The 144,179-nt window shown below is 45.3% G+C and overlaps 2 protein-coding genes across 2 annotated transcripts; both read left to right on the forward strand.

Moving 5' to 3' along the window:
* Positions 1-27,221: 27,221 nt before the first annotated feature.
* Positions 27,222-34,806, forward strand: LOC140728819 (endogenous retrovirus group 3 member 1 Env polyprotein-like). The gene is made up of 2 exons (XM_073047792.1): positions 27,222-27,698; positions 32,285-34,806. The coding sequence occupies exon 2, from the start codon at positions 33,337-33,339 to the stop codon at positions 34,249-34,251; it is 915 nt and encodes a 304-aa protein (XP_072903893.1). The 5' UTR covers positions 27,222-27,698; positions 32,285-33,336; the 3' UTR covers positions 34,252-34,806.
* A 15,367-nt stretch (positions 34,807-50,173) lies between these two features.
* LOC140728820 (uncharacterized) lies at positions 50,174-112,191 on the forward strand. Its single transcript, XM_073047793.1, has 9 exons — positions 50,174-50,610; positions 72,714-73,103; positions 86,576-86,665; positions 87,007-87,046; positions 97,509-97,561; positions 107,109-107,186; positions 108,303-108,380; positions 108,467-108,496; positions 111,661-112,191. The coding sequence occupies exons 1-9, from the start codon at positions 50,598-50,600 to the stop codon at positions 111,693-111,695; spliced, it is 807 nt and encodes a 268-aa protein (XP_072903894.1). The 5' UTR covers positions 50,174-50,597; the 3' UTR covers positions 111,696-112,191.
* The last annotated feature ends 31,988 nt before the right edge of the window (positions 112,192-144,179 follow it).

Genomic DNA, 144,179 nt, shown 5'->3' on the forward strand with positions numbered 1-144,179 from the left:
TCAGAACCCTAGGGTGCAGTTCATCTGGTCCACGTGACTTATGTATCTTTAGGTCTCTCAGCTTTTTGAGCATCTTCTCCCTGATAATAGTAATTGCACTCGCTTCTGCTTCACTGTTCAACCCCTGGCTCACTGCTAGTGTCTTCCAAAATACTCATTTAGTTCACCTGCCATCTCCTTATTATCTCTCTGGCCTCATTTTCTAGCGGTCCTGTATCTACTCTCATCTCTCTTTTATGTTTTGTGTACTTGAAAACAGCTTTTTCTATCCACCTTGATACTGTTCGCTAGCTTGTCGTTTATTTCATCTCCCCCCACCCCCGATGATTCTTTTAGTTGATTTCTGCAGGTATTTAACAACTTCCTAATTTTCTATTGTCATCTTGGATGACCTCCACATCTGTTCCCCTGATGGAGATGGGAATGCAGGGTGCTTTCACCTTCCTGAACTCCACCACCAACTCCTTTGTCTTGGTAATGTTGAGCTGCAGGTGATCCAGCCCACACCACTCAACAAAGTTGTCTCCCACTCTTCTGTACTCAGCCTCTTGCCCTCTCTTTTGCTTTTACATTAGCTTTGACTTCCCTTGTCAACCACAATTGTATTATTTTGCCGTTTGAGATTTGCTTTGTTTTTGGAATGCATCTACCCTGCACCTTCCTCATTTTTCCCAGAAACTCATCCAAATTCCAACTACTATTCGGAGGCCTGTATTTAACTGCCATCAGGGTCCTTTTACCCTTGCAGTTTCTTAACTCAACCCACAAGGATTCAGTATTTTCCAATCCAATGTCACATGTTTATATTGATTTGATGCCATTCTTTACCAGTAGAGTCTCACCACACCCTCTGCCTACCTTCCTATCCCTCTGATACAACGTGTAACCTCGGACATTCAGCTCCCAACTACAATCATCATTCAGCCATGATTCAGTGATGGACACAACATCATACCTGACAATCTGTAATTTTGCAACAAGATCATCCACCTTATTTCTTATTCTCAGTACATTGTGATATAACACTTTGAGTACTGTATTTGCTTTTCAGACAGGTGGGGCTCATCAGCCTTGGACGGCAGCCTGCCAAGGACAAGGAAAACTCTGATTTTAAGCCTTCGTTACTTGTGGCCGTACCCACCCACGGGAAAGGCTTCGGGAGTAAACCCGGAGGAAGAAATCTGTAGCCGGGGTCCCTAAGGCAGCCTAATATTGTTTACAGTTTCACTCTGGCAACCCCTGTGATGACACTGGGGCCAGGCTGTATCGGGTTTGCCCTTCCCTTGGACTCCATCAGTGACGTGGAGATGGGGAACCCGCTGCATGGGAAACAGCTGATTCTTCAAATTTTCCCACCCAGGCTTACACCCTGGAGAAGACACAGTCCACCAGAGGCACAAACCCATCATCCCCTGGGATTGACGGCTGCCTACTGTATTTGCTACCCTTTTTGATTCTGCACCCCTAATGCACTGACACTCACCCTGATGGCTGCCTGCCCTTCCTGACAGTCTGACTGCATGCAATCTTTGCTTTTTTACCATCCATCCTATCCTGAGTCCCTGAACTCCAGTTCCCATTCCCCTGCCAAATTAGTTTAAACTCTCCCCAACAGCTCTAACAAACCTGCCCGTGAGAATATTGGCTTCCCTTGAGTTCAGGTGCAACCCGTCACTTTTGAACAGTGTCATACCTCCCCCAGAAGAGATCCCAATAATCCAAAACCAAAGTCCTGCCCCCTGCACCAGCTTCTCAGCCACACGTTGATCTACCAAATCATCCCGTTTCTACCATCACTGCCGCGTGGCACAGGCAGCAATCCAGAGATTACTACCCTGGAGGCCCTGCTTCTCAGCTTTCTACCGAGCTGTCTAAATTCTCTCTTTGCTTTTCTTTCCGATGTCATTGGTACCAATATGTATCAAAATGTCTGGCTGCTCTCCCTCCCTCTACATAAAGCTGTGGACGCAATCCGTGATGCCCCTGACTCTGGCACCTGGGAGGCAACATAGCATCTGGGTGTCCTGTTCACATCCACAGAATCTTCTGTTTGTTCCTCTGAATATCGGAAGCAGTTTTGGGCCCCTTATCTTAGAAAGGATGTGCTGAAACTGGAGAGGGTTCAAAGGAGGTTCACGAAAATGATTCCAGGATTGAATGGCTTGTCACATTAAGAGTGGTTGATGGCTCTGGGCCTGTATTCACCAGAATTCATTAGAATGAGGAGTCACCTCATTGAAACCTATCGAATGGTGAAAGGCCTCGATAGAGTAGATGTGGAGAGGATGTTTCCTATGGTGGGGAGTCTAAGACCAGAGGACACAACCTCAGAATAGAGGGGCATCCTTTTAGAATAGAGATGAATAGGAAATTCTATAGCCCGAGAGTGGTGAATCTGTAGAATTTGTTGCCATTGGCAGCTATGGAGGCCGAGTCATTATGTATATTTAAGAGGGGGTTTGTTCCCCCTCTCCAAGCATCTGATGAACCCAAAGGAATGGCAGAGACTGGTACAGTTTGGCACCAGTTGCATCGCAGGAGTTGCCAGTCAGTGTTGAACTTAATGTAGAGCTGCCTGATGGACTCCAGCTCCAGAATTTCACCTTGGGGGTTTACTCCCGAAGCCTTCCTCATGAGTGAGTACAGCCACAAGGGGTGGAGATTTGAGATCAGAGTTTTCCCTCTCCTAGATGAGCTGCCAACAATGGCTGACGAGCCCCATCTGCCCAAAGTGACTGGTTTTAAAGTGCCAGTAACCCACATATGCCTCTTCTCCTGTCATTAGAAACGGTTCCTCTGGGTTTAGTAGCTGAGCCACACGTGACGGCCAGGAGCTGGACTTGGTTGTCAGAGGCTATTTGAGGCACACACCATTGGGAGCATTTAATAGGTAGTGGGAGCTTGTCTGTATTACCACCCTCAGCTATAACAACATTAACCCTTTACAACGGGTAGTCAAAACTGCCCAACGCATCGCTGGCACCAGCCTACCCAGCATCAAACTCATATATACACAGAAAGGTGCCAATAAAGGTCAGGTAACATCATGAATGATCTCACACACCCCCCCTCGCTCATGGACTGTTTGTCCCACTCCCATCAGCACCACACCAGGACCACCAGACTCAAAAACAGTTACTTTCCCCAAGCAGCAAGTCTGATCAACCCCTCCCCTCTCCACACCCCCACCACCACCACTTCATCATTTCCTGACAGTCACCTTATGTACACACACTCCTGTGCCTCGTGTCACTTTATGGACACACAATTGATCTATCATGTGTTTATTCTTATTTTGGGTATTTTTGTATTATTGTGGTCTTTATCTCAGTGTTTTTTCTGTGTTGCTTCGAACCCAGAGTAACAATTATTTCATTCTCCTTTACACTTGTCTACTGGAAATGATCTGAAACAATTTCAATGTTGAATGTTGAATCTGGGGTTCCTGCAGTGTGTTTTGTTTCCAGCATCTGCAGTCTCCTGTGCCCCCGTGATGATGGTCACACTGCCTTCAGTGAAACCCCAGACACTAACTCCTCCTGTGTCCAGTTACCTGCAGGACCTCTTCCTCCTGGTCAGTTCTCCCCCTCCAGTCCCGTACTTTATGGTCTCTTTCCCTTTGACCTCACCCGCTAATTGCAATTGCCAGATCCATGTATCTTATCCTGTTCACTCTAGGAATTGGACCGTAAGGTCACAATATATAGGAGCACAATTAGGCCATTCGGTCCATCGAGTCTGTTCCACCATTCCATTATGGCTGATTTAATTTCCCCCTCAATCCCATTTTCCTGCCCTCTCTCCATAACCTTTGATACACTTACTAATGAAGAAACTATCAGACTCCGTTTTAAATATACGCAGTGACTTGGCTTCCCACAGTCGTCTGTGGCAATGAATTTCACAGAATCACGACTGTCTGGCTGAAGAATGTCTGATACCAGAGGGTGTGTGATTCAGCTGGGAGGGGGTAAGGTCAAAGGGGGTGTGGGGACAAATTTATATTTACAGAGAGTGTGGTGGGTGTGCAGAACGCACTGTCGGGGTGATGAGGGGGAGACAGATTCCGTAGAGGCGTTTAAGAGACTCTTGGACTGATGCATGAATTGTGGTTTGGGATATAGACTTGGTGTAGCAGAAACAGTTAGTTGGTTTAGTTAAACATTTAATTACGAGTTTAAGTAGTTTATGGACCGAAATGTCTTTTCCTGTGCTATACTGTTCTATGACTTTCTATCTAGCCTCCTGCAGAATTCTCTGGAAATTCTACAGTGCCGTGCAAAAGTCTTAGACACCTATATATAGCTGGGGTGCCAAAGACTTCTGCAGTTCTGTATTTGTCAACGTGGAGCGGAGAGCGAGTTTGTAAATCTGGTGGAAGCAAAGGCTGTTGGGAATGGTGAGGATGACGTGTGGGACAGGGGGCAGAGAAGGAGTGCTGGGGCAGGGGATGGTGTGGGTGCAGACACCCCCAGACCTGAGACGCCAAGATCATTTGATTCCAAACAACTGGTTTACTGATCATTACACGATGTCTCTCTGGTGTTTCCCGCTCCCTTCCCCTTTTCCCAGTCATGATTGCCCCCTCCCTGTCCCCTTTCCCACTCTCAGTCCACAATCGAGACCCCTATCAGCATCAGGTTTATCATCACTCACAAATGCCATAGAACAGAGAACATTGAAGAGTACAGTGAAGGAACAGGCCATTCGGCCCATAATGTTCACTGAACCAACTAAAAAGTAAATCAACGTCCCCCCCACCATCCCTCCACCTTCCTCACACCCGTGCACCTATCCAAACGTCTCTTAAAAGCCTCCGATGTATTTGCCTTCACCACCCTACCAGGGAGGGCATTCCAGGTACCCATCACCCTCTGAGTAAAAAACTTACCCCTCACGGCCCTCTTGAGCCGACCCCCCTTTCACCTTCAATGCCCTCTGGTATTAGACATTTCAACCCTCGCCTTAACCCTAATGTGGGCAGATCAAGCAGCATCTAGTGAGAAGAGCCCAGAGTCAACATTTCAGGCCGAGACCCTTCTTCAGGATGGAAATGAAAGGGTCTCATCCTGAAACATCGACTGTTCACTCCCCTCCTGCCCGACCTGCTGAGTGCCTCCAGCATTTTGTGTGTGTTGCTCTGGACTTGCAGAATCTGCAGAATCTGCTGTTTGCAAATTACTGCAGGACTGTGCAAAAGTCTTTGGCACCGAGCTATATATATGTATGTGCCTAAGACTTTTCCACAGCATCGTACTTGCATAAAATTTGCTTCCAGTAGACAGGAAGAGTTTGTAACTACCGTCATGAGAAAGGGCACTGTGTTTGAAATGACTTCCTGCCAGCCACTAACTTCGACAGTTCCTGATAACTTTTCTGAGGAAGTGAAGCAGCAAATCGAGCAGCTTCTGTATTTCAGCGAGAGAATAAAGAAAGAACTGAAGTGTGAGAGGACTCCACACTGAAGCGCTGGAAATGCTCTCTCTCCGGGTTTGTCTCTGCACGGTCCTGTTGTCCGTCTCAGTCCGGGGATACAGTAGGTGTTTTCCATTGTCCCCTATTTCCCCGTTCTCTCTCTCCTAAAGGCTCGTTCTACTTTGTGGTGCAGCGTGATCTATTTGGACGTTGGTTCTGCCAGTGGAGGGTTGGCGTTGGGACCCTGTCCTTCCCTGAGTGCTGGGGTGGACTGCCTTCTGGTGACGATGAACCCCAGTACTATTGGGAAGAGGCGTCCAAGTTTGATGCCCAATTAAAGGCCGGGCACAATTCCAAGCCTGGGTGGTGATGAATTTGGAGCGAAGCTGTAGTGTGGTGGTTAGCGTGATGCTTTACATTCCCTGTGACCCAGGTTCAATTCTCGCCGCTGTCTGTACGTTCTTCAGTTCTGAATGCTATTTGCTTATTTTTATTGTTTTCACGATCTTTCCTCTTTGCACATTGGCTGTTCGACGGTCTTCAGAATCAGAATCAAGCTTAATATCACCGACATATGTTGTGAAACTTGTTGACTTTGTGGCGGCAGTACAATGCAATACCTAATAACAGAGAAAAACTGAATCACAGTCAGTGTATATATGTGTATAAAGTAGTTAAATAATAGCACAAAAACAGAAATAAAAAAGTAATGAGGTAGTATTCAGGGTTCATTGTTCATTCAGAAATCGGATGGCAGGGGGAGGATGCTGTTCCTGAATCGCTGAGTGTGTGTCTTCAGGCTCCTGTACCTCCTGCCTGGAGGTAGCAATGAGAACAGGGCATGTCCTGGGTGATGGGGGTCCTTAATGATAGATGCTGCCTTTCTGAGGCACCACTCCTCGAAGATGTGTTGGAAACTACGGAGGCTAGAGCCCATGATGGCGCAGAATAATTTTACAACTCTCTGCAGATTCCTTCGAACTTATGCTGTAGACCCCCACCCCCCATTCCAGGCGGTAATGCAGAGATGAGTCAGAATGCTCCCCACCATACGTCTGTAGAAATTGGCGAGTCTTTTATGTGACATACCAAATCTCAAGGTTGTATGATGTTTATATACATTGAACTCTGAACTCTGAACTCCCTGTGACCTCATGGGTTTGCTCCAGGTGCTCTGGTTTTCTCCCACAGCCTACTGGTTGGTGCTTCTCCATGGATTGTCACCTTGTCGTGGTGGAGAAGCTTGTGTGGCCCTAAGATCCCGAAAGCGATGCCGTCTGGAGCTATGCTCCTGGTAGGGTCACCCATGGTGGTAAGGTCGAAGGTGAGGTCTCTGACAAAGAACAGTTCAACCAAGAGCTCACCGGTAGAACAGGCGGACAAAGTTACTTCAAACTCAATGGCTGTGAAAGCGGATGAAGGCTACAACAAATCCATCAGCTCCAATCGTCGTGGTTTCCATGCCATTGGAATCAGTTGGTTGATTTGTGAAGTATCGTGTGCTTCTTGGAGTGCAACATCAAGTTTACATTAAACAAATACATGCACAGGCGTCTTCGCTCTGTGGATCAACAGAACAAAGACCATCATCCTCGACGTTGAGGGATAGCCACGACTGGTTGGTGGGTTAACTGGTCATTGTGAATTGTCCCGTGATTAGGCTCGGGTTGTTGGGCGTCACGGCTCAAAAGGCCAGAGGGGGCCTATTCTGCATTGTGTCTCAGTAAATGAATATACTTGGGAGGGGAGCCTGTGGGTGGTGGTGTTCACATCCACCCAATACCCTGATGTGGAGAGGTGGTGGCTGCTGGAATAGCAGGGCGAGTAACTGTGTTGCGTGTTGTAGACGGCGCACACCACGGCCACTGTGCGCTGGCGGTGGAAGGAGGGAGTACTGACTGGGTGCTCAAGTGGTCACTGTTGTCCTGGGTTGTGTGATGTTGTAGTTGTACAAGATGTTGGTGAAGACATATTGAGTACAGAGTTGGGATGTTATATTGACGTTGAATAAGAATAACATAATAATTTATAATATGAAAGAACACATTAAGTATTAGTACATTAGACAGCTTATATACGTGGATTGATTGTATATACATAAAGTTCCATATGAATGACAACTTTATCATTTCCTGTCAGTCACCCGAAGTACAGACACTCCTGAGCCTGGAGTCACTTTATGGACATAAAGTCTATCTGTCAATCTATATTACAATCTATGTATAGAAACTATCATATATACAGTGTTTATATTTACTGTGTTATTATTATTGTGCTCTTTATTTTATTATATTTTTGTGCTGCATTGGATCCAGAGTAACAATGGTTTTGTTCTGCTTCACACTTGTGGCCATCTATTGAATACCAAAAGGACGCAGAGAACACTGGACGGTCCAGCACAGTACAGACCCTTCAGCTCTCAATGTTGCTCCAATCTTTTATCCTGCTCCAAGATCAATCTAACCCTTCCCTCCCACATAACCCTCCATTTCTCTTCCATCAGTGTGTCTATCTAAGTGTCCCTAATATCTCAGCCTCTACGACCACCAGGATGTTCCACACACCCACCACTCTCTGTCGAAAACTTACTCCCTATACTTTCTACCAGTCACCTTAAAATTAGACCCTCTCATATTAGCCAGTTCTGCTCTGGGAATGTAAGTAACTCTGTCTTGTTGGACATGGTCATAGTTTGACCCCCATCTCAAACAAGCCCTTTGGCCCATCTAGGCCATGCCGAAACCATTTAATCTGCCTACTCCCATCAACCTGCACTGGGACCATAGCCCTCCATATTCCTTCAGTGCACCTGTCCAAACTTCTCTTAAACGTTGAAATCGAGCTCTGTGCACCATTTATACTGTCAGCTCATTCCAGTCTCACCACCCTCTGAGTTCCTCTTAAAATTTTTACTTCTCACCCTTTACCCGTGACCTCTGTTTGTAGTCCCACCCATCCTCAGTGGAAAAAGCCTGCTTGCATTTACCCTATCTGTAAAGGATGCAAGAACTCCAGGCGTGCGGTTAGCTCAGAGGAAGCTAAACATTGATGTTTGCAAAACTGTCACAGATTCCACTGAAATGCATTGAAACGTGTGATTTCACTGCTTGATGGCACTGTGCGCTGGTTGTAGCCCTTTTAAAAGGCCATTCTGCTCATTGACCTCAGGCTGGCTCCATGCAAAAGCACAAACAGAAAAGATTTGGCAGATGCTGGAAATCCACAGCAACATAAAATGCTGGAGAAACAGCAGGTCAGGCAGAATCTATGGAGGGGAATAAACTGTTGAGGTTTTGGGCCAAGGCCTTTCGTCAAATTCCATACAGACGACTGTGGGAATTGAACCCAGGTCGCTGGCTCTGTAACAGCATAACACTAACCGCTGTACTACTGTAGCAACTCGAAATTTTAGAAGGATTTATTATCCCTCTTCACCCCATTTTCCTGCCTTCTGCATGTAACCTTTGATGCCTTTAGAAGTCAAAAACCTATCAACCACTGCTTTAAATACACCCAATGACGGCCTCCACAAACATCTGTGGCAATAAATTCCACAGATTCAACACCTTCTGGCTAAAGACATCCCTCCTCATCTCCATTCTAAAGGTACGTCCCTCTAAGCTGAAGCTGTGCCCTGTGGAGTAACACACAGGAAATGCTGGAGAAATTCAGCAGATCAGGCATCAACTACTGAGAGGAATGTACAGTCATCGATTTGGGCTGGAAAGGACGGGGGCAGTCCACAATATCCTGAAATGGGAGGGTGAGCAGCCAGAGGTCGTGGTACATATTGGTACCAACGACAAAGGCAGAAAAAGGGTGGAGGTCCTAAAAACAGAATACAGGGAGATCGGAAGGAAGCTGGGAAGCAGGAGCTTGAAGATAGTAATCTCGGGATTGCTGCCTGTGCCACACGACAGTGAGTATAGGAATAGAATGAGATGGCGGATCGATGTGTGGCTGAAGGATTTTTGAATCATTGGGACCTGTTCTGGGGCAGGTATGACCTGTACAAAAAGGACGGGTTGCACTTGAATCTGAGGGGGACCAATATCCTGGTGGGGAGGTTTGCTCAGGCTTTTGGAGAGGGTTTAAATGAGATTTGCAGGGGGGTGGGAACCGAAGTGAAGCGGCAGAGGATGGGGAGGTTGGAGCACAAGTAGAGACAGTAGTGAGTTTGTGAGGAAGGATGGGCAGATGTTAGAGGGAAGATGCACTCAGCCTTTTGGTTTGAGATGTGTCTATTTTCATGCAAGGAGTATCATAAACAAGGCCGATTAACAGAGCATGGATCAGTACATTGACATTGTGGCCATTACAGAGACGTGGATGTCTCAGGAATAGGAATGGCTGCTGAGTATGCCAGGCTTCAGATGTTTCAAAAAGAACAGAGAGGGAGGCAAAAGAGCTGGGGGCATGACATTGCTAATTAGGGATAGTGTCATGGCTGCAGAAAAGGAGGAAGTCATGGAGGGATGGTCTACGGAGTTAGTGTGGGTGGAGGTCACAAACAGAAAGAGGCAATAACTCTACTGGGTGTTTTTATAGACCCTGCAATAGTAACATGGATACCGAGGAGTAGATAGGCAGATTATTTTAATAATAGGGTTGTTGTGATTGGTGATTTTAACTTTCCTACTATTGACTGGAATCTCCCTAGAGAGAGGGGTTTAATGGGGTGGAGTTTGTTAGGTGTGTTCAGGAAGGCTTTCTGACACAATATGTAGATAAGCCAACGAGAGGAGAGGCTGTACTCGATCTGGTATTGGGAAATGAACCTGGTCAGGTGTCAGATCTCTCTGTGGGAGAACATTTTGGAGATAATGAGCACAACTCTGTCTTCTTCACCATAGTGCTGGAGAGGGATAGGAGCAGACAATTTGGAAAAACACGTAATTAGGGTCGGGGGAAATATGATGCTGTTAGGCAGTGTGATGAATCCCTAGGTTTATCTTGCCGTGGACTGTCATTTTAAGAGAGAGTGCCTGAGTGACGTCAGCCACCAGCTTTCTCGGCTCCTGTTTGATTCTTACTAAGAGAGAGAGAGGCGGAACTATTTGACTCTGCAGTTTGTTTTGATCTAAGCAAGGATACTCACTCACACACAGTCAGTCGCAGTTGGAGTCGGACAAGGGAAGGAAGCCAGTGACTAAGGGGTCACTGGTTGGAACTTTCGAATGCCCACAAGGATGTGTTGAGCATTGACCCAGCACGTTGATAAGTGGCTATCACGTTGTGTGATTGGGAGCAACCTTGTGGAATCTACCTATGTGTTAACCCTTACCTGGGTGGTAGTTCCCTTTGAAGACGGTACCCCTGTGATAAGCTACTATTGGTGATAATCTGTAAATGGATTTGGAATAACAACGGATAAAACCCATGGCAATTGTTATCTTGTTTTACCACCGTGGAACCTGTGGAATACGACATAAATGCTGTCTCTCGACATTCACCTTGGATTACAAATCTCTCTTTCACATAATTTAATCTGTGGATGAACTGAACTTTCATACCTCACCATCTCACGATTTTAAGCCTGGTGCCCCCCCCACCGAGCTCAATAGTTTGGGAGTTATATTTACACATATGGATACTCATAACACTGTTAACTTTTGATTATTCTTGTTTACATTGCTATATTAAATAGATACTAATAAAGATAGTGGTTTTAACATCAAAACCAGACTCCAGGCGTGGTCTATTGCTGCTGGTTCATTTAAACCATTACAGGTACGTAACAAGCAGGAATTTAGGAGCATAAATTGGGAGCAGATGTTCTCAGGGAAATGCACGGCCAAAATGTGGCAAATATTCAGGGAACATTTGCATGGAGTTCTGCATAGGTATGTTCCATTGAGGCAGGGAAAGGTTGGTAGGGTTAAAGAACCATGGTGTACAAAGGATGTAGAAAATCTGGTTAAGAAGAAAAGAAAAGCTTACGAAAGGTTCAAGAAACTAGGTACTGTTAGAGCTCTAGAAAATTACAAGCTTGCTAGGAAGGAGCTTAAGAATGGAATTAAGAGAGCCAGAAGGGGCCATGAGAAGGCCTTGGTGAGCAGGATTAAGGAAAACCCTAAAGCATTCTACAAGTATGTGAAGAGCACGAGGATGAGCCGTGTGAGAATAGGACCCATTAGGTGCGATGGTGGAAACGTGTACATGGAGAGAGAATGTGCTGGAGCTTTTGAAAAGCATAAAGTCAGATAAGTCACTGGAACTGGATGAGATATACCCCAGGCTACTGTGGGAAGTGAGGGAGGAGATTGCTGAGCCTGTTGCGATGATCTTTACATCATTGATAGGAATGGAAGAAGTACCAGAGTATTGGAAGGTTGCAAATGTTGTTCCCTTGTTCATGATAGGGAGTAGAGACAACCCAGGAAAGTATGGACCAGAGAGTCTGACTTCAGTGGTGGGCAAGTTCCTGGAGAAGATCCTGAGAGGCAGGATTAATGAGTATTTGGAGAGACATCATCTGATTAGGGATAGTCAGCATGGCTTTGGCAAGGGCAGGTCGTGCCTTACGAGCCTGATTGAAGTCCTTGAGGATGTAACAAAACACATAGATGAAGGTAGAGCAGCTGATGTACTGAATATGGATTTCAGTAAGGCATTCCATAAGGTTCCCCATGCAAGGCTCCTTCGGAAAGTAAGGAGGCATGAGATCCAAGGAGACCTTGATTTGTGGATCCGGAATTGGCTTGACCACAGAAGGCAAAGGGTGATGTAGATGGTCCATGTTCTGCATGGAGGTTGGTGGACAGTGGAGTTCCGCCAGGATCTGTACTGGTTCCCATCCTCTTTGTAATTTGTAAATGACCTGGGTGAAGAAGTAGAAGGATGGGTTAGAAAGTTTGCTGATGACACAAAGGTTGGAGGTGTTGTGGATAGTGTGGAGGGCTGTCAGAGGCTACAGTGGGAAATTGATAGGATGCAGAACTGGGCTGAGAAGTGCCATATGGACTTCAACCTGGATAAATGTGAAGTGGTTCATTTTGGTAGGTCAAATATGATGGCAGAATATAGTATTAATGGTAAGTCTTGACAGTGTGGAGGATCAAAGAGATCATTGGGTCTGAGTTCATAGGACACTCAAAGCTGCTGTGCAGGTTGACAGTGTTGTTAAGAAGGTGTATGGTGTGTTGGCATTCATCAGTTGTGGGATTGAGTTCAAGAGCCATGAGGTAATGTCACAGCGATATAAGACCTTGGTCAGACCCTACTTGGAGTACTGTGCTTAGTTCTGGTCACTTCACTACAGGAAGAATGTGGATACTATAGAGAGAGTGCAGAGGAGATTTACCAGGATGGTGCCTGGATTGGAGGGCGTACCTTATGAGAATAGTTTGAGTGAACTTGGCCTTTTCTCCTTGGAGTGACGGAGGATGAGAGGTGATCTGATAGAGTTGTATAAGATGAGGAGGGGCATTGATCATGTGGATACCCAGAGGCTTTTTCCCAGGGCTGAAATGGCTAAAACGAGGGGGGATAGTTTTAAGGTGTTTGGAAATAGGTACCGAGGTGATGTCAGGACTAAGTTTTTCACACAGAGAGTGGTGAGTGTGTGGAATGCACTGTTGGAGGCGGTGATGAAAGTGTATAATAGGGTCTTTTAAGAGCCTCTTAGAAAAGCTTAGAAAAATAGAGGACTATGCGCTAGGGACATTCTAAGCCATTTTTAGAGTAAGTTTCAATGGTCGGTAGAACATTATGGTATGAAGCACCTGTAATGTTCTGTAAATTTCTATGTTCTATGTTCTAAGACAATGTACGAAGGTGGGGGGAGGGGAAGGAGTACAAGATGGTGGTGAGAGGTGAGACCAGGTGAGAGAGAGGGTGCTTGGGTAGGGCAGTGGGATGAGGTAAGAAGCTAGGAGGTGATAGGTGGAAAAGGTAAAGTGCTGAAGAAGAAGGAATCTGATAAGATAGGAGAGTAGACCATGGGAGAAAAGGAAGGAGAAGGGGAACCAGAGGGAAGTGATAGGCAGGTGAGGAGAAGAGGAGGGGTAAGAGAGTATCCAGAATGGGACTGGTATCAGAGAGAAGGGAGAAGGGAGGAGAAATTACCACAACTTGGAGAAATTGATGCTGATGCCGTCAGGATGGAGGGCCCCCCCCCCCCCCGCCAATGGAATCTGAGATGTTCTTCCACCAAATGACTATAGGAAAGATCCTCTCCATATCCACTCTATCTCGGCCTATCAATATTCAGATTACCTATTAGGTTGCAAGGAGATCCCCCTCAATGACCATAATCTCTTGATTCTTATTCTCGGTGTCCTTTCCCCTCCTCCACCCAGGTAAAAGTCAGGAAGTTATGTTACAACTTTATAAAACTCTGGCTAGGCCACATCTGGAGTATTGTGTACAGTTCTGATCACCCACTGTAGGAGGCATGTTGAGGCTTTGGAGAGGGTACAGAAGTGGTTCACCAGGATGATGCCTGGTTTAGAGGGCGTTTACTGTAATGAGAGGTTCGATAAACTTGCATTGTTTTCTCTGGAGCGACAGAGTCTGAGGGGAGATTTGACAGAGTTTGTAAGATTATAAGAGGCACAGAGAGAGCAGACAGAGAGTATCTTCCTCCCAGAGTTGAAATGTCTAATACCAAAGGCCTGCATTGAAGGTGAAAGGGGTTTAGAGGGGAGGTAAGGGGTAAATATTTTACACAGACAGTGCCAGGTGACTGGAATGCTCTGCCTGAGGAGGTGTTACAGGCAGATACATTAGGGGCTTTTAAGAGACATTTAGATCAGCACATGAACGGAGATTGGACATTGAAATGGTCATTGTGTAGGCAGAGGGTTTAGTTTAGTTGGTCATTGGATTACTAATTTAATTGGTTTAGCACCACAATGTGGGCCGAAGGGCCTGTGCCTGTGTTCTACTCCTCTGTGTTCTATGTTCTCGTGTTAAATACAGTAAATCTATGATCATCTGCTACTGAGAAATCCTGGTTGTTCCCTCCCTGGCTCACCAGGTGCCTGTGGTTCACGGAGCCATTCTGTTTCCCATTTCCAGGTAATAAAAATGAACATCTGACATCATGATCTACCATCACGTGAGTAACACACAAAATGCTGGAGGATCTCAGCAGCTCAGGCAGCGTCTATGGAGGGGAATAAACAGTCAATGTTTTTGCCTGGGGCCCTTCACCACGAATGGAAAGGAAGGGGAAAGATGCCAGAATCTGGTGGTGGGGGGAGTGGGACTGGCTGGGTTGTTCTTACACAGGGCCAGTATGAACTCAATGGGCTGAATGTCCTCCTGAATGCTGCAACTGTTCCGTCACTCTGAGGTAATTCCAAGAACTCTCCTCTCCATAACCGGTGCCCCCGATTCTCCAATCACTTACCCACCTGAAAATGAAGTGGCAGAATTGTAAAATCCATCAGCCCCAGGGAACAGACGACAATGACAAACCCCCGAAACCCTGACTCGACCCCAGCCTGTAACGCTCTATATTTCAATAAGAGTCTGAGGTGAATTGGTTTGTCACCAAAGTCACTGGCAAATTTCTACAGATATACCTGGAGAGCGTTCTAACTGGCTGCATCACCGTCTGGTCTGGTGGGGCCACTGCTCAGGGTCAGAAAGACCAGCAGAAAGTTATAAACTCAGTCAGCTCCATCGTGAGCACTGGTGTCCCCAGCACCCAGGACACCTTCAAAATGCAACGCCTCAAAAAGGCGGCATCCATCATTACAGACCCAGCACCCAGGACATGCCCTCTTCTCATTGCCACCATCAGGGAGGAGGAACAGGAGCCTGAAGACACACACTCACCGATTCAGGAACAGCTTCTTCCCCTCCGCCATCAGATTTCTGAATGGTCAATGAATCCATGAGCTCTTCCTCAGAATTTTTTCACTCTTTTTGCCCAACTTGTTTATTTCCTTTCCTTATTTTATATGCACTGACTGTAATTTATAGAATTTATTATTATATATTGCCTTGTACTGCAGCTGCAAAACAACAAATCTCATTGTCTATTCTATTGTTTCTATATTAAATCTGATTCTGATTCTGACGTAACCCCCACTCCGGACTCTACAGCACCAGACCGCAGCGTGTAGCCCACTCCTGAGTATCCATTATTGCACATATAAACCCCCCAGCCTGGACCCTCCTATGGATCACAACCTGTTCCCAGTCCTGGCTATCCATTACTGATCATTTAGTTGTCAGGCCCTGCTGGTGTATCTGGAAGATAGCTGAAAGCCTGTGTCGATCAACTGTTGGGAAAGATGAAGGATATCTTCAATCCCTCACTGCTGCAGTCAGAGGCCCCATCTGCTTCAAAAGGGTAACATCAGACCGGTGCCCAGGCAGAGCAGGGTGAGCTGCCTTAACGACCATCACCCAGTGGCACTCACATCTACTGCCATGAAATGCCTCGAGAGGTTGGTCTTGGCTGGAATCCACTCCTGCCTCAGGAAGAGCCTGGGCCCATGGCAATTTGCCCGTCACCACAACAGGTCTACAGTGGATGCAATCTCACTGGCTTCTCACGTGGCCTTGGCTCACCCGGACAACAGCAAAACCTTTGCACTGCTTAGCTAATTGAATTTTTATATATATTTATTGTAAATAATAGTTTTTATTTTATGCTTTGCACTGTACAGCTGTGGCAAAACAACAAATTTCACGACAGATGCCGGTGATATTAAACCTGATTCTGATTCTCCTCCCCCATGTCAGGGCCCAGTCTGTAACCCACTCCCCTGGTTTGATGGTCGTCAGGCCCACTGACATCTGAAGATCCACTCGTGACAGTAGTGAAACTCCAGGTCTGTTTCCCAGATTTTCACCCACCTTCCCCACCTTCCCCACTCTTGACCCGGTTCCACCTGCCAGACGCATCTCCCCCAGTGGGTCCCATTCTCATCTCAGAGTATCAGGCTGGAGAGTGAGCCCTTGGTGGCCCTCCCTCAAACAACTGATTACAATCACCTCTCTCCATCTGAATCTCCTTTCCTTCCCTCTTCTCCATCTTTCACCACTTACCACATCTCCCATCTCCCTTCCCCCTTCCCTACCCAGCACAACCTGCCCTTAAACTCATATCCCCACCTCAGTCCTCAGTTATCTCAAACTCTTATCTCACCCTCCTCAGTCCATCCATCCCCTCAGACCCCAGTCTCCCCCTCCTCAGTCCATCTATCACAGTATTCTGTCTCACCCCACCTCAATCCTCAATCACCTCAGACTCCTGTCCCACCCCTCTCAACTCCTCTATCAGTCCCGATGCAAACCAAAAGTAGTGAAACTCCATAAAAAACACAAAATGCTGGCAGAACTCAGCAGGCCAGACAGCATCTATGGGAGGAGGTAGCGATGACGTTTCAGGCCGAAACCCTTCATCAGGAGTGAAGTAACATGGGATGGTCGAGGGGGGGATAAGAAGTGGGGGGAGGGATGAAGTAGAGAGCTGGGAAGTGATAGCCTGGAGGGAAATGGGCTAGGGGGAAGGTGGAGAATTATGGGAAATAAAAGAGAAAGAAAGGTAGGGCTGGGGGGAGATTATAGTGAGGGGGGAAAAAGAGAGAGAAAGAGAACCAGACTAAAATAATAGATAGGGGATGGGGTAAGGGGGGGGGGCAGGAGTATCAACGGAGGTCTGTGAGTTGAATGTTCATGCCGGCAAGTAGGAGGCTACCCAGGCGGGAGATAAGGTATTGCTCCATCGACCTGCGTGTGGCCTCATCTTGACGGTAGAGGAGGCCATGGACAGACATATTGGAGTGGGAGTGGTCTGTGGAATTGAAGTGTGTGGCCACAGGGAGATCCCGCCACTGCTGGAGGACCGAGCGCCGGTGTTCGGAGAAACGGTCTCCCAGTCTGCGGCAGGTCTCCCCAATGTATAAATGGCCACATCGGGAGCACCGGATAAAGTATATCACCCCAGCTGGCTCGCAGGTGAAGTGGTGCCTCACCTGAAAGGACTGTCTGGGGCCTGGGATGGTGGTGAGGGAAGAAGTGTGGGGGCAGGTGTAGCACTTCTTCTGTTTGCAGGGATGAGTGCCTGGAGGGAGGTCGATGGGGAGGGATGGGGGGATGAATGGACAAGGGAGTCGCGTAGGGAGTGATCCCTGTGGAAAGCCGAGAGTGGGGGGGAGGGGAAGATGTGGCTGGTGGTGGGTTCCCGTAGGAGGTGGCGGAAGTTGCGGAGGATTATACGTTGGATCTGCAGGCTGGTAGGGTGATAGGTGAGGACCAGGGGGACTCTATCCCTGGTGGGCTGGCAGGGGGATGGGGTGAGGGCAGAGGTGCGTGAAATACACCACCTCTGATGCGATGGAGGGCAGATTTGATAGTGGATGAAGTGGACGCCCCTTTCTTTAAAAAAGGAAGACATCTCCTTTGTCCTAGAATGAAAGGCCTCATCCTGAGAGCAGATGCAGCGGAGGTGAAGGAATTGAGAGAAAGGTAAAGCATTTTTGCAGGAGACAGGGTGGGAGGAGGAATAGTCTAGGTAGCTATGGGAGTTAGTAGGTTTGTAGTAGATGTCAGTGGATAGGCTGTCTCCAGAGATAGAAACAGAAAGATCTAGAAATGGGAGGGAGGTGTCGGAAATAGACCAGGTGAATTTGAGGGCGGGGTGAAAGTTGGAGGCGAAGTTAATGAAGTCGACGAGCTCAGCATGTGTGCAGGAAGCAGCACCGATGCAGTCGTCGATATAACGCAAGAAAAGAGGAGGACAGATACCGGTGTAGGCTTGGAACATAGATTGCTCCACACGGCCGACAAAAAGGCAGGCGTAGCTAGGACCCATGCGGGTGTCCATGGCTGCCACCTTTAGTTTGAGGAGGTGGGAGGAGCCAAAGGAGAAATTGTTAAGGGTGAGGACTAATTCCGCAAGGCGGAGAAGAGTGGTGGTAGGAGGTGACTGGCTGGGTCTGGAATCCAGGAAGAAACGGAGAGCTCGGAGACCTTCCTGGTGGGGGATCGAGGTATATAGGGACTGGACGTCCATGGTGAAAATGAGGCGGTGGAACCAGGGAACTTGAAATCTTTGAAGAGATGTAAAGCATGGGAAGAATCATGGACATAGGTGGGAAGGGATTGAACAAGGGGAGATAAAACAGAGTCGAGATAGGCAGAAATGAGTTCAGCCGGGGCAGGAGCAAGCAGAGACAATGGGTCTGCCTGGACAGGCAGGTTTGTGAATCTCCATGTCTGTTTCCCAGATTTTCACCCACTTCTCCCCACCTTCCCCACTCTTGACCCGGTTCCACCTGGCCAGACGCATCTCCCCCAGTGGGTCCCATTCTCATCTCAGAGTATCAGGCTGGAGAGTGAGCCCTTGGTGGCCCTCCTCAAACAACTGATTACAATCACCTCTCTCCATCTGAATCTCCTTTCCTTCCCTCTTCTCCATCTTTCACCACTTACCAGACATCTCCATCTCCCTTCCCCCTCCCTACCCAGTCACAACCTGCCCTTAAACTCACACCCCACCTCAATCCTCAATCACCTCAGACCCCTGTCTCACCCTCCTCAATCCTCAATCACCTCAGACCCCTGTCTCACCCTCCTCAATCTATCCAACCCCTCAGACTCCTGTCCCACCCTCCGCAATCCTCATCACCTCAGACCCCTGTCTTACCCTCCTCAATCCTCAATCACCTCAGACTCCGGTCTCACCCCTCCTCAATCCTCAATCACCTGAGACTCTTACCTCACCTTCCTCAGTCCATTCATCCCCTCTGCCTCCTGTCTCACCCTCCTCATCCATCAGTTACCTCAGACTCCTCCGCAATCCATCAATCACCTCAGACTTGTCTCACCCTCTCAACTCCTCTATCAGTCCAATGAACACAAAAACTTCAACGTCCTTTCACACCCACAGATGCAGCTCGACCGGCCTGAATTCCTTCAGCAGATCGTTTGTTGTTCAAATATCGACCTCTCTCTCTCTCTCATTCACTCCTCTCTCTCTCTCTCTCTCTCTCTCTCTCTCTCTCTCTCTACTCTCTCTCTCTCTCTCTCTCTCTCTCCTCTCTCTCTCTCTCTCTCTCTCTCTCTCTCTCTCTCTCTCTCTCTCTCTCTCTCACTCTCTCTCTCTCTCTCTCACTCACATTCTCTCTCTCCCTCTCACTCTCTCTCATTCACTTTCTCTCTCTCTATCTCATTCACATCACTCACTCTCCACTCTCTCTCTCTGCAGACTATTCGTTCAAAGGTTGGTCATGTCGGGCGCTGATGTGGTCTCTGCGGTGAAAGGGGCCCTCCGCTGTGTTACCGTGTACTTTCACCCACCCAACTCCTGATGTCGCCCAGAGCGGCTCCGTGATCTGGTACAGGGAGAAATCAGGTGATACAAAACTGGTGTTTAAGTGCACATATCCCGGTTCCGGCCCCTCCGGGTGCGATACAACGACACAGGAGGCTGGAGGAGGGCGGTTCGGATTCGTGGGGAACCTCAGTCGAGAGATGCCTCGATAATGGTGGAGCGTCTGAAGCGGAGTGACGGTGGTCGGTATTGTGCCGGGTGGAGCTCAAAGTTGGCAAGTTTCAAACGGCGGTTCTAACAGATCTGTCTGTGAGAGGTGAGGACCGATGTTTAAGCATTGAGTTGTAAAACTACATTAATCATTTCACATTTTATCTCCCTGAAAACTTATTTTATTCATAATTTACAAGTATATTTTGCAGGATGATCATGTCAAATAGATGTGATTGTCATGTGCACTATCACATAGAACAACAGCACCGTACAGGCCCTTCAGCCCACAATGTTGTGCTGACCCTTAAACCTGCTCCAAGATCAATCTAGCCCCCTTGCCTCCCACATACCCCTCCATTTCTACAACATCCGTGTACCTGTCTCAGAGTCAGTATCTCTCCTCCCCCTCTCCCCCTCTCCCTCCCTCTCTCCCCCCTCTCCCTATACCCTCCCCCTCCCCCTCCCCTCTCCCCCTCTCCCTCCCCCACTCCCTCCTCCCCTCTCCCTCTCCCCCTCTCCCTCTCCCCCTCTCCCTCTCCCCCTCTCCCTCTCCCCCTCTCCCCCTCTCCCCCTCTCCCTCTCCCCCTCTCCTCTCCCCCTCTCCCTCTCCCTCTCCCCCTCTCCTCTCCCCCTCCCCCTCTCCCCCTCTCCCCCTCCCCTCTCCCTCTCCCCCTCTCCCTCTCCCTCCTCCCTCTCCCACTCCCTCTCCCTCTCCCTCCCCCTCTCTCCCTCCCCCTCTCCCTCCCCCCTACTCCCTCCCCCTCTCCCCCTCCCCCTCTCCCCTCCCCCTCTCCCCCCTCCCCCTCCTCCCCCTCCCCCTCTCCCCTCCCCCTCTCCCCTCCCCCATCTCCCCCCTCCTCTCCCCCTCCCCCTCCCCCCCGGTCCGTGACGCTGCTGCCATTTCATCAGCAATGAAGGGCCTCCATCTCTGGCAGCATTCAGGGCTTCCTTCATCGTGTCAGTAGCTTCCTCTCGGTTTTCACTGCAGTCAGTCATACAATTCCCGAGTGGGACTCAGGAATACCGTCACACTCAGATGTCGAAGGATTCTCCATTGCTGTTTCCATAACAACATTGTTTTTACCCGTCAGGGTTGTTACCCTGAGCTGAACCCCCGAACCTGGAGGATCAGTGATCCTCTCTTACAGAGAATATAGAAACAGAAATCTACAGCACATTACAGGCCATTCGGCCCACAATGCTGTGCTGACCATGTAACCTACTCTAGAGAGATTACCTCAGGGCTCTTGAACTCAGTCCCACAGCTGATGAATGCCAGTCCACCATACACCTTCTTAACACCACTGTCAACCTGTGCAGCAGCTTTGAGTGTCCTATGGACAGAGTCCCCAAGATCCAGCTCATCCTCCACACTGCCACCAGTCTTACCATTCATATATTCTGTATTCAAATTTGAGAATGAATCACTTCACACTTATCTGGGTTGAACTCCATCTGTTCTACACACCCTCCACTCTCTGTGTAATGAACCTGCCTCTGACCTCTGACATCCCCCCAATACTTTCCAGGAAAAGTCTCTGGCTGTCTGCTCGATTATGCCTCTTATCATCTTGTTCACCTCTATCAAGTCACCTCTCATCTTTCTTCACTCCCAAGAGAAAGTCTCCAGCTTGCTCAACCTTTCCTCATTAAACATCCTCTCTGGTCCGGGGCAGCATCCTGGTAGATCTCCTCTACATCCTCTCGAAAGCTTCCTCATCCTTCCTATAATGAGGTGAGTGGAACTGAACTTACTTGCTGCTGCAGGTTCGATTTTCATTGCACGTCTGCCTACGTGTCTGCACAGGTGCAGTGAAAATCCAGTTGCCGCAGCAACACAGGCACAGAGCGTTGCATCAGAAAAGCAGCAATCAAGGTCAAGTTTTATTGCCATCTGACTGTACACAGATACAGAACGTCAAGGGTGGTAATCTCGGGACTGCTGCCTGTGCCACGAGACAGAGAGGGTAGGAACAGGAAGTTATGGCAGATGAATGCATGGCTGAAGAGTTGGTGCAGGGGGCAGGGGTTCAGATTTCTGGATCATTGGGATCTCTTCTGGGGAAGGTCTGACCTGTACAAAAAGGACGGGCTGCACCTGAACTGGAAAGGGAGCAATATCCTGGCGGGCAGGTTTGCTGGAGCTGTTGGGAGGGTTTAAACTAGTTTGGCAGGGGGGTGGGAATCAGAATGTGAGTGCAGAGATTAGGGTAGAAGGACAAGGGCATGATACTATGTGTTTCTGAGTTGGTGAGGAAGGACAGGCAGGGGACAAAACATAAACGTAGCCAGTTAGAGGGGTTGAAATGTGTCTATTTCAATGCTAGGAATATTAGGAATAAAGGGGATGAACTTAAAGCATGGATCAGTACATGGAACTACGATGTTGTGGCTGTTACTGAAACTTGGCTGGAGGAAGGGCAGGATTGGCTGATGCAGGTACCAGGGTTCAGGTGTTTTAAAAGGAACAGGATGGGGAGGTAGAAAGGGGGGGGGGGGTGAGTAGCATTACTGATCAGGGATAGTATCATGGCTATAGAAAGGGATGGACGCTGCAGAGGGAGTGTCCACTGAGTCGGTGTGGGTGGAAGTCAGAAATAGGAAGGGATCAATCACTGTGCTGGGAGTAGTCTATAGGCCCCCAAATAGCCCTCAGGACACCGAGGAGCAGATAAGCAGGCAGATTTTAGAATGGTGCAGGAAATGCAGGGTTGTAGTTATGGGTGATTTCAACTTCTCTCATATTGACTGGCATCTCCCGACTGCAAGGGGGATAGATGTGGCTGAATTTGTCAGGTGTGTTCAAGAAGGATTCCTGACACAGTATGTGGACCGGTCGATGAGAGGAGAGGCCATACTGGATCTAGTTCTGGGTAATGAACCTGGTCAGGTGACAGATCTCTTCGTGGGGGAGCATTTTGGTGAGAGTGACCACAACTCCCTTAGCTTCAGCATAGCTAAGGAAAAGGATAAAACAGACAAAATGGGGAAGTGCTTAACTGGGGAAGGGCTAACAATGAAGGGATGAGGCAGGAACTAGCGAGAGTAAATCGGAAACAAATGTTCAAGGGTGAGAAGCACAGAAGTAATGTGGGAGAAGTTTAGGGACCACTTGAGCTGGGTTCAGGATAGGTTTGTCCCACTGAGACAAGGAAAAAATGGTAGGAAAAGGGAACCGTGGCTGACGAAACATGTGAGGCAACTCGTCCAGAGGAAGAAGGAGCATATGTTAGATATAAGAAGCAGGAAGCAGGAGGGGCTCATGAGAAATATAGGGTAGCCAGGAAGGAGCTTAAGAAAGGACTTAGGAGAGCTCGAAGGGGGCATGAGAAGGCCGAGGCATGTAGGATTAAAGAGAACCCCAATGTGAAGAATAAGAGGATGGCGGAGAACGAAGGTGGGACCGCTAAAAGATGAAGAAGGCCTCATGTGCCTGGAGGCGCAGGAGGTTGGGGAGGTCCTAAATGAAATACTTTGCTTCAGTATTCATAAGTGAAAAGGACCTTGATCAGGGTGAGGTCGAAATAGAAACAGGTCTGTGTGCTGGACAATGTGGAGATTAAGGAAGAAGAAATGTTGCATCTTCTTAAAAACATCAAGATTAACAAGTCCCCAGGGCCAGACGTGATACACCCCAGGTTGCTGTTGGAATTGAGCAAAGAGATCGCTGGAGCATTAGCTATGATCTTTGAATCCTCTTTGGCTACAGGGGAAGTGCCGGAGGACTGGAGAATAGCAAATGTAGTTCCCTTATTTAAAAAAGGTAATAGGGAGAATCCTGTGAACTATAGACAGGTGAGTCTTACGTCGGTGGTCTGCAAACTATTGGAAAGGATTCTTAAGGATAGGATCTATGAGCATTTGGAGAAGTACAGTCTACTCAAGGATAGTTAACATGGCTTTGTGAAGGGAAGGTCGTGCCTCACAAGCCTAATTGAGTTTTTTGAAGAGTAACAAAACTAATTGATGAGGGTAGGTTGGTAGATGTGGTCTACATGGATTTTATCAAGGCATTTGACAAGGTCCCCCACGAGAGACTCATCCAGAAAGTCATGAGCTATGGAATCAATGGAACCTTGGCTGTTTGGATAAAAAATTGGCTTAAAGGAAGAAAGCAGAGGGTAGTCATGGAAGGAAAGTATTCTGCCTGGAGGTCGGTGACTAGTGGAGTGCCGCAGGGGATCTGTCCTGGGACCCCTGCTATTTGTGATTTTTATAATGACCTGGATGTAGAAGCGGAAGGATGGGTGAGTAAGTTTGCGGATGACACGAAGATTGGAGGAGTTGTGGATGGAGCTGCAGGTCGTCGAAGTTTACAAGAGGATATGGACAGGCTGTAGAGTTGGGAAGAAAAATGGCAGATGGAGTTCAATCCGGACAAGTGTGAGGTGATGCATTTTGGAAGGAGAAACCAGAAGACTGAGTACAGGGTTAATGGTCGGTTACTTAAGAATGTGGATGAACAGAGGGACCTTGGGGTTCAAATCCATACATCCCCCAAGGTCGCTGCACAGGTTGATAGGGTAGTTAAGAAGGCCTATGGGATACTAGGCTTCATTAATAGGGGGATTGAGTTCAAGAGTAGAGAGGTCATGTTGCAACTCTACAAATCTCTGGTGAGACCACACTTAGAGTATTGTGTTCAGTTCTGGTCACCTCATTATAGGAAGGATGTGGAAGCTATGGAGAGGGTGCAGAGGAGATTTACCAGGATGTTGCCTGGATTAGAGAACAAGTCATATGAGGCAATGTCAGCAGAGCTGGGACTTTTCTCTTTGGAGCGTAGAAGAATGAGAGGGGACTTGATAGAGGTCTACAAGATTATGAGAGGCATAGATAGGGTGGATAGTCAGTACCTGTTTCCCAGGGCACCAATAGCAAACACCAGAGGGCTTATGTACAAAGTTAAGGGAGGGAAGTTTAGGGAAAACATCAGGGGTAAGTTTTTTATACAGAGGGTTGTGAGTGCCTGGAATGACTTGCCAGGGATGGTGGTGGGGGCTAAAAACATTAAGGGTATTTAAGAGCCTCTTGGACAGGCACATGGATGAAAGAAAAATAGAGGGTTATGGGGTAGTGTGGGTTTAGTACTTTTTTTTAATGAATATATGGGTCGGCACAACATCGAAGGCTGAAGGGCCTGTACTGCGCTGTAGTATTCTAGTGTTCTAGTGAAACCACCTTCTTCTGGATCAAGGTGCACTCACAAAACATAAGAAGATAAGAAATAGGAGCAGGAGTCGGCCATCTGGCCCATCGGGCCTGTTCTGCCATTCAATAAGATCATGGCTGATCTGTCCATAAACTCAGCTCCATCTGCCTGCCTTTTCCCCCAAAACCCTAATTCCCTTACTATGTAAGAACCTATCTAACTGTTTCTTAAATATATTTAGTGAGGAAACCCCAACTGCTTCCTTGGTAAAGAATTGCACCGAATCACCACTCTCTGCGAGAAGATGTTTTTCCTCATCTCTGTCCTAAATCTTCTCTCATGGATCTTGAGGCAACGTTCCCTAGTACGAGTCTCACTGACCAGTGGAAACAACTTTCCCACTTCGATCTTATCAAACACTTTCAAAATTTTGTATGTACAATATACCCTCTCATTCTTCTAAACTCCAGAGAGTATAGTCCCAAGCGACTCAATCACTCCTCATAGATTAACCCCTTCATCCCTGGAATCAACATATATCACACACAGCTCATAAAAACACAATATTACCAAATATCAACTAATAAAGAATAATACAGAATGCATATAGTTTGCAGCACAGGTAAACAGTAAACAGCCCGCTGCTCTATCTTTCTATAACGCAGGGTATACTGTAGAATTCCTTCTCAAACACACCAGCTCAGGCTGTTGAACACTTTTAGTACAGTAAGTATTACACTGGAGAGGGTTCACTGTAGAATTCCCTGTCAAACACACCAGCTCAGGCTGTTAAACACTTTCAGTACAGTAAGTATTACACTGGAGAGGGTTCACTGTAGAATTCCCTGTCAAACACACCAGCTCAGGCTGTTGAACACTTCCAGTACAGTAAGTATTTACACTGGAGAGGGTTCACTGTAGAAATCCTTCTCAAACACACCAACTCAGGCTGTTGAACACTTTCAGTACAGTAAGTATTACACTGGAGAGGGTTCACTGTAGAATTCCTTCACAAACACACCAGCTCAGGCTGTTGAATACTTTCAGTACAGTAAGTATTTACACTGGAGAGGGTTCACTGTAGAATTCCCTGTCAAACACACCAGCTCAGGCTGTTGAACACTTTCAGTACAGTAAGTATTGCACTGGAGAGGGTTTACTGTAGAATTCCCGGTCAAACACACCAGCTCAGGCTGTTGAATACTTTCAGTACAGTAAGTATTTCACTGGAGAGGGTTCACTGTAGAATTCCCTGTCAAACACACCAGCTCAGGCTGTTGAACACTTTCAGTACAGTAAGTATTACACTGGAGAGGGTTCACTGTAGAATTCCCTGTCAAACACACCAGCTCAGGCTGTTGAACACTTTCAGTACAGTAAGTATTACACTGGAGAGGGTTCACTGTAGAATTCCCTGTCAAACACACCAGCTCAGGCTGTTGAACACTTTCAGTACAGTAAGTATTTACACTGGAGGGGTGCAGAGTAGATTCAAGCAGAGATCATGATCATTTTTATTGTCATCTGACTACATATCGACAACAAAATGAAACAGCGTTCCACTGGACCAAGGTGAATCCAGAAAACATATACAGTATCACACACAGCTCCTAATGCACAGTATTCCCACAGGTAATTTCTAACATGTTATGGAAAGTGAATGGAGCGTGTAGCACAGCTACCGAGTAAATGGTGAGCAGAATGCGATCTTAGTGACGAGAGCTCCAAGGTGGAAATGCATTGATCGTCTCACTCATTAATTAAAATTTAAATGAATTATTACAAGCATTTTAATAACTTTTACAATATGAAACACAATAATACCAAAGGAAAAACAAAATCCACTTTAATGTAATTCTTGTAGCGTTGATAATCTGTAGTGCTCACTGTACTGACGAGTGTTGTTACAGGGTAATGATTTTTGTTGTTTGTAAGAAGAGAAAGGGTTAAGGTTAGACTGTGCTAAGATCTAAGCTTACAAAACATATGCTGACACATTGCTAAATAAGGATATAAGATTCTTGCAAAACTGTATAGGTACAATCTGTACCTTGTGGTAAACATGAAGAACTAAAAAGGAGTCATTAAGCTAGGAGCTGAGAGCGGAGGTGGATGAAACAGATGGAGATAAGCTGTACTCTTGTGGCTAACTCCAAGGCCGATAAGTGTTTGAAAACTTGGCAGACATGGCTCTGCGGAATGGCTAACTCCAAGGACAGAGGATATGAGAAAATGTGTATGTGACCCCCGAAATGTACAAGCCTGTGGGGAGGGGGAGAGTGGAGCTGACTATGAATAATTGTAGGAATGATACAGCAACTGAGGGACACGTGATAACCTACTTGAAACTGTATAAAAGGAAATGAAATGTAATGCTCTGGGCTCAATACTGCTGGAGCAGTTTTGGGTCCGACTCTGCAGACTCGTGAAAAATAAAGCTTTGCCGCTTTGCAGTTTGCTGAGACTCAGAGTGTAGGATTATTTCTGACAGCTGGGGGCTCGTCCGGGATCCCCACTCCGGTCGTGGAGGGCGAGAGGAAGGACATCGGAGAAGGTGCACCCTGCCGAGTTCGGCAGTCCCTGATTCCTTGCTCGTCGTCTGAAACGGCTTGAGCGAGTGAGATCCGGACAGCGCAAGGCGGCAAAGCAGGGAGGAAAGGAGACGGTTCTACGGCACACCGGGTAAGTGAGACTAGCTAACTGAGATCTAGGTGGGTGTGACCGGGTAAACTAGGTGTGACGACACCTAGAGTAAAAAGAACCGGGCCGGGAAGGGAATAATGGGAGGGGGAAGCTCAAAGGAAGAGGAGCCGGAGAGTTCGGGTTTGTTCCCGAAGGTACCTCCTGATAGCCCCCTCGGTAGAATGTTTGCAGGATGGGGATATGGACGAACAAAGGGAAAGCAGAAACAGAGAATGGTAGAATATTGCAAATCATGGTCCAAACAGCCAATAAAAGGGTCCTCGGTATGGTGGCCACCATTTGGGTCAGATGAGGATTGGGTTAGACAGGCCTTAAACATATATGTAAACTCTAAACCAAATGTGAGAGAGGAAGAAAATGAGTATGCCTCTTGCTGGGTTCCCGGACCAGGAGACTCCGCAAGAAGTTTTAAACTAGAAACTAAAACTAAGGAGGAAGAGCCTCCTTGGGAAGTGTTGAATCATCTACCTCCCCCTTATGTTCCCCGGCCCCAGCAGCCCGAACAAGCTGCTAGTGCTCCGCATCCGGATGATCCGCAACGACAGGCGGAAGAGGAGAGAGGAAGAAGAAGAGAAAAGAGATGAGGAGCGAAAAGAATGGATAGATAGAGACAGAAAGAGGGAAGAGGAAGGAAAGGATCCCCCGAGGTCCCGACTCCCTAAGATGAAGACCCGTTCGGGAGCAAAGAAAGGGTCACAGAGGAAAGGAGAAGGGGAATGCCGGGGAACCTAAGTTTCCCCTGTTAAACCCGAACTGGGATAAGCAGACCGGAGAAGGTCAAGGAAACATGAGAGACATGAGGGAATTCCTGATAAAGGGAATAAGACAAGCGGTCCCCAAGGGTCATAACTTCACTAAGGCGTTCGGAAGCCACCAGAACCCCGATGAGACCCCAACTGACTTCCTGGATAGAATTCGGAAAAATATGCAACAATATGCGGGGGTAGACCCGGAGACAGAGGTGGGACAACAGCTAATTAGGGTAGAATTTGTATCGAAAGCTTGGCCAGATATTCGGAAAAAGCTAGAAAAGATAGAGGACTGGAATTCAAAACCCTTGAGCGAATTACTGCGAGAAGCGCAGAAGGTGTTTGTAAGAAGAGACGAGGAGAAACAGAAAAAGACCGCTAGGATAATGGTTCAGACAGTACGGCAAGTAACCACAGAAAACAGGGAAAAGAGGGGAACGTGGTCAGACCGAGGCAATGGCCAAGAACCAGGAAGGAAAACGCGAAGGACTCTAAGATGCTTCCACTGTAACGAGGAAGGACATTTTAAACGGGAATGTCCTAAGTATCGGCGGGAGGTCAGGTCATATGCCATGATGGAGGACGAAGACTAGGGGGGTCGGGGGTTCCTACCCTTGGGGAGAAGAAACTATCGACAGGAACCCCTGGTAAATCTGAAATTAGGTCCCCAAGGGTCAGATACAACCTTTATGGTAGATTCGGGTGCTGAAAGATCCAGTGTAATCCAGATACCTCCCGGCACCCGAACAGGAACAAGAGTAATGAAGGTATCCGGTATCGGAGGAAAAACGATACAAGTGCCCATTGTGGACAATGTGGAAGTCGGATATGAAGATAGGGCAACAAGGCAAGACCTTCTCCTGCTGCCCTCGGCAGGATTCAACCTATTAGGAAGGGACCTGCAAGTGCAACTGGGCATTGGAACAGTGCCGAACAATGGAGAAATAATAGTAAAATTATTCGCATTAAAAGAAGAGGACGACCAGAAAATAGAGCCCGAGGTGTGGTATAGAGAGGGAAATAGGGGAGGATTGAACATCAGCCCTCTACAGATCACCTTGCTACCGGACGGTCGCCCAGTAAGGAGGAAGCAGTATCCCATTGCGATGGAAGGAAGAAAAGGGCTGCAGCCGGTAATTGAAGGGCTGATCGCAGATGGACTGCTGGAAGAATGTATGTCGCCATATAATACCCCCATCCTCCCGGTGCGAAAGCCGGACGGGACTTATCGGATGGTACAAGACCTGCGGGGTCTAAATGCAGTAGTCCAGACCCGATACCCGGTAGTACCCAACCCGTACACCCTGATGAGTAAAATCTCCCCTGACCATGAATGGTTCAGTGTAATAGATCTAAAAGATGCTTTCTGGAGTTGCCCGCTAGAAGAAAGCAGTCGGGACATGTTTGCGTTTGAATGGGAAAATCCTACAACAGGGCGGAAAAGACAACTCAGATGGACGGTCCTGCCGCAAGGATTCACTGAGTCACCTAACCTATTCGGGCAGGTCTTGGAGCAAGTACTAGCGGAATTCCAATGTGCTCCGGAGAACCAACTGCTACAGTATGTGGATGATTTATTAATATCCGAGCCAACACAGAAAGGGGTGCAGGAAGATACCATCAGATTACTGAACTTCCTAGGGAAAAAGGGGCTACGGGTCTCCAAGAAAAAGTTACAATTCGTGGAAAAGGAAGTAAGGTATCTGGGACACCGGGTCAGTAAGGGACAGCGAAGCATTACCCCAGAAAGGATAGCTGGAATAACAGGGATGTCGCTACCTCGTACCAAGAAGGAGATACGACAGTTCCTGGGGTTAGTGGGGTATTGTCGAATCTGGATTGAGAATTATACTCCCCTGGTGAAATTTCTGTATGATAAACTCGGGCAAAATGAGCAAACAGTAAAATGGACAAAGGAAGAGGAGCAAAAATTCAACTATATCAAGGGGCAATTGATCCGTGCTCCGGTGTTAGTCTTGCCAGCCCTGGAAAAACCATTCCAGCTGTACGTCAACAATGCCGAAGGAATGGCCCAAGGGGTACTCACTCAACTAAGAGGAGGAAAGCGGCAACCCGTGGCTTTCCTGTCAAAAATGTTAGACCCGGTATCGCGTGGATGGCCCACCTGTATCCAAGCAGTGGCAGCGACAGCGATATTGGTAGAGGAAGCCCGGAAATTAACCTTTGGAGGGAAGATCACAGTGCATTCTCCCCACTCGGTCAGCGCCCTACTAGCCCAGAAGGCACATCGGTGGCTCACTGACTCCCGCATTCTAAAGTACGAAACTATACTGATGACCGGAGAAGACCTAAACTTCGCAAAGGATTCCAGTTGCAACCCAGCCCAGTTCCTCTATGGAGGACTAGAAGAAAAGGAGTCAGAACACGACTGTATTGAATTGCTGGACTTGCAAACAAAGAGCCGGGAGGACTTACAGGAAGTTCCCCTGGGAGAAGGACAGGAATTGTATATAGATGGATCCTCACGATGTATTGATGGAGTACGGCACAGCGGATATGCCATCATTGACGGAGAGACTGAAAGAATAGTGGAGTCCGGGAGATTACCGGGAAACTGGTCGGCCCAGTCATGCGAATTATACGCACTCCAGAGGGCTCTGAGGATATTGGAAAAGAGGATCGGAACAATATACACTGACTCTAAGTACGCCTATGGGATAGTACATACCTTTGGGAAGATATGGAAAGAAAGAGGACTGATAACGGCCAGAGGAAAGGGACTGGCACACGAGCAAATGATAAGTATGACATTGGAAGCCCTGGCCCTACCAACTGAGATTGCGGTAGTACATGTACCCGGACACCAAAAAGGATTAACACCTGAAGCAGTAGGGAACCGTCTAGCCGATGGGGAGGCCAAACGAGCAGCCGTTGAAGACCCGATCCAACTCCTGACCTTGATACCAGTGAGGGAAGGACTTACTAAACAACCTATGTTTACCCAAATAGAGATTGATAGCATGAACCAACTAGGAGCCCGAAAAGACACTGATGGTAAATGGACGGTCCCGGATGGGAGACAGGTACTAAATAAGGAAGTAACCCGCAACATCCTCCAACAGTTGCACCATCAAACCCACTGGGGAGTACAGGCCATGTGCGACACAATTCTGAGAGACTATGTATGCAAAGGAATATACACACTGGCCCAGCAAGAGATAACTGGATGTCCGACGTGCCAGCGGATAAACAAGAAAGTGATGCGATCCACTCCAAGAGGTGGCCAGCCACTGGCCATGAGACCGTTCCATAGAGTCCAGATCGACTTTACCGAACTACCCTCAGTGCAGAGATGGAAGTACCTGTTAGTAATAGTGGATCATTTTACCCACTGGGTGGAAGCATACCCGACCACAAAGGCCGATGCGCCTACAGTAGCCCGAATACTACTAGAAAACATAATCCCCAGATATGGGATCATGGGGTCCATAGACTCGGACAGAGGGACACACTTTGCCTCCAAGACGCACCAGTTGATTTGTGATGCATTGAGTATCCAATGGAAATACCATACCCCGTGGCATCCCCAGAGTTCGGGACGGGTGGAAAGGATGAACAGTACCTTAAAGGCGCAATTGACCAAATTAATGCTAGAAACCAAGTTACCCTGGACTAAGTGTCTCCCCATAGCCCTGTTAAGAATCCGAACAGCACCCAGGAAGGATATAGGAATCTCCCCCTATGAAATGCTGTTTGGACTCCCGTATTGGAATAAGGTAGAAGGGTACCCCACGCTACAAGGGGGTGATATTTTTATAAGGAACTATTTACTGGCACTATCTCGTTCCTTTGCAGAACTGCGGAAGAAGGGTCTCTTGGCCCAGACTCCGCCGCTCGACTTTGCTTTACATCAGATCGTGCCTGGAGATTGGGTTCTGGTACGGACCTGGAAGCCGGAGAAGTTACAACCACAGTGGGAAGGCCCTTTCCAGGTCCTGTTAACCACCGAGGCGGCCGTACGAACAAAAGAGAAAGGGTGGACCCACGCATCCAGAATAAAGGGACCAGTTAAGCCTGAGGGACACACGGAGTGGACCTGTGTTCCCAGTGAAGAACCGTTGGTGGTGAAACTGAAAAGGCAACAAAAATGAACTCAATGTGGACTGTTACATTATTGACTGTAATATATTTAATTCTGTATGTGGGAAAAATAGAAGGGAAATGTGACAAGTGTAGGAACCGAGTTTTGGAGAAAGGAAAAGAACGACCCGGGGCCCTTGTGTCACATTCACATGTAAATGACCAATGTTATGGAAAAGAAAAAGAGGAATGTGAAGAGGGAGGAATAAAATATACCCTGAGAAAGAACAGGGGATACCCCGGTGGATCAGTGAGAGAAGAAAAAGGAGAAGGGAGAAGTTGGAGTGTACGAGAAAGTACATGCCCTGAGACAGAATGGATATGTGAAAGGAAAGAAAAAGGAAGGGCAGAGTTTGGTGGAGTCAGAGAAGAATGGGGAACCTATGGAAAAACAAGACCGGAAATGAAGGAAAACCTGTTTATAGACTTAGCAACTCGAATAGCTACAAGTTTAAATGTAAGTGACTGTTGGGTTTGTGGGGGACCCCACATGAGCGAGCAATGGCCATGGATAGGTGAGAGTTTGAGTGTGTGGGAGCTATTGGCTCATGATTGGGATAAGAAAAGGACTGGGAGGACGCAAGAATGGAAGTTAACAAACTATCCGGAAGGACAAGTATGTGTAGAAAGAAAAGGGAAGGTGAAAGTAGGAGAAAGCCCATGTCAGAGTATAAAGTTGGCTAAAACAAAAAAAAAATAATGCCACTTGGTGGCCCGAGGAGCCGACTTGGTACATAACTAAAGGGGCAAAGGACAATTGTACGGCTATGGGAAACAATTCGGGAATCTGGAATTGCAGTGGGCATAACCCGTACGAAGGAATTCCCAGTGTTTGGAAAGCCTGGCGGAAAGCAAGGAAAGGAGGATTTGTCCCAGAAGGTCTGTTCTGGATTTGTGGGAATCAAGCATACACCAAATTGCCGAAAGGATGGGGAGGAGTTTGTTTCTTAGGCCTTATAAGGCCGGAGTTCTTCCTCCTACCCCAGGATGAAGATAGGGAATTGGGAATCAAGTTATTTGACTCACTGAGAAGGGAGAAGCGGGAGATAAAGGTGGGAGAATGGGGCGACGAGTGGCCTCCAGCACGCATCATTGAATATTACGGACCAGCAACTTGGGCCCAGGATGGGTCATGGGGTTACCGAACCCCGGTATATATGTTAAATCGAATAATACGCCTACAAGCTGTAGTAGAGGTGATCACCAACCAAACCGCATTGGCTCTGGAATTGCTGGCTGAGCAGCAAAGCCAGATGAGAACAGCCATATACCAAAATCGATTAGCATTGGATTACCTATTGGCCTCCGAGGGAGGGGTCTGTGGAAAGTTCAATCTGACAAACTGTTGCCTAAAGATAAATAATAATGGAAAGGCAGTGTTGAAAATATCCGACAAAATTCGGAAGTTGGCCCATGTGCCAGTACAAACTTGGAGATCCTTAGGGAACCTGAGTTGGCTGGATAGTCTGCTGGGAGGAAGCTGGTGGCGAACAGCCCTGTTAATATTTGGCGGAATACTCATAATGATAATCATATTACCATGCTTAATACCCTGCTTGAGAGCATTAATAACGCGAGTAGTAGTACAGGTAATGCAGCCAGGGAACCCAGCTGACCCGGCTAAAATGCTGTTGCAACGAGGCAGAGAACTGGAAGAGTGGAATCCCTGGACAAATCCTTAGCACACTCTAAAAAGAAAAAGGGTGGAATTGTAAGAAGAGAAAGGGTTAAGGTTAGACTGTGCTAAGATCTAAGCTTACAAAACATATGCTGACACATTGCTAAATAAGGATATAAGATTCTTGCAAAACTGTATAGGTACAATCTGTACCTTGTGGTAAACATGAAGAACTAAAAAGGAGTCATTAAGCTAGGAGCTGAGAGCGGAGGTGGATGAAACAGATGGAGATAAGCTGTACTCTTGTGGCTAACTCCAAGGCCGATAAGTGTTTGAAAACTTGGCAGACATGGCTCTGCGGATGGCTAACTCCAAGGACAGAGGATATGAGAAAATGTGTATGTGACCCCCGAAATGTACAAGCCTGTGGGGAGGGGGAGAGTGGAGCTGACTATGAATAATTGTAGGAATGATACAGCAACTGAGGGACACGTGATAACCTACTTGAAACTGTATAAAAGGAAATGAAATGTAATGCTCTGGGCTCAATACTGCTGGAGCAGTTTTGGGTCCGACTCTGCAGACTCGTGAAAAATAAAGCTTTGCCGCTTTGCAGTTTGCTGAGACTCAGAGTGTAGGATTATTTCTGACATTGTTACTCTTTAATGATTAGTGCAATTACACTGTAGTGATTAGTGTTGTGACCCTGTACTGATTAGGCTTGTTACACAGTAATGAGGAGTTTTGTTACACTGTGCCAACTAGTGTTGATACTGTGTTGACTAGACTGTTAGATTGTACTGACCAGTATTGTTGCACTGTAGTGACTACTGTTGCTACACTGTTTTGACATCTTTTGTTACACCACTGTGACCAGTGTTACACTGTCTTCTCTCATGTTCCACTGTACTGATTAGTGTTGTTACACTGTAGTGACTGTTGCTGTTGCACTGTAGTGATGAGTGTTTTACACTGTATTCACTAGTGTTGTTATGTTGTAGTGCATAATATTTTGCCACTGCTGTGGCTTGTGTTCAAAGACTGTAGTGATCAGTGTTGTTAAACTGTGGTGAATCTTGTTTTTACACTTTACTGATTAGTGTTAGTACAGTCTTCTGATTAGTGTTGTTACACTGTATTGACTGGTGTTATATTGTAGTGACTAATGTCATTACACAGGACTGATTATTGTTGGTATACTGTATTGATTAGTATTGTTACTCTGTAGTGATTAATGTTGTTATAGTACAGTGACTAGAGTTGTTACACAGTACTGACTGATGTTGTTACAGTGTACTGATCAGTGTTGTTACATTGTAGTGATTGGGTAGTCACACTGTACTGATTAGTGTATTCACACTGTAGTGACACATGCTGTGACTGTATCTACTGGTGTCGTTACACTGTAGTGGCTAGTGTTGTTACACTGCAGTGATTAGTATTGTTGCACTGTTCTGACTAGAGTTGTTATACTGTACTGATCAGTGTTGTTATACTGTACTAATTGGTGTTGTTAGACTGTACTGATTAGTGTTCTAAAACTGCACTGATTAGTGTTGTTACACTCCTCTGATTAGTGATAGTGTCAACTGGTTCAATAACTGAAAGATTGAAGGGAATTAGCTGTTCCTAAATGTGGCGGTGTGAGATTTAGGCTTCTCTATCTCCTGCCCGATGGGACTGTTTTATGTTCTAAAGATGTTTTCTTGTTGGAATGGTTTGCAATTAGTGAGACACATGTGGGTGTGTTTTCATTCTGGAGGGTGCTGTGGGGAATTTCTATTATTTTGTTGGCTGGATATTTTGTCAGTGTTAAACGTTTTTGCTGAGGGTTAACTGATTTATTCTGGCACCTGTCCTTCCCTCAGCTCCCAATGAGAGTGTCTCTGTGATGACTGGAACCGAGGGAGCTTCGGCCACGTTACCCTGTGTGTTCACACGGCCTCGGCAGAGCCTCACCGCACACACGGTGACGTGGATGAGGAAGGATCCCTACCGACACATCGTCACCTTCAGGCATATTCAAAATGGATCGTGGACAGTGGAAAACGGAGTGACTCGGTACGAGCTCGTCAGGGACCCAGAGCTGGGAAATGCCTGGATCAGGATAAAGCAGCTGAGAGTGTCGGACAGTCACAGCTACCTGTGTCTGGCTGAGTTCAGGAAAAGCAAGCATAATTATTGGGCCAACAGAGACCACATCAAACCCCCATATACCCATGTGATTCAGAGTGAGATCCAACTGCAGGTCACCCCAGGTAAGAAACCATTGACACATTCTGCAGGGCATGGGGAGGGTTTTAGGTGTGGGTGGGGGGAAGCCTGCTACCATTATCCTTTCTCTAATCAACCCCCCCCCCCCCCGTGTTTATCTGTCTGTCCCCGAGTGAGATCTGACTGTAGATCAGACCCAGAAAAGAACCCGTCGCCACATTCAAGTTCAAGTTTAATTGTCAATCAGCCACACGTACATACAGCAAAACAAAACAGCGTTCCTCCAGGGACAAGGTGTAAAGCAGAGTAGCAACAGCACACAGTACACATCGTTACGATCGCAGAAAAGCATACAGTCACAAAAAGATATAATATAGCCCAAGTTCCTGAGTGGTCTGGCTTGGAGCTGGATGGTAGATTGGATATTGTCCTGGTCCAGCTTGTCTCTCACTAAGTGAACCCTGGGGGGCAGCACTGAGCAAAAGAGGAAGGCAGCACCGATGGGAGGGGCCTGTCCCCAACCCACAACAGACTCCAGCACGTCCACAGAGGCCTCTGCTCTCTCCCACACCATCTTGGCATCTTCTGCTGTGTTCAGGGATGGGTCAGAACCTCCAGCACCCATTATATTCTGTGTCCAGACTCCGGGGATGAACGTTATGTCGGCCACTCCCAGCCTCAGCTGGTGATAAGTTCCATTTCCCCACCACATCTCTATCTCAGACGGTCCTTCACACAGGGTGGCCCCCAACCTTCAATGGGCCCCCTGGCGGGGCCTTGCCTGAGCCTGGGAGGAATGAGTGGAGTTCTAACGGAGGATCAGGAAGCTTCCCAGAGAAGATGCACACTCAATGTTTCAGAAAGAGCTTCTTCCTTTCTGCCATAAGATTTCTGAATGGACAATCAGAAAAGTGAAAACCAGCTCATTTTTTTCCCTATTTTTCCCTCTTTTTGTGCTACTTATTTAATTAAAAATTATACATGTAGGTATATATTTCTTATTGAAATTTACAGTTTTTGATTAATATGTATTGCAATGTATAACAGGGTGTCAGGGTGAAGATACGTCTTTACCAAAGGAGGTGCAAGACACTCCTACCCTCCGCTAGTCTTCACTTTACCCTTGGACGAGGTGTAGCCCCTGCTTAGCCCCTGATCAGGGTCACGTGAATCCATGGGATCAGGTGGTGGATGGTCGTACAAGCAGCTGGTGCAGATCACAAATTCTGGTTACGCGACCACTGACACCAGGCAGACAATCTCTGAAGAGTATTGATAATGGCTGGGCTCACCCGTCCTGTACAGACACTGCTCAGAAGAAGGTGATGGAAACCACTTTTGTAGAAAAATTGCCAAGAACAATCATGGTCATAAACAGGAGAAAATCTGCCGTTGCTGGAAATCCAGAGCAACACACACAAAATACTGGAGGAACTCAGCAGGTCGGGCAGCGTCTATGAGAAAAGGTTCAAGGGTTCATTTCATTGTCATAGTTTGCATGTAGAATACAACTCTGATATTCATCTTCTCCAGATAACCATGATATCCAGAAAAACCATGGGATTCGTTACAAGAATAGACGGCAATACCCCCACATGAAAAGGAAATGGAAGAATCTCGCAAACCTCAACCCCCCCCGCCCCCCACCTCCCTACCTCACACAAAAGCCAACAGATCGTCCACCTGGAAGACGATCGTCAGAAGATCAAAAGCCCCAAGACCCCAACCCCCTCCCTCTCAAAAAATACAGTGTCGACAACACCAAACCCAACACCCTCTCCCCACACAGATCACCCACACAGAAAAGTCAACAGGAACATCAGACACCAATCCCTAACCCCTCCCTCACACAAAAAACAATATATCGTCCCTCTAGAACCCCAACCCATCAATCAGCAACAGGAACATCAGACACCAATCCCTAACCCCTCCCTCACACAAAAAACAATATATCGTCCCTCTAGAACCCCAACCCATCAATCAGCAACAGGAACATCAGACACCAATCCCTAACCCCTCCCTCACACAAAAAACAATACATCGTCCCTCTAGAACCCCAACCCACCAATCAGCAGAAGAAAGAAAACAGAAACTGAAGGAGAGCAAAATAAACTACAGCCCAACAGTCACATCAATCTCAGAATTTCAAACATTCCTCCCACCAGAATTGAGTAAACAGTCGATGTTTTGTGCTGAGACTCTGCATCAGAACTCATGAAAGGGCCTGTTCTGCAGGGTGTGAGTCCTGATGAAGGGGTCAGCCTGAAACGTCAGCTGTTTACTCTTCTCCAGAGATGCTGCCTGGCCTGCTGAGTTCCACCAGCATTTTGTGTGTGTTCATCATGGTTAAGAGACTGTGATTGCCCACATCACACAACACAGCACATACCGATGATGATGATTGCAATGTACTGCTGCACAAAACACAAGCCGGTGAAATTATCCTAATCCCGATTGTGATTCTGCAGAATGTTAGGGGGAGGAGGCAGACAGGACACGATTACAGGGCTCAACCTGTCACATTGATCAAGGCAGAAGCCATACCCCTCCATGGATTCTGTCTACTCTTCTCACCGTCTCTGTGAAACAGACTGCAAAATCAGAGACCCTCCCATCCACCCTGGACATTCTCTCTTTGGCCCTCTCCCACTGGGCAGAAGGTACAACAGCCTGGATGCACGGACCACCAGGCTGAAGGACAGCTTTTATCCTACAGTTATAACTACGGAGTTGTCCCCCAGTACGATAAGATGGACTCTCCATCTCATTATTTATTTGTTTATTCATTTAGAGATACAGCACGGAACAGGCCCTTCCGACCCAATGAGCCACACCACCCAGAAACCCACCTATTGAACCCACGACGATTTACAATGACCAATTAACCGACGAGCCGGTCCATCCTTAGACTGTGGGAGGAAACCGGAGCACCCGGAGGAAACCCACACGGTCACAGTGAGAACGTACAAACTCCTCACAGACGGTGCAGGAATTGAACTCTGAACTCCGACACCCGGAGCTGTCATAGTGTCATGCTAACGGCTGTGCTACCGTGGCAACCCACTTCATTATGGCCCTGCACCTCACTGCCTGCCCGCACTGAACTTTCTCAGTAACTGTCACACTTTATTCTGCACTCTGCTGTTGTGTCCCCTGTACTGTGTTAGAATGTACTGATTCATCTTGTTACACTGTAGTGATTAGTGTTGTTATACTTTATTCTGCACTCTGCTGTTGTGTCCCCTGTACTGTGTTAGAATGTACTGATTCATGTTGTTACACTGTAGTGATTAGTGTTGTTATACTTTATTCTGCACTCTGCTGTTGTGTCCCCTGTACTGCCCCAGTGGGCTGATGTGATGAAATGATCTGCTCAGACAGCAAAGTTTTTCACTTCCCCAAATACTTGTGTCAGTAATGAATCGATGACCAATTCACCTCTTGTGCTTTCTGAAGACTTGCCGAATCTCCTGAACTGCAATGCTGACAGTTGCTTTTCCTCTACGGACGCTGGCCAACCCACTGAGTTCCTTCGGCAGGTCGCTTTTCCACTCGACGTACAACTGTAGGTTCACAGAGTCAGTGAATTTGATTTAGGGCAGAATATCCAACTTCCCAGCACGTAAAAGTGACAACGAAAGGAGCAGAACTCTTTCATTAGCAGCTCCCAGCGGGGAAGATTTCCTTCTTCCCCCAAACACTGCATACCTGATTTAAAGTTTTCTCCTCTTTGTGTTAAACATGGAGCATAGAACATGCAACATATGAAATAGAACATACAGCATACAACATAGAACATACAACATGGTACAGGCCATTCAGCCCACCTGTGACTTACTCCAAGATCAATCTAACTCTTCCCTCCCTTCAAAACCCTCCATTTTCTATCATCCATCTGACTATGCAAGAGTTTCTTCAAGTCCCGATTGAATCTGCCATGACCATCAACCCCAGCACCCACCACTCATTGTGTAGAAAAAGTTACCTCTGACATGAATTGACTTTGTTACTTACATCCTTCAGACACTGCACAGGCAAGTGTTGTTACTCTGTAGTGATTAGTTGTTGCACTGATCTGACTAGTGTTTTTACACTGTATTAAAAAGTTAAATTAAATAAGTCATGCAAATGGTCAAAAAAAGATGGTGAGGTAGTGTTCATGGGTTCAATGTTTATTCAGAAATCTGATAGCAGAGGGGTAGAAACTCTTTCTGAAATGTCGAGTGTGTGTCTTCAGGCTCCAGTACCACCAGCTTGATGGTAGCAATGAGAATAGGGCTCGTCCTGGTTATGGGGGTCCCTAGTGGTGGATGCCTCCTTGTTGAAGCGTCGCCTTTGGAAGATGTCTCAGATGTTGGGGAGGTTAGTGCCTGTAAGTCCATAAGATATGGGAGCAGAATTAGGCCATTCAGCCCATTGATTTTTCTCTGCCATTTCAACATGGCTGATCCATTTCCCTCTCAGCCCCAGTCTCCTGCCTCCTCCCCGTATCACTTCATGCCCTGACCGATCAAGAACCTATCAACCTCTGCCTTAAATATACCCAATGAACGGGCCTCCACAGCCACCTATAGCAACGACTTCTACAGATTCATCACTCTCTGGCGAAAGAAATTCCTCCTCATCTCCATTCTAAAATTGAATTAAATTGACTTTATTACTTTTATCCTTCAAATACACGAGGAGTAAAAATCTTTACGCTACATGTCTGTCTAAATGTGCAATTACAGTAATTTATAATAAATATTACGTGCAAGAAGACAGTCAATATAACATAGAAATACAGTAGTGTCAGCATGCATTAATCAGTCTGATGGCCTGGTGGAAGAAGTTGTCCCAGAGCCCATTGATCCAGGATTTTATGCTGCTTCCTGTCAGATCTCTGAGTGGTGGTGAGAGTGGGCTCCCTCACCTCTGACTCTCAACCCAGGTGCCCGTCAGAGCTGTGTACTAAGCCCCCCTCCTTTACTCTCTGTATACCCATGACTGTGTCACCACCCACAGCACCAATCTGCTAATTAAATTTGCTGACGACACTACACCCTCTATTCTGAGGCTGTGTTCTCTGGTTTTAGACTTCCCTCCATGGGAAAATTCTTCACATCCACTCTATCTGTGTCTTTCAACATTCAATGAGGTCCCCATCATTCTTCTGAATTTCAGTGAGTACAGGCCCAGAGCCATCAAACTCACCTCATCTTGGAAGTTTTGAGAGGAGGGGACTTCAGTCAAGTCCACTGGCCAAGGATAAAAGGCAGCAACGGGTCACGATGGTGAAAAGGTCTTTGACCAGTGACCAGCTGGCATTTGGGATTGTTACATTGTAGTCGGTTGTGTTATCACACTGTACTGAGTAGTATTGTTACAGTGTAGTGATTAGTGTTGTTAGACTGCAGTGATAAGTGTTGTTACACTCTACTGATCAATGTTGTTACACCATATTGATTAGTCTTATTACCTGTAGTGACTAGTGTTGTTACACTGTGCTGATTAGTGTTGTTACAGTGTAGTGATTAGTGCTGTTACAGTGTAGTGATTAGTGTTGTTACAGTGTAGTGACTGGTGCTGTTACCATGCAGTGACTAGTGTAGTTCTGTTTTAGTGACTAATGTCATGACACAGGACTGACTATTGTTCATATATTGTAGAATTAGTGGTGTTACACTCTACTGACTAGCGTTGTTACACCATATTGATTAGTCTTATTACCTGTAGTGACTAGTGTTGTTACACTGTGCTGATTAGTGTTGTTACAGTGTAGTGATTAGTGTTGTAACAGTGTAGTGATTAGTGCTGTTACAGTGTAGTGATTAGTGTTGTTACAGTGTAGTGATTAGTGTTACAGTGTAGTGATTAGTGTTGTTACAGTGTAGTGATTAGTGTTACAGTGTAGTGATTAGTGTTGTTACAGTGTAGTGATTAGTGTTGTTACAGTGTAGTGACTGGTGCTGTTACCATGCAGTGACTAGTGTAGTTCTGTTTTAGTGACTAATGTCATGACACAGGACTGACTATTGTTCATATATTGTAGAATTAGCGGTGTTACACTCTACTGACTAGCGTTGTTACACTGCTGTAATTAGTTGTTACATTGTAGTGTCTACTGTTGTTACACTGTACTGATTAGTGTTGTCAGATTGTAGTGATTTTTGTTGTTAGTGTACTGACTAGTGTTGTTACACCGTTATGACCAGTGTTATTAAACTGTACTGATATGTGTTGTTACACTTTTGTGACTAGTGTTATTAAACTGTATTGACTAGTGTTGGTACACCGTTATGACCAGTGTTATTAAACTGTACTGATATGTGTTGTTACACTGTTGTAACTAGTGTTATTACAATGTCTGATTCATGCTTTTACATTGTAGTGATTTGTGTTGCTACACTGTACTGACTAGTGTTGTTACACTGTACTGACTAGTTGTTGCACTGATCTGACTAGTGTTTTTACACTGTACTGATTAGTGTTGTTATACTGTAGTGTCTAGTGTTTGTTCCACTGTGCTGACTAGTGTTGTTATACTGTTGTGACAAGTGTTGTTACACTGTAGTGATTTGTCTTGTTACACTGTAATGGCTACCATTGTTACACTGTACTAATTGGTGTTGTTACACTGTACTGATCAATGTTCTAATATTGTACTGATTAGTGTTGATTTTGTTACGTACCCTGTAATGGGTTAAAAGGACCAGCAGAAATGGAACATACCTGGAGTCTGAGTATTCAGTTAACAAAGGCTATTTTATTAGTATCTATGTAATAAAGTAATACAAAACAAGATAAATCAAACATGTTAGCAGAGTTTATGCATATTTAAGTGTGTAAACATAAAACCCCAAACTTCTTCACATTTAGGTGGTAACTGATACAGTCTTACGATGGTATAGGTATGAAGTCTGTTCAGTTCATGATATTGAGTTGAGTAGATTGAGGAGAGTGAGAGAGAGGTGATTTGTTTTCCAAGTAAGCCGATGCCATTGATTCCTCCATGTTGTCCTCCGAAGACTTCTTAAAGTCTCCGAATGTGACCACACAAAAGGGTACTGTCCGCACGCGGTAGAGGGTACTAAGGGTACTGTCCGCACGCGGTAGAGGGTACTAAGGGTACTGTCCGCACGCGGTAGAGCTTTCAACCCAAGCAAGGGTTAAACACACGGATAGCTTCCCGCCGGCCACTCCGTGTCCACACTGCGAACAAAACCCACCCTTTCGTGGGCACACAAAGCTCATCCAGTGTCTATTTCTTCCGTGTGTCTGTGTGTCTGTCTGGAAAGCCAGTTCTTTCTTTTTACAATATTTTTATTCAGAAGAAAAAAAAACAAGATTTACAGAGTGCAACACATAGATACATCTCAACATAACTTGTGTACATTCATATATTGTAATAAAATTGATCAAAATGTTATAGCATAACACATAAAGGTATACCACTCTGTAATCAAAAATTTAAAGATAAGTCATACATCATAAAAGAAATTTTTTATATAAAAAAGTCAACCCCCTACCAACTACCAAAGAAAAAAGCTGATGGATGACAATGGATAATTAGAAAAAAAAGACATATTCACTTAAGAAGAGAAGATAAAAATATGCATAAAAGTCTTTGCACTGTTAAACTTTATAAATTGGAAAAGTAATTTAGGAAAGGTCCCCAGATGTCATAAAAAGATTGTTTCGAATTTAAGACTGAGCAACGGATCTTCTCTAAATTTAAATAAGACATAATATAACGTAGCCATTGAAGATGTGTAGGAGGGGTAGACTCCTTCCATTTAAGCAAGATTGCTCTTCTTGCTAAAAGAGAGGTAAAAACTAAAACTTGTAGGTTAGGAGTATTTAAAGTTATATCTTCATTTGCAATAATATCAAACAAGGCAGTAAGGGGATTTGGGTCAAATTGGACCCTAAAAAGTTGTGAGAAGTTATGAAATACTTCCCGCCAAAACTTTTCAATTGTAGGGAAAAACCAAAACATATGAATTAAAGAGGCATCATCATTTATTACAAAGTGGAGAAATATTTGGGTAAAAACTGGACAGCTTCTGTTTAGAAATGTAAGCTCTATGAACCACTTTAAATTGTAGAAGAGAATGACGAGCACAGAAAGATGATTTATTAACCCGTTTAAGAATTTTATTCCATCTATCATCAGAAATCTGACAATTTAGGTCATCCTCCCAAACTTTTTTTATTTTATCTAAAAAGTCTTGTCTAGAATCAATCAACAAGTTATAGATACCGGTAATAGAACCATTAACAAAAGGTTTTAAATTTAAAAGATCGTCCAGTAAATTTATATCAGGACCTATAGGAAAAGTAGCTAATTGGAAATGTAGAAAATCTCTAATTTGAAGGTATCTATAAAAATGTGTTTTTGGGAGTGCAAATTTATTTGACAATTGGTCAAATGAAGCAAGAGATCCTGAGATAAACAGGTCCCAAAAACACTTAATACCTAGTTCATCCCAATCTTTAAAGACTTTATCAGTCATGGAAGGGATAAAAAAAAATTAAGGAGAATGGGAGATGATAATGAAAAATTCGCTAAACCAAAATATTTTCTAAATTGAGACCAGATCCTTAAAGTTTGCTTAACAATTATGTTATCTGTTGTTTTATTTGCTGAAAAAGAAGAGTATGATCCAAGAAGAGAGACAATAGAGGAATTTTTTACAGAATTAACTTCTAAGGAGACCCATGGTGGGCAATCTTTACGATAAATATAATAGGACCAGAAAGTAATATTCCTTATACTGGCAGCCCAATAGTAAAACCTAAAATTGGGTAGGGCGAGTCCACCCATCTCTTTATTTCTTTGTAAGAACACTTTACTTAAACGAGCTTGTTTATTATTCCAAATATAAGAGCTTAAAATTGAATCTAAAGAATCAAAGTACGTCTCAGGAATAAAAATAGGTAAGGCCTGAAAAAGATATAAAAATTTAGGAAGAATCTTCATTTTAATCGAATTAATTTGGCCAATTAGGGATAAAGAAAGAGGAGACCATTTAGAAAGCGTCTTTTTCACATAATTCAATAAGGGGTTTAAGTTTTCTTTAAATAAATTCTTGAAGTTTTTAGTAATTGTTACACCTAGATATGTAAATTGACTTGTAACAACTTTGAACGGAAATTTGGCATTTGATGACATTCGGTCATTTAAAGGAAATAGCTCACTTTTATGTAGGTTCAGCTTATATCCTGAAAAAGAACTAAACTGGGAGATTAAAGGAAGAACCAAAGGTAAAGAAGTTTCAGTGTTAGAGATAAAAAGTAAAATATCATCAGCGTATAATGAAATTTTATGAGATATACCTTCCCTTAGTATACCAGAAATGTCCTTAGATTCTCGAAGTGCTATTGCTAAGGGTTCTATAGCTAAAGCAAAAAGTAAAGGACTAAGAGGACAACCTTGTCCAGTTCCCCGCTGTAATTTAAATGGCTTAGAAATTTGGGAGTTAGTAATAACCTGAGCAGTAGGAGACAAGTAGATTAATTTAACTCAACAAATAAAATTAGGCCCAAAATTAATTATACAGACCGATTTCTTTATTAAATGTTGATGCAAAAATTTTATCCAAAATCTTAGCTCGAAGACTTGAAAATATTCTACCATCTATTATAATCACATGACCAGACAGGATTTATTAAAAATCGTTACTCACATTTTAATATATGTTGGTTATTGAATGTGACATATTCACCACCAAAAAAATATCAGAGTGTATATTATTCTTAGATGCAGAAAAAGCCTGTGATAGGATTGAGTGGAATTATCTTTTTAAGACCTTAGAAAAGTTTAATTTTGGGCCTAATTTTATTCATTGGGTTAAATTAATCTACTTGTCTCCTACTGCTCAGGTTATTACTAACTCCCAAATTTCTAAGCCCTTTAAATTACAGTGGGGAACTAGACAAGTTTAATTTTGGGTCTGGAAAGCCAGTTGACCTTGTATATATCCGAAACATGCTGAACACCAGCTGTCCATCATATAGCTTCACCCTGCTGTAACCATGGCAACTCACGGGCTATTCCATGCTCTCTCTCTGAATCAGTACACACACACTCTCTCTCTCTTTTTAAAGGAACAGTCCATATTGAATAAACCTTAAGATCTCATCACACCTCCCTCCTTTTGGGAAAAATTTTGATCAAGGAGTAAATTTTTGTCTAACTTTCAGTTATACAGCTTGAAGCAATACATGTGTAATTATCAAGCAACATAGCAAAAATGTATACAAACTTGAGCTTCACATCTGGATAAACAGTCTGCTACAATGTTGACAGTACCTTTCACATGTCTCATTTCCATGTCATATTCTTGCAAGATCAGACTCCAGTTTAGTAACCTCCTATTCTTATCCTTCATTTTACTCAGAAACACTAATGGATTATGATCAGTGTAAACCACAAGTGATTTCTGCACAGGACACATCTAGACATCAAAATGTTGCAAAGCTAAAATGAGTGATAACAACTCCTTTTCAACAGTGGAGTAATTTTTCTGGTGTGCATTAAATTTCTTTGAGAAATAAGCTACTGGATGTTCAATTTCATCATCACCCTTTTGCAACAAGACTGCCCCGGCAGCTTCGTCATTAGCGTCTACCGCTATTGAAAATGGTTTAGTAAAATCAGGTACTTTGAGCTCAGGTTGGTAACACAGAATGGTTTTCAGGCGTTCAAATGCCTCCTGGCACAAGTGACTCCATACAAACCTTTCACTTTTCCCTAGTAGTTTCATTAGAGGGAGAGCGATATCCACAAAGTTTTTACAAAACTTACAGTAATAACCAACCATTCATAAAAAGGTTCTTAACACTTTCTTGCCCGTCAGAACAGTAACCTCTACGATAGCCTGAACCTTGGCCTGCACAGGAGCCAGTTGGCGCTGGCCTACTACTGTTACGAAAACCCCGTAACCAGGTAACTTACCAGCAAAGATAGATGGATCAGCTGAGTCTGATGCTACTATTTTCAAACGTTTTATTCAAAAAGGGGCACAAACGTAAGGTTAATACAAACATTCAGATCATATACGTCGTCAATACTCAATCTAAAACACCGGTGTAATAATAATTAATCAGAAATAAGCTCTATAGTTGTCTAGGGGTAATACTGAGTCCAATTGAATATTAAAGTCACTTAGAAATCTGCAGTCTTTTCCGTTTGGGAACCGCTGGCATTTCACGTGTTGGAGAGAGAGAGGACTGGTGAAAGAAAGAACACTTGCCCGTTGTCTTTGCGAAACAATTCCCTGGAATCAGTTGTTAGCTAAAAGCGATTTTCCTTTGGCTTCAGCCACAGATTCCCGATCCGGAATCTGACGCACGTGGCCTCCTAAAAAAAAAAGGCTTCCCGCTCCCACGGGAATCGGTATCATGCTTCCTTGGTGCGTCTGAGGGTCCTCCCCTCAGACCCGCCTTTATACTTCTTCACGGGATCGCAGGTGTCAATCAAGTTGCAGGTAATGCGATCTCTCTCTCAACCAGCCCACTTTGCCCGAGGGCTTTTCAGGTGGTCTCCATGAGACAATAGTCAAAGTCACTTTTATTCTGCTTCTTGGAAGAACGTGGTCTTTCGCACGTCTCTCTCTCTTGGGTCAGTTGACCCCCCTTAACTAGAGTTCTTGCGATTTTCACAAAGGAGGGGGCCAACGGCATAACTCTACATAGCCGAGATTAGTAACAGTGGCGTGACCAAATTGACTTTTAGGGAGGTTTACAATAAGATTGGCCTTGGAAAGCCTGTCAGATAGTTTCTCCACTGCCAAGATATGCTACTCCCATGTGTTATTCCATACAACCAAATCATCAATAATAAGCCCCTGTATTTTCTAAACCTCGAATCACTTAATTTGTTATCCTTTGGAATGTCCCTGGAGCATTTTTCATTCCAAAGGGTAAAACTGTATACTTGTGCAGTCCAGATGGTGTTATAAATGCAGATATTTCTCTAGCACTTTCTGTCAAGGGAACACACCAGTATTCTTTTACCAGGTCAATCTTTGTAAGGTATTTGGCCTTCCCCGCTTTATCAATACAGTCATCCACTTTTGGGATAAGCATCTGTCTTGGTTACTGCATTAACTTTCCGGTAGTCAGTACAGAATCTCATGCTTTTATCTGGCACAATAACACAGGACAACACCCAGTCTGAGGTAGATGGCCTAATGATGCCATTTGTCAGCATCAATCCAATTTCTAGTTCAGCCATTTTACTTTTGTCTAGGTTCATTCTGTAAGGATGCTGCTTAATCAGATCAGCTTTATCTACAATTATGTCATGCACAGCAGCTGTGCACTGTCTGGGAATGTCAGGGAATAAATCCTCATACTTGCAAATTAGCCCCTTCAATTGACTTTGCTGATCAGGCTCCAAATGATGGATTTTACTGCCCATGTTTTCCAAAACAATGGAATTCTTGAGTCTTCTTGTGACTATAATGAGCTTGTTAACATTATCTGCTACCTCGTTACCAGCCTCCAGGACTTCACTTGTTTTCATAACAGTAGTCATAGGTGCTGTCTCGGAGTGATGATAAGGCTGTATCAAGTTTACGTGTACCACTTGAATAGCCTTCCCCCAATCATGAGTCCTAATAACATAATTCAAAGAATCAATTTTCTTAATTATCTGGTACAGTTTCTTCCCCCAAGCTATCAGACTCCTCAATACCTGAAGCCTGGACTGACACCTTACCCTATTGTCCTGTTTATTATTTATTGTAATGCCGGCACTGTTTTTGTGCACTTTATGCAGTCCTGTGTAGGTCTGTAGTCTAGTGTAGCTTTCTCTGTGTTGTTTTTTTTATGTAGTTCAGTCTACTTTTTGTACTGTGTCATGTAACACCATGGTCCTGAAAAACGTTGTCTCATTTTTACTATATACTGTACCAGCAGTTATGGTCGAAATGACAATAAAAGTGATTGGACTTGACTTGACTTGGTCCACTAAGTTTCGCTTGGAGGGGGTTGTTCAGGAGGGGGGACAGTACCAGAACCTTATCTTCAACATGATACATGTGTTCCCTAGCTTTTCTGTCATACCAGACCTTCATCTTTCTCTGAGAGCTCTGGAGTCTCCATTTTGTAGCATATGGAGTAAGTCGCATTTCTAGCAGCTCCCTCTTTTAATATATTTTATATCCCACTGACAGATCCCTTTTAGCTTTGATGATTTATTACTTCTATTGAAGGATTTATTATTTCTACTGAAGGATTTACGACTTAATTACAATGGCCGAGAAAAGTCGTTCTGGTATTGAACTGAGAAGCGGCAAGACTTTTCCTGAAACGGAGCAAACGGAACAAACCAAGAAAACGGAGGAATTTGTTACATTAGCAGGAATATTTTCTTCAATACGTGATATGAAATCGGAATTCGGATCGCTTAATATTAAAATTGATAAGCTGGCCAGTTCAAATGGGAAGCTTGAAAAAGCTATTTCTATGATTCAAGACTCTTTGAAAAGCTTGGACTCTCAACTTCAAACACTTCAGCAGACTACAACTGGAATTGAGAATGAGCATGATCTATTCAAGCAAACTATTAAAGATCAAGGAATGAAGATATCTTCGATGGAAAAGAAAATCAATGAAATTACCTCGGAACTATCTAAAACAAAGAAAAGAATGGTTGATTTAGATAGTAGAGGGCGTCGGAGGAATCTGCATATTCTGGGACTGCTTGAAAATACTGAAGCTGGCGACCTGTTAAAATTCTTCTCAGATACGTTGTACTCACTTGAAACTAGCCCCTTAATTGACAGACCCCACAGAATTCCATTTTCTCGGTGTTCATCCGAATTACGTCCTCGGCCAGTTGTACTTTCTTTGCATTATTATAGGACTAAAGAAGTTATTCTTCGAGAAGCCAGAAAGAAGCGGAAATTAATCTTTAATTCAACACAGATTCATGTAGTCGAAGACTATCCTCCTGAAATCTTTGCTGAAAGAAAGAAATATCGAGAAGTTATGAGTGAAATGTATAAATTAGATTTAAACCCCTCCCTTCGCTTTCCAGCAAAGCTGATAATTTTTCCTGAAAAATCTCAGTCACTGAGAATCTACTCTCCTCAGGAGGGATGGGAGTATATTAAAAATCTTAAAGTTAAGCCTACTGAATAAAATATTAAAGCTATTCCGATTACTCAATAGGCAATTTTGAAGTATTTGCTGTATGAGTTGTTTATGGATCTTCTGAGTTAAGTACATTCTATACCTTTTCATTCTTTGGTATGGGACGTGGCTGATTTAATTTGTTTTTACTTTATTATTAATTAGTATATATATATAACTGTTTTGTAGGGAACCTTTATAGTATTGTACTTTAATGGTCCGTGTAGGATCTGTTGTGTATTAATCTTTTTATTTTTTTTATTTGTTTCAATACTTATAGTTTTAGGTCTGTTATATATATATACTCATTTACTTTTTTTTGAGAGAAAGAATATTGTTTGTAATATTATTTGCTCGGATTTATTCTCTTTTTTTTGAATATGTGTTTAAGCTACTTTAGCTGATTCTAAGATGGCCGTTGTTGATTATGTTTTTATTAATGTTAGACATAACATTATGTAGTTGAATTCTGCTTGTGTCTTTTATTATGGCTATTTTCCATGGGATCTTTGCTTTATTTTAATCTGCGGAGCTGCAAAATGGAGAACAGGGTTAAGGGTTATTAGTTAGCTTGGGACCAGCCTATCGGTTCCTTAATTCTTATCTTTTGGGAGGTGGGAGAGGGGAGGGGTCTATTAGAGTAGGTTTTTTTCTTGATTGGGCAGTTCTTTTGATGGATTTCTCTTTCGTAAATGTATCAGTCCTTCTGGTTGTACCCGCGCCTTTACGTTTAATCTGTACTTGCGTAACATTTCTTTTATATAATATTAAATTCAATTTTAAAAACGGATGTTAATAAAATCAATATAATATCTTGGAATTGGAACGGTGTCAACCACCCCATTAAGCATAAAAAGATTTTTAAGAAATTAAAAACACAATGCAGATATTATTTTTGCACAAGAAAATCATTAAAAAAACAGGATGAAGACAGGTTTTTCAGTTTCTGGAAAGGACCTTTGTTTCACTTGCTGTCCGATAGTAAAATAATAGGCGTTTCTATATTTCTTAGCCCCAAAATCCCTTTTGTACACTTTAATACTACTACTGATTCGGTTGGAAGATATTTAATTGTTACTGGGTTATTATGCGAGCAAAAGGTAGCTCTGGTGTGTGTATATGCACCTAATGTAGATAATTCTGATTTTTTTAAGAAACTTTTTTCTGAGTTACCGAATCTCAATGAATATAAGCTGATTATGGGTGGTGACTTTAATTGTTGTTTAGATCCGGCGATTGACAGGTCATCAACCAATCCATCGCTTCCTAATAAAGCGGCAGCTTGTATTAACTCTCTTTTATTAGAATATGGCCTCGTCGATATTTGGAGATATAAACACCCCAATGATAAAGATTTCTCTTTTTTCTCACACGTTCATCACGTATTCTCGAATTGATTACTTTTGTTTAGATACACGTCTGTTTAACTCTGTTGTTGAATGTGTGTATGACATCATAGTGCTCTCAGATCACGCGCCTTTAAAGTTAACCCTTAAGCTTTCAGATAGATTTTTGAAAATGTCACAGTGGAGACTGAATCCCGTATTGTTACAGGATCCAGCTTTTGTTAATTTTATTAAGGAGCAAATTTCTATATTTTTTGAATTTAACACGACTGAAGGAATGTCAAATCTGGTTATATGGGACACGTTGAAATCTTTTCTTAGGGGACAGATAATCTCATATTCAGCAGCCTTGAGAAAGAAAACTAAAGTGGAATTGTCAGTGCTTATTAATAAAATTAAACAGATAGATCAATCGTATTCAGTTAAACCTACTGAAGACCTACCGTAGATTCCGGACTACAGAGCGCACCTGATTAAAAGCCGCTGGCTCTAATTTTAGAAATAAAATCAATTTTTTAATTGTAAAGGCCGCACCGGATTTTAGGCCGCACCGGATTTTTGGCCGCAGGTGTCCCACGTTGTAATATGAGATATTTACACAGAAAGATATTACACGTGAGGATTTTTTAACTTTTAATTAAATCCATATGGTAACAAAAACAAATACATATTGCAAATGCTTTTTTTCGAACCGTGCCCGTAACGCGGCTACTTTTAAATATACGTTGCGTATACTTCTTTACTGAACAACATTCCAATATCTCCTAACGACTGGTAAAAAATATATATACTGCAGCCTACCAGGAAAAGTTATTGATCACCTTTAACTTAAAAGCAGCTTTCGCTCAGATCCAAAGCCGCTCGCGTAATGCGCTCCCTCCCTCCGTCCCGTTTCATCGCAAACCGGCATTTTCCCACAAGACACCGCGAAACCGGGTGTGACGTCATAGCATCCCGCGATGTAGTACAGAAAACAAATATAGTTAAAACTCTTCTAACTTTAACTAGAAAATGAATTACTAAGCGAAAATATTATAAACTAAGTAACTGCCATAAGGCAGCACAATGCTTCGAGTGTTTTCCATGTTGATGAGGGTGAGTACAAATGACTGATTTACAATAATTTAATTGTGAAAGTGCGCTTGATTTATCGTACAATTTCATTGGACGTCTGTGAACTACGCATCAATTTTATTGGTCTACTGTTATGAGGCAAAATGTTTACGAGGCGGCATGAAAAAAATCATGTATTAGCCGCTCCGGATTAAAGGCCGCAAAGTTCAAAGCTGTTCAAAATGTGGGAAAAAAGTAGCGGCTTAAAATCCGGAATCTACGGTATATAAAGAAAGGGTCGAACTTCAATCACAGTATGATTTGCTTCTAACCTTTCCCATTGAACAGCAAATTTTTAAATTTAAAAGTTTATTTTATATACATGGGGAAAGATCTGCTAAGCTCTTAGCGGGTCAGTTAAAGGCTGGAATGGTCAGAAGACAGATTTTAAAAATTCGTCGACCAGATAGAACAGAAACTTTAGATCCTTATGAAATTAATAAGGTATTTATGGACTTCTATTCTAATCTTTATAAATCTGAATTCCCTGATAGCACTATTATTATGAATAGATTTTTGCAAATGTTAAACATACCTCAAATTTCAATTCAAGATGTTGATATGTTAGATGCACCTATTAAACAAGAGGAGATAGCCAAGGCTATATCCTCTATGCAATTAGGGAAAGCTCCAGGACCTGATGGTTATACGGTAGAATTTTACAAGACTTTTCATGAAATGCTTATACCACATCTTCATCAAACGTTTACCGATCCTACATCCTCTGGGAACCTTCCTAAAACTTTTTATGAGGCACTAATTTCATTGATTCCAAAAAAAGGAAAAGACCCACTGGAATGTGCATCCTATAGACCTATTTCTTTATTGAATGTAGATTTTAAAATCCTCTTTAAGATTCTAACAAATAGGCTTGAGAATATCTTGCCAAATGTTATCTCAAACGATCAAACAGGATTTATAAAAAAATATGTACTCACATTTTAATACTCGAAGATTGTTAAATATCATTTATTCCCCCTCAGCCAAAGAATCTGAATGTATTGTATCTTTGGATGCAGAGAAAGCCTTTGATAGGGTGGAGTGGCCTTATCTATTTCAGGTTTTGAAGAGGTTTAATTTTGGTCCAGGATTTATTTCCTGGATTAAATTGATTTATCATGCCCCGGTAGCTGTGGTTATAACTAATAATCAAAAGTCTCCTTATTTTAGATTATATAGAGGTACCAATCAGGGTTGTCCCCTTAGTCCTTTAATATTTAATTTGGCTTTAGAACCACTTGCTATTGCTCTTAAGGATTCTAATTCTGTGTAGGGTATTAAGAGAGGGGATAAATTACATAAGGTTTCGTTATACACAGATGATTTATTAGTTTACATTCCAAATCCTAGGAAATCTATTCCTTTTATGTTATCTATATTTATGGAATTTGGTATTTTTTCTGGATATAAACTTAATTTACATAAAAGTGAATTATTTCCTATTAATGATTATTCTGATTATTATGGTCAAATACCTTTTATTATTGAAAAAAACCATTTCACTTACCTTGGTATCAAAATTACTAAAATTTTTAAAGACCTATATAGGTATAATTTCTCCCCTTTAGTTGAATATACTCAACAGGCACTTTCTAAATGGTCACCTATGTCGATATCATTGATAAGTCGAATTAATGCTATAAAAATGGTTATTCTACTGAAATTTTCATATATATTTCAAGCAGTTCCCTCTTTTGTTCCAAAAACATTTTTTGTTAAAATAGATTCTCTGATTTTGTCCTGTTTAGAATAACAAAAGCTCTAGAGTGAATAAACTTTTATTGCAAAAACCAAAAAAAGATGGAGGACTGGTCTTACCAAACTTTAGATTTTATTATTGGGCAATTAATATTCATTATATTACTTTTTGGACTTATGATATAGATGACCAAGATCACCTGTCATGGTTACAGTTGGAGGAAAATTCAGTAATGGGGTTTTCATTAGCTTCTTTATTAGGAGCTCCCCTTCCGTTTTCGCTCTCCAGAATAGGTAGACAAGCTCTCAACCCTATTGTTAAACATACTTTAAAAATTTGGTTTCAGTTTCGTAGATTTTTTGAATTAAATGATTTTCTACTTTCTAGTAATATTTATTCTAATTTCTTTTATAAACCATCAAATTTGGATAAGGCTTTTTTAACATGGAAAATTAAGGGAATAAAAACTTTTTTAGATTTGTTTTAACAGGACTGTTTAATGTCCTTTTCACAGTTAATGGATGAATAAGATATCTCAACTACACATTTTTTCAGATATTTACAGGTTAGGAATTTTTTACGTGATTTTTTACTGAATTACCCCTTGGCCTGCTCTTTAAATTTGGCTTATGCTATTTTTCAGCTTAAACCTTTTCAAAAACGATTAATAGCTATCATTTATAAACAGTTAATGAATGATAGGGTTCGATGCATCTGGGAAGTAGAACTTCAACACTCACTTTCAGACAATCAATGGAGTAAAATTTATTATCTAGTCAATAATTCATCTATCTGCACATGCCATATCTTAATTCAGTTTAAGATAGTACACAGGGCCTATATGTCCAAAGATAAATTGGTGCATATTTTTCCTAATATAAGCCCTATTTGTGACAGATGTAACACAGAAGTGGCTACTCTAACTCATATGTTTTGGTCATGTGTAAGCTTAAACAATTTTTGGAGGGATGTGTTTGGAATATTATCTAAAGTTATAGATGTGGATGTTCAACCTAATTCACTTACAGCAATTTTTGGGATTATTCCAGAGGAAGCAAGCAAAGTGTCTGCTTCCGCTCAACATATGATAGCTTTTTCAACTTTACTGGCTAGGAGAACTATCTTGCTACACTGAAAAGAATCTAACCCACCTACTGTTTTTTATTGGCTCTCCTCCATTATGTCATGTCTAAGCTTGGAGAAAATTAGAAGCTGGACATTTGATACATCCTTTAATTTTGAACAAGTCTGGCAACCCTTTATTCAATATTTTCACATGATTTAATTTATTTTTTATTTATTTATTTTTCTTTAATTTTTTTGGAAAATCCTTATCCGTGAAGGTTCAGAGATGACTGGAAGGATGTTTTTTTCCCCTCTCTCTCTTTTTTTTAATTTTATCCTCAATTGGACTGCCCAATCTTTCTTTTTCTTTCTTTTTTCTTTCTCTTTTCTTTCGTTTTAGTTAGTGGGTTTTTTCCCCTTATTAAATAAAATTTCTGATCTTTTTTTTATGATTGCTATGAGGAGTTGTATTCTTTTTTTTTTGCTCATTGTACATATATAGCAGCGTAACATTTTACCTATCTGATTTTGACATTATATATTTTCTGTTTTTTATTGTTGTTTGTATGTCTTTTATATTCTCTATTTGCTAAGCTCCTCCTCTGATTTGTATATTCTTTATTTGAAAATCAATAAAATGAAATGAGAGCTCTGTAAATTCTGCTTTACAAGGTCACAAACCATGTTAAGTCTGTCTCTAAATTCCAAAACATAATTGAGCATGCTGACATACACCTCCTGATTAGACCACTGTTCTCTGAGCAACATTGAGGGTCCTCTGTCCCTGTGACAGAAAACAAGTTCAATCAGGTTAAACCTTAATGAATCCTGAATTGAGTCTCTGACAACAAACAAAAGTAAATACACACCTTCATCCCAGTCTTTTCTATTTTCCATACAGTAGTCTTAATCATGGTCTTAAGAGTGGAATGGAATCATTACAAGGCTCCCTGGGACTCTGGGTGATATGCCAATGATACAATGTGCTTAGCTCCCAACTCACCAACTATATGACGGAATGTTCTCGAAGTAAAGTTACTACCTTGGTCAGATTGAATCTTCCTGGGCAGACCAACCAGTGTGAAAAATTTGATGAGAGCTTCTACCACAGTCTTAGCCCTGATATTTCTGAGAGGAACCATTTCAGGGAATCTAGACGCAGCACACATAATTGTTAACAAATACTGATGGCCAGCTGCAGTCCTTGGCAATGGGCCAACACAATCCACTATGACCCCAGAGAAAAGTTCACCAAAAGCAGCTATCGGCCCAAGTAGTGCTACTGGGATGGCCTGATTAGGGTTCCCCACAACTTGGCAGGTGTGACAGGCCCTGCAAAGACTCACAACCTTTCTTAAATTAGGCCAGTTGAATTCCTTCCTGATCCGGTGTGCTGTCTTCCTCACTCCAAAATGTCCACCTAAATGCATATTATGAGCCATGTTTAAAAATTCAGCCCTGTAAGCTTTCGGAACCACCACTTGATGCTCAATGGCCAATCCTCACTTGCAGGTACAGTAAATGATCTTCACTTCCTCATTGACACCCCATCCTTAAGATAATATCCTACTGACTCCCTCTGAACCTCAAACTCAGAGAGAGCTGTCTCCTTTAATGCAGCAATCTCGGGATCTCGGTTTTGTTCTGCTATAAATTTGTTCCTGGACAACAACAAACCTCTCTCATCCGCCTTACTACCCAAGTCCTGCTGAAACATGGAGGGTAGAAAAGTCTGTTCTTCTTCCTCTTCTTCTGTTGTTTTATGGTGGTTGGCAGCTTTAAGGTGCGTTACCGCCACCTATGTCATACAGGGGGAGTTGGGAAATGGACCCAAATGGAAGACACAGACACTGACGTATAGGGAACTGGACTGGACTAAAGTTAGAGACAGGAGTGGGCACAGACTAGGAGCTGAGACAGGAACACAGGCTTGGGCTACGACTTCGGCTAAGGAAGTGGGACCAGGACAAGGAACAGAGAACTAAGAGAACTACATGTCTCAGTAGAGGATTGTTTGTTTTTTTTTAACAAATTTGGAGTCCCATTTATATATAAATTCTTCTGCATCTCTTCTCCTACCATATGTAAACCAATTTTAACCCAAGAAGGAATAGTTGTCTCATCAAAAAAAGCAATAAAACATGCTTGTGCAGCTAAATAATATTTTTTAAAATCTGGTAATTTTAACCCTTCCAATTTATAGTCCCAGGTCAATTTTTCCATGGAGATTCTAGATATTTTACCCAACCATAAAGATAGACAAATATGTCCATTGAGAATCTTAAGAAAATTATTAGATAATGGGATAGGTAAAGACTGAAAAAGTACTGCAGTCTTGGCATTATCTTCATTTTTATACAGTTTACCCCGCCCATCAGTGTGATGGGCAGGTTTAACCACCTACGTAGGTCCTCCTCAAATTTCTGCAGCAAGGGGTGATAATTAAGTTTATAAAAGTCATCCAAATTACGATTAAATTTAATCCCCAGATATTTCATGTTGGAATTAATCCATCTAAAATGAGTGCCATATTGATATTGGCATAGTCTCCTCTACCTAAAGGTAAAATTTCACTTTTGTTCCAATTTGTTTTGTATCCCGAGACTATACCATAATTGTCCAGCAAGGCCCTAAATCTTACCAAAGAGCTGGCCAGGTCAGCCAAATATACTAAAATGTTATCAGCAAATAAATTAATTTTGTATTCTTCCTGGGCCACTTTAAACCCCTTTATGTCTGAATCCCGTCTAACAGCCTCAGCCAATTGCTCTATTGCCAGAACAAATAGAGCTGGAGATAGTGGGCAACCTTGTCTACTAGATCTATGTAGAGAGAAAACAGGTGAGATTCTACCCATTAGTAATTATTTTGGCCTTAGACTGATGCTCTTATCCAATTTATGAATATTTGGCCTAGACCAGATTTTTCCATTGTTTTAAATAAAAAATCCCATTCAAGCCTATCAAAGGCCTTTTCAGCATCTAAAGCCACTGCTATAGTTGGGTCCACCTTCATCTTAGCTAAACATAATACAGTATAGTCAAAAGTCTGCCAATATTATCAGATAATTGGCTATTTTTAATAAATCCTGTTTGATCGTATTTCATCAATTTTGGTAGATATCGAGTTAATCTATTAGCCAGTGCCTTTGCTATAATTTTATAGTCTGCATTTAGAAGTGAGAAAGGCCTATAAGATGCTGGTTTTAGCAGATCCTTATACTTCTTAAGAATTAACGAAATAATTGCTGTTGAAAAGGATTCCGGTAGAGTATGGGTCTCCTCAGCCTGAGTCACAACCCTCATAAATAGGGGCATTGATTGATCCTTAAATTCTCTATAAAATTCAGGGGGAAAACCATCATCTCCCAGCGATTTATTGGCCTGTAATAAGCCCAGGGCTTTTTCAATTTCATCCCTAGAAAAAGGGGAATTCAATACTTCCTGATCTTGTTGACTCAATTTGGGAAGTTGTAATTCAGACAAGAAATCATCAATTTTCAATGAGTCACCCACTGATTCTGATTTATATAGTTCTGAATAGAACTGCTTAAAAGTATCATTTATTTCTTTTGGCTTATATGAAATCTGACCTTCCCCTGTTTGAATCACATTTATTGTTCTGGAGGTTTCTTCCACCCTCAATTGCCAAGATAGTACTTTATGGGTTCTCTCTCCTAATTCATAATAATGTTGTTTAGATTTTAATATCATTTTTCCATTCTGTAGGTTTGTTTTGTGTTATATTCTAATTTTTATTTATTAATTTTTTATAATTTTCCTCTGTTGTTGAATTCTGACTATCTTTTTCTAATTGTGTTATTTCTTTCTCCAGTTCATTTAATTCTGTTACATATTTATTTTTATACCCTTAACATATCCAATTATCTGTCCTCTTAAATAAGCGTTTAATGTGTCCCATAATAAAAAATTATTTCCTCTCTCGTCTACCTTTACTTTTCGGAATTGTTTCTTCTGCTGAATTTCTAATTGCTGTGACCAATTTATCATTCATTTCTTCTATATCCAATATATTTTCATCTAAAATCTTTATGCATCTTACTTCACTTCTTCTTTGAAATATCTCCCAATCTGCCTTATTTTGTTTCCACCTTGACACTCTAGGTCCTTTATTTTGTTCTATTTTAATCTGAATCCTTGTGAGTATGGGATAGTGATCACTTCCTACTGTAGTTTGTTCCAAGTATAGATCCCTGTGAATTCTCTGCTTACAAATGTTAAGTCTATTTGGATTCTGTGTTTTGGGAGATATGATATCTCTTACCTTCTCCATTATTTATAGATACCAATTTTTCATCATCTATAAATTCTTCTTTCACTAATCTGTTTTCATCAGTATTTTTACATCCCCATAGTGTACTGTGTCCATTGAAATCCCTACACCATATTATTTTCCCTTTCATCCCACCACCCACTGTGTTTAATGTATCTTTGCTTAATCTTCTACATGGATTATAATAATTTATTATTGCTAAGCTTTCTCTGCCTATCCAAATTTTGATTGTTATTGATTCATATTTCTGCCCTATGTTGATTATATTATACCTCATCCCACTGGTTATAAATATTGCTACTCCTCCACCATTGCCATTATTTCTATCCTTCCTAATAGCTGTGTATCCTTGTAAAACAAAATCTAATTGTGGTTTCAACCATGTTTCCTGTATACATACAATATATGAGGTTTTTCCTTAAGTTCTGATACATACTTCTTAAATTCTTGACCATTTGTGATAAGATTCCTTGCATTCCATTGTAAAATATATACTGCCATTAAGATCCTGCCTCCCATGCCTATGTACTGTTTGATCCTCCATTCAGCATTTCTTTAACTACTTCTCTCCTAAGCTCTGTAATTATTTTTCTGCAGACTTGACTATAATTTTAATTTTCCCGGTTCTCTTGTCTGTTTGCGCTGAACAGTTAATTGCATCTACCACAAACAGTACGAAATCCTTTCCACTCATTATTAGTGTATCCTTATTTATCATATTACAGCCCTCACAGTTCACTGGTTTGTTATTCCCTGTAGTTGTATTTAAACAATGGAACCACATGAGCAATACGCCAATCCTCTGGCACCATCCCTGTTTCTAATGACATTTGAAATATTTCTGTATTGATAGCCTTCTCCTTTTCAGCAATACCTTTTACTGCCTCTGCGTAGCTAATCCCTTGAGTTACCTTAAAATAGTATCTCAGCTGCCTTCTTGCTATTAATGCACCCTCGATAAGCCACGCTGTGTTCCTTGCCACAATTGCAGCACTTCAGCCTAGCTCCCACCTCATATTTCCCATATTCATGTTCTCTAGTGTATCTCCCACATCTTTGTTTTCCTCTGCAGACCGCCGCAATATGCCCAAATTTCTGATGTTTAAAGCTCCTTAAAGGTGGTGGTATATATATTCTGAGCTCATAACACATATACCCTGAATAAACTTTAGTCAGCAAACTTTCTTCATCAAAATTACTCATAACCAATAAACTATCACACTTTTTTCTGTTTTTTGTAACTTTCAAACATTTGGCCTCAATAATTTTTGCTCCTTTTATGTTCTGTTTAATCTCATCCATAGTAACATTTGTTGGTATTCCCAAAATAACTCCTCTAGTCCACTTTCTATTGTTAGGAATTGAGCATTGTACTTTTCTGCCGTCTATTTTATGTAATCTTATCACTCTGCCTTGCTGAGCACTGTCCCAACAAACCACTAATAGTAATCCATTTTGTAATACCTTTGCTCTTTTGACCTCACCAATACAAGAAAATACGAGGTTGCTTTGGCAAGTAAGGTGAAAATAAGGTGAAAATAAATCTGAAGGGTTTCTACAGTTATATTAATAGCAAAAGGATAGTGAGGGATAAAATTGGTCCCTTAGAGAATCAGAGTGGACAGCTATGTGTGGAGCCGAAAGAGATGGGGGAGATTTTGAACAATTTATTTTCTTTGGTATTCACTAAGGAGAAGGATATTGAATTGTGTAACGTAAGGGAAACAAGTAGGGAAGTTATGAAAACTATGACGATTAAAGAGGAGGAAGTACTGGTGCTTTTAAGGAATATAAAAGTGGATAAATCTCCAGATCCTGACAGGATTTTCCCTAGGACCTTGAGGGAGGTTAGTGTAGAAATTGCAGGGGCTCTGACAGAAATATTTCAAATGTCATTGGAAACAGGGATGGTGCCAGAGGATTGGCGTATTGCTCATGTGGTTCCATTGTTTAAAAAGGGTTCTAAGAGTAAACCTAGCAATTATAGGCCTGTCAGTTTGATGTCAGTGGTGGGTAAATTAATGGAAAATATTCTCAGAGATGGTATATATAATTATCTGGATAGACAGGTTCCAATTAGGAACAGTCAGCATGGATTTGTGTGTGGAAGGTCATGTTTCACAAATCTTATTGTATTTTTTGAAGAGGTTATGAGGAAAATTGATGAGGGTAAAGCAGTGGATGTGGTCTATATGGACTTCAGTAAGGCCTTTGACAAGGTTCCGCATGGAAGGTTAGTTAGGAAGGTTCAATCATTAGGTATTAATATTGAAGTAGTAAAATGGATTCAACAGTGGCTGGAGGGGAGATGCCAGTGAGTAGTGGTGGATAACTGTTTGTCAGGTTGGAGGCCGGTGACTAGTGGTGTGCCTCAAGGATCTGTACTGGGTCCAATGTTGTTTGTCATATACATTAATGATCTGGATGATGGGGTGGTAAATTGGATTAGTAAGTATGCAGATGATACTAAGGTAGGTGGCATTGTGGATAATGAAGTAGGTTTTCAAAGCTTGCAGAGAGATTTAGGCCAGTTAGAAGAGTGGGCTGAACGAGGACAGATGGAGTTTAATGCTGATAAGTGTGAGATACTACATTTTGGTAGGGATAATCCAAATAGGACATACATGGTAAATGGTAGGGCTTTGAAGAATGCAGTAGAACAGAGTGATCTAGGAATAATGGTGCATAGTTCCCTGAACATGGAATCTCATGTGGACAGGGTGGTGAAGAAAGCTTTTGGTATGCTGGCCTTTATAAATCAGAGCATTGAGTATAGGAGTTGGGATATAATGTTAAAATTGTACAAGGCATTGGTAAGGTCAAATATGGAGTATTGTGTACAGTTCTGGTCACTGAATTATAGGAAAGATGTCAACAAAATAGAGAGAGTACAGAGAAGATTTACTAGAATGTTAAACACGAGGAAATCTGCAGATGCTGGAAATTCAAACAACAACACACACAACTGGGAGATCCTGCTTTTTCTGGCGGACTGAGCTTAGGTGTTCAGCAAAACAGTCTCCCAGTCTGCGTCGGGTCTCACCAATATATAAAAGGCCACACCGGGAGCACCGGACACAGTATACCACACCAGCCGGCTCACAGGTGAAGTGTCGCCTCTCCTGGAGGGACTGTCTGGGGCTCTGAATGGTGGTGAGGGAGGAAGTGTAAGGGCAGGTGTAGCACTTGTTCCGTTTACAAGGGTAAGTGCCAGGAGGGAGATCAGTGGGAAGGGATGGGGGGGGGGACGATTGGACAAGGGAGTCGTATAGGGAATGATCCCTGCGAAAAGTGGAATGGGGGGGGAGGGAAAAATGTGCTTGGTAGTGGGATCCCGTTGGAGGTGGCGGAAGTTACGGTGAATTATACGTTGGACCTCGAGGCTGGTGGGGTGGTAGGTAAGGACAAGGGGAGCCCTATCCCGAGTGGGGTGGCGGGTGGATGGGGTGAGGGCAGATGTGTGGGAAATGGGGGAGATGCGTTTGAGAGCAGAGTTAATGGTGGACGAAGGGAAGCCCCTTTGTTTAAAAAAGACATCTCCTTCGTCCTGGAATGAAAAGCCTCATCCTGAGAGCAGATGCGGCGGAGATGAAGGAATTGTGAGAAGGGGATAGCATTTTTGCAAGAGACAGGGTGGGAAGAGGAATAGTCCAGGTAGCTGTGAGATTCTGTAAGCTTATAGTAGATATCAGTAGATAGGCCGTCTCCAAAGATGGAGACAGAAAGATCAAGAAAGGGGAAGGAGGTGTTGGAAATGGACCAGGTAAATTTAAGGGCGGGGTGAAAGTTAGAGGCAAAGTTAATGAAGTCGACGAGCTCAGCATGCGTACAGGAGGCAGCGCCAATGCAATCGTCGATATAGCGAAGGAAAAGAGGGGGACAGATACCCGTATAGGCTTGGAACATGGACTGTTCCACAAAGCCAACAAAAAGGCAGGCATAACTGGGACCCATACGGGTGCCCATGGCTACACCCTTGGTTTGGAGGAAGTGGGAGGAGCCAAAGGAGAAATTATTGAAAGTAAGAACTAATTCTGCTAGACGGAGGAGAGTGGTGGTAGAGGGGAATTGGTTAGGTCTGGAATCCAAAAAAAAGCGAAGAGCTTTGAGACCATCTTGGTGGGGGATGGAGGTATATTGGGACTGGACGTCCATGGTGAAAATAAGACGGTGGGGGCCAGGGAACTTAAAATCATTGAAAAAATTCAAAGCATGAGAAATGTCACAAACATAGGTGGGAAGAGATTGAACAAGGGGGGATAAGACAGTGTTGAGGTATGCAGAAATGAGTTCGGTGGGGCAGCAGCAAGCTGAGACAATAGGTCTACCTGGACAGGCAGGTTTGTGGATCTTGGATAGGAAGTAGAGAAGAGAAGTGCGGGGTGTGGGAACTATGAGGTTGGTAGCAGTGGATGGGAGATCCCCAGAGCTGGTAAGGTTGGTGATGGTATAGGAGACAATGGCCTGGTGCTCCTTAGTGGGGTCATGATCAAGGGGTAAATAAGAGGCGGTATCAGAGAGTTGTCGCTGTGCCTCGGCCAGGTAGAGGTCAGTATGCCAGACAACAACAGCTCCCCCCTTATCAGCAGGTTTTATAGTGAGGTTGGGATTGGTGCGGAGGGAGCGGAGAGCAGAGCGTTCAGAAGGAGTGAGGTTGGAATTGGAACAGGGTGTGGTGAAGTCGAGACGGTTGATGTCCCGTCAGCAAGTAGCAATAAAGAGGTCCAGAGCAGGCAGAAGACCAGAGCGGGGTGTCCATGAAGAGGAGGAGGGTTGAAGACAGGAGAAGGGGTCATCGGTGGGGGTAGGAGAGTCCTTGTCAAAGAAATAAGCTCGGAGACGGAGCCAGCGGAAGAAGAGTTCAGCGTCATGGCGTACGCGGAACTCGCTGAGGTGTGGGCGAAGGGGGACAAAGCTGAGGCCCTTACTGAGGACAGAGCACTCTGCCTCAGAGAGTTGAAGGTCGGAGGGAATGGTAAAGGCCCGGCACGGATGAGAGATGGGATCAGAGGGGGGAGGGAGGCTGGTAGTGTCAGTGGAGAGGGAAGGGTTGGGGTGAGAGGAAGATGGAGCCTCTGAGGGCCCAGGTGCTGACGATGAGATCAGAGGAAGAGAGGATTGCATAGTGGTGGTGGGGGAAGGGGAGACGGGAGACACAATCGTAGCACGTGAAGACCCGGCCTGGAGTTCAAGGCTGGAGTCGCTGTCTGTGGTTGCGCAATCGCTTTGAAGCTGCCCATGGTCGTTGGAACCCGCGTTGATGGTGCTTTCACCAATCACCTTTCCAGCTCTTAGCTTCACCCCACCCCCTCCAGTCTTCTCCTATCATTTCGCATTTCCCCCTCCCCCCACTACTTTCAAATCTCTTACTATCTTTCATTTCGGTTAGTCCTGACGAAGGGTCTCGGCCGAAACGTCAACAGCACTTCTCCCTATAGCTGCTGCCTGGCCTGCTGTGTTACACCAGCATTTTGTGTGTGTTGTTACTAGAATGTTACCTGGGTTTCAGCACCTAAGTTACAGGGAAAGGTTGAACAAGTTAGGTCTTTATTCTTTAACTTTAAGAAGTTAAAGGGGGGACTTGATAGAGGTATTTAAAATTATGAGGGGGATAGATAGAGTTGATGTGGATAGGCTTTTTCCATTGAGAGTAGGGGAGATTCAAACAAGAGGACATGAGTTGAGAGTTAGAGGGCAAAAGTTTAAGGGTAACATGGGGGGAATTTCTTTACTCAGAGAGTGGTAGCTGTGTGGAACGAGCTTCCAGTAGAAGTGGTAGAGGCAGGTTCGGTATTGTCATTTAAAGTAAAATTGGATAGGTATATGGACAGGAAAGGAATGGAGGGTTATAGGCTGAGTGCGGGCCAGTGGGACTAGGTGAGTGTAAGCATTGGCACGGACTAGAAGGGCCGATATGGCTTGTTTCCGTGCTGTAATTGTTATATGGTTATATATTATAATAAGTTTGTTGATTATCTTTGCCAAATGAATCGGGTTCCAATCACCAAAAGACGCTTCAGCTCAGTTTTATAATTACTTTAATCTCATCTTCTTTCCATTGTTTTGCTATCCTACTTCATTCATCCCCTGACTCCTCAGAGTATGGCATCTCATACCTCTGTTTTCTTGCATTTTCCACTCCATTCCTCTTTCCCGCCAACCTCCATCTCTAACTCACTTCCCGAATCGTCACTTCCTCCTGCCATCCTCCGTCCATTCACAATCTAGTTGTTGAGCCAACTGCCATCCTTCAGAAACTCGTGTTACCCTTAAACTGAAACCCAGGTAACATTCTAGTAACAACACACACAAACTGCTGGTGGAACACAGCAGGCCAGGCAGCATCTATAGGGAGAAGCGCTGTCGACGTTTTGGGCCGAGACCCTTCGTCAGGACTAACCGAAAGGAAAGATAGTAAGAGATTTGAAAGTAGTGGGGGGAGGGGGAAATGCGAAATGATAGGAGAAGACCGGAGGGGGTGGGATGAAGCTAAGAGCTGGAAAGGTGATTGGCGAAAGTGATACAGAGCTGGAGAAGGGAAAGAATCATGGGACGGGTGGCCTCAGGAGAAAGAAAGGAGGTGGGGGGAACACCAGAGGGAGATGGAGAACAGGCAAATGACTAAATATGTCAGGGATGGGGTAAGAAGGGGAGGAGGGGCATTAACGGAAGTTAGAGAAGTCAATGTTCATGCCATCAGGTTGGAGGCTACTAAGCCGGTATATAAGGTGTTGTTCCTCCAACCTGAGTGTGGCTTCATTTTGACAGTAGAGGAGGCCATGGATAGACATATCAGAATGGGAATGGGACGTGGAATTAAAATGTGTGGCCACTGGGAGATCCTGCTTTTTCTGGCGGACCGAGCGTAGGTGTTCAGTCAAACTGTCTCCCAGTCTGTCTCGGGTCTCGCCAATATATAAAAGGCCACACCGGGAGCACCGGACGCAGTATACCACACCAGCCGACTCACAGGTGAAGTGTCGCCTCTCCTGGAGGGACTGTCTGGGGCCCTGAATGGTGGTGAGGGAGGAAGTGTAAGGGCAGGTGTAGCACTTGTTCCGTTTACAAGGATAAGTGCCAGGAGGGAGATCGGTGGGAAGGGATGAGGGGGACGAGTGGACAAGGGAGTCGCGTAGGGAGTGATCCCTGCGAAAAGCAGAAAGGGTGGGGAGGGAAAAATGTGTTTGGTAGTGGGATCCCGTTGGAGGTGGCGGAAGTTATGGAGAATTATACGTTAGACCTGGAGGCTGGTGGGGTGGTAGGTAAGGACAAGGGGACCCTATCCCGAGTGGGGTGGCAGGTGGATGGGGTGAGGGCAGATGTGTGGGAAATGGGGGAGATGCGTTTGAGAGCAGAGCTGGACGAAGGGAAGCCCCTTTTTTTAAAAAAAGCAAGACATCTCCTTCGTCCTGGGATGAAAAGTCTCATCCTGAGAGCAGATGTGGTGGAGACGGAGGAATTGTGAGAAGAGGATAGCATTTTTGCAAGAGACAGGGTGGGAAGAGGAATAGTCCAGGTAGCTGTGAGAGTCTGTAGGCTTATAGTAGATATCAGTATTCCTGCCCTGGTGCCAGCCAAGTCTCTGTAATGGACACCACATCATAATTCTGTTATGAGTGATGAACAGACCTGATGGACAATGGGGTGCAGAGTTAACCATCCCCCCCCCCTGAGAAACATGAACTATTACTGTTGCTATGCTGCTCATGAGAGAGAGAGATGAGACACAGGCAAGAACGTCTGCTACAGATAAGAGAGAGAGAGACTGAAAAAAGGAATCAGGTTCCATCTTGCCACATCTTCCTTAATCTTTTTAATATAAAGGCTGATAAATATATTCTGATAATTTTGCCAAATCTTTTGGCATAATGATGCCCAAATATTTGAAAGACTCTGTGTGCCATGCCCAGGGGTATCGACTTTCAATTTCTCTTGGTGGGCTATAGTAATATGAAAGTAATTGGGTTTTATCTATGTTGATCTTGTATCCTAATTGACCATATTGTTCAAAGGATTGCATCAATTTAGGTAAAGAGTATGTTGGTTGCCCTAGGTAGATCAAAATGTCATCCGCATAACAAACCAATTTATGCTCTGTCCCTTCAATAGTAATTCCCCTAATATATTCATTTTGTCTGATGTATTGAGCTAATGGTTCCAGATATAATGCGAAGAGTAGCGGTGACCATGCACAACCCTGTCTCGTGCCCCTTTCTAGGGTGACTATTTGATAAATATCTATAGATTTTAATCCTAGCAGTAGGATTGTCATATAGTGTCTGTATAGTTTTAATAATTGTGTCTTGGAAACCAAATCTATGTAAAACTCTGTAAAGAAAATTCCAATTGACCTAATCAAATGCTTTTTCAGCGTCCACGCTTATCACTATTGCTTCGATTTTATTTTTTTGTATATGATCCATAATGTGAAGTGTCCTTCATATATTGTCTTGTGTCTGGCATTGTCGTATAAAACCTGTCTGATCATTACATATCAGTATAGGTAGAAACTCCTCTAATCGTTTGGCCATGATGGAGGTAAATAACCTATAATCTACATTAAGAATGGATATTGGTCTAAATGACCCGCATTCCATTTTATCCTTGCCTTCTTTCGATATAGCTGAGATTATCGCTTCCTTCCAACTGGGTGGCATTTGTGCCTTTTTTAGAAACCAGTTCAGTGTCTGGAGTAAAACAGGAATTAACTCATTTTTAAATTCTTTGTACCACTCTGCCGTATACCCATCTGATCCTGGTGACTTGCTTAGTTTAAGCCTACTAATTGCAGCTTTTAATTCAACTTCAGTTATGTCAGAAGTCTTCCTTCTATTTTGTTCTTCACTTAAAGTGGGTAACTCTAGAGAATTCAAGAAGGTGTCAATTTGGGTTATGCTTCCCCCTGGAACTCTGGAATATAGAGTTTTGTAAAACGCTTCAAAAGCTTCTTGAATTTCACTTAGCTTATTTTTTTATCATTTTTATTCTTGGGTTCCTAATTCTATGAATTGTATTTTCTGCTATCTCTTTTTTCAGTTTCCACGCCAGTATTTTCATAGATTTCGATCCACTTTCATAATGTCTCTGTTTCAGAAACATTAAGTTTTTCCTGATTTCTTGCATAGCCAAATTATTTATTTCATTCCTAATTCTTTTAATTTCCCCTAATGTATCTTGTGCCAAATTCAATTCATGTTTTTCTCTAGTTCCTTCAGCCTATTTTGTAATTCCTCTAATGTTTTATTCCTTATTTTATTCTTATATGAAGATATCGCTATAATTTTCCCTCTTAAGACTGCCTTCAGAGTATCCCATAAAATGGGAAGTGAAACCTCTCCATTATCATTAAATTCTAAGTAGAGACCAATTTCTTTTTTAATTTGTTCCTTAAAGTACGGATCATTGAGTAGACTTGAATTTAGTTTCCAAATAGTATTCTTTGGTTATAGGTCAAAATCAACAGAGAAATGTATAGGTGCATGGTCACTTACATCTATTGTCCCAATTCCACAGGCGTTTATTTTGTCTTTGTCTTTTCTAAATGTTATGAAATAGTCTATTCTTGTATATACAGAATGGGGAGCAGAATAATGAGTGTAATCCCTTCTGTCAGGGAAAAGATCCCTCCATATATCAATTATTAAACCAACATCCTCAAAAAGTGTATTAACTTTCTAATGTAAAGATTTTATTTCATAGGTTTTTCTATTGGAAGAGTCTAAGTTCGGTTGTAATTGTAAATTTAAGTCTCCCCCACATATCAGGAGACCTTCTGTTTCCGTTAACATATTATCAGTAATTTTCTGAAAAAAAAACAACATCACTTCCCGGGGGTGAGTATATATTCAATAGAGTAACTGAATTGCCATCTATATTCCCCCTTACCAGAATATATCTGCCCTCTTTAACTCCCATTTTGAATACTTTTTCAAAATTTAGCTTACTTGAGATAAGAATAGCAACTCTTCTCCTATGTCCTGATTTATATGAGGAGAAAAACAGATTAGTGAAACCCATTCTCTTTAGTTTTTTATGCTCATTATCACTTAAATGAGTTTCCTGTAAATATACTACATGGGCTTGTTCTTTTTTCATTTTGGATAAAATTCTCTTATGTTTGATTGGATTTAATAGCCCATTTACATTAAACGAAATGAATTTTACCTTGTCCTTAGCCATTTATATTTATCTGTCAATGTATCATTGAAATTAGAATAAAACTGAACAAATAAGAACCAAAAAACACAAATAATAACAAAAATGGCAATGAACGTGTGATTCCAAGGCTGAGGTCTCTAGTTGATGACCCTGCGTTGAGCTAGAGGAAATGTCTAGCTGTGGGGGATAACCCCTCCTACTTGTGAGTTGAGGGCCCCCATTGCAGTATTCATAAAAGTCAGTGAACAAATCCATTACACAGAAAAGATTTCCCTGTGTACTCCTCCTATATATACATATATACACACACACAAATATATATATATATATATATATACACACATATATACATGCATACATATACACACATATATACATATATATATTTATACACATACACATACACACACACACACACACACACACACACATATATATATATACATTACACACATACACATACATGCACACATATATATATTCTCATTTTGGTGGGGAAAAAGGAGTAAGTCAGCGAATAAAGAATAACAACTAAGTAATATAAAATCCACATTATAATAAGTATTTCTCGAGATAGGTATATCACCATGTACTTCTGCTTCCGTTTAGCTTCTCAACATTTTTAAAGTTAGCCAAACCTTATGGCTCTTCTGAAGGGGGTGAGGACTGTCTTTGGGAAACTCCCAGTCTCTTCCTGATATATTTCTCTCAGCCTCCTCCCGTCTCCTGCCTTCTTGATACTCACATTATTTCCCAAGCAGAGCAGGATAATTCTTCAGCCAGGCTTTCTCTCGTTTTGGTCACGCTGACGGGCAACCCTCTGGCCTTCATGTCTGTAGTCACCTCTTCCACTGTCTGGTACAACCACGTCCCGTTGTCATAAAACACTCAAAGTTTAGCAGGGTATGGAGTTTGAAATCTAATCTTATTTTGCTTTAGTACTCGCTTTACTTCAGAGTATTCTTTGCGTTTATGGAGGACCGCGGGGGGGGGTAATCTTGGTTGAAATATATTAATTTATCCTCTAAAAACACTCTCTTCTTACCCCAGGCCCTTCGTAGAATCTCCGCCTTGGTGCTATACCGAAGGAATTTAATTATTATTGAGCGTGGCTTTCTATCCTGGGTAGGTTTTGGGACTAACACGCAGTGGGCTCTTTCGACTTCCAGCTTCATAGCCGGGGGAAGATCCAACATGTCCCGCAGTAACTTTCCGACAAACTGTGTCATAGACGGGCCCTCCGCTCCTTCTGGAACGTTGTAGATTCTGATATTTTTCTGCCGTGATCTTCCCTCCAGGTCAAGCAGTTTACCTTCTTGGTGATGTATTATTTTTATTGTCTTGCTTAGTATCCATTCCACGTTTTGAACGCGATCATCCACCTTCTCAATTCGAGTCTCTGCCACCACTATTTTTTGATTAACGCTGGTGAGCTCTGCCTTAATATCACGGAGCTGCTGCTCTATTTCTTTCCGGAACTCCGTTAGCTCTTTCAGGATTTCGAACATATTCGCCGCTTCATCTGAACGAGGCCCAGCAGCCGCCTCGCTAGCACACGGTTGGGTCGGAGAGCCGCTCGCTGCACTCCTCTCGGACCCAGGCTCCGCAGTGTCACTTTTTTAATTTCCATTTCTTTTCCCCATTCTTGCCCCTCTTTTCAGTTCAAATATTTTTTGAAAAATATTATATTTGATGGGTTAATGGGGCTTAATACGCATTTTTCCAGAGGAGCTGGTGACTTAAGCTGCCATTCTCGACGATGACGTCACCGGAAAAACTGGCGCTTTTTTCTTTATTTTCTTTTCCTTCACATATACTGTATCATTAGTAATCACATAGTTCTAGTAAAATCCTTAAAGTGTATTCTATAACTGTATCTGGTGTGAGCTTGATATTGTGTGCGACGCTGCGTTAACTTGATTTCCACAGCATCTGCGTGTACACTGTAACGTTGTTACACTGTAGTGATTTGTCTTGTTACACTGTACTGATTAGTGTTGTTACACTCCACTGATTAGTGTTGTTATACTGTACTGATTGGTGTTGTTACACTGTAGTGATTAGTGTTGTTACCTGTACTGATTAGTGTTGTTCTACTGTAGTGATTAGTGTTGTTACCTGTACTGATCGGTGTTGTTATACTGTACTGATTGGTCTTGTTACACTCCACTGATTAGTGTTGTTACACTGTACTGATTACTGTTGTTACACTCCATTGATTAGTGATGGTGTCAGTTGGTTCAACAACTGAATGGTTGAAGGGAATTAGCTGTTCCTAAACGTGGTGGTGTGAGATTTAGGCTTCTCTACCTCCTGCCCGATGGGACTGTTTTATATTCAAAACAATTTCTCTTGTTTGAATGGTTTGTAATTGGTGAAACACATGTGGGGCTGTTTTCATTCGGGAGGGTGCTAAGGAGAGTTTTTATTATTTTGCAGGCTGGAAATTTTGTCAGTGTTAAACGTTTTTGCTGAGGGTTAACTGATTTATTCTGGCACCTGTCCTTCCCTCAGCTCCCAATGAGAGTGTCTCTGTGATGACTGGAACCGAGGGAGCTTCGGCCACGTTACCCTGTGTGTTCACACGGCCTCAGCAGAACCTCACTGCACACACGGTGACGTGGATGAGGAAGGATCCCTACCGACACATCGTCACCTTCAGGCACCAAGGAAATGGATCGTGGGCTGTGGAAAACAGCGCAACTCGGTACGAGCTCGTCGGGGACCCAAATCTGGGAAACTCCTCGACCAGAATAAAGCAGCTGAGAGTGTCGGACAGTCACAGCTACCTGTGTCTGGCTGGGTTCAGGGAAAGCAAGCATGATTATTCATCCGACAGAGACAGCACCAAACCCCAATATATCCATGTGTTCCAGAGTGAGATCCGGCTGCAGGTCACCCCAGGTAAGAAACCATTGACACATTCTGGAGGGTACGGGGTGGGTTTTGGGGGCAGGAAGGGTAGCCTGCTACCATTATCCTTTCTCTAATCAACCCCCACCCCCGGGTTTATCTGTCTGTCCCCGAGTGAGATCTGACTGTAGATCAGACCCGGAAAAGAACCCGTCCCCACATTCAAGTTCAAGTTTAATTGTCAATCAGCCACATGTGCATACAGCAAAACAAAACAGCGTTCCTCCAGGGACAAGGTGTAAAGCACAGTAACAACAGCACACAGTACACATCGTTACGATCGCAGGAAAGCATACAGTCACAAAAAGACATAATATAGCCCAGGTTCCTGAGTGGTCTGGCTTGGAGCTGGATGGTAGATTGGATATTGTCCTGGTCCAGCTTGTCTCTCACTAAGTGAACCCTGGGGGGCAGCACTGAGCAAAAGAGGAAGGCAGCACCGATGGGAGGGGCCTGTCCCCAACCCACGACGGACTCCAGCATGTCCACAGAGGCCTCTGCTCTCTCTCACACCATCTCTCTCACACCCTGGCGGGGCCTTGCCTGAGCCTGGGAGGAATGAGTGGAGTTCTAATGGAGGATCAGGAAGCTTCCCAGAGACGACTCACACTCAGGTCAAGTCAATTCAAGTTTATTGTCATTTCGACCATAGACTGCTGGTACAGTACACAGTAAAAACAAAACAACTTTCCTCCAGAACCCTGGTGCTACATGAAACAACACAAAACTACACTAGACTATGTGAAACAGCACAAGGCTACACTAGGCTACATAAAACCACATAAAACTGTACTAGACTACAGACCTGCACAGGACTACATAAAGTGCACAAAACAGTGCAGGGCAGTACAATAATTAATAAACAAGACAATAGGCACAGTAGAGGACAAATTCCAATATAATAATAAATGATGTAGATATCAGTCTAGACTAGTGGTCACCAAACTTTTTAAGCCCAAGATCGACCCTACTAAATCGGTTAGTCACATGCATGCACATCGAACAGAAAAGACCGGAAATAAAACCCCGCAACCCAGAAGTCAAAATAATGTGTGTACACCAGGGGTCACCACCGTTTTTTGCACCACGGACCGGTTTAACATCGACAATATTCTTGTGGACCAGCCGACGGATGGGGGGGTGGGGGTGTTAATCACGACCGGAATACAGCGATACTCGAAGCCGGTTCCTTATGTCCAGTCTATTCCGCAATTTAGTTTCCTTGGCTCTCAGCACTTAGCTTCTGTCCCACTTGCTCACGTTTTTTCCGCTGAAAAACCTCAACCGGTTTGTCTCTAAGTACAGGGTGCTTGGACTCAGGGTACCGAAGCAGTTTTGAAGCAGCTTCATTGCCTCATTAGACAGCCTCTGGGCCCGAACTCCAGCCTCCCACCCGCCCGCCGCCAGACGCCTTGGCCAGGTGTGGCTGGTCGTGGGTGGGGTGAGAGGACAAGGTCAGGGCCGGAGGTCCCCGTGCCGGGGCCGCGGCAGTCACAGTCCGGAGAGAGTGACCGACCGAGCGAGGAGTGTGACAGGATGCGCCCGCCACTCTTGTAGGATCTATCGGCTGACAAAGGGATGTCTTGACGGATGACTTTCAGTAGATCGCAGCGAGGTAGCTGCTCTGCTACTTACGAAACTATGAGCCCGAATTAGGTCATCTGCGAATATTTTAGCACCGGGTTTCCCACGAACATTTGGTGTGCTAAGCAAGTTTAGAAGCAGCTCCCATCTATCTGTGCTCCAGGCCAGTAGCAACGGCACTTCCCACCGGCCACGCGAGGCCAACCAGTGATCCCTGGCACGGGGGTATCTCTGCGTTTAGGCGACTGACGACCTCGCGTACGTTCAAGTTCAACAGGGAATGAGGAAAGGTGCAGCTGATCCATATCGTTTCTTCACGGCCCGGTGGTTGGGGACCACTGAAGTACACTGTGTAGTGCATGGCGGGGGAGCTACACACATGCACACTGGGCAGAAAGAACAGAACTAAAACCCCGCAACCCAGTAACAATCTCTCAACAGTATTTGTGTATTTATTTTTCTTTTTTTTTGGGATCTACTGGGAAGATCTCAAAGATCGACCAGTCGATCGCGATCGATAGGTTAGCAACCACCAGTCTAGACTCTGGGTATTGAGGAGTCTGATCAGTTGGGGAAAGAAACTGTTGCACAGTCTGTTCGTGAGAACCCAAATGGTTCGGTACCTTTTGCCAGATCGCAGGAGGGAGAAGAGTTTGTGCGAGGGGTGTGTGGGGTTCTTCACAATGCTGTTAGCTTTGTGGGTGCAGCACGTGGTGTAAATGTCTGTAATGCAGGAAGAGAGACCCCAATGATCTTCTCAGCTGACTTCACCATCTGCTGCAGGGTCTTGCGATCCGAGATGGTGCAATTTCCAAACCAGGCAGTGATGCAGCTGCTCAGGATGCTCTCGATACAACCCCTGTAGAATGTGGTGAGGATGGAGGGTGGGAGATGCAGTTTTCTCAGCCTTCGCAGAAAGTAGAGACGCTGCTGGGCTTTCTTGGCTATGGAGCTGGTGTTGAGGGACCAGGTGAGATTCTCCGCCAGGTGAACACCAAGAAATTTGGTGTTCTTAACAATCTCAACGGAAGAGCTTGAAGTTTCAGGAAGAGCTTCCTTTCTGTTGTCAGATTTCTGAATGGACAATCAGAAGAATGTCCTTGTTTTCCCTTTTTTCCCCTCTTTTTGTTCTACATAATTTAAAATTATACATATAGATATATATTTCTTATTGTAAAGAAACAAAAAAAAGAAAAGGGCCCATTCTCCTGAAACAGTTGAAATTGCAAACATTGGAGCCCACTGATAAGGTCGATCATCCACCATTGACCTCCTCTGATCGTCACTGACCTTTGGACCCTCACTCCAACTCCATTCCATCCGGTGCTCTACCTTCTCTCTCCATTCGCGTCTTCTCTCCTCATCTCTCCCCAGCAGAAGTCTGTGAATTCCCGGCTCCCAGACACACAAGAAAGAACAACATCCCTCTCATTCACAAACATGCCCCATTATCTCTAGTCATAACCCAAACATTGCTGCTCCAGAGAAACCATTACCTCAGCAGTGGAACATCACAGTGATGCCATTACATTAGCAGTGAAACCGTACAGCGTGTTACAGTAATTTATAGTCTTTTTATTAATACGTATTGCAATGTATTATCGTGTGGCGGGGTGGAGATGTGTCTCTACCTAAGGGGGTGTAAGATGCTCCTTCCCTCCGCGAGCCTGCAGGTCACCCTTGCCCACGGTGTAGCACCTGCTTAGCCCCCCCACCCCTCCTTCCAGCCCAGAATCAGGGTGATGTGAAGCCATGGGAACAGATGGTGGATGTTCGTAGAAGCAGCTGGTGCAGATCACAAGTCCTGGTTATACACATGACAAGATAGGCCAAAGCCAGCATGGTTTCCTGAAAGGAAAATCCTGCCTGACAAAACTACTGCAATTCCTTGAGGAAATTACAAGCGGGGTAGATAAAGGAGATGCAGTAGATGTGGTGTACTTGGATTTCCAAAAGGCCTTTGACAAGGTGTCACACATGAGGCTGCTTAGCAAGATAAGAGCCCATGGAATTACAGGGGAGTTACTAGCATGGGTGGAACATTGGCTAGTCGGCAGAAAATAGAGAGTGAGAGTGTGAGTCGAGTAAGGGGCACTGCCACCCGGCTGTAATCCCTGATGAAACGACGATAGAAGTTTGCAAACCCAAGTTTGCTTGAGTGTCGTGGGTCTTGGCCACTCCGCCACCGCCCGGATCTTTTCGGGATCCACTCTCACTCGTCCGCTCTCGATGATGTACCCTAAGAAGCTGACTGAGGGGACATGAAACTCTCACTTCTCAGCTTTAACGATACTTTGTTCTCCCAAAGCCTCTGCAGAACCTGACCGACATGGTGGGTGTGTTCCTGAAGACGGCGGGAGAAGATTAAGATGTCATCCAAATAAACAAACACAAAACGGTTAATAAAGTCTCTAAGGACATTGTTTATCAGGGCTTGGAAAATGGCGGGGGCATTGATGAGGCCGAATGGCATGACCAGGTATTCGTAGTGACAAAGAGGGGTGTTAAATGCTGTTTTCCACTCATCTCCCTCCTTTATTCTGAGCAGGTGGTAGGCACTTCGTAGGTCCAACTTGGAGAAGATGGTGGCTCCGTGAAGTGGTTGGAAAGCAGAGTTGATAAGGGGCAGTGGATATTTGTTCTTTATAGTTATGCTGTTTAGGCCTCGGTAGTCAATGCAGGGGCACAGTCAACCGCCTTTCGTCCACACAAAGAAGAAACCTGCGCCAACAGGGGAGGATGAGGGTCGGGTTATGCCTGCTGTGAGAGATTCATTTAGGTAAGCCTCCATTGCTTCTTCTCTGGCCGGGACAGGTTATACAGCCGACTGGTAGGTACAGGGGCACTGGGGAGAAGGTCAATAGTGCAATCGTAAGATTGGAGTGGAGGCAGGGAAAAGGGCCCGTTATTTACTAAACACTTGTCCCAGATCGTAATACTCTGCTGGAACCTTGGATAAGTCAGGGGTTTCAGAAGCAGACAAGTTTGCGGTGACTTTCACAGGAGAATGGGCCGACTGTAGACAAGTGGAGTGACAGAACGGACTCCAGCTGACTATCTTCCAGGTGGACCAGTCGATGTGGGGATTATGGCAGCTTAACCGGGGTACTCAAGAACAATAGGAGCTTAAGGAGAGGAAATTAAGTTAAATTGTACCTGTTCCCGATGGTTCCCAGAGAGAGTAAGAGACAGGGGATGGTATGCAGTGTGTGACTCAGGCCAGTACTCTACCATCCAGTGCCTGGGCTTCCAGAGGGGTACTCAATGGCTCCCGAGGAATTCCAGCCCGGGAAGATATGTTTCCATCCAAAAGGTTTCCCTCGGCGCCAGAGTCCACTAGAGCGGACAGAGACAGGGACTGTTGGTTGTAACACAAAGTGGCTTGGATCTGCATCTGGGTTTGGGGGACGGAAGGGAATGTTGTCTGGCTCACCAAGATCCCCCTTTCTACTGGTGAGCCAACCCTTTTGGCCAAAGGGAACAGGTAGCACGGAAGTGGCCAGACTGGCCACAATAGAGACAATCCCCTGCTCTTAATCTCTGGAAATGTTCTGTGGGGGAAAGGCGGTTCGGGCCCAGCTGTTTGGGCTCCTCTCACGGAATGGTGGAAATGGCCGGACTGGGAGCTATTCTGGGAGCGGGAGGAGAAAAGAGGCCTGTGCTGGTGGGAGACGGTACAGGGTGCCGTGGAGTGGCCAAAGGTGGTGGACGACCAGTTGTCTCCCTATGACGTTCTCGAAGACGATTGTCCAACCTGGTGGCTAGGGAGATCAAGGAGTCCAGGCTGTCGGTGTCATCTCTTGTCATCAACTCGTCTTTCACCATGTTGCTGAGGCCATTCGGAAATACCCCTTGGAGTGCCTCATCATTCCACCCTGAGTTCCACCTGCTAATGTCCAGAATTCCACGGAATATTCGGCAACACTGCGTGAGCCCTGACAGAAGTAAGTAGACACTTAGCAACATCTTTACCACGGACTGGGAGGTCAAAGATCTTTCTCATTTCTGTGATAAAGGTGGGGAATGAAGAGCAGATATCCGGCTGTTTGTCCCAAACAGCTGTAGCCCCACTAAGGCACTTTCCCGCAACAATCCCATGATATAAGCGATCTTTGACTTGTCTGTGGAATACGTCAATGACTGCTGATCGAACACCAAGGAGCATTGCAGAAGGAAGGCCCGTCACTTCCCCAAATCTCCAGTGGAGTGTTCTGGTTCAGGTACATGAGGCTCTCTTGGCGTGGGTGTTGCTGACACGTAGGGGGTTGCCACTACAGACTGTCTGGGTTGGTTAGACAGAGTTCCAGGAGTGGATGGGGTAAAATGAGTGGATCCACGGTTCACCTGGTCACCAATCTTCTTTACGTTCGCAGACAGGGAACGGAGGTTCTCCATGACCTCCCAGAGAAGTTAGTCGTGCAGACCCAGCAGGGAGCCCTGGCTAGCGAGGGTTTGTTACAGGGTATTCGTATCCACTGGGTCCATTGTGGCCAGATCGTTCTGAGGAGAACCCAAGTGCAGGACATAGGCATGGGCGACAATCTTTGCATCATCAATGGGGACGGGAGAGGTTCTGGAGGATTGGAGGGTCACGGATGTTGTTCCTTTATTCAAGAAGGGGAGTAGAGATAGCCCAGGAAATTATAGACCAGTGAGTCTTACCTCAGTTGTTGGAAAGCTGATAGAAAAGATCCTGAGAGGAAGGTTTTATGAAAATTTGGAGGTATAACATGATTAGGAGTAGTCGGCATGGCTTTGTCAAAGGCAGGTGGCGCTTTATGAGCCTGATTGAATTTTTTGAGGATGTGACTAAACGCATTGATGTAGGGAGAGCTGTAGATGTAGTGTATATGGATTTCAGCAAGGCATTTGATAAGGTACCCCATGCAAGGCTTCTTGAGAAAGTAAGGAGGCACAGGATCCAAGTGGACATTGCTTTGTGAATTGAGAATTGGCTTGCCCACAGAAGGCAAAGAGTGGTTCTAGATGGGTCATATTCTGCATGGATGTCAGTGACCAGTGGTGTGCCTCAGAAATCTGTTCTGCGACCCCTACTCTTCGTGATTTTTATAAATGACCTGGATGAGGAGGTGGAGGGATGGGTTAGTAAATTTGTTCATGACACAAGGTTAGGTGTGTTGTGGATAGTGTGGAGGGCTGTCAGAGGTTCCAGCAGGACATCGATAAAATGCAAGACTGGGCTGAGAAGTGGCTGATGGAGTTCAACCCAGATAAGTGTGAGGTGGTTCATTTTCATAGGTCAAATATGATGGCGGAATATAGTATTAATGGTAAGACTCTTGGCAGTGTGGAGGATCAGAGGGATCTTGGGGTCCGAGTCCATAGGAAGCTCAAAGCAGCTGCGCAGGTTGACTCTGTGCTTAAGAAGGTGTACGATGTATTGGCCTTCATCAATCGTGGAACTGAATTTCGGAGCCGAGGGGTAATGTTGCAGCTATATAGGACCCTGGTCAGACCCCACTTGGAGCACTGTGCTCAGTTCTGGTCACCTCACTACAGGAAGGATGTGGAAGTCATAGAAAGGGTGCAGAGGAGATTTACAAGGATGTTGCCTGGATTGGGGAGCATGCCTTATGAGAATAGGTTGAGTGAACTCGGCCTTTTCTCTTTGGAGTGAAGGAGGTGAGAGGTGACCTGATAGAGGTGTATAAGATAATGAGAGGCATTGATCGTGTGGATCGTCAGAGGCTTTTTCCCGGGGCTGAAATGGTTGCCACAAGAGGACACAGGTTTAAGGTGCTGGGGAGTAGGTACAGAGGAGATGACAGGGGCAAGTTTTTTATTCAGAGAGTGGTGAGTGTGTGGAATGGGCTGCCGGCAACAGTGGTGGAGGTGGATACGATAGGGTCTTTTAAGAGACTTTTAGATAGGTACATGGAGCTTAGTTGAACAGTGGGCTGTGGGTAAGCCTAGTAATTTCTGAGGTAGTGACATGTTCAGCACAACTTTGTGGGCCGAAGGGCCTGTATTGTGCTGTAGGTTTTCTATTGAGTTAGGATGCAGACGTGGACGTGAATGTTAGACAGCAAATAGGAGGAACATTGACACGGAGCCTAGACACTGAGACTTGACTCAGAGAGACAGAGTCTCACAGGTAAACCTTCAAACTGGAGCTGAACTTAGAACAAATGGTTCTAAGCGGTTGGGAAACGTTAGTTATCAGACAGGAAAAAGACCAACGATCTGGCAACTGGGGTTTGTAACACCAGGGTTCTTATACTGCAGGTCCAGATGGAAAATAGGTGTGTCGTCATCAAAGAAAATTAGAAGCAATTGGGAAATTAACGGTCAGAACCATGGCACAATCAAAGGAAATTATAGGATACTAGGGAATAAACGATCAGGACTGTGACAATTCTAGGACAAGTACCACAACTTCAGGATTGAAGGATGTTCATTTAGAACAGAGATGTGGAGAAATTATTTTAGTCAGAGGGTGATAAATCTGTGGAATTTGTTGCCACGAGCGGCTGTGGAAGCCAAGTCACAGGGTGTATTTAAGGCAGAGATAGATAGGTTGTTGATTAGCCAGGGCATCAAAGGGTATGGGGAGAAGGCAGGGGAGTGGGGATGACTGGAAGAATTGAATCAGCCCATGATTGAATGGCAGAACAGACTCGATGGGCCGAAAGGCCTACTTCTGCTCCTATATCCTATGGTCTTCTGGACCACTGACACCAGGCAGGCAATCTCTGAAATGCACTGATAATGGCTGCCGTCACCCATCTTGCTGCCTGGCCTGCTGAGTTCCTCCAGCATTTTGTGTGTGTTCATCATGGTTAAGAGACTGTGATTGCCCACATCACACAACACAGCACATACCGATGATGATGATTGCAATGTACTGCTGCACAAAACACAAGCCGGTGAAATTATCCTAATCCCGATTGTGATTCTGCAGAATGTCAGGGGGAGGAGGCAGACAGGACACGATTACAGGGCTCAACCTGTCACATTGATCAAGACAGAAGCCAGCCCCCTCCATGGATTCTGTCTACACTTCTCACCGTCTCTGTGAAACAGACTGCAAAATCAGAGACCCTCCCATCCACCCTGGACATTCTCTCTCAGCCTGGATGCACAGACCACCAGGCTGAAGGACAGCTTTTATCCTACAGTTATAACTACGGAGTGGTCCCCGGTACGATAAGATGGACTCTCCACCTCATTATTTATTTGTTTATTCATTTAGAGATACAGCACGGAACAGGCCCTTCTGACCCAACGAGCCACACCACCCAGAAACCCACCTATTGAACCCACGATGATTTACAATGACCAATTAACCTACGAGCCAGTCCATCCTTAGACTGTGGGAGGAAACCGGAGCACCCGGAGGAAACCAACGCGGTCACAGGGAGAACGTACAAACTCCTTACAGACGGTGCAGGAATTGAACTCTGAACTCCGACACCCCGAGTTGTCATAGTGTCACGCTAACGGCTGTGCTACCGTGGCAACCCACTTCATTATGGCCCTGCACCTCACTGCCTGCCCGCACTGAACTTTCTCAGTAACTGTCACACTTTATTCTGCACTCTGCTGTTGTGTCCCCTGTACTGTGTTAGAATGTACTGATTCATCTTGTTACACTGTAGTGATTAGTGTTGTTATACTTTATTCTGCACTCTGCTGTTGTGTCCCCTGTACTGCCCCAGTTTGCTGATGTGATGAAATGATCTGCTCAGGCAACAAAGTTCCCCAACTACTTGTGTCAGTAATGAATGGACGACCAATTCACCTCTCGTGCTTGCTGAAGACTTGCCGAATCTCCTGACCTGCAATGCTGAGAGTTCCTTTTCCTCTACGGACGCTGGCCGACCCACTGAGCTCCTTCGGCAGGTCGCTTTTCCATTCGACGTACAACTGTAGGTTCAGAGCTTTGACCGGTGACCACTTGGCGTTTGGGATTGATCAGTTAGAGCAAATTGAAGGAAGGCAAGGACACGAGCAGTGGCCATCGTCACAGCGGCCATCGTCTGAGTGGACAGTCGGACTGGTGATCTTGAGGCTTTAGCTCTTTGAAGCTTCCGTGAGGAGAGGCTTCACTCAGAGAAAGCAAAGGAAAGAAAAGCTCAGGTTTCTCCATCTCGTCTTTATATCTGCTGAACTGAGACAATGGAGATGCCCGGCAGGATAGTGGAATTCTCCTCTTGTGGGATGTGGGAAGGCAGGGAGACCTCCAGTGTCCCTGACGACTACAACTGTGAGAAGTGGATCCAACTGCAGCTTCTAACCATCCGCGTGAAGGAGTCGGAGCTGGAACTGGATGAACTCCGGATCATCCGGGCGGATGAGAGGGTGATGGATAGGTCACACAGAGAGGTAGTTACACCCAAGGTGCAGGAGAGTACCCCTGTGGCCATTCCCCTCAAAGTGGTATACTGTCAGGGGGAGGGGGGTGGGTGGAGAGGGATGACCTAACAGAGGAAAGTCACAGTGGTTGGGTCTCTGGCACTGAGTCAGCCTCTGTGACTCAGAAGGGAAGGGGGGAGAAGAGGCACGCTGTGGTAATGGGGGATTTGTTAGTTAGGGGAATGGACAGGAGGTTCTGTGGTGAGAACGAGATTCCTGGATGGTACATTGCCTCCCGGATGCCAGGGTCTGGGATATCTCAGATCGAGTCCTCAGCATTCTGGAGTGGGAGGGTGAGTTGCCAGAGGTCGTGAAGCATGTAGGTGCCAATGACATGGGTAGGATGAGTGATGAGGTTCTGCATCGGGAGTCAGGTACTAAGTTAAAGGGCAGGAACTCCAGGGTTGTGATCTCAGGATTGCTACCTGTGCCACATGCTACTGAGGCTAGAACTAGAAAAATTATACAGTTCAATACGTGGCTAAGGAGTTGGTGCAGGAGGAAGGGCATAAGATTTTTGGATCATCGGGCTCTCTTCCAGGAAAAGTGGACCTGTACAGAAGGGACAGTTTGCACCTGAACTGGAGGGAGATTAATATCCCTGTGGGAAGGTTTGTTAACGCTGCATGGTGGGTTTAAACTGGAGTTGCAGGGGATGGGAACCAGAGTGCCAGAACAGTTAGTGGAGAGGTTATGGAGGCAGATGTTCATAAAACCTCAGACAAAGATAGGTTGAGCAGGGTGTGACTCGTGTCCTGAGCTGCGTATATGTTGAATCATTGTGGAAAGAGCTAAGGAACTGCAAGCGTCAAAAGACCCTGATGGGAGTTGTATACAGACCCCCTGAACAGTAGTAAAGATGTGGTCTTCAGATTACAACGGGAGAAAGAAAATGCATGTTACAATAATCACGGGGAATTTCAATGTGCTGGGAGATTGGGAAAATCAGCTTGGTGCTGGATTACAGGAGGAAAGTCTAGAGTCGTATGAGATGGATTTTTAGAGCAGCTTGTGGTTGAGCCCACTGGGGGATCAACTATTCTGGATTAGGTGTTGTGTAATGAACCAGAATTGATTAGAGAGCTTATGCTAAAAGAACCTTTAGGGGAAAGTGATCATAATATGATCAAATTCAACCTGGAATTTGAGAAGCTAAATCAGCTGTATCAGTATTTCAGTGGAGCAAAGCGAATTACAGAGGCATGAGAGAGGAGCTGGCCAGAATTGATTGGAAAAGAACGCTCGCCGGGATGACGGCAGAACAGCAATGGCTGGAATTTCTGGAAGCAGGTCGGAAGGCACAAAATATATACATCCCAAAGAGGAAGAAGTATTCTGAAGGCAAGATGACACAACCGTGACTAACGAGAACATAAAAGCCAAAGAGGGAGCATATAATAGAACAATAATTCATGGGAAGTTAGAGGATTGGGAAGCTTTTAAAAATCAACAGAAGGCAACTAAAAAGTCATTATGAAGGTAAAGATGAAAGTATGAAAGTAAGCTAGCCAATAATATTAAAGAATATACCAAAAGTTTCTTCAGATATTTGAAGTGAAAAGGAGAGGTGAGAGTGGATATTGGACCGCTGGAAACCAATGCAGAAGAGGTGGTCATGAGGGACAATGAAATGGCGGATGAACTGAATTAGTATTTTGCATCAGTCTTCACTGCAGAAGATGGTATCAGTATGGTGGAAGTTCCAGGAGTCAGGGGTCATGAAGTGCGTGAAGTTACCATTACTAGAGAGAAGGTTCCTGGGAAACTGAAAAGTCTGAAGGTAGATAAGTCACCTGGACCAGATGCTGTACATCCTAGAGTTCTGAAAGAGGTGGCTGTTGAGATTGGGGAGGCATTAGTAATGATCTTTCAAGATTCACTAGATTCTGGAATGGTTCTGGAAGATGGGAAATTTGCAAATGTCTCTCCAATATTCAAGAGGGGAGAGAGACAGAAGAAAGGAAACTATAGGCGAGTTAGTCTGATCTCAGTGGTTGGGAAGATGTTGGAGCTGATTTTTAGGGATGAGGTCTCAGGGTATTTGGAGGCACATGATAAAATGGGCTGTAGTCAGCATGGTTTCCTTAAGGGAAATCTTGCCTGAGAAATCTGTTGGAATTCTTTGAAGAACTCACAAGCAGGATAGACAAAGGAGAATTGGTGGATGTTGTGTATTGGATTTTCAGAAGCTCTTTGACAAGGTGCCACACATGAGGCTGCTTTACAAGCGATGAGCCCATGGTATTCCAGGAAAGATACTAGCTTGGATTAAGCAGGGGCTGATTGGCAGGAGACAAAGAGTGGGAATAAAGGGAGCCCTTTCTGGCTGGTAGCCGGTGACTAGTGGTTTTCGACAGGGGTCTGTGTAGGGACTGATTCTTTTTATGTAATGTGTCAATGACTTGGATAATGAAATTGATGGCTTTGTTGCAAAGTTTGCAGACGATATGAAGATATGAGGGGCAGGTAGTTTTGAGGAGGTAGAGAGGCTACAGGAGGACTGAGACAGATGAGGAGAATGGGCAAAGAAATAGCAGATGGAATAGTGTCGGGAAGTGTATGGTCGTGCACTTTGGTAAAAGAAATGAAAGGATTGACTATTTTTTAAATGGAGAGAAAATACAAAAAACTGAGGCAGAAAGGGATTTGGAAATGCTTGTGCAGGATTCCCTAAAGGCTAACTTGCAGGCTGAGTTAGCGGTGAGGAAGGCAAATGCAATGTTCACATTCATTTCAAGAGGAGAATATAAAAGCAAGGATGTTTTCACCAGAATTCAGAAGAATGAGGTGTTTCCTTATTGAAATCTTTTGAACGGTGAGAGGCCTTGATAGAGTGGATGTTTAGAGGATATTTCCAATGGTGGGAGAGTCTAAGACTAGAGGACACAGCCTCAGAATAGAGATGCGTACTTTTAGAACAGAGATGAGGAGCAATTTCTTTAGCCAGAGAGTGGTGAATCTGTGGAATTCTTTGCCACAAGCAGCTGTGAAATCACAGTAAGTTAGTTACAATAAGAAATATCTAAAAACAAATAAGTAGTGTAAAAAGAGAGCAGAATGGATGTGGTGTTCATGGGTTCACGGACCGTTCATAAATCTGATGGCGGAGGGGAAGAAGCTGTTCCTGAAACATTGAGTGTGAGTCTTCAGGCTCCTGTACCTCCTCCCTGATATTAGCAATGAGAAGAGGACGTGTCCTGGGTGGAGGGGGTCCGTGATGATGAATGCAGTGGAGCGTAGGAAAAAAAATTAGAACAAGATACAAAATTAAATGAATAAATAGTCTGAAATAGGAAAGATTTGGAAGGTTTTGGGCCAAACGCTTGCAAATAGGACCTTGGATGATGACCTTGGTCAGTATGGACCATCGGGCCGAAGGGTCTGTTGGGCTGTACAGTGTGTCTCCACAACTCTAGTATCGATCGGGAGAAAGCCGCTGGGGCACAATGAAAATGGAAGCACTGTACTGAGGTCTGGTGTTAAAGCTGCTCTCTGTCTCACAGGAAACTCAAACTCTCTCATTTACGTGGTGGTCGTTCTGGTTCTCCTGCTCCTAGTCTGTGTCCTCCTGGCAATCTCCTGGAAGAAGAAAGGTGAGCGGAGAACTGGCTGGCAAGTGAAGATGACTGTTCCTCTCTATGAAGGAGAGTGGGTGATGGGAGGAGAGTCAGTGGGCTGTGGGAGGGGATTCAGTGGGTGGGAGAGAGTTGGTGGGGTGTGGGAGGGGATTCAGTGGGTGGGGAGAGAGTCGGTGGGCTGTGGGAGGGGATTCAATGGGTGTGGGGAGAGTGTCTGTGGAATGTGAGAGAGGATTCAGTGGTGGGAGGGGGCAGAGTTCCTTTTGTCTACACACCTTTCTTACTCTGCACTTCTTGGTGCACAACACGGATTTCAGTTTTTAAGTACAATAATGATTGTCTTTTTATTTCTTCAGTTCACATCTGGCTGATGGGTTTCAACAGAGGTACGAAAAGGTAAGGTGAATCGATACGGAGACCAGGCTGGGGTTGAATGGGAGGTCTGTCACCCACAGGTCGAGCACAGCGTGCTGACTTTGTTCAGAGATCTGACTAGTCACTGGAGGCCTGTGACCAGTGGAGTCCCACAGGGATCGGTGCTGGGTCCATTGTTTGTCATCTCTATCAATCATCTGGATGATAATGCGATTAACTGGATCAGCAAATTTGCAGATGTCACCAAGATTGGGGGTGTAGTGGACAGTGAGACAGACTATCACGGCTTGCAGAGGGATCTGGACCAACTGGAAAAATGGGCTGAAAAATGGCAGCTGGAACTTAATGTAGACAAGTGCGAGCTGTTGCAGTTTGGGAGAACCAGCCAGTGTAGGCCTTACATGGTGAATGTACGGCAGTGAGGAGTGTGGTAGAACAGAGGGATCTGAGAATACCGGTCCATAATTCATTGAAAGTGGTGTCACCCGTAGTTACGGATGCAAAGAAAGCTTTTGGCACATTGGCCTTCATAAATCAATGTATTGAGTAAATGAGATGGATGTTATGTTGAAGTTGTATAAGACATCAGTGAGGCCTAATTTGGAGTATTGTGTGCAGTTTTGGTCACCAAACTACATGAAAGATGTAAATAAGGTTGAAAGAGTACAGAGAAAGTTTACAAGGATGTTGCCGAGTCCGGAGGACCTGAGTTATCGGGAACATAGACGATTGAGAGGAGATTTGATAGAGTTATACAAAATTATGAGGGGTATAGATAGGGTAAGTGCAAGCAGGCTTTTTCCACTGAAGTTGAGTGAGACTGAAGCTAGAGGTCATGGGTTAAGGGTAAAAGGTGAGAAGTTTAAGAGGAACATGAGGGAAACGTCTTCACTCAGAGGGTGGTGAGAGTGTGGAACGAGCTGCCAGCACAAGTGGTGCATGTGGGTTCAATTTCAATTGAAGAGCTTTGGTTCAGATGCAGGTCGATGGGACGAGGCAGATTACTGGTTCGGCATGGGCTCGATGGGCCAAAGGGTCTGTTTCTGTGGTGTACTGTTCCTTGACCCCATGACTATCAGCTTTATTTGTCACAGGCATGTCGAAACATACAGTGAATGTGTCATTTGTGTCAATAACCAACACAGTCTGAGATTGCGCTGGGGGCAGTCGGCAAGTGTTGCCATGCTTCCAACGCCAACATAACATGCCCACAACTTACTGACCCTAACCTGTATGATTCTGGACGGTGGGAGGAAACCGGAGCACCCGGAGGAAACCCACGTGGTCACGGGGAGAACGTGCAAGCTCCTTACAGACAGCGGTGGGAATTGAACACGGGCTGCTGGTGGGGTAGAGTGTTACGCTAACCACTGCACTACCTTTCCACCTGCAGTTTAGCCACTGAGATTCGTCTGTGAGTGAGCGTCGATCCATCTGTGCAAACGAGGGGTGAATGCTGGGTTAAACGTAGACTTGCCGAAGGAGGCATTCCAAAGGCAGCAGTGACCACCCTCACTTCGATTCTCACTCGCTTTTGACCCTCAAATTTAAACATCCATCTTGCTGACCTGAATTAACTTAGACCTTGAGATTTAGGAGAGAATTGGGGTAATACTGTCACATGTACTGAGACACACTGAAAAGCTTGTCTTGCATTCTGTTCACAAATCATTACACAGGGGAGGGGGAGGGGGAGGGGGAGGGGAGAGAGGGAGGGGGAGGGGGAGAGAGGGAGAGGGAGGGGGAGAGAGGGAGGGGGAGGGGAGAGAGGGAGAGAGGGAGGGGGAGAGAGGGAGAGGGAGAGAGGGAGGGGGAGGGGGAGAGAGGGAGAGAAGGGGTAGGGAGGGAAAGAGAGAGGGGGAGGTGAGGGGGAGGAAAGGAGAGAAAGAGCGGGGGGAAGGGGAGAGGGGGAGGGGGAGAGAGGGAGGGGGAGGGGAGAGAGGGAGGGGGAGGGGGAGAGAGGAGGGGAGAGAGGGAGAGAAGGGGTAGGGAAGGAAAGAGAGGGAGGGGAGGAGGGGGAGGGAGGGAGAGAGGAGGGGGAGAGAGGGAGAGAAGGGGTAGGGAAGGAAAGAGAGGGAGGGGAGGAGGGGGAGGGAGGGGGAGGGGAGAGAGGAGGGGGAGGGGGAGAGAGGGAGGGGGAGGGGAGAGAGGGAGGGGGAGGGGAGAGAGGAGGGGAGAGAGGGAGAGAAGGGGTAGGGAAGGAAAGAGAGGGAGGGGAGGAGGGGGAGGGAGGGAGAGAGGAGGGGGAGAGAGGGAGAGAAGGGGTAGGGAAGGAAAGAGAGGGAGAGGGAGGGGGAGAGAGGGAGGGAGAGGGGGAGAGAGGGAGAGAAGGGGTAGGGAGGGAAAGAGAGAGGGGGAGGTGAGGGGGAGGAAGGGAGAGAAAGAGCGGGAGGGGGAAGGGGAATTGTCTGGAATTTCCCCCATACCAGACAGAGATGGAACCAGTTAGAATGCTTTCCATGTTACATCTGTAGAAATTTGCTGGAGTCTTTGTTGACATACTGTCACGAACTCTGTGACAGGTTACAGAACCAACAGAAATGGAAAACACTTTGGAGTCTGGGATTGCTATAAACTAATAGTGTTTATTAGTACCATCTTCAAGTGGTAAAACTACCAACCCAGGCCAGGATCATCACACACCGGTAGATTCCACAAGGTTACCTCAAACACACAACGTGATAGCCACTTATCCAGTTCCACGACATACGAAATAACTCCAACAGTGATTTGCCACAGGGGTGCCTTTCTTCAGTAAACTACCACACCCAGACAAGAGTAACACACAAGTGGTAATCACAAAGGTTTCCCCCTCACCAGAGAACCCACTCCTGTGGATTAACTACGTGACAGTCACACCCTCATATTCGAATGGAACTCAAACTCACCCTTACGGGCTACAGAGGAGAGAGTCCAAACAGTGACCACTTGGTCACTAGGTTTCTTCTGTTTCAAACCTTCCTCTCCCCTCTTCTCTTCCTTTAAAGTCACCGACTGTGACCATAACCAAGGTGACCGTTCTTCTGTGGTAGAGTTATCAACCCAGGCCAGGGTTGGACACACAAATAACTCCCCACCGGTCACATCTTTTCTGCACTGCGAGAGCCACTGATCGATTTCCCCGAATCGATCCTCCAAAACCCACCTTCCTGTGAGCACAACAAGCTCATCCAGTCTCCAAAACCGTGTGTGTCCGAGTCCAGCAGCTGACCTGGTTTTTATCTCAGCATGCTGAACACCAGCTGTCCATCAAACTGCTCCGTCCTCCTCTCTCTGAAGGAACTTTAACAAGCAGGCAACTGTCCTTGTGGAAAGGTAAACAACTTTCAGAGAAACCATAACATCAATCTTTCGAGCAGTTTCTCTCTCTCTCTCATTGCACTGGACACCTCCCTCTCTCTCTTTGTAACAGCTCAAACTGTGTCCAAAAGCCAGTCTCATTCTCCTGACATTTTAAAATGATTGTCCACAGAAAATATGAACCCTAGGGGTACATAACAACACCAAATCTCCTCAAACTCCAATGAAACATAGCCATCGTATTGTCTTCTTTGTAACTGCAATGATATGTCGGGGCCATAATAGACTCTCAGAGATGTTGACACCCAGAAATTTGAAAATGCTCACCCTTTCTACTTCTGATCCCTCGATGAGGACTGGTGTGTGTTCCCTTGTTTTACCCTTTCTGAAGTCCACAATCAGTTCTTTGGTCTCGCTGACGTTGAGTGCAATGTTGTTACAACACCACTCAGCTAGCTGATCTATCTCAGTCCTGTACGCCTTCTCATCCCCACCTCAAATTCTTCCAACAATATTTGTGACATGGGCAAATTTATAGATGACATTTGAACTGTGCCTAGCCACACAGTCATGTGTGTAGAGAGAGTAGAGCCGTGGGCTAAGCACAAACCCCTGAGATACACCAGTGTTGATTATCAGTGAGGTGGAGATGTTATTTCCAATCCACACAGACTGTGGTCTTCCAGTGAGAAAGTCAAGGATCCAGGAGGTGCAGAGGCCCAGGATTTGGAGCTTGTCAATTAGAACTGCAGGAATGATTGTGTTAAACATTGAGCTGTAGTCAATACACAGAATCCTGATGTAAGTGTTAGCATTAACAAGAGAAAATCTGCAGATGCTTTCAGGCTTCTGTACCTTCTGCTCAGTGGGAGAGGGGAGAAGAGAGACTATCCAGGGTGAGTGGGGTGTCTTTGATTACGCTGGCTGCTTTACTGAGACGGTGGGAAGTGTAGACAGAGTTCAGTGAGGGGTGACTGGTTTCTGTGATGTGCTGAGACCTGTCCACAACTCTCTGCAGGTTCTTACCGTCCTATCAGACCAGTTACTGTCCGGAGCCTTGAGGCATCCACTCACGGAGATTAGAATTTTCCAGGGCTGAAATGTCCTCACTTCCTGGAAATGTTGAGTGCCACGTGGATGGTCACAGGTCTACATTGACGAGTTGTTTTCTATATTTCCATGTCTGCACCAGGGTTTATCGATTCAATGATAATTACCAAAACCATAGGAGCAGAATTAGGCCATTCAGCCCATCAAGTCTGCTCTGCCATTCCATCATGGCTGATTTACTATCCCTTTCAACCCCATTCTCCTGCCTTCTCCCTGTAACCTTTGATGCCCTGACTAATCAAGAACCAATCACTCTCTGCTTTAAATATACCCAATAGTTTGCCCTCCACAGCCATCTGTGACAATGAATTCCACAGATTAATCACCCACTGGCTAAAGAAATTCCTCCTCATCTCTATTCTAAATGGACTTCTTTGGATTCTGAGGCTGTGCCTCCCAGTCCTAGACTCCCCGACTACAGGAAACGTTCTCTCCACATCCACTCTATTGAGGCCTTTCAATATGTGACAGGTTTCAATCGATTCACCCAGCACTTTGAAATCTGCCTTTGTCTGGTGTGACGGGAAGGTGACCGCAGTTTATCACATTTCTGACACGTTATACAGTAGAAACACCGGCCCTTCAGCCCAACGCCATGCCTGCCCCCTTAACCCTCGTTATCAATGTGCCTTCCAAATGCCTCTTAAATGATGTAACTGTAGGTCTCTCTGCAGCTCGTTCCACACCCACCACCCTCTGTGTGGAAAACACCGCCCTTCAGTTTCCTTTTAAACCTTTCCCCTTTGACCTTTAACCTTACACACCGCAGTAGCATGGTCGCAGTGCTTTACAGTGCCAGTGGTGAGATCTGGGTTCGATTCCAGCTGTCGCGTGTAAGGAGTTTGTGTGTTCCCCCTTTGACTGTGCGGGTTTCCAGTGAAGTCTCTGGTTTCCTCCCACATTCCAAAGACGTTTGGGTCGGGCTTAGTGAGTTCTGGACATGCTGTGTTGGTGCTGGAAGCGTGACAATACTTGCAGGCTGCCCCCCGCACAGTCCTCGCTGATTTGCAAACGACACTGTATAAGCTGGGGTGCCAACAGCTTCTGCACAGCACTGAATGTGTCAACGTGGAGCGGACAGCGAGCTTGTAAATCTGGCAGGAGCAAAGAATGTTGGGAATGGCAAGAGTGGCGTGCTGTGGGAGGGGTGTGGGACAGGTGGCAGAGAAGGTGTGCCGGGGGTGGGGGTGGTGTGGGACAGGTGGCAGAGACGGTGTGCCGGGGGTGGGGGTGGTGCGGGACAGGTGGCAGAGAAGGTGTGCCGGGGGTGGGGGTGGTGCGGGACAGGTGGTAGAGAAGGTGTGCCGGGGGTGGGGGTGGTGTGGGACAGGTGGTAGAGAAGGTGTGCCAGGGGTGGGGGTGGTGCGGGACAGGTGGTAGAGAAGGTGTGCCGGGGGTGGGGGTGGTGCGGGACAGGTGGTAGAGAAGGTGTGCCGGGGGTGGGGGTGGTGTGGGACAGGTGGCAGAGACGGTGTGCCGGGGGTGGGGGGTGGTGCGGGACAGGTGGCAGAGAAGGTGTGCCGGGGGTGGGGGTGGTGTGGGACAGGTGGTAGAGAAGGTGTGCCAGGGGTGGGGGTGGTGTGGGACAGGTGGTAGAGAAGGTGTGCCGGGGGTGGGGGTGGTGCGGGACAGGTGGCAGAGAAGGTGTGCCGGGGGTGGGGGTGGTGTGGGTGATGTCACACCAGGCCTGAGGATTAGTCAATGACATTTGATTCCAAACACTTGGTTTGTTGATCATTACAGAATGTCTCACTGGCGCTTTCTGCTCCCTCTCTCTCTCCCCCTTTTCCCAACCGTGATTCCCCTCTCCCTGCCCCCTTCCCACTCTCAGTCCACAATAGAGACCCGTATCAGAATCAGGTTTATCATTGCTCACATACGTCATGAAATTTGTTTTTTTTAATGGCTGCAGTGCATAAAATTACTACAGCCCTGTGCAAAGGTCTTAGGCGCACTGTCTATATACTGTGTGTGTCTCAGCTTTTCCGCCAGTACTGTATACCCTCCAGTTTTAAACCCCCTACCCTGGGGGAAAGATCATCTTATCTCTGTGAAGTCCCCTCAGTCTCCTACGTTCAGGTACAATAGACTCAGCCTGTCCAGTCTCCCCTTATAACCAGTCCCAGTACCATCCACACTTTTGCATTCTGTCACTGACGTCCCTCCTATCCAGGGTGACGAGATCTGTACGCAGTACTCCAAATGCAGTCCGGTATGGCTGATGTACAAGGTAGTCCGTGATGGAGTCAAACGTGCCAAGTGATGTCTTCACTGCCCTGACTGCTTGTGTCTCCACTTTCAGGGAACAATGTACCTGTACCCCTCAGTCTCTCTTCTGCAACTCTCTCCTGAGCCCTACCATTCACTCTGTTAGCGATCCACCATGAAGGACCCATCACCCAGGACATGCCCTCTTCTCATTGCTACCGTCAGGGAGGAGGCACAGGAACCCGAAGACACACTCAATGTTTCAGGACAACTTCTTCCCCTCCACCATTAGATTTCTGACTGGTCCACAAACCCACGAACACTACCTCACTATTTTTGCTCTCTTTTCACAATATTTATTTTTAAATATATTTCTTTTTGTAATTTCTAGATTTTTGATGCATTGCACTTCACTGCTGCCACAAAACAACAAATTTCACAACATATGTCAGAGATATTGAACCTGATTCTGAATTCTTGCCTTGGTTTGTCATAAACTCACAGAGCACGACACACAGAAACAGGCCCTTTGGCCCATCTAGTCCATGCCAAACTGTTATTCTGTCTATTCCCATCAACCTGCACTGGATCATAGCCATCTATATCCCTCTACCCCTCCCATCTGTATACTTACCTAAACTTTAAATGTTCAAATGTTAAGTTTATTATCATAGTATGTATGCAGAATGCAACTCTGAGATTTGCCTTTTCCAGATAGCCATGAAATATAGAAAACCATAGAAACAGTTGAAAGAAAAGATATCAAATCCCCCCCCCACATGAAAACAAAGATAAACAAAAACTTGCAAACCCCAAACCCCTCCCTCACACAAAAACTAACAGATCCCCCACACGGAGAACCAGCAACAAGAACATCAAACCCAAACCCCGAGCCTGCCAATCGGCAACAAGAGAGAATGGATATGAACACGGAAAAAACACATCAAACCGAAACAGGCCAATGTGAACTACAGTCCAATCTATAAATCTCAGAATTTCAATACCACCTCTGAGAGCATCCCCTCCGAGGACAGTGACTCGAACCAGTGACCCCTCCGAGGACAGTGACTCGAACCAGTGACCCCTCCAAGGGCAGTGACTCAAACCAGTGACCCCTCTGAGGACAGTGACTCGAACCAGTGACCCCTCTGAGTGCAGTGACTCAAACCAGTGACCCCTCCGAGGACAGTGACTCAAACCAGTGATCCCTCCGAGGACAGTGACTCGAACCAGTGACCCCTCCGAGGACAGTGACTCGAACCAGTGACCCCTCCAAGGGCAGTGACTCAAACCAGTGACCCCTCTGAGGACAGTGGCTCGAACCAGTGACCCCTCTGAGTGCAGTGACTCAAACCAGTGACCCCTCCGAGGGCAGTGACTCAAACCAGTGACCCCTCTGAGGACAGTGACTCAAACCCGTGATCCCTCCGAGGACAGTGACTCGAACCAGTGACCCCTCCAAGGGCAGTGACTCAAACCAGTGACCCCTCTGAGGACAGTGACTCGAACCAGTGACCCCTCTGAGTGCAGTGACTCAAACCAGTGACCCCTCTGAGGACAGTGACTCGAACCAGTGACCCCTCCAAGGGCAGTGACTCAAACCAGTGACCCCTCTGAGGACAGCGACTCGAACCAGTGACCCCTCTGAGTGCAGTGACTCAAACCAGTGACCCCTCCGAGGGCAGTGACTCAAACCAGTGACCCCTCTGAGGACAGTGACTCAAACCCGTGATCCCTCCGAGGACAGTGACTCGAACCAGTGACCCCTCCAAGGGCAGTGACTCGAACCAGTGACCCCTCCAAGGGCAGTGACTCAAACCAGTGACCCCTCTGAGGACAGTGACTCGAACCAGTGACCCCTCTGAGTGCAGAGACTCAAACCAGTGACCCCTCCGAGGACAGTGACTAAAACCAGTAGCCCCTCTGAGGACAGTGACTCAAACCAGTGATCCCTCCGAGGACAGTGACTCCAACCAGTGACCCCTCCGAGGGCAGTGACTCGAACCAGTGACCCCTCCGAGGGCAGTGACTCCAGCTAGTGACCCCCCCGGAGGGCAGTGACTCGAACCAGTGGTCCCTCCAAGTGCAGTGACTCAAACCAGTGACCCCTCTGAGGACAGTGACTCAAACCAGTGACCCCTCCGAGGGCAGTGACTCCAACCAGTGACCCCTCCAAGGGCAGTGACTCAAACCAGTGACCCCTCTGAGGGCAGTGACTCGAACCAGTGGTCCCTCCGAGTGCAGTGACTCGAACTAGTGGTCCCTCCGAGTGCAGTGACTCGAACCAGTGACCCCTCCGAGGACAGTGACTCAAACCAGTGGTCTCTCCGAGGACAGTGACTCAAACCAGTGGCCCCTCCGTGACAGTGACTCGAACCAGTGGTCCCTCCGAGGGCAGTGACTCGAATCAGTGGTCCCTCCGAGGGCAGTGACTCGAACCAGTGGTCCCTCCGAGTGCAGTGGCTCAAACCAGTGACCCCCTGAGTGCAGTGACTCGAACCAGTGACCCCCTGAGGGCAGTGACTCGAACCAGTGGTCTCTCCGAGGACAGTGACTCAAACCAGTGGCCCCTCCGAGGACAGTGACTCAAACCAGTGGTCCCTCTGAGGACAGTGACTCAAACCAGTGGTCCCCCTGAGGGCAGTGACTCGAACCAGTGGTCTCTCCGAGGACAGTGACTCAAACCAGTGGCCCCTCCGTGGACAGTGACTCGAACCAGTGGTCTCTCCGTGGACAGTGACTCAAACCAGTGGCCCCTCCGAGGACAGTGACTCAAACCAGTGGTCTCTCCGAGGACAGTGACTCAAACCAGTGACCCCTCCGAGGACAGTGACTCGAACCAGTGGTCCCTCCGAGTGCAGCGACTCAAACCAGTGACTTGAACTTCTCTTAAATTTTAAACTGGAACTGCTGGCAGATCATTCCACCCTCTCACCACTCTGAGAGAAGAAGTTCCCCTTCATGTTCCCTTTAAATATTTCACCTTTCACCCTTAACCCATTACCTCCAGCTCTCATCTCACCCACCCTCAGTGAAACAAGCCTGCTTGCATTAACCCTATCTATACCCCTCATAATTTGTATATCTCTGTCAAATCTCCTGTCATTCTGCTACACTCCAGGGAATATCATCCTCACCTATTCATCCTATTACTGTCATTCAGGTCCTCAAGTCCCAACAATATCTTTGTAAATTTTCTCTGCACTCTTTCAATCTTATTGGCATACTTCCTGTAGGTTGGTGACCAGAACGGTACACAATAAACCAAATTAGCCCTCACCAACATCTTATACAACTTCAACATAACAGCCCATCTCCTGCACGCAATAGTCTGAATAATCAGGGCCAGTGTGCCAGAAGCTTGCTTTATTTTAATTGTCTCTCTTTATCTATCTATCTCATATCTATCTATATGTTTATATACATAGAAATATATAATTTATTTATTTCAAGACAATACAGCCATTGTTGGTAGAATCTCAGGTGGTGACGAGTGGGCGTACAGGAGTGAGATATTCCAACCAGTGGAGTGGTGCCTCAGCAATAACCTGGCACTGAATGTCAGTAAGACGAAAGAGCTGATTGTGGACTTCAGGAAGGGTAAGACGAAGGAACACATACCAATCCTCATAGAGGGATCAGAAGTGGAGAGAGTGAGCAGCTTCAAGTTCCTGGGTGTCAAGATCTCTGAGGATCTAACCTGGTCCCAACATATTGATGCAGTTATCACCATGTAACCATATAACAACTACAGCACAGAAACAGGCCATCTAGACCTTCTTGGCCCACTGGGTCAGTTGTAATCTTGGATAACCACAACTGGGAACATGCTGTGATTTCATGATATTGGTTCTTTTCTCGACAGGAATGTTCCATGTTCGACCGGATCGGAGCAGGAACAGAAGCCGCCTCAGTCAGGTACTGAGCTGACAGCGCGAGGGGGTGAACCAGTCACGGCTCCCAGGGGAACGATCAATAACAAATCTAGAACAGGCAGGGAGCTCCATCAGCCGAGGAAAGAGCAGAGCAGCTTCAGATTCACTGAAACGTACAACAATGCAGCACAGAACAGGCCCTTCAGCCCACCATGTCGTGCTGACCCTTCAATCTACTCTAAGATCAATCCAACCTTTCCCTCCCACACAGCCCCCCATTTTTCTATCATCCATGTGCCTATCCAAGAGTCTCTTCAATGTCTGTTACGTATCTGCCTCTGCCACCAGCCCTGGCAGCATATTCCACACACCCACCACTCTCTGTGTGAGAATCCCTTCTCGGACATTCACCCAAATGTATTTCTCCAATCACATTAAAATGTATGCCCCTCGTATTAGCCATTTCCACCTCTTAATGACCACACAATCTTATCATCTCATCAAGACATCTCTCATCCTCCTTCACTCCAAAGAGAAACCCCTAAGTTGCTCAACCAATCCTCATAAGACATTCTCTCTAATCCAGGCAGCATCCTGGTAAATCTCCACTGCATCCTCTCTAAAGTTTCCACATCCTTCCTATAATGAGGCAACCAGAACTGAACACATTACTCCGAGTGTGGTCTAAGCAGTGTTTTATAGAGCTGTAACACTACCTCACAGGTCTTGAACTCAGTCCTCCGACTAATGTAGCCAAACCACCATATGCCTTCTTAACAACTTTCAGGGGATATTTGCGTGGAGTTCTGCACAGGAACTTTCCAATGAGATGGGAAGGATGGTAGGGTACAGGAACCGTGGTGTACAAAGGCTGTTGTAAATTTAGTAAGAAGAAAAGAAAAGCTTACGAAAGGTTCAGTAAACTAGATAATGAATAGAGATCTAGAAGATTATAAGGCTAGCAGGAGTGAGCTTAAGAATGAAGTTAGGAGAGCCAGAAGGGGCCAGGAGAAGGCCTTGGTGGACAGGATTAAAGAAACCCCCAAGGTATTCCACAAGTATGTGAAGGGCAAGAGGATAAGATGGAGAGAATAGGACCAATCAAGTGCGACAGTGATAAAGAGTGTATTGAACTGGAGGAGATAGCAGAGATACTTAATGAGAACTTTGCTTCAGTATTCACTACGGAAAAGGGTCTTGGCGATTGTAGGGATGACTGACAGCAGACTGAAAAGCTTGAGCATATAGATATTAAGAAAGAGGATGCGCTGGAGCTTTAGGAAAGCATCAAGTATGATAAATCAAGTTGGAGATGTACCCCAGGCTACTGTTGGAGGTGAGGGAGGAGATTGCTGAGCCTCTGGCGATGATCTTTGCATCAACAATGAGGAAGGGAGAGGTTCCGGAGGATTGGAGGGTTGCGGATCTTGTTCCCTTATTCAAGAAAGAGAGTAGAGATAGCCCAGGAAATTATAGACCAGTGAATCTTATTTCAGTGGTTGGTAAGTTGATTGAAAAGATCCTAAGAGGCAAGATTTATGAATATTTGGAGAGGCGTAATATGATTAGGAGTAGTCAGCATGGCTTTGTCAAAGGCAGGTCGTGCCTTACGAGCCTGATGAATTTTTTGAGGATGTGATTAAACACATTGATGAAGAAAGAGCAGTAGATGTAGTGTATATGGATTTCAGCAAGGCATTTGACAGGGTACCCCATGCAAGGCTTATTGAGAGAGTAAGGAGACATGGGATGCAAAAGGACATTGCTTTGTGGATCCAGAACTGGCTTGCCTACAGAAGGCAAAGAGTGGATGTAGACAGATCATATTCTGCGTGGAGACCGGTCACCCATGGAGTGCCTCAGGGATCTGTCCTGGGACCCTTACTCTTCGTGATTTTTATAAATGACGTGGATGAGTAAGTGGAGGGATGGGTTGGTAAATTTGCTGATGACACAAAGATTGGGGGTGTTGTGGATAGTGTGGAGGGCTGTCAGAGGTTACAGCGGGACATCGATAGGATGCAAAACTGAGCTGAGAAGTGGCAGATGGAGTTCAACCCAGATAAGTGTGAGGTGGTTCATTTTGGTAGGTCGAATAAGATGGCAGAATATAGTATTAATGATAAGACTTTAGGTAGTGTAGAGGATCAGGAGGATCTTGAGGTGTGAGTCCATAGGACACTCAAAGCAGCTGCGCAGGCTGACTCTGTGGTTAAGAAGGCATACGGTGCATTGGCCTTCATCAATTGTGGGATTGAGTTTAGGAGTCGAGACGTAATGTTGCAGCTATATAGGACCCTGATCAGACCCCACTCTGAGTACTGTGCTCAGTTCTGGTTGCCTCACTACAGGAAGGATGTGGAAACCATAGAAAGAGTGCAGAAGAGATTTACAAGGATGTTGCCTGGATTGGGGAGCATGCCTTATGAGAATAGTTTGAGTGAACTCGGCCTTTTCTCCTTGGAGCAACGGAGGATGATAGGTGACCTGACTGAGGTGTATAAGATGATGAGAGGCATTGACTGTGTGGATATTCAGAGGCTTATTCCCAGTGCTGAAATGGCTAACATGAGTGGGCACAGTTTTTAGGTGCATGGAAATAGGTACAGAGGAGATGTCAGGGGTAAGTTTTTTTACGCAGAGGGTGGTGAGTGTGTGGAATGGAATGCTGGTGATGGCAGTGGAGTTGGATATAATAGGGTCTTTTAAGAAACTCCTCAATAGGTACATGGAGTTTAGCAAAATAGAGGGCTATGGGTAACCCTCGGTAATTTCTAAAGTAAGGACATGTTTGGCACATCTTTGTGGGCCGAAGGGCCTGTATTGTGTTGTAGAGTTTCAATGTTTCTAACTTAACCACTTAACCACCATAAGCTATAGGAGCTCAAGTAGGCCATTTGGCCCATCAAGTCTGCTCTGCCATTCAATCATGGGCTGATCCAATTCTTCCAGTCATCCCCACTCCCCTGCCTTCTCCCCCATTCTGTTTGATGCCCTGGCTAATCACTAACCTATCTATCTCTGTCTTAAATACACCCAACAACTTGGCTTCCACACCTGACTGTGGTAACAAATACCACAGATTTACCACCCTCTGACTAAAGTAATTTCTCCTCAACTCTGTTCTAAATGGACGCCCTTCATTCCTGAAGTTGTGCTCTCTTGTCCTGGACTCCCCTACCATGGGAAATAACTTTGCCATATCTAATCTGTTCAGGCCTTTTGACATTCGGAATGTTTCTATGAGATCCCCCCCTCATTCTCCTGAACTCGAGGGAACACAGCCCAAGAGCTGCCAGACATTCCTCATCCGGTAACCCTCTCATTCCCTTGCATTCCCATTCTGATGCTCTCAGGAGAGTGAGAGTAATGGATATAAGAATGTCTCTCTCTCTGAAGGGTGACTGCAATCTGCTGTCCCTTCTGATCAGAATGCACACTAGACTCAGTAGACGATTGACAGTTGAGCGTCAATAACTTTTCGAGGCTGCCTGTCAGTGGGAAGTAACCATCATTTGAAAGCCATGCCAGATCGTGGCCATTGCCACCAGGAGTCTGACTGTCTCGTTGTCACGGTGAGCACCGGCACAATTCAACCCAGGAGTGGAGGAACAGCAGACTCCGTCATTGTGAGTGATGACGACAACTGAACACAGGAGCAGAGGAACTTTGGACTCTGTCATGGTGAGCACTGACGACAACTGAACCCAGGAGTGAGCGAATGGCAGACTCTGTCACAGTGAGTGCTGACGATGACTCAACCCAGGAGTGGAGGAACAGCAGATTCTGTCACAGTGAGTGCTGACGATGACTCAACCCAGGAGTGGAGGAACAGCAGATTCTGTCATGGTGAACACTAACGACAACTGAACACCAGAGTGGAGGAATGGCAGACTCCGTCATGGTGAACGCCGGTATGACTGAACCCAGGTGCTCCCATGAAGAGATGGAAACAAGGGATTAGACATAGGAATACCGACAGAGTATCAGAGAGACGATCGAGCGACACTGTGAGACTAATCATTCTCCACAAACACAAGCGCTCCACTCAGCACTAAATGAGAGTCCCCTTTGAATAATCATGGAAAGCAGAAAACCCGTGCCAGTCACAATTAACTTGACCAGATTAAACAGAAAACACAAGGCCAAGGTAACATGTCTGAACAACTGGCGTCCTGTTGCACTCACCTCAGTAATAAGCAAATGCTTTGAGAGGCTGGTCAAGGACAACATCTGCAGCATGCTACCACCCACACTGGACCCCCTACGATTCACCCACCGACACAACCAATCAACTGATGATTCAATAGCCACAGCTCTACACACCATCCTTACACATCTGGAGAAGAAGGATGCTTATGTGAGAATGCTGTTCTTGGATTACAGTTCAGCATTCAACACAGTAATCCCGCCCCCCCACCACCAGGCTCGACAAGAAACCTAGAGACCTCGGCCTTCACCCTGCCTTGTGCAGCTGGATCCTGGACTTCCTGTCAGATCACTGGCAGGTGATGAGAGTGGGCTCCCTCAACTCTGTCCCTCTGACCCTCAACACAGGTGCCCCTCAGGGCTGTGTACTACGTCCCCTCCTTTACTCTCTGTGTACCCATGACTGTGTCGCCACCCACAGCTCCAATCTGTAATTAATTTTGCTGACAACACTACACCGATCATCTCAAATAATAACGAGGCAGCCTACAGAGAGGAAGTCACCACCCTGACACAAAGGTGTCAAGAAAACAACCTCTCCCTCAACGTCGCAAAAACAAAGGAGCTGGTTGTGGACTACAGGAGGAATGGAGACAGGCTCACCCCTATTGACATCAATGGATCTGGGGTTGAGAGAGTGAACAGCTTTAAGTTCCTTGGCATAAACGTCACTGAGGATCTCAAGTTGTCTGTACATACTGGCTGTGTGGTGAAAAAGGCACAACAGTGCCTCTTTCACCTCAGACAGATGAAGAAGTTTGGTATGGGCCCCCAAATCCTAAGAACTTTCTATAGGGGCACAATTGAGAGCATCCTGACTGGCCGCATCACTGCCTGGTATGGGAACTGTACTTCCCTCAATCGCAGGACTCTGCAGAGAGTGGTGCGGACAGCCCAGCAGATATGTAGATGTGAACTTCTTACTATTCAGGACATTTACAAAGACAGGTGTGTAAAATGGGCCCGAAGGATCATTGGAGACCTGAGTCATCCCAACCACAAACTGTTCAAGCTGCTACCATCCAGGAAATGGTACCACAGCATTAAAGCCAGGACGAATAGGCTCTGGGACAGCTTCTTCCACCAGGCCATCAGACTGATTAATTCATGCTGATACAATTGTATTTCTATATGATATTGACCGTCCGCTCTACTTACTATTTATTATAAATTGCACATTTCGATGGAGACGTAACATAAAGATTTTTAGTCCTCATGTAATAAAGTCAATTCAGTTAAGGACTCTCGTTAAGGCAACAATCAGCAAATACAGGTGCTGAAGAAACCGAGACACCCAGCACTCTCCGGCTCCCCACAGAGCTCTGCAGGACAGATTCAGTCGTATTGCCACTTTGGGACCCTCACACCATCGAGCAGGCACACATTCATTATCAAAGTACACATCTGTCACCATATACAACCCTGAGATCCATTTTCCTGCAGGCATACTCAATAAATCAAATAACAATAATAGAATCAATGAAAGACCACACCAACAAGGCAAACAATCAGTGTGTAAAGACAACAGGCTGTACAAATGCAAAATGAAAGAAATAATTATAGTAAATAAATAAGCAATAAGTATCGAGAACACGAGATGAAGAGTCCTTGAAAGTGAGTCAGTAGATAAGAAACATAGAAAACCTACAGCCAGCACAATACAGGCCCTTCGGTCCATAAAGTTGTGCTGAACATGTCCCTACCTTAGAAATTACTAGGCTTCTAACTTTCTAAGCTCCATGTACCTATCCAAAACTCTCTTAAAAGACCCTATCATATCCGCCTCCACCACCGTTGCTGGCAGCCCATTCCACGCACTCACCACTCTCTGAGAAAGAAACTTACTCCTGACATCTCCTCTGTACCTACTCCCCAGCACCTTAAACCTGTGTCCTCTCGTGGCAACCATTTCAGCCCTGGGAAAAAGCCTCTTACTATCCATATGATCAATGCCTCTCATCTTGTACACCTCTATCAGGTCACCTCTCACCCTCATTTGCTCCAAGGAGAAAAGGCTGAGTTCACTCAACCTATTCTCATAAGGCATGCTCCCCAATCCAGGCAACATCCTTGTAAATCTCCTCTGCACCCTTTCCATGGCTTCCACATTCTTCCTGTAGTGTGGTGACCAGAACTGAGCACAGTACTCCAAGTGGGGTCTGACCAGGGTCCTATATAGCTGCAACATTACCTCTCAGCTCCTAAATTCATTTCCACATTTGATGAAGGCCAATACACTGTATGCCTTCTTAACCACAGAGTCAACCTGCGCAGCTGCTTTGAGCGTCCTATGGACTCGCACCCCAAGATCCCTCTGATCCTCCACACTGCCAAAAGTCTTACCACTAATACTATATTCTGCCATCATATTTGACCTACCAAAATGAACCACTTCACACTTATCTGGGTTGAACTTCATCTGCAACTTTGCAGCCCAGTTTTGCATCCTATCAATGTCCCGCTGTAACCTCTGACAGCCCTCCACACTATTCACAACACCTCCAACCTTTGTGTCATCAGCAAACTTACTAACCCATCCCTCCACATCCTCATCGAGGTTATTTATAAAAATCATGAAGAGTAAGGGTCCCAGAACAGATCCCTGAGGCACTCCACTGGTGACCGACCTCCATACAGAATATGACCAGTGTGCAACCACACTTTGCCTTCTGTGGGCAAACCAGTTCTCGATCCACAAAGCAATGCCTCCTTACTTTCTCAATAAGCCTTGCACGGGGTACCTTATCAAATGCCTTTCTGAAATCCATATACACTACATCTACTGCACTTCCTTCATCAATGTATTTAGTCACATCCTCAAAAAATTCCATCAAGCTCTTAAGGCACGGCCTGCCCTTGACAAAGCCATGTGGACTGTTCCTAATCATATTATACCTCTCCAAATGTTCATAAACCACTGAGGTAAGACTCACTGAGGTAGGACACACTGATCTATAATTTCCTGTGCTATCTCTATTCCCTTTCTTGAATAAAGGAACAACATCTGCAACCTTACAATCCTCCAGAACCTCTCCTGTCCCCATTGATGATGCAAAGATCATTGCCAGAGGCTCAGCAATCTCCTCCCTTGTCTCCCACAGTAGCCTTGGGTACATCTCTTCCAGGACCAGCGACTTATCCAACTTGATGCTTTCCAAAAGCTCCAGCACATCCTCTTTCTTAATATCTACATGCTCAAGCTTTTCAGTCTGCTGCAAGTCAGCACTACAATCACCAAGATCCTTTTTCATAGTGAATACCGAAGTAACGTATTAAGTACTCCTGCTATTTCCTGTGATTCCATTCACACTTTCCCACTGTCATGTTTGATAGATCCTATTCTTTCACGTCTTATCCTCTTGCTCTTCACATACTTGTAGAATGCCTTGGGGTTTTCCTTAATTCTGCCCACCTAGGCCATCTCATGGCCCCTTCTGGCTCTCCTAATTTCCTTCTTAAGCTCCTTCCTGTTAGTCTTATAATCTTCTAGATCTCTAACATTACCTAGCTCTTTGAACCTTTTGTAAGCTTTTCTTTTCTTCTTGACTAGATTTATTACAGCCTTTGTACACCATGGTTCATGTACCCTACCATAACTTCCCTGTCTCATTGGAATGTACCTATAGAGAATTCTACACAAATATCCCCTGAACATTTGCCACATTTCTTCCGTACATTTCCCTAAGAACATTTGTTCCCAATTTAAGCTTCCAAGTTCCTGCCTGATAGCCTCATATTTTCCATTACTCAAATTAAATGCTTTCCTAACTTGTCTGTTCCTATCCCTCTCCAATGCTATTGTGAAGGAGATAGAATTGTGATCACTATCTCCAAAATGCTCTCCCACTGAGAGATCTGACAGCTGACCAGGTTCATTTCCCAGTACCAGATCAAGTACAGCCCCTCCTCTAGTGTCAAGAAACCTTCCTGAACACACCTAACAAACTCCACCCCATCTAAACACCTTGGTCTACAAGATGCCAATTGATATTTGGGAAATTAAAATCTCCCATCACGACATCTCTGTTCCAGCTGTTACCATCCGGGAATTGGTACCGCAGCATAAAAGCCAGGACCAACAGGCTCTGATACAATTGTGTTTCTTTGTTATATTGACTATTCTGTTGTACATAATATTATTATAAATTACTATAAATTGCTCATTGTTCATTTGGATGGAGACGTAACATAAAGATTTTTACTCCTCATGTATATGAAGGATGTAAGTAATAATGTCAATTCAGTTCAGTTCAATTCAGGAACTCAGCACCTATCTACTCTCCTGTCTGTTACACCACTGAGGTTTCGGGCAGCAATGGCAGTCCTCCATCTCTGGCCTACTTCATCATATCGGTAGCTTTCACAACTGTCAGTCACGCAAGTCCCAAGTGGAGACTCAGGAATACCATCGCACTCAGATGTAGAAGGATTCTTCACTGCTGTTTCCATAACAGATTTGATTGACCAGTCAGGGTTGTTAGCCCTGAGCTGAACCCCAAAACTGGAGAACCAGTGGACCTGTCTCAGACCGGCCTCTGCCCTTTGACCTGTTTGGCATGGCTGACCCTACCAAGAGCCAAAGCATAAAACCTGAACTCCAGCCAACATAGCTTTCCGAGTCATTGAGGCACACGGGCCTCCGAACCCTATGACAAGGTTGTGATCCTCTTAGAAGAGGCAGCATCTCTGGAGAGGAATAAACGTTTGATGTTTCAGGATGAGACCTTCATTCCCCTCCATAGACGCTGCCTGACCTGCTGAGTTCCTTTAGCATTTGAGTGTGTTACTCTGGAGAGGTTTTAGACTCAGATGTGTAAGGCCTACAGAAACAAACAGCCTGAACATTTCAGCTAATTCACAGGGGAAAAAGCAAGCCCATGGAACGAGGACCCAGAATAAACTCCAAGGGCCAAACTTCCTTCTGTCCTGTGACCATCCTGTGTTTTGTGACAGCACAAGACAATGGCAGTGTGTACGACAGCGTTCTCTTCAATCGCAGTGAGAGAGGTCAACATCAGTGCCTCATTTGCTGAGGAATTTTATCAAATTTGTATTCAGAACTTAACCAGACTATCGACAGAACCTTTCAATTTTCCTAAAGGTGCTGAAACAGATCTGAGTCAGTGATTGAGAATATCATATTTACACTCAGTGGCCACTTTATTAGGTACACCTGTACACCTGACTCAGTACTTTGATTTGTGAAGGCTATCGTACAAAACTCTTTTGACAACACTGTGTACCTGTGGACACCACTCTCCAAGGTCTTGTGCAGTCTGTAGGTAGTTTAAGGCTCCATATAAATGTGAGCTGCGAGGTGTTGTAACATTTCTTGCTTTCAGACATTAGTCGATTCAGACTAATCACTCTCCTCCTTACAGAGCAGTCAGATTCCTTCACTTATGCCAGCATTCTGACAGAACCTGGGAAGGCAAGAAAACCTCAAACTGAAGATCAAGGTACAATCTCCATTTACCATTCATCATTTCTCAGACTGCCTGCTGACCATCGAATATTGAAAACCTAGATAGAGCGGAATTGGAGAGCATGTTTCTGAAAGTGGGGGAGTCTAGGACCAGAGGATACAGCCTCAGAATGGAGGGATGTCGTTATAGAACAGAGATGAGGAGGAATTTCTTTAGCCAGAGAGTGGTGAGGAATTCATTGCCACAGACGGATGTGGAAGCCAAGTTACTGGGTTTATTTAAAGCAGATGTTGATAGGGTCTTAATTAGTCAGGGTGTCAAAGATTATGGGGAGAAGGCAGGAGAATGGGGTTGAGAGGGAAAATAAATCAACCATGATAGAATGGTGGAGTAGACTCGATGGGCTGAATGGCCTAATTCTGCTCCTGTGTTTTATGGTCTTATGTTTTCTTTTAACATTTTACCTTTACACTTAACCTATGACCTCTAGTTCTAGTCTCATAGAAACATAGAAATCTACAGCACATTACAGGCCCTTCAGCCCACAATGTTGTGCTGACCATGTAACCTACTCTAGAAATTGCCTAGAATTTCCCTACAGCATAGCCCTCTATTTTTCTAAGCTCCATGTACCTATCTAAGAGTCTCTTAAAAGACCCTACTGTATCCACCTCTAACACCTTCGCTGGCAGTGCATTCCACACACCCACCGCTTTCTGTCTGTGAAAACTTACCCCTGACATTTCCTCTGTACCTATTTCCAAGCACCTTAGGACTGTGCCCCCTCGGTGGGTTTTCTCACCCAACCTCAGTGGAAAAAGCCTGCTTGCACTTATCTTATTACTACCCCTCATAATTTCCCATCCCGCTATCAAATCTCCCTTCATTCCCCTACACTCCAGGGAATGAAGCCCCAACCTCTTTAATCTTTCCCTATAACTCAGGTCACCAAGTTCTGGCAGAATCCTTGTAAACTTTCTCTGCACTCTGCACTTTCAATCTTATTCATATCTTTTCTGTAGTTAGGTGACCAAATCTGGACACAATACTCCAAACTGGGCCTCACCAATGCCTTATACAGCTTCAACATAACACTGCAACTCCTGACTTTGATTTGCTGTCGATTCAGACGAATCCCTCTCCTTACAGAGCAGCCAGATTCCTGCACTTATGCCACTATTTTGATGAGAGGTGAGAAGGCAAGCAAACCACAAGCTGAAGATCAAGGTACAGTCTCCGCTTACCTTTCACCATTTCTTGGATCACTTCGAGGTCATCCTGCTGACTAACAGAAAGTTCTTCTTCAATTCCAGGTGGGCAGAAGCAGGAAGCTGGACCTCCAGGTGAGGCTTTCTCTCTAGGTATTCTTGAAAATGATCTCCTTCAACTGCTCCATTCACCCGTCCCTTTCCATTCACAGGGTGTGTGTCTGGCTGCCGCTGGGTCCTGCAGTCCACCTCACTGTGACTGGAGGGAAGGACTGGAGAAGCAGTGAAGAGTGGGAGAGGAGAGGGGAGGGAGAATAAAAGAGAGGGAGAGGGGAAAGGGGAGAGAAGGTGAGGGGGGGAAGGCGATAAAAGAGAGCGAGGACGAGGGGAGAAGGAGAGACAGAAGGGGTGATGGAAAGGCAGATGGGGAGTGGGAGCGGGAGAGGGACAGAGAGGGGAAGGGAGATGAAGGGTGAGAGTGGGGTGAATGGAGGGAGAGACGGAGAAGGATAGGTGGGAAGGGGGATAGTTAAGGGAGGGAGAGACAGAGTGAAGAACGGAGGGACAGGGTGAGGGGGAAGGGGGAAATTGAGGGAGGAGGAATGAGGAGGAGGTGTGGGAGATGGAGAAAAGGGGAAGGGGAGGGGGAAGAAGGGGAGGGAAGTATACTTTCTATGCTCTTGTTGCACAGGTGAGGACACTAGCTGGGAGACAGTGGTGTACGAGACAGGAATAGGGAATGGTGAGCTGACTGCACAGGCCCTTTGAGTTTCCTGTTCATCAGAGAGGCCTGGCCAGTCTCCGACTCAGATTCATGTATTTATCACCCATACATCGAAACAGACAGTGAGATGTGTCATTTGCGTAAAGAACCAACACAACACAAGGATGTGCCGGGGGCAGTCCACAAGTGTCACCACACGTTCTGGCACCAACATCGCACACCCACAATGTTCAGCAGAACAACACAAACAACAAGAGAACAACAACCATGAAAAAAACAAGCACTGCAAACAATCCCTTTCCTCCCTCTCACCCCACCCCCCACACCGTCAGGCTTCCAACCCTGGGATAGACCACCTCCGGGCCTTCAGCTGCCAGTGGGCTCACAGACATCAGGTCTTGGATTTCTAGACATGCCAACCCTGGGCCTTAACTTCTGGGCAGGCCAACTTCAGTCTTCAACCTTCAGTCTTCAATCTTCAGTCATCAATCTTCCAGTATTCACAGAGACCACAAGATATAGGAGTAGAATCAGGCCATTTGGCCCATTGTTTATGCTCCCCCACTTCAGCACAGCTGATCAAACTTTTTTCTTGGCCTCAATCTCCTGCCTTCCACCACCCTCCCCCCATATTCCTTCATGCCTGACCAATCAAAAATCTATCAACCTCTGCCTTGAGGGACCCTGAGCTCCAGGCTCCTAACTTGGGAATTGCAGCAACCTCCAAACCAGAGGTTGAGTGGGGAGGGGAGTGGTGGGTCACTGGCCCTCATGACTCCGATCCAGTGAGACACCAACCTGGGGGACAGAGGGTGGTGGATAGAGAAACTCCTGGCCCAACAGTCGGACATTTTCCTGTGCACAGGAATGCAAGAGGCTACAGAGAGAGTAAATTTATTATGGAAGTACGTCTGTGACCACATATAACCCTGAGGTTCATTTTCTTCAGGCATTCACAGTAAATCCAAAGAAACACGATAGAATGAATGAGAGATTGCACCCAACAGGATGGACAAACAACCGAAGAGCAAAAGACAATATAATGCAAATAAAAAGGAAAACTAATAAAATACTAAGCAATAAATATCAAGAACATGAGTTGAAGAGTTCCTGAAAGTGAGTCCATAGTTTGAGGGAATAGTTCAGCCTGTTCCATCACAGATACAGCTGTCCTCACCAGAGGCAGTGCCTCAGGAATTCCCTTTGGGCCATAATGTACGTTCCAACCATGAGCCCATTTGCCCGCCCGAGGTCCGAATCCTTTCATTCCCGGGAGGAATCGGAGGTGGGGGATGCCGGAAATCCAGGCCAACACACACAAAAAGCTGGAGCAACTGAAACACTCTGGGCCACACCCTGGTGAATCAGAAACACAGGAGATTCTGCAGATGCTGGAGATCCAGAGCATCACGCACAAAAAGCTGGAGCAACTCAACAGGTCAGGCAGCATCTCTGGAAATGAATACACAGTCGATGTTTCGGGCTGAGACCCTTCATCAAGACTGGCTAGGAAGGGGGATGAAGCCAGAACAAGAAGGGTGGGGAGGGGAGAAGTACAAGCTGGCAGGTGATAGGTGAAGGGCAAGGTGGGTAGGTAGGGGAGAGGGTTGAAGGCAGAAACTAAAACACCACTTTCATACCTGCCTGCACCAGCACTGCAAGCAATGTGTTCCAAGCACCCACCACTCTGTAAAAAAAACCAAGCTTCATATATCTCTTTTAAACCTTTCCCTCTCATCTTCAATCTTTCTCCTCGAGTATTTGACATTTTCAGAGAGAAAGACTGCCTATCTCCCATGTCTATATCGCTCATAATTTTCTGTAAGACATAGAAGCAGAATTAGGCCACTCAGCCCATCAAGTCTGCTCCACCTGCCAGCCATGTCTGATTTGGCTTTTACTTTCCTGAACCCTATTCTTCTGCCTTCTCCCCGTAACCCTTAACCACTTTAGCAATCACGGACTTACCAATCTGCATTAAACATACCCAGTTTCATGGTCTCCGCAGCCGTCTGTGGCAATGAATTCCACAGATTCACCATCCTGTGGATAAAGGAATTCCTCCTCATCTCTGATCTAAAGAGACATCTCTGGCCCTCTGGTCCGAGACTCTCCACTATAGGAAACATTAAACGCTCCTCATCTGTTAACTTGGAGGAAAGTGTGAGATATCATAGGGGTGTTATTGCTGTTCACCACACTCTCACTGGGAGCACCTCACTTTCAAACACTCTGCAACTCATGTTCCCAATATCATTTCTTTTTTATTTGCACTGTTTGTTTCCTTTTGGATATTGGATGTTTGATAGTCTCTATGTTGAATTTTTAATAAATTCCATAGTATTTATTTTTTCTCTGTAAATGCACGCAGGAAAGTGAGAACCTGGGATATGAGTTCAGGAAGTGTGTGGTGACAAAAACATTCTTTGATAATAAATTCACCTGGACTTGGACCTTGTCACAGTGACCCTCATCCTGATGGCGTAATTGACCTGCGTCCCTGGATGCTCCTGGGTCTGGTGTCGGGGTAAGCTCCCCTCACTGTCTGAACTAATGTCTGAGTTTTGTGTTTCAGAGGTGATCTATGCGGAGGTGGTGAAGAAACAGTAATCGGCAAGGAGGACTGAACCCAGGAGGAGGAGGCTGCACCATTTCCATCCTCGGTCCAGGAGAGACTGCACTCACTCCTGACATGTCTATGCTTCTGAAATACAGTTGTAACATGCTGTAGGGTTTCACTGATAATGTAATGGTTTCTCTGTAGCAGCAATGTTTGGGTTATGACTAGAGATAATGGTTTGGAATGCTGTTGTTCTTTCTTGTGACTCTGGAAGAGAGATTTTTGGTTTTTTTTTTTGCCTGGAAGAGATGAGGAGAGAAGACGCGAATGGAGAGAGTTGGTAGACCGCCGGACGGGGTGGACTTGGAGCGAGTGTCCGAAGGACATCGATGATCGGAGGAGGTCGATGGTGGACAATTGGTTTATCAGTGAGCTCCAACATTGCACAATAGACTGTTTCATAAGATTGGGCCCTTTCCCTTTTTTGTTTTCTTTACTAACCATATAGTCAAAGTAAGAATGATAAAGCTTGACCATTTAATCGCACATTGTGTACTGTTTGTTATTTCAGGGTACTGATTTGTAACAGGGGACACATCACGCAGCATCCTCCCAAACGAGATTTCTTAAGTTTGGCGGGACCGGAGGCTATCACCCCCTATATTTAGCCACCAGCTGAAGCGAGAGTTACAATTGTGGGTGCTCATCCGGGATAGATTCCGTTGGATGCCGTGTGATTACCCTGAGCGATGAACCAGTGGGGCAAATATTTGTACTCCGGATGAATTGTTCATTCACCTGTTAAGTGCTGTTGAAGTTGCAATGGTGGGCGAAGATTTGATAAAATGGCTGGCGCAGCTCTCGTTTTAATGCAGACCAGCGGTGAGGTAGTGAAGCTGGGGGGGGGCAGAGATTTCAAAGACAGGGTTCTCTCCTTTCTGAGGAGTGAGGGGAAAGAGTGGTCGGATTTGGAATGTCTAATTAGTGCGTGTCCCCCGGTGAAGAGTGAGAATTCTGAGGTAGTATCCGCCCTTACTTCTCTGACGAATAAATGGAAAAATTGGATTCAAAGTCCCAACTATGGTGGGCTCCACCTATTCTCTGGAATAACACCCACCCCTAAGGGGGAGGGAGGAGGAGTATGAGACTTGGGCAGAGCGGACCTCTCAGTTGCTAGATGAGTGGCAGTGCTCTGATGACGTAAAGCGACAGAGATAGGTTGAAAGTTTGACTGGGTGGGCGGCTGACATTGTGAGTGCTGTCAGGTTGAAATATCCCGTAGCGACAGCTGTCAATTTTCTGCAAGCACTGGACAATGCTTTTGGCCCGACTAGAAGCCCAGTGGAGCTCATGGTGGGGTTTCAGAACATGCGTCAGGAGAAGGGGGAGAAGCTTTCTGCTTTTATTTTTTGGCTAGAGAGGCAGCTAAATTGCTTGCAGTGCAGAGGGGTCATTCAGGCAGCTGAGGTGGATCAGTTAAGAATGGACCAGATAGCCAGGGGCGCCCAATCCCATGACCATATTGCGTGGGGTCTCCGACTCTCCATCTTTTGTTGAGCTGATCAGAGAGGTACTGGAAGAGGAGAACACAGTGGAGACGTGGGAGGACTCTTGTCAGCTGGGTACAGTCCTCAGTAGTAGTCCCCTGTGGTGAAGTGACCACAAATAGCCTACTCCGGAGAGTGGTAGAGGAGATTGTGGCAGAGTTGAGAATGGAGATACGTCGGCTGCTAACAGCGGGTGTGACCCCCTCCAAATGATGGAGCTGATGGTGGGGTGGATTCCCCAAGGGGATGAACGATGTGGAGGGCTGCTGGCAGCAGGTGTTAAGCCAGAAGGAGAGTGAGCCCTCGGATATCTCAGCAGGGAGAGTCGTTGGGAAAACCTAGAGGAGACCCAGTGAGGGAACGGCCTGGTGTCTCTGGGGGAACACGTTCCCAGCAATGTACCAAGGAACCCCCGAAAGCGAAAGGCCCAATTCCTGAGGGGTGACTGGGTCCATGCTCCAGTGTGTCGATTCGAATAGAGGGTATTTATGCTAAAGCCATACTCTACACTGGGTCGCAGGTCACGTTGTACCGTTCGTTTTACAACCGGTATCTGAAGCATTTACCCTTGACCCCATTCAGGGCACTGGAGGTGTGGGGTATCAGTGCTGGTGATTATCCATATGACAGTTATCTGTCAGTGAAACGGGAGTTCTCGGAGGCCGATGTGGGAGTGTCTGAGGTCCTTGATTCTATGGTGCTAGTTTGTCTGGACCCTGTTGAGATGGGCTGCGTTTCAATTCGGGTGGGGACCAACACCCCTCTTGTGAGGAGGATGATGGGGGCCTGCAAGGAGAAGGCGGGCGGGAGCTTTCTGGGGACATTGTCTGTGCACCCGGGGTTTCCAGCTGCTTTTGAGGAAGTGCGTGACTGCATTAGGCCAGACACTGAATTTAAACGATGCACTCACTGTGTGGCTCACCCAGTCCAAGCCAATGGTAGTACGGCCCAGGGAAATAGCGAGAGTGATGGGGACACCCAGATTTCCCGGAGTGCCTGCGGGAACCCCTTGGGGAATCCACCCCCACCATCAGATCCATCATATGGGGGGGGGGGTCACACCCGCTGATAACAGCCAACGTATCTCCATTCTCAACTCCGCCGCAATCTCCTCTACCGCTCTCCGGGGTATCCGTGGTCACTTCACCGCGGGGGACAACTACCGAGGACTGTACCCTGCTGACGAGTCCTCCCGTGCCCCCACCGCATTCTCCTCTTCCCGTACCTCTCTGAACAGCTCAACAAAAGATGGAGGGGGCGTGCCTTACGAGTGCCTGAGTTTTCCCTCTTAGTGGTGTCACGTACCCCGTGATGGGTTAAAGAACCAGCAGAAATGGAAAACTCTTCGGAGTCTGGGATTGCTATCGACTAATAGTGTTTATTAGTAACTACGCAATACGGTAATATAAATGCAGATATATCAAACAGGTTAGCATTGATTATAGGTATATATAAGTGTGGAAATAGGAAAAAACCCAGGCTTTTCAAACCTGGGGTGACTGGATACAGTCTTACATTGATGAAGAAAGTTCAGTTCAGTTCATAGTATTTAGATGAGTAGAGTTGGAGAGAGAGAGAGAGAGGTGTGTTGGTTTCCAGGTGAGCTGGTGCCGTCGATCTTCCCGTTGTCCTCCAAAATCCTTTCCAAGTCACCGACTGTGACCACAACAAAGGGGACCGTTGTAATTTTAATCCCTAAGTATATAAAAAAAAGTCATTAACTAATTTAAAAGGTAAATTTCCATAAATTGGAACCTGTCTATTTAAGGAGAACAATTCACTCTTATTAAGATTCAATTTATACCCGGAAAAATTACTAAACTGAGCCAACAATGATATAACTGCAGGAATGGATTTCTCAGGATCAGAAAAATATAATAACAAGTCATCTGCGTATAATGATAATAAAATCATAAGGAGTTATTCAAGGTTAATTTTTTACCCTTAATTGATCAGATTAACTGTTTGTTCACTAAATGGTCACCATTGTCTTTATCTCTGATAGGTCGGATTAATGCTATTAAGATGATTATTTTACCCAAGTTCTTATATATATTTCAAGCAGTACCAATTTTTATTCCAAAATCCTTTTTTGACAATGTTGATTCAAAAATTTCCTCATATATATGGCAGAACAAAAATCCTAGATTAGGTAAAAGATATTTACAGAAGGCAAGGAAGGAAGGTGGATTGGCATTGTTTAATTTTAGAGTTTATTATTGGGCAATTAATATTCGATATTTGAAATATTGGTTAAGGGATTGGGATTTATCTCCTAGCCCTCATTGAGTAAATCTGGAAACTAAATCTGTACAAGGATTTTCATTGGGTTCTATTTTAGGGACTTCTCTTCCCTTTGCTCTTTCTAAATTGCATAAACGAATTGACAATCCGATAGTCAAACACACTTTATGTATATGGTTTCAATTTCGGAAATTTTTTGGGTTGAATCAATTTGTTTTAACTATTCCTATTGTATCCAATTTCTTTTTTCATCCTTCTATTATGGACCAAGCTTATTCAGCTTGGAAGACTAAAGGAATACTATGATTTTCTGATCTATTTTTGGATAATTGTTTTATGTCTTTTGAACAATTATCTAATAAATATAATTTGCCCAGATCTCATTTTTTTAGATATTTACAGATTAGGAATTTCTTAAACACTGTACTTCCTACCTTTCCAAATCTTGATTCTTCAGGTATTTTGGAGAAATTGTTAAAACTAAATCCTTTTCAGAAAGGTGTAATATCAAATGTTTACAATATAATTATGAAAACACGTTCAGATGCCTTTTATAAGATTAAAAATGATTGGGAAAGAGAACTTAACTTTATTATCCCTATTGAGAATTGGGATAAAATTCTTCAATTAGTTAATTTATCCTCTATATGTGCTAAACATTCATTGATACAGTTTAAAGTTGTGCACAGGGCTCAAATGTCCAAGGATAAATTGGCTCGTTTTTATTCCCATATAAATCCTATATGTGACAGATGTCATTCTGAGATAGCTTCTTTAACTCATATGTTTTGGTCATGTCCGCTTTTGAAAAAATATTGGAAAGACATTTTCGATATTATTTCTACGGTATTGAACATTGATTTACAACCACATCCTATTACTGCAGTCTTTGGTTTACCAATGATGGGGTCAATCCATTTATCTTCTTCTGTTTGTTGGATGATTGCATTTCTTACATTAATGGCTAGAAGATCTATTTTGTTGAATTGGAAAGAAATTAATCCCCCTACCTTATTTCATTGGTTTTCTCAAACTATGTTATGTCTAAATTTGGAGAAAATTAGAAGTGTCGTATATGACCCTTCTATTAAATTTGAAAAGATTTGGAGGCCATTTATTCAATATTTTCACATGATGTAATTTGACGCTGTTCCAATCCTATTTGTTTTTCCAGTTTTTATATATATATTGAGAGGATCGGAGTTGGGGACACTGATGATTTTGTAATTTTTTTATAGATACTATAAACAGCCCATTTAAAAAAAAAATTCTTCTTCCTTTTTTTCTCTCAATAGTTAGTTTAGTTTTTCTTAGGGTATTAATTTTTTTTTCTTTTTCTCTTTAATGTTTTTTTTTCAACATGAATTACTTAGTTTTTTTGTCTTGTTTATATGATATTTGTATCATTCATGATTTGAGAAGACAACTATTATGTACTTATTGCTTATGTATCCTTTCATGTTCATTTTAATTTTGTAAGTTTGTAATCCCATTATCTATGTACTAATCTTATCATCCTGATATTAATAAAAAGATTGAAAAAGAAAGAAACAAAGGGGACCGTTATTTTGTCGTGGAATTATCAATCCAGGTGAGGGTTGGACACACGAATAACTCTCCACCAGTCACACCTTTTCACACTGCGAGAGCCACTGATCGATTTCCCCGAATCGATCCTCCAAAAACCCCACCTTCCTGTGGGCACAACAAAGCCCATCCAGTGTCCAAAACTGTGTGTGTCCAAGTCCGGCAGCTGACCTGGTATTTACTTCAGCATGCTGAACACCAGCTGTCCATCAAATTGCTCCGTCCTCCTCTCTCTGTCAGAACTTACAAGCAGACACTGTCCTTGTGGAAATGTAAACTTGCTGCCGAGAAACCATAACATCACCTTCCAAGCATTCTTCCTCTCTCTCTCTCTCTCTCTCTCTCTCTCACCCTCTCTCTCCCCCCTCTCTCTCCCTCTCTCACCCCCTCTCTCCCCCTCCCTCCCCCTCCCTCCCCTCCCTCCCTCTCCCTCTCCTTCTCTCCCGCTCTCTCCCTCTCTCTCCCTCTCTCTCCCTCTCTCACCCTCTCTCTCCCTCTCTCTCTCTCTCTCTCTCTCTCAATTCAGGACCCCGTCACAGTGTTGGGATTTCCTGCTGGGGTACTGGTGATGCCCGAATTACAGAAGCCTTCAGTTGTACAGGCTAGCAGGAGGACAGTTATCGTCAGGAATACTACGAAGAGGGAGGTCACCTTCAGACGGGGAATGCCCCTGGCGCATTTGTACCAGGTAACGGTAACGTCTAACACCCCCTTGAGGCACAGCGGGGAGAAACTATTAGAAAAGGGAAAAAAGTTGACTGCTGAGTCACTCAACTTCGGGGACTCCCCGGTGCCACCGGGTTGGAAAAGGAGGCTGGTAGAGAAGATGTTGAAGCTGGAAGGTGTCTTTTCCATTGGCGAGTTTGATGTGGGTTGTTCCAAGAGCACATGTCACACTATCTGGGTGACCAAGGACACCCCGTTCTGAGAGAGGTTGTGGCGACCGGCCCCAGCAGAGGTGGAGGACATTTGGCAGCTTTTGTGTAAGTTGAAGGAAGCTGGGATCATCACCGAGTCCCGAAGCCCCTATGCATCCCCAATAGTACTGGCCTGGAAGAAGAACAGGAGGATACGTTTGTGTGTGGACTATAGGACTCTGAACAGGCGCACCATCCCTGACCAGTTTACTGTCCGGAGGGTCGAAGACGCACTGGCCTACCTGAGTGGTGCAAAATGGTTCAGTGTGCTGGACTTGAGGAGTGGATATGACCAGATCCCCATGAGTGACGTCGACAAAGAGAAGACAGCATTTATGAGTCCCCTGAGATTTCTCCAGTTTGAAAGGATGCCCCAGGGCATTTCGGGAGCTCCTGCAAAATTCCAGCGGGTCATGTAGAAGACAGTGGGGGATATGAACTTGCTTGAGGTGTTGGTATATCTGGATGACCTCATGGTATTTGGATCCAGCTTGGAAGAACATGAAAAGAGGCTGCTGAAGGTACTGGGCTGCCTGAAAGCTGAAGGGTTAAAACTTTCCCTGGATGAGCGCCAGTTCTGCCAAACGTCTGTTAGTTATGATGGGCACATAGTCTCGTGGGATGGGGTAGTTATGGACCCGGCTAAGATTGAGGCAGTTACCACTTGGCCAAGACCCCAGACTGTGAGCACTCTGTGCTTATTCCTCGGGTTCTGTGATTACTGTCGGAATTTTGTGAAAGGCTACGCGAAAGTGAGTCACCCTTTGAATCAGCTTCTGTGTGGTTATGGTCCCCTGGGGAAGAAAGGGAGGGGGAGAAAAGGACAGGAGGGTGGAGAGTATCTTAGCCCGTTGGAACCCTTTGGACCGAGGTGGACCAAAGGACTGCGATTTTTTTAATTCGCAGCAAGAGGCGGAGAGGGAAGAGGTAAAAGAGGCTCGGAGAGAAGCGTTTTTCTTAACCGATCACGGCAAAGAGGCTAGACTGCGCAGGCGCGTGACGTAGCGCGCTAAAGGTTTAAAAAGAAAGACTGCCATATACAGTGGCCATCGTTGGAGTGGATTGAGGCAGAGTGGGTCGGCTTTGGCTCAATCAGGCTTCGACAAGAACAGGCAGAGGTGAGGTTTGAATGGGGAAAAACTGCGCAAGCGCGTGAAAGTCGGCCCGTGAGGCAGCAGGAGAATTTAAATAGCGAGCAGAGGCTGAGTACGAGCTTCACTCCAGGTGAGGTAAGGCCAGGTAAGCTCCTTTAATTAATTTAATTAGATTAGGAGTAGGGAATGGAGGCAGCAGTTAGGGCAGTTGAGCGCTCCGTTTGCAGTATGTGGGAAGTCAGGGTGAGCACAGCTGTCCCTGATGACTACACCTGCAAAAGGTGCATCCAGCTGCAGCTCCTGAGAAACCGTGTTAGGGAACTGGAGCTGGAGCTGGATGAACTTCAGATCATTCGGGAGGCAGAGGCAGAAATAGACAGGAGTTTCAGGGAGATAGTCACCTCTAGGAGTCAGGAGACAGGTAGTTGGGTGACTGTCAGGAGAGGGAAGGGGAATAGACAGGAAGAGCAGAGCACCCCTTGGCCGTTCCCACATACCGTTTTGGATACTGTTGGTGGGGACGACCTACCAGGGACAAGTTGCAGTGGTTGCGTCTCTGGCACCGAGACTGGACCCTCAGCTCAGAAGGGAAAGAGGGAAAAGAGGAGAGCAGTAGTGATAGGGGATTCAATAGTTATGAGGACAGATGGGATGTTCTGTGGAAGAGATCGAGAATCCTGAATGGTCTGTTGCCTCCCTGGTGCCAGGGTCCGCGATATCTCGGATTTAGTTCTCCATATTCTCAAGAGGGATGGTGAGCAGCCAGATGTCGTGGTCCATGTAGGGTCCAATTACGTGGGTAGGAAGAGTGAGGAGATCCTGAAAGATGAGTTTAGGGAGCTAGGCGCCAAGTTAAAGGACAGGACCTCCAGGATAGCAATCTCAGGATTGCTACCAGTGCCACGTGCAGATGGGTTTAGAAATAGTAAGATAGTGCAGATCAACACATGGCTGAAGACATGGTGCAGGAGGGAGGGCTTCAGATTTATAGATAATTGGGCAGTTTTCCAGGGAAGGTGGAACCTGTTCCGGTGGGATGGTTTACATCTGAACTGGAGGGGGACAAATATTCTTGCAGGTAGGTTTGATAGAGAGGCTCCAGTGGATTTAAACTAGATATGAGGGGCAAGGGGAACCTGAGTGTAGGAACAGATGTATGGGAGAAGGAAGAAAAAGAAGACAGTAAAGTTCATTGTACTGTTAGAGATAAACAGAGAGGAAGAGGTGGAGAATTTCTTAAATGCATTTATTTTAATGCTAGGAGGATTGTAAGAAAGGTGGATGAGCTTAGAGCATGGATTGATACCTGGAAATATGATGTTGTAGCTATTACTGAAACATGGTTGCAGGAGGGGTGTGATTGGCAACTCAATATTCCTGGATTTCGTTGCTTCAGGTGTGATAGAATTGGAGGGACAAGAGGGGGAGGTGCTGTGTTGCTTGTCAGAGAAAATATTACAGTGGTGCTCTGGCAGGATAGATTAGAGGGCTCGTCTAGGAAGACTATTTGGGTAGAATTGAGGAATGGGAAAGGTGTAGTAACACTTATAGGGCTGTATTATAGACCACCTAATGGGGAGCAAGAATTGGAGGAGCAAATTTATAAGAAGATAGTAGATATTTGTAGTAAGCACAGGGTTGTGATTGTGGGAGATTTTAATTTTCCACACATAGACTGGGAAGCCCATACTGTAAAACGGATGGATGGTTTGGAGTTTATAAAATGTGTGCAGGATAGTTTTTTTTCAGCAATACATAGAGGTACCAACTAGAGAAGGGGCAGTATTGGATCTACTGTTAGGGAATGAAATAGGTCAGGTGATGCAGGTATGTGTTGGGGAGCACTTCGGGTCCAGTGATCACAATGCCATTAGTTTCAATATAATTATGGAGAAGGATAGGACTGGACCCAGGGTTGAGATTTTTGATTGGAGAAAGGCTAACTTTGAGGCGATGCAAAAGGATTTAGAAGGAGTGGATTGGGACAATTTGTTTTATGGGAAGGTGTAATAGAGAAATGGAGGTCATTTAAAGGTGAAATTTTGAGGGTACAGAATCTTTATGTTCCTGTTATGTTGAAAGGAAAGGATGAAAGTTTGAGAGAGCCATGGTTTTCAAGGGATATTGGAAACTTGGTTAGGAAAAAAAGAGATATCTACAATAAATATAGGCAGCATGGAGTAAATGAAGTGCTCGAGGGATATAAAGAATGTAAGAAGAATCTTAAGAAAGAAATTAGAAAAGCTAAAAGAAGATACAAGGTTGCTTTGGCAAGTAAGGTGAAAATAAATCCAAAGGGTTTCTACAGTTATATTAATAGCAAAAGGATAGTGAGGGATAAAATTGGTCCCTTAGAGAATCAGAGTGGACAGCTATGTGTGGAGCCGAAAGAGATGGGGGAGATTTTGAACAATTTCTTTTCTTCGGTATTCACTAAGGAGAAGGATATTGAATTATGTAAGGTAAGCGAAACAAGTAGGGAAGTTATGGAAACTATGATGATTAAAGAGGAGGAAGTACTGGTGCTTTTAAGGAATATAAAAGTGGATAAATCTCCAGATCCTGACAGGATATTCCCTAGGACCTTGAGGGAGGTTAGTGTAGAAACAGCAGGGGCTCTGACAGAAATATGTCAAATGTCATTAGAAACTGGGATGGTGCCAAAGGATTGGCGTATTGCTCATGTGGTTCCATTGTTTAAAAAGGGTTCTAAGAGTAAACCTAGCAATTATCGGCCTGTCAGTTTGATGTCAGTGGTGGGTAAATTAATGGAAAGTATTGTTACAAACCCCGTAACTGGGTGACTTACCAGCAAAGATAGAGACGTCCGTTGAAGTCTGATGATATTATTTTTAACAGCATTTATTAGTAAAAATACACAAAAATAATATCAATGCAAATATACAGATAATATCCATCATCAATACTAAACTTAAAAGTGCCGGTATAATAATAATCAATAAGAAATAAGCTCTATCGTTGTCTAGGGGATAATGTATTGTCCGATGGAAATATAAAGTTCACTGCAGTTCACACAAGCTGCCGTCTTTTTGGTTGTCGCTGTGTTGCAATTGTTGGAGAGAGAGAGAGAGAGAGAGAGAGAGAGAGAGAGAGAGAATGGGAACATTTACCGCTACGGGTTTTTCCAACCTTCCTTTATGATTTCGATCTGTCAGGTCTCTTGTTGTCGTGGCCGTTCAATTGTGACCTCTCCTTTAGCTAAACCGTTCTTCCGTGGTGAGCCCACCACCCAGGCAAGGGAGGACGCACATGAGCCCCCACCGGCTTTCGCTATAAAACGCTGTCACGGGATTTCTAGCGTTTCTCCTGGTGCGTCTAAGGGGTGTTTCCCCAGACCCTCCTTTTATCCTCACTCACGGGGTCTCAGATGTCAGTCAGGTTGGGATGATGCAATCCCTCAACCAGACCACTCTGGTTGTCCCCTGAGGGGTTTCAATGAATAGTACAGTATTCAATACACAATTCCTTCTCCAAGAGACAATGGCAATAATCAGTGGTTCCATCCCGCTTATGTCAGGACACATTCCACCTGGTTGTGTATTCTGTGTGTCTCTCTCTCATTTCCTGGGTCTCAGGCCCGAAATAATAGCGATCTTGTGATTCTCAAAAAGGAGGGGGCGACTTTGTACCCTTCGGCCCCTCAGAGTTGCTTCACCTTCGTAACACCCCCTTCCTTCTAAAGATTTTTGCCACAGGTAAAAATTAATTAATACAGAGTCTTACAGGATTTCAGAATCTAACACAATACAAAAGAGTTTTTTTTCACTATAGAGTAATACAGTTATACATTCAATCCAGCATCTAAACAGTTAGCGATTACATTGTCACTTCCTTTAATATCTTAATATCTTGTACCTTAATAAATTCCTGTAGCATCAGACTCCAATTTAATAACCACCTATTTTTATTCCTTTTCTTCAGCAAAACGAAACTAGAGTTGTGATCTTAGCTTTCGTGTATATTACAAAAGTTCATGCAAATGCTAATCTTTATTTTACTTTCAAACTTAACAGTCAATCTTCCATGGTGTTGTTGGTGTTATCAACAAGGTTTTCCAAACTTAGCCCATTTGCTGAATTTCCACACAATTCTTTATTTTTAAGCAAGTCGTTAGTTTTATCTTCAGGACCCTTCATTCTATTGGTTTTCAGTTTAAAATCTGAAAGCGATCCCTCTTTGTCCAAACAACATTTCACACTCTGCCTCTTCGCAGCACACCCTTGAATAACATTAGCAGGTGGGGCACCTTTGCATTCCAAATCAAACTGTAATTGATTCGCAGGCACCGTGTTAACAAGCCATTGTTCCTTCAGCCTGGGTACTGCTTCTGACACCAATCCAGACTTTAAATTTTCTTCATTCAATTTAGGAACTACACTTTTCCCTTTCCCTTCAATAATAATATCCACACCACCACCTTTTATCTCCTCACTAACTTTTAACACACCTTCGAACACAAACAACTGGGAATTCTCACTTCCCACTACTACCAAGGTTAACCCTTTCTTCACTGAACCAAGTCCATCTGACCCACAATGACTGCATTCCTTTTTAACTGATTCAAATACCTCAGACTTTTCCTGAGTTTCATTACTAGGTTCAGTACCACGTACATGCACATCTTGAACACACTCAAACGGGACATCTGCCTCTTCCAAGCTTTCAATACCCATCCCCTTTTCAAATTCTAAGTTCCCCTGATCCTCCCAGTTACTCTCTGGGCAACTCACTTTCGGAGTAAACTCAACCCTGCGGGCTGAAACAACCTCATCTACCAACCCAGCAGACTCCTTCAAGGTAATGGCATTCTTTTAATCTAGGACTGCCCTTATTTCATTATCGGTAACACATTTAAATTCTTCAACTTCTTCAAACAGTTCTGTCAAGCCAGACAGATCATCCATGTCCAACCCTGGACCTTCTAACAGCCTTATCTGTTTCTCATTTTTACTCCGTGCCTCTATAAATTTCCTCCTGTCTAAGGGTAGGTCTACCTCCTCTCCCTTACTCTCTTTCACCTCCCTATTCTCCATTTTACCACTCTCTAACCCCTCTTGGTACAGGGTCGGTAAAAACGTCTCAGCCAAATCCACACAGGACTCATTTAAACTGGTCTCGTTCTCAGCTGTCTTTCTCGACATGCTGCGAGTGATCGCACATGCGGGATAGATCTTGGAACCTAGGGGCGGGTCCTCAACACTTACAAGCTGGCTCGTCAGCTCCATGGCCGACCAAACTTCACCACCAGCTAAATCGTTACCCCGAAGGATGTCTACGTCAGTTCTCGGAAATTCTGATCGCACCCCTATTTCAACTGGTCCAGATACCAGCTCACAATTTATAATGATCCTATGTAAAGGCACAGTTTCTGGCCCTTTTCCTATGCCTCTCAAAGCTACCTCTCCAGTCTCGGGACCAAAATCTAGTACCTTACTGTGAATCAATGACTGCTCAGCTCCTGTATCTCTCCAGATCCGCACTGGAACTGGTGTTTCTCCCTCTTTCACAGACACGGTCCCTTCTGAAATAAATTTCTCACACCCCTCTCATATTCTATCTACCTGGGGCTTTCTCATCGATTTACTGATCAACACAATACATCCTGTAGGGACTGCTGCTTTCCCTTTTCCTGTCTCCTTCCTCGGAGCAAAGCACTTAGATGCAATATGACCCACCTTTCCACAATTAAAACAGGTCAAGCCAGGACCCCTCCTGCCGTCTTGCCTTTCTTCCTCCTTATTTTTACCACTAGCTCCCGGCTGAATGTCTGCCTCAGCCGGCGGGCTTTCTCTACCATCCCTACGGTCTTTCTGGTAACTCTTATTCGAGGAAAACTTTGTCTTGTGGGTTAGGGCATATTCATCTGCCAACCTGGCAAATTCGGATATGGACTTATTTGGCTTCTCGTTCAAATACATCTGGATATCATCCGAAAAACAACCTTTAAATTCCTCAATCAGAATTAACTCCCTTAAACGCCGAAAATCCTCTTCCACCATTTCTGCTGCACACCAACAATCCAAGAGCACACCCTTCTCATAGGCAAACTCTGCATACGTCTGATTCCACACTTTCTTTAAATTTCTGAACTTTTGTCTATAGGCCTCAGGTACCAATTCGTAGGCCCGAAGAATGGCCTCTTTTACTTCCTCATAATTCTCAGACTCCTCCTCCATGGACAATGCCGCATATGCCCGTTGTGCCTTCCCTTTTAACACACTTTGTAACAACGCCACCCTCTGATCTCTGGGCCACTTCTGACTCACTGCCACCTTTTCAAAATGCAAGAAATAACTATCAACATCCGTCTCCTCGAACGGAGGTACTAACCTAAACTCCCGACTAACATTAAATCTCTCCTCTCAGTCTGGCCCTTGAGTTCTTTGCTCTTGCCTGAACGTCTCCATATCCAGCTCATGTTTTCTCTGTTTCTCCTTCTCCTCATACTCCCTCTCCTTTTCAACTCTTTCCTTCTCCTTTTCAGCTCTTTCTTTCTCCTTTTCAGCTGCTTCCAGCTGTTTTAACTTAATTTCATGCTCCCTCTTCACCTCTAACTCCTTTAGCAGGAGCTCATGCTCCCTCTGCTTTTCGGCTCTTTCCTTCTCCTTTTCAGCTCTTTCTTTCTCCTTTTCAGCTGCTTCCAGCTGTTTTAACTTAATTTCATGCTCCAACCTTAATTTTTCCAACTCTAACTGAGCCGTCCCACTAGCTGGTACCTTTTCAGGGATATTTTCCAATACCTCAGCCAAAAACACATTCTTCACAATATAATACTGAGTTATGGTCCTCCGCACCTCCCGCTTTTTCATTGACAACCTCACCTCTGTGAGGTTTAGTCCTTTCGCAATATTTATCAAGTCCGACTTTGTGGCAGCCTCTAGCAGCGTCGGGTTTTTTATAAATTCGTCTACGTCCATCTTTGCTGGTTTCCCGTCTGGTTACCCATGCAACCAGATCCAAGTTTGGACTTAAAAGCCCGATTTACTGGCCCTGCAATTTGGTATCAAATCTTGAGATGAGGCCCCACGTTGTTACGAACCCCGTAACTGGGTGACTTACCAGCAAAGATAGAGACGTCTGTTGAAGTCTGATGATACTATTTTTAACAGTATTTATTTGTAAAAATACACAAAAATAATATCAATGCAAATATACAGGTAATATACATTGTCAATACTAAACCTAAAAGTGCCGGGATAATAATAATCAATAAGAAATAAGCTCTATCGTTGTCTAGGGGATAATGTATTGTCCGATGGAAATATAAAGTTCACTGCAGTTCACACAAGCTGCCGTCTTTTTGGTCGTCACTGTGTTGCAATTGTTGGAGAGAGAGAGAGAAAGAGAATGGGAACATTTACCGCTACGGGTTTTTCCAACCTTCCTTTATGATTTCGATCCGTCAGGTGTCTCGTTGTCATAGCCGTTCAATTGTGACCTCTCCTTTAGCTAAACCATTCTTCCGTGGTGAGCCCGCCACCCAGGCAAGGGAGGACGCACACGAGCCCCCACCGGCTTTCGCTATAAAACGCTGTCACGGGATTTCTAGCGTTTCTCCTGGTGCGTCTAAGGGGTGTTTCCCCAGACCCTCCTTTTATCCTCACTCACGGGGTCTCAGATGTCAATCAGGTTGGGATGATGCAATCCCTCAACCAGACCACTCTGGTTGTCCCCTGAGGGGTTTCAATGAATAGTACAGTACTCAATACATGATTCCTTCTCCAAGAGACAATGGCAGTAATCAGTGGTTCCATTCCGCTTATGTCAGGACACATTCCACCTGGTTGTGTATTCTGTGTGTCTCTCTCTCATTTCCTGGGTCTCAGACCCGAAATAATAACGATCTTGCAATTCTCAAAAAGGAGGGGGCGACTTTGTACCCTTCGGCCCCACAGAGTTGCTTCACCTTCATAACAGTATTCTTAGAGATGGTATATATAATTATCTGGATAGACAGCGTCTGATTAGGAACAGTCAATGTGATTTGTGCGTGGAAGGTCATGTTTGGCAAATCCTTATTGAATTTTTTGAAGAGGTTACGAGGAAAGTTGACGAGGGTAAAGCAGTGGATGTTGTCTATATGGACTTCAGTAAGGCCTTTGACAAGGTTCCACATGTAAGTTTAGTTAGGAAGTTTCAATCGTTAGGTATTAATATTGAAGTAGTAAAATGGATTCAACAGTGGCTGGATGGGAGATGCCAGAGAGTAGTGGTGGATAACTGTGTGTCAGGTTGGAGGCCGGTGACTAGTGGTGTGCCTCAGGGATCTGTGCTGGGTCCAATGTTGTTTGTCATATACATTAATGATCTGGATGATGGGGTGGTAAATTGGATTAGTAAGTGTGCAGATGATACTAAGGTAGGTGGCGTTGTAGATAATGAAGTAGGTTTTCAAAGCTTGCAGTGAGATTTAGGTCAGTTAGAAGAGTGGGCTGAGCGATGGCAGGTGGAGTTTAATGCTGATAAGTGTGAGGTGCTACATTTTGGTAGAAATAATCCAAATAGGACATACATGGTAAATGGTAGGGCATTGAGGAATGCAGTAGAACAGAGTGATCTAGGAATAATGGTGCATAGTTCCCTGAAGGTGGAATCTCCTGTGGATAGGGTGGTGAAGAAAGCTTTTGGTATGCTGGCCTTTATAAATCAGAGCATTGAGTATAAGAGTTGGGATGTAATGTTAAAATTGTACAAGGCATTGGTGAGGCCAAATTTGGAGTATTGTGTACAGTTCTGGTCACTGAATTATAGGAAAGATGTCAACAAAATAGAGAGAGTACAGAGAAGATTTACTAGAATGTTACCTGCTTTCAGCACCTAAGTTACAGGGAAAGGTTGAACAAGTTAGGTCATTATTCTATGGAGCGTAGAAGGTTGAGGGGGGACTTGATAGAGATATTCAAAATTATGAGGGGGATAGATAGAGTTGACCTGTATAGGCTTTTTCCATTGAGAGTAGGGGAGATTCAAACAAGAGGACATGAGTTGAGACTTAGGGGGCAAAAGTTTAAGGGTAACATGAGGGGGAATTTCTTTACTCAGACAGTGGTAGCTATGTGGAATGAGCTTCCAGTCGAAGTTGTAGAGGCAGGTTCGGTATTTACATTTAAAGCAAAATTGGATAGGTATATGGACAGGAAAGGAATGGAGGGTTATGGGCTGAGTGCGGGTCGGTGAGACTAGGTGAGAGTAAGTGTTCAGCACAGACTAGAAGGGCTGAGATGGCCTGTTTCCATGCTGTAATTGTTATATGGTTATATATGGATGTAAAATGTGAGGAGGCCTTTCAGTCGCTGAAGGAACTGTTGAACCAAGCACCAGTGCTGGCTTTTGCGGACCCCCGATTACCGTATGTACTAAACACAGATGCCAGTCGAGAGGGTTTAGGGGGTGTCCTGTATCAGATCAGGGCTCCAGACTGAGGCCCATTGCGTTTGTCAGCCAGAGTTTGTCGCCCTCCAAGGAAAACTATCCCACTCACAAGTTGGAATTCCTGGCGTTGAAATGGGCGGTGGTGGATAAGCTGAGTGACTATCTCTACGGGGCCAAGTTTGAGGTGCGGACGGACAACAATCCCCCAACTTATATCCTGAGTTCAGCGAAACTGGATGCCACAGGCATCCAGGACTCGGGGTCCCTGGATCGGTGGTTGGCAGCGTTGTCTACCTATGATTTCAGCCTGACGTACTGGCCAGGGAGCCAGAACATTGATGTACATGCTTTGTACCAACAGGTGCATGAGGGACTGGACATGGACAAGGAGTGGGAGAGCGTTCCTGCCCCGGGGGTGAAGGCCACATGTCAGTTCACCATCACCGTGAAGGCAGAGGAAAAGGAAAGGCAGGAGCGAGCGGTGGATCAATCGGGGACTTCTGATGACGCCATCCCCCAAGTTTACTGTAGCCTGACTGCTCTGAAGACAAATCAGCTGCCGGAATTGAGTTCTGGAGAAGTGGCAGCTGCTCAGCGAGATGATCTGGGCATTGGCACTATTTGGGCGGTGTTCAAAAGGGGAGACATGTCTCAGGTGGAGAAGATGAAACACACTTCAGTGCCTCCATTACTAGGAGAATGGCCTCGGTTGGAGTTGAAAAACCAGATCTTATACCGAGTCACATCACCTCCAGACCAACCCTGGTATTGCCAGCTGGTTCTGCCCAAGAAAGATTGCAGTATGGCATTGAAGTCACTTCATGGTGATTCTGGACACTTGGGGGTGGAAAAGACCTATGGGTTGCTCAGAGACCGGTTTTACTGGCCCCGAATGAGGTCGGAGGTTGAAGAATACTGCAAGTCGTACATTCACTGCATACGGCGGAGGACACTGCCTACGCGGGCAGCTCCCTTGTCCTACCTTCAGAGTGTGGGGTCCCTGGACCTGGTGTGTATGAACTTCCTGTCCATAGAACCCAACACTAGCAACATAGCGAATGTCTTAATCATCACGGACCACTACACCAGATATGATCAGGCTTTTCCTACCAAAGACCATAGGGTGTCAATGGTGGCAAAATGTTATGGGAGAAGTGACCAGGGATGGGACTTTGAGAGCAGACTCATCTATGAGTTACTAGGCATGCTTGGAGTTGAGAAGTCGAAGACCATGCCCTATCACCCACAGGGTGATCCCCAGCCAGAGAGGTTTAATCAGACCTTGCAAGACATGCTCGGGATCCTGGAGGTCAGCAAGAAGAGCAGGTGGAGTCAACATACTGGGCATCTGGTTCACTGTTATAACTGTACACGAAATGAAGCTACTGGGTACTCGCCATATTATCTGAAATTTGGGCGCGAGGCCAGGTTGCCCATTGACCTTTTTGGGACTGACAAGGGTGACTTACCACCGAAGACTTATCTGAAGTATGTGGCTGACATAAGAAGAAAGTTGAAAAGGGCTTATGAATTGGCTGGGGTCATGGCTGCCAAGCAGAATCATGGAAATAAGAGGAGGTATGATCAGAAAGTGAGGTTCTCCCAACTCCTGCTGGAAGACTGAGTCCTCATAAGGAATTTGGGGCTACCTGGAAAGCACAAGTTGGCTGACCGCTAGGTGGTGGAGAGTCAGATGCCGAACCTACCAGTTTTCCGGGTGAAACCAGAGGATGGGAAGGGACCTGTCAAGATTCTCCATCGGAACCACCTGTTGCCCCTGGGACAAGGTGCCCAAGACCGGTGACCCAGAGCCCGACTTGGAACCGACACCTAGTCAGAGGTCTCTGCAGAAATGTGGGGTGACTGCCAGGCCCACAACAGGCAAGGTTAGGCCGGCCCCCACTCCTGAGAGGGATATTGATTCGGAGGATGAGGACCTGGATGTGTGGTACATGCTGCCTTTCACTAACTCCCCATTGATTGAGGAAGAGACTCCCAGCCCTTCTCCCATTGAGACAGGTGAAGTGGGGGGGGGGGGCTATCTATGGGCAGCCTGGGTTACAGCAGGACTCTGCAGGGGAGGAGGCGGGGTTTGATCACGGGACAGAGGGCTCCGAGTTGCAGGTGGGAACGAGTGATAGATCGGGGGAGGCCTCGCCAGGTAGACCAGAAGTATCCCCAGTAGTGTCGGAACCTGAAGAGTTAGATGATAGGGTGCAGAACTCTCAGAGAATTAGGAGATCACTAGATAGGTTGACCGACATAGCACCAGGGGAACAAACTGTGACCCCTACTGTGTTGGGGAGCTATGTCACTGCCTTTTACACCTGGATTGGGCTTTGTGTTTTGCAGGAAGGGTTGGCAAATTGTCTCAACATCATGAGGACATGACTAAATCTGGTGAGGGGAGAGGGTTCCTTAACCCGGGAATGGATACCGATTCGGAAGATGACGACTCAGATGAGTGGCCCCTGCTCCCATTCACTGGCGTTTCAGTACCAGAAGAGGAGGCTCCTGGCCCTTCTCCTACTAAGTTGGGCAAGAGGAGGGAAGGTGTTGAGGGTCAGATGGAGAGGCAGCCAGCGTTGGGGGGAGAGAGGGTGGAACCCGAACATGAGCCGGAGGGTTCTCAGGTGAGGGGGGAACCCCATGAGGGAGGGAGTGAGGATCTGACAGGTAGACCTGGGGTGTCCAAGGCAGAGGGTTCGCAGGTGAGGGGGAGCCCCGTGAGGGAGGGAGTGAGGATCTGACAGGTAGACCTGGGGTGTCCAAGGCAGAGGGTTCGCAGGTGAAGAGGGAGCCCAGTGAGGCGGAAGGTTCGGCAGAAGGGGTATGCAGATCTCAGAGGAGTAGGCACCCCCAGAGCGGTTAACATTTGTGGTGCCAGGAGAACCGAGTGTGATTTCTATTGCTCTCGGTAGTTATGTCACTGCTTTCCGCACCTGGGCTGGGTTTTTGTGTGTTGCAAGAAGCCTTGGGGAACTCTGGTAATGTCATGAGGGCATGACATTTGCTGGTGGGGGGAGAATGTACAATGTGCTGTGTATGTTAATCAAAATGGCTTCTTTGGTTTGCTAGAGTAGGAATGCTTTTATGTCTGATAAGTGTTTTCTCTCGCAGTTGTTTAGCTTTGGACTTGCTGATATGGGGATTGTATTCATTTGTTAACCAATGGGGAATGTTATTTTGTCTTGTGGGGCTGGGAGCTTGGGGGTTTTGCGGTCTTTTCAGGGGAGGCAGGAAGGAGACACCGAGGAAAGTGAACGTGCGCTGCACTGCTCGGTTGACCACCGGGGCTGGTCCCAGGTGCGAGGACGTGAAGGTCGGAGGAAAGCGACGAGGGGTCGAGTGGTTCGATGGTTGAGCTCCAACGATGTGCACTAAATGGACTTAACTTTGATAAGTTGGCACCATTTACTTTATTTTATTTTCCTTCATATATACTGTATTGCATAGTACTCTTTTAGTTTTAGTAATATCTTTAAAGTGTATTCCATAACAGTATCTGGTGTGAGTTTGATATCGTGTGTGTACGTGCAGCATAAACTTGATTCCCACAGCACCTGCATGTACGGGAGGTGGGGTTGGTGAGTGGCTGGATCTCCTTTTCCCCTCGACATATACCAGCCTGTTGGGTAAGTGTTACATTTGTGGGGGCTCGTCCGGGATTGGATTGTCATGGGCTGTGGAATCGCGCAGGCAGCAGACCAGAGGTGGACAGAGATAAGATTGTTAGCTGGTGCGAGTTGGAAGATGTACCGGTGCAGTATGCCTGTGTAGTGAGCGGGGTGGATTTTCGAGTTTCGGGAGATGCGTTACTGCGGGGGTTAAGTTTGGTAAATGGTATTGGGCAGGTGGAATTGGTAGCTAGACAGTGTGGTTAAGAGGTAGAGTCTAGTTGAGTGTTGGTTCGTACAAGTGCTGACGTCATGACGTTGGAACTGGCAGCGACGGTCAGTGTACCGGGGGAGGAGGGGCTGTGGGGGCTCCACACCCTCTCCAAGGATGAGGATGACGAGACACCGGAGGAGGAGCTAGAGGTGGACCCCAGAGAGGTGCCCGGCACTAGTAAAGGGGGGTCGGAGGGGGAAGGCGTGACTAGGCTCTGCCCCCCAGGTAGGGTGGAAGCCTCGGAGCTGGCAGCCGCACTTAACTCCCTGGTGGGAGTGGCCGAGAGGCCACGGCTGAAGCTGGGGGTGTTCTCCGGAGCCAAGCCTACCCCGGACGGGGAGGTGGACTATGAGACCTGGATCGAGCATACGTCTTTGATGTTAGAGGAGTGGCCAGGCTCGGAGGAGGAGAAGAGGCGGCGATTGGTGGGAAGTTTGAGGGGTTCGGCAGCCAAAACAGTCCGGGAGTTGAAAGCTGAGAAGCCTGGGGCTTCAGTGGAGGAATGCCTAGAAGTTTTGGAGGGAGCGTTTGGGTTGTCAGGGAAACCCTGGCTGCTTTTAGCAGAGTTTCAACGCCTGGAACAACGGAGAGGGGAAAAACGCTCCGAGTACATATTTAGGATGGAGGGGATGCTCTCGGGGCTGCGGCGCCGGGGGGTAGTGAAGGTGCCTGACGTGGCTAGCGTGAGGATGAGTCAGATATTCAGTGGCTCTCTGGAGGAGGACAAGGTGGCGTGGACTATCCGGCAGGCTTATAGGAAGACCCCCCTCCATCCTTCGGGCAACTGGTCAGAGAGGTGCGGGAGGAAGAGAGCATTGGGGCGGAAAAGGGGCTCGGGCCACCGGGGGCGATCCTCAGCGATACAGGGAGTAGTGGCTGGGTGGAAGACTGAAAACCCCCAGGGGAGTAGGGACCACCCTCTGGAGGGGAAGAACAGGGAAGGTACTCACTCCCGGGGGCGGCCCGTGCAGTGGGTTGGGAGCGGGGGCCGTCCTGGAAGAGGAGGGGCGGCGGGCAGCGTGTGCTTTAACTGTGGGAAAGAGGGGCATTTCAGGCGGGACTGTGGGCGGCCGAGGGTGTGCTATAGCTGTGGAGAGGAGGGACACTTTTGGTGGGATTGTGAGAGACAAGGAGTCCCGCGGAGGGCAAAGCCCCCTGTGACTAAGAAGGGAGAGGTGTCGGGAAACTTAGGAGAGGCTCAGTGAGGGAACGGACTGGAGCCTCTGGAGCAACACGTTCCCAAAGATCAGCCAGGGGACCACCGGGTGCCCACGCCTCTATTCCGGATGGGCTGGTAGGACACCGTGCCAGTGTGTGTCTACGGATAGAGGGAGTTTACGCAAAAGCCGTTCTTGATACGGGATCGCAGGTGACCTTATTGTACCGGTCTTTCTACAACAAATATCTAAAGCATTTGCCAGTAATCCCATTTGACGCCCTGCAGATTTGGGGTGTGAGCGAGGGTGACTACCCGTACGATGGGTACCTATCGGTGAGATTGGAGTTCTCGGAGGGCGATGTGGGAGTGTCCGAAGCTATTGAGACGTTGGTGTTGGTGTGTCCGGACCCGGAGGAAACCGGTGGTGCTGCCCTCCTGGTGGGGACTAACTCCCCCGTTGTGCGACGGCTCCTGGGAGCTTGTAAGGAGAAAGGGGGGAAGACTTTCTGGAGACCCTCTCGGTGCATCCAGTGTTAGAGCGGTATTCGAAGAAGGGGTTGCCCCCCAAGGGCTGGACCCAGAGTGTAAACGAGGGACGGTGTGGTGTACGCAGGCGAGGCCCAAGGTGATCTGACCAGGGGAGGTAGCACTCGTGATGGGGACCCCCAGATTCCCTGGGGCGCCGACGGGTGAAGCCCTGTTGGTAGACGCCCCGGACGATCTTAAAGAGGAGACATGATTTCCGGTGGGGGCGCTGGTGAGGCCCACGATGATTTACAATGACCAATTAACCGACGAGCCAGTCCATCCTGAGACTGTGGGAGGAAACCGGAGCACCCAGAGGACACAACCTCAGGATAGAACAACGTCCCTTTAGAACAGAGTTGTGGGGAAATTATTTAGCCAGACGGTGGTGAATCTGAGGAATTCATTGCCACAGATGACAGTGAAGGTCAAATCTTGGTCTTTAAGTGGAGGTTGAGAACTTCTTGATTAGAAAGGACATCAAATGTTACAGGAGATGGCAGTAGAATGGAGTTGAGAAGAATAACAGATAGACAGATATACTTTATTGATCCCGAGCGAAATTGGGTTTTGTTATAGCCGCACCAACCAAGAATAGTGTAGAAATATAGCAATATAAAACCATAAATAATTCAATAATAATAAGTTAATCATGCCAAGTGGAAATAAGTCCAGGACCAGCCTATTGGCTCACGGTGTCTGACACTCCGAGGGAGGAGTTGTAAAGTTTGATGGCCACCGGTAGAAATGACTTCCTATGACGCTCAGTGTTGCATCTCGGTGGAATGAGTCTCTGGCTGAATGTACTCCTGTGCCTAACCAGTACATTATGGAGTGGATGGGAGTCATTGTCCAAGATGGCATGCAACTTGGAAAGCATCCTCTTTTCAGACATCACCGTCAGAGAGTCCAGTTCCACCCCCACAACATCACTGGCCTTACGAATGAGTTTGTTGATTCTGTTGGTGTCTGCTACCCTCAGCCTGCTGCCCCAGCACACAACAGCAAACATGATAACAAACTGGACATGATGGAATGGCGGAATAGACTCGATGGACCGAATGGCCCAGACCTGCTCCTGTACCTTATGATCTATGGGCTTACTACAGATTAAAACTTTTGTTCAAATGTTTAATTCTTGTCACTCTGATCTCTACATTCTTATTAACACCCTTTTTTTTTTTATTCCTTCACACACAAGTTATCAGCTGTAGCTTCTTCAGTAAAAATCTGCTAAATGATAAATTCATCTACACACCTACAGATTTTAATCAGTCTACATTATTGGTCTCTCCCACTTTGCCTGAGTCTGGATTGACCTCTCTCACTTTCACTTCAGGGACAGGCGCTTCTGAAACCGTGCGGATGTTGTGTATCCCACTCGGACTGAAAACTCTCGCCCTTTTAGTGATGGGCACCGTACTCTACTGTGACAAACTCAGGTACTGTATGTACTAATGCTGAAGGCTCTTGCCGTGATGTGACTGAAATCAGATTCACTCAGACAGTCGGGGGACGTTGGGAACTGGCTCAAACACTTGAGGCGACCCAGTCAGTACTTGTCGTTTGCTGTTTGTGGGAGCACCGTAGAAAATACTCGTTGCATCATAAGAGTGACTCCTTCAGAAGAATTTGTGGACTATTTAGCATTTTGAGATACCTTTCGGATTAAACGTACCCGCTAAACAGCCACGAAATGATAGACAAATATATGGATGTGTAGGAGCAAACGAGAGAAAACCTGCAGATAGTGTAAATTAAAGCGACACACACAAAATGCTGGAGGAACTCAGCAGGCCAGGCAGCATCTATGGAAAAAGTACAGTCGACGTTTCGGGCAGAGACCCTTCGGCAGAACTAGAGGAAAGTGTTAGAGCATCTGGCACCCCTCGTTAGAAAGAATGTACGCTCTTACCATGTGAGCGTCGGTTTCCCCGGGTGCTCTGGCTTCCTCCCACGGTCCAAAAATGTTCCGGTTATCAGATTAATTGTTCATTGTGAACCGTCCTGTGATTAGGCTGGAATTACATCCCTGAGTTGCTGGGTGTCACGACTTGGTGGGCCGTTGTATCTGTAAATAACAAAATGATAAATAATAGATTGAGCTTAGAGAAGGCTGACAGGTTGGCATAACATCGAGGGCTGAAGGGCCTGTACTGTGCTGGAATGTTCTACATTCTAATTACAAATCTAATGTTGATGTGCACAAAAGGACACTCTGGAGCCCAGAAGAAACAACAATACGGGAAAGTTTCGACTCTAGCCATCCCACGTGCACTGGGATCAGGTAGTGTAGTCAACCCAGGGTGAATCTGGTCTCTTGGTCTGCACAAGACTAGTCTATGAGGCGAAATCCCTCAGAGATTTAGCTCTTGACTGAATCTCTGCAGCCATCTCCCTTAACAATAATCCAGTTTAAACTGTAGTGTATCAACTTCAAACATATTAACACTGAAAAGTATTCAAATGATTTCCATGTCTCTAATATCATTGATAATCAGGTTCCTCCTTAAATTACAGCCTCGATCTGTTACTGTCCCCAACACGTTTCATTTACTTAGTTCCTATGATTTTTGTATCCATTTCCCTCTCTTCCAGATTCATCCTAAGAAACCTGATATTCAAATACCTGTATCCTAGAAACTGTATCACAGACAGGATTAAATTCACTCTGCCATTCATAGAGGATTTTCCTTTAGAATGGATATTCCGAGGGATTTCCTGAGCCAGAGGATGCTGAATCTGTGGAATTTACAGCCATAAATGCCTGTGGGAATACTTAAAACAGAGATTGTTGGGTTCCTGAATAGCAAGGGTGTCAAAGATGATGAGATGAGGACAGGAGAACAGGGTTGTTAGGGATAATAAATCAACCACGATGGGATAGCAGAGCAGAATAGAAGAGCTGAATGCTGAAAGTCTGATGCTATTTCATATGCTCACGGTCTGAATCTAAGTACCATACTACTTTATCAATATTATCCTATAGCCTAATACCATCTTCCTGTCAACAACACGACCTATATTGTTACGTCATCATAAAGTTTCCAACTGAATAACTGAATCAATGTTTGGGCTCATCTCCAGTTTTGTTGTCAAACACTGATACCAACGACAAAATTTATTCTGTGGGAAATCCCATTCATATCTCAATCCAAATCCCTTCAAAGGTTATAAGTGAATTGGGGGGAGGGAGTCGGATATGGTGTCATTGCATGATCTAGATTCGTGTTAACCGTTTCGTTCTGTCCACAGAAAGCGACAAGACTGATCCACCGCAGGAGACTGAGAAGACCGGTTTTCCAACCACAAGGTGCAGACGCAACGAGATCCAATGAGAACACCATGTTCCACGTGAAGAAATGTTATCTGTTTTTAATTGACCTCCTCCTACATTGACTCTACAACCTGTTGCACAATTCTGGGCTGAACATGCCAAATATGTAGAACCAGAGAAAGATCGTAGATAGAGGCCTAATTAAGGCGGCGGTAAACGTCGCACAGACAGCAATCACTATTGGACTTAGGACAGTGAGTGGGGCGTGTGGCCAATTGGTTAAGGCTTTGGGCTAGCGATCTGAAGGTCATTGGTTCGAGCCCCAGCCGAGGCAGCGTGCAACGCACTTAACCCCACACTGCTCCTGCACGTTTATAGCCCAGTGGCAGCAGTTGGTGTAGTATGGACAGGAGAAGACAATGAGTAGGTGTGAGGTCAACCTGCACTGGTCATCTTTTCTGAGTCTCAATTTGGAAATTATCTTTGAGGGAATCTTAAACAAGGTTTCCCAAGTCATTTTGCTCCTCTGTATTTTTTTGTATTTACTCTATTTTCTCCCCATTTAAAAAAATAGTTAACCTTTCATTTATTCTGTCAATGTGCATGACCATACACTTACCGACAATGCATTCCATCTCCACTTCTTTCCCCATTCTCCTAATCTGTCTGGGTCCTTCTGTAGTTGCTCCACTTCCTCAAACACACCTTGCCTTCCACGTATCTTCGTATCATCTGCAAAGTCTGCATCAAAGCCAACAATTCTATCATCCAAATCATTAACGTATAATGTACAAAGAATCGGTCCCAACACAGGCCCCTGTGCAACATCATGAGTTACCAGAAAAAGCTCCCTTCATGCAACACACAAGATGCGAGAGGATCTCAGTGGGCTAGGCAGCATCTAAGGAAAAGAGTAAGCAGTCGATGTTTCGGGCCGGGACCCTTCATACCCTGATCTCTTTTATCCATGTTAGGATATTCGATGTAATACCATGGGCGAGTAGTTTGTAACGCAGCTCCGTGTGTGGCATCTTGTCAAAGGACTTCCAAAAATCCAAGTACACAAGATGAACCAATTTTCCGTTGTCTATCCTGCTTATTCTTTCTTCAAAAAAATTCAAATATACTTGTCAGGCAAGATTTTACCTTGAGGAAACTATGCTGACTACATGCTATGCTATCATGTGGCCTGTAAATTCCTTTCTTCTGCCTCTTCCCCTTTTTGAAGAGTGGAGTGACATTTGCAATTTTCCAGTCTTCCGGAACCATTCCAGAACCTGGTGTTTCTTGAGAGATCATTACTAATGACTCAAAGATCTCTTCAGCCACCCCTTTCAAAACTCTGGTGTGTACACCATGTGGTTCAGATGACTTTTCTACCTTCAGACCTTTCAGTTCTCAAGAACCTTCTCATTAACAATGGTAACTTAACGCACTTCATGACCCCTGAAACCTGGAACTTCCGCCATGTGCTAGTGTCTTCCAGCATCGTTTTCCAGTGGTCCGAGATCCACTCCTACTTCTCTTTTACACTTTTCATATCTGAAGAAACGTTCGGTACCATTGAAAGCTTCCATAGCCTAAGGCAGAGATTTTTGCTGGAAATCCGAACACTGCAGATGCAGGAAGTGAGAAATATGTTTCTTTTTTTATATTGTCAAGCATCCAGTCAAATTTCTTATGAGTGACTTATACAACTGGCCACTTTACTAGGTACACCTGCTCGTTAATCCAATGACCTAATCAACAAATCATATGGCAGTAACTAAATGCAAAAGGGCATGCAGATGTGGTCAAGAATTTCAGCTATTTTTCAGAGCACATATCAGAATGGGGAAGACATGAGATTTGAGTGACTTTGGCCATGGATTGTTTGAAATCTTGTCGAATTTCACGTTTGTTCTGCCTCTTCCTGTGTATGGAAGTGTTCTTGTGTGTGATGGACCATTTTCCCATTGTTGGATATGGAGTTGTATTACTTAGTTCTCAGAGTGTTTGTAAAGACATCCTCAATTACAACCGCAAATTACAAAAGCAGAATTAGGCCATTCAACCCACATGACGTATCAGCCATCCCATCATGATTAATTGTTTTAACCCTCAATCCCTTTCTTCTGCCTTTACACAGCAATGTTTGACACCCTCATTAATCAAGAACCTACCTACCTCTGCTTTAAATATACACAATGACATTGCCTCCACTGCCATTTGTGGCAATGAATTCCACAGATTCACTATACCCTGACTAGCGAAGTCCTCCTCATCTCTGTTTTAATAGGACACCCCTCTATTCGGAGACTGTCCCTTCTGGTCCTAGACTCGCCACTATAGGAAGCATCCTCTCACCATCTCCTCTATCTAGGCCTTTCGACAGAAAGCAGTGAGCTCACCCCCTCCCATTCTGCTAAACACCATCGAGAACAGACCCAGAATCATCACACTTTCCTCTTATGTTAACCCTCTCACTCCCGGTATCATTCGCGTGAACCTCTTCTGGAACATCTCCAATGCCAGCCCATATTTTCTTAGAGAAGGGGCCCAAAACTGGTCACAATGCTCCATGGCCCCAAATATAGCAAGATGTAGTTTTAAGGTTGATGTGTGTGAGTGGGGACAAATGTAGTGTGGAGTGGGCAGGGGTGCAGCTTATAAGAGTTGGCAAGTTTGATTTACACAGAATATGGTGAGTGCATTAAGACACACTGTGCTGTTGTTTCTTTAAGTTCTAAGAAAAGTTTTGGGCCTATATCTCCAAAAAGATGTGCTTTCATTGGAGAGAGTTCAGAGGAGGTTCACGAGGAGGATTCTGGGAATGAAGGGGTTAACATATGAGCTGTGTTTGGCAGCTTTCTGCCTGTACTCACTGGAATTTAGAAGGATGCGAGCAGATCTCATTGAAACCTAACGAATGTTGAAAGGACTATATAGTGTGGATGTAGAGAGGATGTTTCCTCTGTAGCAGCTAACCAGAGCTAAAAGGCACAGTCTCTAAACTGAAGGGTGACCTTTTAGAACAGAGATAAGGAGGAATTTTTTAACCAGAGTATAAACCTGTGGGATTCTCTGCCACAGACTGCGGTGGAGGCAGAGTCCATGGGCATATTTAAAGCAAAAGGTGATCGTTTCCTGCTCGGACAGGGCATCAAATGATTTGGTGAGAAGGCAAGTGTATCCAGATCAGCCTTGATGGAATGACGGGGCAGACTCAATGGGCTGAACGGTCTAATTCTGTTCCTATGTCCTATTATCTAATGATGAAGTGAAGTTGATGAAGTCATTCCCTTTGGTTCATGAGCCTGATGCTTGAGGGGTAATAAGTATTCCTGACCCTCGTTCTGTCAGTCCTGAGACCCCTGTACCTTCTTCTCAATGGCAGCAGTGAGAGGGAGCATGTCCTGGGTGATTGGGGTCCCTGATGACAGATGCTACTTTCCTGCATCAGCCTCCTGTGTAGATGTGTTCAATAGTGGGGAAGGCTGTACCCGTGAAGGACTCTGTCGTATCCATTACATTTGTATGATTTTCCGTTCAAGGGCATTGGTGTTTCCTTGTCAGGCTGTGATGCACCCAGTCAATGTACTCTCCATCACACATCTGTAGAAGTTTGCCGACGTTTTAGTTGTCGTGCCGAATCTTCGCAACCTCATAAAGAACAAAGAACAATACAGCACAGTACAGGCCATTCAGACCACAATGTTGTGCCAGCCCTTAAACCCTGCCTCCCATATAACCCTCCACCTTAAGTTCCTCCATATACCTGTCTAGTAGTCTCTTAAATTTCACTAGTGTATCTGCCTCCACCACTGACTCAGGCAGTGCATTCCACGCACCAACCACTCTGAGTGAAAAACCTTCCTCTAATATCCCCCTTGAACTTCCCTCCCCTTACCTTAAAGCCATGTTCTCTTGTACTGAGCAGGGGTGCCCTGGGGAAGAGGCGCTGGCTGTCCACTCTGTCTATTCCTCTAAATATCTTGTATAGAAGTAGAGGTGCCTTGCAATTGCACATAGGTGGCGGGTCCAGGGCCGATTCTCGGAAATAAAAACACGGAGGAATTTAGAGTTGCTGACCCTCTCCACCTCTGACCCTCCCATGAGTACTCGCTTGTGGATCTCTGTGTTCCTCCTTCAGAAGTCAACACTCAGCTCCTTGGTCTTGCTGACATTGAGTGAGAGGTTTGTGTTACAGCAGCACTCAGCCAGATTTTCAGTCTCCATCTTATACGCTGATTGGCCACCACCTTTGATTCAGCCGGTGACAGCGGTGTCGTCAGCACACTTGAATATCGCACTGAAGCTGTGCTGAGCCACACAGTCATGAGTGCAAAGCGAGTAGAGCAGGGGACTGAGCACACAGCTTCGTGATGCACCTGTGCTGATGGAGACCGCGGAGGGGTTGTTGTTGCCGATCCAAAATGACTGAGCTCTGCAAGTGACGACATCGAGAATGGAAGTCAAGATAACTCTCTCCGGAGGCTGAAGAGAGATGGCCTACGCACAGCAATACTTACACCCTTCTACAGATGTGAAATAAAGAGCAGCCTAACATGTTACACGACTGCATGGTATGGAAACTGCAGGGCCCCCACCACCTGTCGCATTCCTTCTCAGCCACCCCTCCCTCGACATTCCACCCTCGCCATTTCAAACATACTTTGCTCCTGCCAGATTCACAAACTCACTTTCCGCTTCATGCTGTCAAACACAATGCTGCGCTAAAGTTTTCAGCATCCCAGGTATAAGACTTTTGCACGCTACAGTATCTCAATGTTATAAGACTGGTGATAATTGTAAGTTTAGATGGTTTCTTGATCTCACAATTCACCCTGCCATGGCGTCGCACTTCCTGGTCTGCCATATAATAGAAATGTAGAAAATCTACAGCACAATACAGGCCCTTCGGCCCACAAAGTTGTGCCGAACATGTCCCTACCTTAGAAGTTACTAGATTACTAGGCTTACTCTGTTTTCCTAAGCTCCATGTACCTATCCAAAAGTCCCTTAAAAGACCCTATCGTATCCATCTCCACCACCGTTGCCAGCAGCCTATTCTGTTGGTTCGGAAGTCCATTTAATCTATTTGCACACTGCAATGAACTGAACCTTTAGTGTTAATCTGCTTGAAGCCGTTCCATCACAAGATGAAAAGAAAACCCCAGTTCAGTGAGCTATACTCGGCAGAACATTGTGACACAGTAATTAGGGATCATTGCTTTATCAGAGGCGTCATTTGTTGGAAAATAACTAACATGCATTTGAATATCCTACCACTAAACATACGTATCTTTACCTACCCCCCCCCCCCCCGCTTTCCGTAGGGATCGTTCCCTCCCCACTAATCTCACTCCTGGCGCTTATCCCTGTAAGCAGCCTAAGTGTTGCACCTGCCCATATACCACCTCCCTTCAGGGCCCAAGGCAGTGCTTCCAGGTGGGGCAACACTTCACCTGAATATCTGCTGGGATTGTCTATTGTGTCCAGTGTGGCCCCAATGTGGCCTCTTCTACTTTGGTGAGACTCGTCGTAAATTGGGGGACCGCTTCATTGAGTACCTCCGCTCCATCCGCCAGAGGAGGAACTTTACGATGGCTGAACATTTTAATTGCATTCCCATTCCTGTTCTGATGTGTCGCTCCATGGCTTCCTCTTGTGCCGTGATGAGATCCCCCTCAGGACAGAGCAGCAACACCTTATATTCCACCTGGGTAAGCTCCAACCCGAATACCTGAATATCGATTTCTCCTTCCGGTAAATCAATTCTACCCTAACCTCCATCTTCCTCTATTCCCCACTCTGACCATTTTACCTCCTCTCACCTATTACTCCAGCCCCCCCACCCCCCCACGAGTCTCCTCCTCCTCCCCTTTTTTCTCTGGTCCACTCTCCTGTCCTATCAGATTCCTTCTTCGGCTCTTGACCTTCCCCAGCCATCTGGCTTCACCTCTCAGCTTCCTGCTGGCTCTCCCCTACCCCCACCTTTACACTCTGGCACCTTCCCCCCTTCCTTCCCAGTCCTGAAGGATGCCCACGACATTTTGCCATACCAGTTGGCTTCCTTTCTGATTGGATTTGTACTTGTGGTTTCATTGGAATTGTTCTTCAGGGGTAGAAATTTGCCTCAAACCACTATTGCTTCATCTCTGATAATAAATTTTGTCCTGTAAAATGTTTTCCAGTATTTTCCCTTCCACTAATGAACGATTCACAAACACAGCGGCTGAGCTGAGAGTGTGGATCAGTGCTGTGATGTTGTGCCCATTAAAGATACTTCTATGGCTCGGGGGCAGGAATGGCTACTTCGAATGCCAGGCTTTAGATGTTTCCGAAAGGACAGGGAAGGAGGAAGAAGAGATGAGGGCGTGACACTGCTGATCGGAGATAGTGGCACGGCTGCAGAAAAGGAGGAAGTCATGGAGGGTGTCACAATGTGGGGGCAAGGGTGCTGGGGAAGGACCCAAATGCAGGACACAAACACATTTTGTAGGGTTAACTAAATAGAGTTTATTACTACTTACAAGGAGAGCTGTGACGCAAGGATAGAACAGAGAGAAATCAAGGAGAGCAAAGTGGAACTGGGAATAGATGTAATGGACAGGGACTCAGGGTCTGGGCCGGGCCGGGACTCAGGGTCTGGGCCGGGCCGGGACTCGGATCGTGGACCTTAGAGCCAGGACGCGATACTTAAACACAGGACATGGAGCCAGAACTCTTGTTCAGGAGGATTTAAACTAATGTGGCAGGGGGATGGGAACAAGTGCAGAGAGTGAGAGGTGTAAAATGAGGGTAGAAGCAAAAAGTAGTAAGGTGAAAAGTAAGCGTGGCAGACAGGCAAATCCAGGGCAAATATCAAAAAGGACCACTTTTCAACACAATTGTACAAGTGCTAAGAGGGTTGTAAAA

The sequence above is a fragment of the Hemitrygon akajei genome, chromosome 6 (genome assembly GCF_048418815.1).
Source record: "Hemitrygon akajei chromosome 6, sHemAka1.3, whole genome shotgun sequence".
In the NCBI taxonomy this organism is placed as follows: Eukaryota; Metazoa; Chordata; class Chondrichthyes; order Myliobatiformes; family Dasyatidae; genus Hemitrygon; species Hemitrygon akajei.

Coding starts and splice junctions, on each gene's coding strand:
- LOC140728820 (XM_073047793.1), top strand. Junction 86,666..87,006: donor AATCTCCTGGAAGAAGAAAG/GTGAGCGGAGAA, acceptor TTATTTCTTCAG/TTCACATCTGGCTGATGGGT. Junction 108,497..111,660: donor GCAGGAAGCTGGACCTCCAG/GTGAGGCTTTCT, acceptor TTTGTGTTTCAG/AGGTGATCTATGCGGAGGTG.
- LOC140728819 (XM_073047792.1), top strand. CDS start 33,337: ATGGGAAACAATTCGGGAATCTGGAATTGCAGTGGGCATAACCCGTAC.